The following is a 144,179-nucleotide window of genomic DNA, read 5'->3' as shown; positions in this document are numbered from 1 at the left end:
ACACTAGCATAATGGACTATTACAACAGTATAGTGCATAAATAAGATTTCAGCCTAGTCATATTTAGAGCAGAGCCTTTGGTATGACTCAAAAATAACTTAAAATCCATTGATTTCAATAGGTCCACTGTACATATAAGTAAAACCAACCTGGAAATTTCAGGGAAGCAAACTGTGACTAAAAATTATGGGCTATTTCTTAACACTGTGAGCTGCCTGAGAGTATTGCCTCAGGCGGTAATGAGTTCTTCTTCACTGAAGTTATTTAAGGAGAGCCTGGATATCTGCCTAGCACTGGTGCTGTAGCTGCATCTTGCAATGAGTAGTGGGGTGCATTAGATGACCTCTAAAATCCCTTCCAAATCTATAATTCCATGATTGCCTTATACTAGTGCTAACTACAACAGTGAAATGCTATTGTGTGGTGTCAGACCATTTTGCAGGTTCATACTTCATATATTAGAGAATAGATCCCATGATCATGAGTGTAACCCAGTGTATTCTGCACTGTGTGAGCTGGATATACAAAGTTCATTTGCTACATTTACATTCACAATGAAGTTTCTTGACTTCTTAAAATATTAACCTTAGAAAAACTAAGTCTGCCTTGCTCATATTTTTTAATTATACTGCAGGAAAGGTGCTTTTTGGAGGAAACTTATAAGATGAATTCTCACCTCTGAATTCTAGCTGAGTTAATATGAGGCTAGCAAACAAATGTCCCTTTATTTCTACCATGCTAACATGTAAGTTAGCGGGGTAGAAATAAAGGAACAATCAAGTGGTAGCTCCATAGTAACTCAGCTAGAATTCACAGCTACATCTCTAGAGACCAGAGTTTGAATCCTTGCTCAACCATGGAAACCTCAGGCAAGTCACATTCTCTCAACCTCAGGGGTACATAAAGGCTCTGAACAAATCTTACCAAGGACATCCAATCATAGATTCACCTTAGGGTCACTATAACTCAGGAACAATTTGAAGGCGCGCACACACGCACACACACACACACAAACATGTGAGTGAAGGATGGTCTCTGTATCCTCTATTCAGCCAAGTGGACAACTACTGCAACAGGTCCGGGGACCAATTTATGCTAGTGGCACTCTCTGGTTCTAGAACCATTTGGAGAGCCAAAAATGTCCAAAAAGGAAAAAAGAAAAAAAAACTAGAAGCCCACTTCTGGTTTAAAAAACAGGCATTTTAAAAACATTAAATAGTGCAAGAGATCTGCAACCTTTTTAAAGGGTGAATTACTGTTCCTGGAAGCTTAAACAGCAGGCAATTCACCCATACCTCCTTTGGCCCCAAAAGCCAATCCTGGGTGTCTTGGAGGCCTCTGGGCTGCAATTTACACACCACTACCTCTAATAATGGATGGCCTATTATGTGCATTCCATAATCTCAGAGGGATACTAAATGCCAGCTGAAACAAATACAGTCATTTATCATGTGTAAATAAAAACAGGGCAGGGCAAATGTGCTTTTAGCAAAAAATGCAGATGAGGGAAATTTCAACAGTTGCAATTTTTATCAATTCTTCATGTCAGACTATACCTACCCAAATTCTCCCTTTTACCTGTTTAAAGTAGAGAATCTCTACCTCACAGGTAGCTCATAGACTAGGGCCCCTTCCACACTGCACAATTATAGCACGATTCTACTTTAACTGCCATGGCTGCGTCCTATTGAAATCCTGGGGTTGTAATTTGGGAAGGTTCTTTGGCCAAGAAGTCTGAATGTCCCTCCCTAAAATGCAAATCATAGGATTCCATAGGATGGAATCATATTTAAAGTGGAATCATAGTGATATAACTATGTAGAGAAAGGGCCTCAAGTAAGGAGGAAGGGGGTACTTCCTCCAATAATTTGTGAAGTGGCCACCTCCCACCTCTGCCCCAAGACACAACAATCCTAAATCACCTTGTTATTTGGTGACCATAGAAGTATCAATGAAATGTACATCTAGGGCAGATTTGGGAGCATGTGGCCCTCCAAATGTTGTTGGACTACAATTTCAATCAAGTCGAACAAGAATAAGTATTGGGAAAGAATTAAGAGAACTGGGCTCTAATAATATCTGGAGAGCCACTGTTTCCCCAGTCCTGCTTTTGGAAAAATATCATTTTGGCAGGCTCAGATAATACCTACTCAAAAGCAGTTTGCACTGTCTGCACTGATCTCCCACTCCTTGTCATTAGTGATATAGATGGGGATGGAAGAAATAAGGTAATTAGCTGGCTACTACCTTTTTTCTGGTCTTGCCAGAATTACATGCTGCGGAAAAGATATAAATCCAGGAGGGGGGAAGGTATGGAATATTGTTACGTTGCTTTCCTCCTTACTAGTGGATTCCAATTTTTTAAAAGACCAGTGCTTTTCATGAAGAGATTCTGCATGTGCTCAAAGACACCCAGTCCTTTCTTTGATTTAAAATGGTGTTTGTCCGATGAGAGGGGGATCATGCATTAATAAGTCCTGTCTCTTTGGGTCCTTTGGGAAAGAGTAGGGGAGGATTCTACAAGGGAATATTCAGCAACATTCAGATCTGGTACCAGAATTTATAAAAACAAAAATTTTAATTGGTAGCTTTAATAAGGAGAGCCTTGCTGAGGATGTGTGTAGATTAAAGTTGTTGGCTGTAAACTACGAGGACATCTTTCCCTCTCCAGAACCACTGGATATGTTTCTAAATTGTTACATAGTAGTGACAATGGCTTTCTTAAAGTGTTTAAAATATGAGGGAATAGCACATGTAAATGAATTCTTTATACTCTTGAACATCCTAATGTGGTAATTTATGAAGAAATGATGAATAAACGTGCATTATCTCTAACCCTAGAGAAAGGAGTGAGATGACAAGCCAGGTTGGGAATGGACACTGATGACAAATCAATACAGGTTCACCTCCAAACCACAGGGCTGACATGGTTATCTCACACAGGTCTATGAAAGATGGCTCTTCTCCTCCCCCCCCCCCCAACGTCTGGCAACACTCACCTCAAGTGTCATCATGTCACTTCAATCTTATGGGCTGAATCAGAGCACATATGAATGTCTCTGACCTACATCAGGAGTATTTGGTGCTTATGAGTGCCACACATAGAACAATAGGAGGATAGATGCCTTTCTGTTTGCTTGAATAAGCAGAAGGCTTTGTATGTCTGAGCAAGCCTGCCAAATTCCTTCTCCCTCTTGCTTGCACTGTATTGCCTAGCTGACATTCCATGCATATAAACAGTAAACAGTCTGTTATTATCATGACATGCTTGGAATAACTGTGGCTATTTTTCTCCTTCCCAGAATTCTAAAAGGGCCAAGATTTAAAAAAAAAAAAATAGTTTTTGAATCAGCTCCCTCACTGTTTCTTTCCCACCACCTCTGCAACCTTGAGGCAAAAGCAAGACAGCCATAATTCTCTCCCTTTCTTTCCTTTGTTCCATGTATTGCATTGCCATTTTCCCCCCAACACTGATTGAAGGCTCCTCAGGCCCTGCCATTAGGCAGAGTGAGGCGCCCACCTCAGGCAACAGATTGTGAATGTCATTGAAAGGACAGCACATTGTTAGTTATTTACTTTATTTCGATAGTATTTTTACTGTCAGGGACAAGGAGAGATATTTGTGCTATTTCCTGCCTCAGGTGCCAAAATAACTTGTCTGACTTTGGATACCATGTACTTGAGGCTGGGGATAGGTGTGGCGGGTGCTATTTGCTGCTCTCCTGCATACACTAAAGCATCTCAGGCCATCCCTGAACTGCTTCACAGAATGAAGTTTCTATTTCAAAATCATTTTTGTGCAGGAATTTACAAAATCCAGCACAAAAAGTGTAGACTACCAGATGCAATAAATCCCAAATGTGTCTCCATGACACAATTTAAGTTTTGGTTCATCACACAACAGTCTGCATACAGGTTGGCTGTTCAATCCTACACCGTTTCACTCAGGAATTTAATAATGTGCAGTAGGACTGAGTCAGATTGCAGTTTAGGAACACAACCTGACTTGTGAAATAAAGGCCTGTTACAAACGGGCCTAAAAGTGCGCGCTCCGCACGTGCTAGGGTTAGAAAGGGGCGTCCTTTCCGGACGCCCCCAACCCTAGCACGCGCGGAGCATGCACAAAATGGCGGCGGCCGTTCCACATGGCCACCACCATTATGACGTCACGACCGCACTGCCTCTATACGGGACGGCGCTGACGTGACATCGTCACGCCGCGCCAGGACACATAGTGCGCCCCTTCCCCGGCCTCAAAAAGAGCTCCAAAACGGAGTTCCTTTTGTTGTTTGCATCACTGGGCGCAGCCTTCAGACGGCTGTGCCCAGCGACACAGAGGAGAAAGGGGCCAAGTGCCCCCTTTCTCCTCCTCCCTGCCGCCGCGGGGTGTCCTTGGGACTTGAAGCCCCAAGGACACTCCTTTCCAGGCTGCAGGGAAGGGGCCTTTTGCCACTTCCCCGCAGCCTGGAAAGCGGTGGATCGGGGCCTCAGCGGCTGCTGCTCTGGCTGCTGAGGCCCCGATCCAGCGGGGAAAGGGGCGGGTGCAGGCCGCCGCTTTTTGGCAGTCTGTAACCCACCAAAGTGTCTCTCAATGAAGGATAGGCTTTGCTCTCTGTGCTTCTGGACTTATGATGGGAGAATATTATACAGGATTTGTGCAACGTATCTGAACAGCACCAGAACACGCAATGCTGTTCTAGGATAGTATGCTTGTTTTAATAAGTTAATAAAGGCCCTAAATTCAAATATGAAAAAGATATTTTCCCTCCCATGGCAAAATGCACTTTCAAGTGGGACTAAAGCATGTTCTAGTAAATAAATAATGCATTTACACATCAATAAGCACAGATGGCGACTTCCATGTCAATGGGATGGTGAAAGTTTTCCAGTGTTTACGCCAAGTTGTAAAAGCACTATCCAAAGTATTGTCTCCTATTATTGTTGTTATTTTCTGTTGAGTCAATGTTGATATAGGGTGACCCTATAAATGAGAGACCACTCAGATCTCTGGTCATTGACTACCCTGCTCATGTCTTATAAATTCAGGGCAATCTCTCTTTATATGATCTTCAAATTCTAAAAGGATGTTCTTCTAGTTGTATTTTGCAACAGCGATGGATTAAGTGCACTTCTTTAGCTTTACTCTAATTTTGGTATTAGCAGTTCATAGTCTCTGTTACAATCTGCTCCTGGTTTTGTTTATGCAGAAAGAATGTTATTTCCTGGTGTTTTGGAGATACAGTGCAGAACCTTGGACAGCTCCTTTAAAGTTTGGACTAAACACCAGAGCAGACTGACTGCCACATTTACATGTAAGTCACATTAAAGCAGACAGGTTGAAATAAAAGTGTACACCCATTTTCTTGATGTAAAACCCATCCATTAAAAAACACCCTATATTGCTCTCTTTCACATCTCTATGTTAACATAGGGATAGAAGCCCCACAAGTTCTTTAACAGTGCAGTACTATGCACTGACAACTAAGAAGTAACTCACACTATGTTTAATGCAACTTAGTTCTCAGCTGAGTGTGCAAAGAATCAGGGATGTAATGGAACCAGAGTTCAGAGTCAATGTAGCATGGCATTTTCATTTCTACTTCTGAGATGAAGATGTCACCTGTCCCCAGCATATATGCCTTCCCTGTTCTTGACTATCAGGTTGATCAGCTGCATTTCCAAATTTGGCACTACACCACTGCATAGGATTGCAAACTTAATGACATAATGTGAAATCATTCTTATTATTATGCTATTGAAGCCAGAGCAATCAAATGCTCACTATGCTGGAGTTTCATTCTCCACTTGAGAAAAACTTTCAACCATGTGCAATGGAGCCAGTGTGACTAGAGTAAATTTGCTGGGGAACCTGCTCTTTTTCTGGTGACTTGATCCACCCAATTTAACTTTGGTATGCCAAGTAGTAGACACTGATGAACATTTCAGAGATGCCACGTCTGGTCTAACTGGATGAGCAATGTACAAGATAAAGTGTGTATGTGAACCAACATGAAATCCTATTATACAGCCTCCATGAAAACATATGTGCTCAGTAAGGCAGATTAAATACCACTGAAACATCTCTCCTTGTAGCCATACTGCTTTTTCATCAGAGTTATTTGTTTCTTCCTCTTAGATGCTTGCCTGAAGTGCCATTGCTCATTTGAGTGTGCAATGGGCAGCATTTTTCTATAATCTCCTTGAGTTGAATTTCATCAACAATGCAAAACTTTTGCATGCAAGTAGTATCAACCAAAAATGCTTTTGCTAAATGAACAAAAAAGAAACAATTCCATGCAGTTTAATCCAGCTGCTAGTTATAATTAGATAGTGCAGCAAATATTTGCACATGCCAGCAGCTGATGAGATAAGCTTAACATGTAGTAAAAATAATGGTGGGCTACTCTGGAAAACAATTTGCAAGCATTCCTGAGCAGAGGGAGCAGGGAGGTTGGTTGGGGGTGGGGATGAATAAATGTCAGACTCAGTATAAGGTAATTTATTGTGAGTTGCTCAGTTGTAGTCTTCTTCTGTAAAAGACCTGGAGGCACACCATACAATTATTTTTGTCTGGTTAAACTGAGCACTGAAATCCAATGAAAAACAACCATTTGATTGTTTTCATATATGCAGATCCAAGACTTGACAGAGTGTCCCAGAAGACTTGACCTCTGCCATGAGCACTGTGAGATGTCATCTTTCTTTTTTCTTTTCTTTCTTTGCTGCTGTCAGCAACACTGTAATGTACAAAAGGAAATAAAACAGATATCTTACCACTTTTGATTTTCCTGGTACAAAATGGCTCACCTGCTTGGATTCTAAGCTTGGATAAGTTACTTTCTGGACCATACCTCTTAAAGCTTCCCAGACAACATGACCAATGGTCATACTGGATAAGGAAATATGGACACTACATTTTTAAAAAATCAACATTTTCAACCTCTCTTAATTTCTGAACATTTACACCTTCTGAGTGTTTATGTCAGAGGTGGTCAACTGCTGGGGTTTCAGGAACTTTGGCTGTTACATTTTCCATTATCCCTTTGGACCTCTATGGTATGGACATTACTACTTTTTAAAAAAAAACCTGGAAATGCCCACAAAGCTATTTCAGGATTCCCCAAATGACTCCCCCCACCCTGAGAAAAACTCCAGTTGGCCATCCATATTTGTGGCTTTGACTTTGCAGATTTATCAATGGATTTCTGTAATATTTTATCCCTAGGAATATCTAGGTGCCCCAGCATGACTGTTGTCAATATCTGCCAAAAGGTGCTCTGGAGGACCTAGAGATTCCTAAGAACACTTCTCTAGGCATTTGTAGGTCCTCGAGTGCAATTTCATGGTCAATTTCTGGCAGATCTTGACCACAGAATTGCCCTGGAGGACCTAGAGATTCCTAGGGAATTGTTCTCTTAGGTAAAAAAAAGAAACTGTTTTTTTAATTTGCAGTTTTTCTACTTTCATGGAGGTCTTGTTCTCCTAACCTCAGTAAATGTGGAGGGTCCACTGTAGTGTTAAAATGGGCAGTTGGGCCTCTGGCAACTTTTTAGAATCATAGAATCATAGAGTTGGAAACGACCACAAGGGCCATCCAGTCCACTCCCCTACCATGCAATAACTCTCAGTCAAAGCATCCCCAACAATGGCCATCCAGCCTCTGTTTAAAGACTTCCAAGGAGGGAGACGCCACCACTCTCTGAGGGAGTGTGTTCCACTGTCGAACAGCCCTTACTGTCAGGAAGTTCCTCCTAATGTTGAGGTGGAATCTCTTTTCCTGTAGCTTGCATCCATTGTTCTGGGTCCTAGTCTCTGGAGCAGCAGAAAACAAGCTTGCTCCCTCAATATGATGACATCCCTTCAACTATTTAAACAGGGCTATCATATCACCTCTGAACCTCCTCTTCTCCAGGCTAAACATACCCAGCTTCCTAAGTCGTTCCTCATAGGGCATGCTTTCCAGACCCTTCACCATTTTAGTTGCCCTCCTTTGGACACACTCCAGTTTCTCCACATCCCTTTTGAACTGTGGTGCCCAAAACTGGACACAGTATTCCAGGTGGGACCTGACCAGAGCAGAATAGAGTGGGACTATTGCTTCCCTTGATCTAGAAACTATGGGCCCATACAGACAGGCCAAAATAAAGCTGCTTTGGGTCACTTTAGAGGTATGCTATTTAAATGATACACGCATCTTAAGAGGCCAGAAGATGTGCCAAAGCCGCGCTCCAGTCCTTAGGACTGGAGCATGGCTTTGGCGCCACTTCCAGCTTCTTAGGATGCACGCATCATGTAAACACCATACCTCCAAAGTGACCCAAAGCAGCTTTATTTTTGCCTGCCTGTACAGGCCCTATACGTCTATTGATGAAGCCTAAAATTGCACTGGGCTTTTTAGCTGTTGCATCGCACTGTTGACTCATGTCCAACTTGTGGTCTACTTGGACTCCTAGATCCTTTTCACACGTAGTTTCATTCAGCCCCCATTCTATATCTGTGCATTTCATTTTTCCGCCTTAAGTGCAGTACCTCACATTTCTCCGTGTTGAAATTAATTTTGTTAGCTTTGGCCCAGCTTTCTAGTCTGTTCAGGTCATTTTGAATTTTGATCTTGTCCTCTGGGGTATTAGCTACTCCTTCTAATTTGGTGTCATCTGCAGATATGATAAGAATACCCCCAATTCTGTCATCCAGGTCATTGATAAAGATGTTGAATAGCACTGGGCCCAGGACAGAGCCTTATAGGACCCCACTGGTCACTCCTCTCCAAGATGAAAAGGATCCATTGTTGAGTACCCTTTGGATTCGGCCAGTTAACCAGTTACAAATCCATGTAACAGTTACTTTGTCTAGCCCACATTTTACCAGCTTGTTTGCAAGAATGTTATGGAGAACCCTGTTAAAAGCCTTACTGAAATCAAGATATACTATATCCACAGCATTCCCTTCATTTAGCAAGCTGGTAATTTTATTAAAGAAAGATAAGATTTGTCTGGCATGACTTGTTTCTCTGAAACCCATGTTGACTTTTTGTGATTATGGAATTGCCTTCTAGATGTTCATAGACTCCCTGTTTAATGATCTGCTCCAGAATCTTTCCTGGTATTGATGTCAGACTAACTGGACGATTATTGTTGGGATCCTCTTTTTTTCCCTTTTTGAAGATGGGGACAACATTTGTCCTCCTCCAGTCTGCTGGGACTTCTCCTGTTCTCCAAGAGTTCTCAAAGATTATCGCCAATGCCTCCGATATTACATTTCCCAGTTCTTCTAATACTCGTGGATGTAGTTCATCTGGTCCTGGAGACTTGGGCCCAGTACAGACAGGCCTCAACGCACATCTTGATGACATGCTAGAGTTGCCTCGGGGCATCGCTTATAGATGCCCCACAACCCTAGCACATATTCCGTACATCAAAATGGTGGTGCCCTGTACAAATGGGTGCTGGCATTTTGATGTGATGGACGCGTAACATCTGCACATCACGACGCGATACTGACGTCGCGAGTGCACCATTGGCACACTGCGGCATCTGTATCGCACCGCAAAAAAACCCACTTTTTGTGGGTTCTTTTTCCACTGGCAAGAAACCGTGCAGTTTGTGCACTGCATTTTCCTCCCGGCTGGAAACTAGGCGCTGGTAGACTGCCCATTTTGGGCAGTCTGTACCAGACCTTATATTCATTTAGATTAACAAGGTATTCCTGTACTGTCTCTTTGCTTATTCTGTGCTGAAATTCCCTGTTCTGTCCTCTGCTCCATTATTCTCAGGTTGAGCACCGTTTTCCTTTTCTGAGAAGACTGAGGCAAAGAAGGTGTTGAGTAATTCTGCCTTTTCTTTGTCCCCTGTTAGCATTTTGCCATCTTCTCCACGTAGTGGCCCTACCATTTCCTTCTTCTTCCTTTTGCATACACAAAAAAGCCCTTTTCGTTGTTCTTAACCTCTTTAGCAAGCCTGAGTTCACTCTGTGCTTTAGTTTTTCTGACCTTACCCCTACACAGGCTCGCTATTTTTTTTAATTCCTCTTTGGTGATTTCCCCTTTTTCCATTTCTTATACATGTTCCATTTAAAACTTAGCTCAGTTGAAAGTTCCTTAGTCATCCATCCTGGTTTCTTGAGACATCTCCCATTTTTTTTCCTCACTGGAACTGTTTGAAATTGTGCCTTCAGTATCTCTCCTTTAAGAAACTCCCATCCATCTTGAACTCCCTTCTCTTTTAGTATTCCTGACCATGTGATCACCCCCAGTATTTCTCTAAGTTTACTAAAACCAGCTTTCCTAAATTCTAGAATGCGTATCTGACTATGCCTGGGTTCTTCTTTCTATTGTATAACAAACTCCAGGAGTACATGATCACTCCCACCTAAGGATCCCACCACTTGCACCCCATTAACCAAGTCATCCTTGTTGGTTAGGATCAGATCCAAAATAGCTGATCCCTTGTTGCCTCTTCCACCTTTTGGAAAATGAAATTGTCTTCAAGGCAAGTGAGGAATTGGCTAGACTTTGAGGATTTGGCTGAGTTTGAGCAAATATCAGGATAGTTGAAGTCACCCATCACTACTACATCTCTCCTTTCTGAATGTGTGGTCATCTGTTCTAGAAAGGCATCATCCAATTGGGGCACATCAGTCCATTTTTAGACTTTTAAAAAGTGGTTGAAGGCTCTGGGAGGCACACTGGCCAAATTGGCTTTATAACCCCCACATTGATTCATATAGGTAGCCCATTTTAAATGTGCAAAGCGCTTTATATATGTTAGCCTGGATCCAGACTTAGCTGTATACTGAATAATGAAATAAATGAAATTTAAGTCTAATTTCGGTTGGGACCCATGTGGTCCTCCAGATCGTTTTGGACTGCATCTCCCAGCTGCATTATCTAGCATAGTTAGAGGTTTGGAATGCTAGGAGTTGCTGTCCTATAGCACTGGGAGGGTCACATGGTACCCACTTCTAGTCTCAAAGCCCAAAATTGGGACTATGGATCAAGTTCAAAAATAAGGACTTCTCAGAGGCATGTCTCAGTTTTTGTCATGGGGGGTGGTGTTGTTATTTTAGGCTCAGAAAAGGCCTTTTTTAAAAAAAAAAAAGTCAGGAGGTGACTTCTGGTTACTTACTGTTGTTAAAATGACCTCCCATTGGCCTAAAATGGCCCACGGGTCTTAAAACATGTCAAAATGCCCCCCAAGCCCCATTAGAGACCATTTGAAGAGTGTTTTTTGTTGTTGTTCTTTTTGCCACTTTTAGGGTGAACTATGTTGTTTCACTTTCCAAGCAAACACCACTGGGGAGGAGAGTAATGAAGAAAAGAACACAATAAGAAAGGTGAAATAGCCCTCTCTGTTGCATGAATCAACTGATAGCTTTCACAGCTACACTTCATTCTTTAAAAGACAGTGGGATGGGATCACTCCTGAATAATGAATGGATAGGCATTAGTAAGTTACTTCACCTGTATTATTATCAGAAGAGAGAGTTAAATTGGAAGTAATTCATTACAGGCATTTATGTTTAGTCAAAGACCATTATATTTGGGGGTAATGTACACATAACATTTTTCTTTTTACAAAATAAGATAATGCCTTTAATCCTATTAGTGAGTCCCAACAAAATTAAGCTCGCTGAATCAATTTCCTAAATAGTGAGTCAACACCTAGGTAAATCCAATGAGTCAATGAGACTACTCTAGAGACAAACAGTACTTGGTCTTACTCTTGTGTGTGTGGCTAATGAGTGGCATTGACTTGTTACTTCCAAAATAGTGTTGTTTGGGGAGGCATTTTGGAGAATTTGGGCCCATTTTCATAGTTTTAAAGGTTTTTGGCATTAATACATTAATTTATAAGTTATCTGTTACCCTTTAAAAATTGCACCCCACTTACTGCCACAAGGTTCTATACACCTTTATTAAGTGTTTTGACAACAGAGCCTTTCCTCCTAAAATGAAGATGCAATATTGGAGGTGGGTGACCAGTATAGCAGTTATTTTTTTTGGATCTGTGCCTACAATGGAGCTCTTAAGGCTTGGAGCATGGGGGGAGGGAGAAAAGGTGCCAATCTTACTTACATAGAAAATTAGTCAGCCTCTCACTGCCTAGGGCAAATACAAGTCATCCTGGACCCAGCCATGCATTTCTCACAGATGTGAGGCATTAGTCAGTCTTTGCTGAGGTGGAGAGACTAGTTTATTCTCCTCCTATCAACCTATTTTCAGGGTTGTGACAAAGGCTCCTCCCTTATAGATGTACAAGACAAGCATCTGGTGCTTCTGGGTCTGGCTAGCAAATGCACTATAGTATCAGTTACGGGATCTTACATGTACCGGCACTGTAACCATCCTGAACACACTTGATCTTGCCTGATTTTGGAAGCTATTATTTACTTGGAATGGGGACTACCACCAAAGAATACTACAGATCTCCAGATAAGGCTAAGAAAGATTTCTGCTTGAAAGCCTGGAGAGCTGCTGCCAGTCAGTGTTGGAAATATTGACCTAGGTGGTCCAATAGCACGCTTAATATATGTTTCCTATGTCTGATCGTTTTTTTATTTTTTAAAAAAATGACTTTGCATTTTTAATTATTTTTTTTCATTTAAGATGTACACCAACCTTTCCCCAACTTAAGTGTCTTTTCAAGATGGATGTGGACTACAGCTCCCATCATCCCCATCCAGCACAGCTGTTGGGTGGGGGCTTACATGAATTTTATATGTTTATCCCACAGGGCTTGGAGAATGGGAATGGAGTGGAATGGGAATGGAACGGGGGAAAACATATGTTATTGCATGGAAGAATGCCACGGATGCCACTGGGCGTCCCCAAACAGTTCCATATCCATCCCACAGTAGCCGATTTTGAAGAATGATTCTGAACAGTCCTTCAAAATCAGCTGCTGTGGAATGGTTGGGGAATGGATTGGGGACCCCTGACAGCATCAACGGCATTCTCCCATGCGATAACATACGTTTTGCCTCCCATTCCATTCCCTTCCCGTTCCTTTCTGTTTTACTCCATTCCCATTCTCCAAGCCCCATGCGATAAACTTAATAGTCTGACTCATCTGGAGTCTAGGTTGGAGAAAGTTCTACTGTTAACAATTAACAGTAAAGAGGTTAGTCCCCAGCCTACTACATCTGGTCATCCTGCTTTGAAGGCACGTGATCTATTTGGAAAGCTGTTGTCCAATACATATGGAGAACACAATGCTGCCATTCTGGCTCAGTAGTTATAGATAGTAGGATGGACTTATGGTCTCTGCTGAGGATTCACATTTAGGGAACAAATGTGACACCCAAATCCATCTTTTTCAGCCTGGCAGTGCCCTAGCTGAAGGGTTTCCAAGGCACAGCAGATTGTGGTGGTGGGAAGTGATGTCTGCCATGCTCCCCTTGGTGTGGGGTACATTGAGACAAGCAGTTGGAGCAAAGCCCCTTGAAGTCTTTCCAGCTGCCTGTTCTCAACATGCCCCATGACCGGGAGGATACTGCAAATATCATTTCTGTGAGCCCCAATCTGCAACCCCTCAGAAGCTCTTCAGTTGGAGTGCTGCCAGGCTGAATCAGTGGGAGTAGCTTTGTGAGACAGAACCATAACAATAGAGCTCAATATTGAAGTTAATTTTGGTAGCGCCAGGATCTTGGTCTGTGCTGGGAAAGGCTGAGACATGCTTTTTATTGTTGTAAGACATTTTGGGGGCTCTAAGCAGGAGTGACAAAATGCAACCCTCAAGAAGTTGTTGCACTTCCCAGCAGCCCTAGTCAGGATAGCCAATGGTGAAGAATGATGGAAGTTACAGTCCCCATAATCTGGGAGTATGGAACCCCTGGGCTGTAGCATAGGTCAGAATTTTAGTGGATTCATTTTTAAGGGGCACATTTCCCATATACCTGCCAACATTTACATACTCATTGCCACTTTTCCTCCAAACTGCCCAAAGTAACATCAGTCCAAAACACACTGCAGTAATAATCCAGTTTGGGATTACATTAACTGCCCTGATTTACTGCTAGGAAATCCTGGGAACTGTATTGTGCCACCAGAGCTCTCTGACAGAGAAGGCTAAATGTCTCACAAAAGTATAGTTCCCCGAATTCCCTAGCACTGAGCCAAGGCAATTAAAGCGGATCTCAAAGTGGTTTATTTCTGCGGTATGTTTTGGATCATGGATGGTCTTCCTTTCTGTTTTTATTCTGTTTTTATTCTTCCAGCAACCTTGCAGGAGTATGATTGGCCCAAGGCTGTTTGTGGCCAAGTGGAGATCTGAGCCTGGGCATCACTAGTTGTAATTGAACACTCTTAGCCAATATGCCAGAACTTCCAGGGGTCTTTTTATACACACCCCTGGAACCCATCAGAGTCCCACTGTTCCACCACTGATATTCTACAAGAAACTGGGGTGAGAGTGGGATGCTTTGAGAATATACACATTTTTTAAAAGTGAGTGCTCACAATTTGCTGTGCACTTTGATGGCAAGCTTCAAAAATCTCTTTAAAACAAGCACTTCCTGCTTTACAAAAGGGGAATGCCACTTGCCACTGTAATATAACAGCATTGAGTATGCAAGGGGAGCTGGGAGTCACAAACACAGACTTTTGGATTGACTTCAGACTGTGGGCTACTTGTTGCTTATCCATGAACAACACAAAGTCAAGATCAGTGTAAAACTCCATCTGGATAGATTTAACAGAATTATTGCAAGAGATGTGCTGGAAGCAACCAACTTTCCTTTACCACCCACATGTGGGAAACTGGAGTTGGTGGGGGAAAGAAGATTTTCATAATTACGTAAGTCTCTTATATGTGCCTTCCATACATATTTCATTAATGAAATGACTCACATCTTTGAAATATATGTGGCAACTTTTTTTCCATGAAAAGGCAAAGCAGCCAATTAGTTTTTGTTAATGGGAGGTTATTAGTTTGCTATGCTAATAAAGTCAATATATGGCGTGGCACATACTATGCTAAAAAGCAGGGAGAGAGGCATGCCAGTAGTATGATGGAACAGAACCACACCTGAATCATCAGCTGTGAAACTGCTGATAACAACACAGCATTCTTTTCCCTTATCAAGTGTCCTCTATGCAGATGGGGATGATGGGAGCTGAAGTCCAAGTAGCATCATGCCAGGGTGGGGAAAGATTTAATCCTTTTTCATTTGCAGAAGTACTTTGCAAATCTCACAGTTTTTTCATCAGATACACACACACGCACACACAGCAGGGGCCAGCTTCGAGCCTGAGAAGGCCTTGAGCAAATTATCTTATCATTTCATCCACTCCATATGTCTGGAAGCCCTATAGGCTTAACTCACTTTGGCAGCAATCATCTATTTATTTTATCTTAATTTTATTAAAAGATTTATATCCTGTTCTATTTCCAAAAATCTCAGGGTAGATTAACCATAAAATCAGTTAAAAACAATAAATAATAATCTCAGGGAGACACAAGGAGGGCCCCTCCAATAGACTTCCATTCTTGGGCGGGCATACATAGATGTGCACAGACCAAAGACCAAGTCTACAGTTGAACATTTGAAAGGCTCTGTTTCAGGAATGGATTGACTGATATCAGTGGCATCCAATCTAGTTCACTGCTGATTGCTAAGAATAAAAAGTACCTATGGTAGTAAGAAGTGGGCAGCTGTAGAATTTCACAGTTTAGTCCATATCCTTACAGGCTTTCCAACAGCTGGTAAAGACCTTTTTATTTAAGGAGACATTTGTTTTTTAGTATGTTGTGGCAGATAGAGTTTTTAATTGGGGGGGGGGGAGGATAGTGTTTTTATTTTTTTAATGTTTTAAATGTCTTTTTAATATTGTTTTTGTTTTTTGTTTTTAAATCCAGGTTTAGTTTGTGTTTTAACTCATTGTGGTAAGAGGTTTTTTTCATTGTTCAGTATGAGGTTTTAAAATATTGTACACCACCTTGAATCCTGAGCTGGGAGAAAGATGGGATATAATTTTAATAAATAAATAAATAACTCTGTGATTTGAAGGCTGCAGCCTGATTTTTACTCATCTGGGAGTAAGGCACCAAGGGTTTATTTCACTTTGTACAATTATAGCTGTATGATTTTACATTAACTATCATGGCTCTATCCTATGGAATTCTGGGATTTGTACTTTAGGGAGTGGTCCCTACAATTTTCAGGCAGGGTACTGAAAATCACCAAACTACAAGCCCCAGGACTTCTTAGGATGTTGTCATGGCAGTTAAAATGAAACCAATTGTGCTATAATTGTGTAATACAAAAGGGCCCCAGAACTGAGCAACTAGTGGCCCTCTAGACATTGTTGCACTGTGTCTTCTCTCAGCTCCACCTTGCACAGCTAATGATGATGGATGCTGAGAAATACAGTCCAACCATACCTGGAGGACCACAAGTTGCTCACTCTTGGCCTACGCTGCTTGGAGTTAGGTTGGCCTTTAGAGAGGACAGGCCTTTATTGTAAGGCAAGTCAGAGAAAAGACCTCTGTTTCAAGGTGTCCTGTTTGAAGGACTGTCCAATTCATATCTCTTTTAAAGATAAAGAACTATAAGAAAAGACAGCAGAGGCTTGGACATTGTCCATGGACAGTTAATACCACAATAGCAGACTTAGCAGGTGCACCTCTATGATGAGTTGTATTTCTAGTACAATATAGTTGAGGTAAATGTATATCTATATATACTTTAAAAAGCATATGCAAATATCTGCCCTTTCTCCTTCTTTGGGGGGTAAAGTATTTCCTCTTTTTTTGGCAATGTATAAATGGCAAACCTAGTTGGAATGAATTTGGTTCTGTGGATTTTGTATATGTCTGGGTACCCAAAGCTTCAGTCCTACACATACCTACCTGGGGATAAGCCCCACTGAAGCCAATGTGATTTATTTTTAAATAAACAGGGCTAACTCTTCCTTAACTAATGCAAGACTGGTGAATGAGTATCCTTCCAGAAGCTGTTGGACCATAAGTTTCATCATTCTGTGCACTGGTTATAATGATTGGGGCTGATAGGCCACCGATTCTTTACCTCCACACTAATGGTAATGTGTGTAACTATAACTTTTTCTAAAAACAATGGCGGGCTACAGACGGGCAGGAGAAGACGTCTTGGAGGTGTATTTAGCTCAATGCGGAGCTTCCAGACCGCCCGCCCCGGGGGCGTGCTTCATGTGTTGGGGCTTCCACACGGGGGGCAGTGAAGACGCCTCACCTGGGTCCGTTTCGGACCCGGAGCTTCCATACCGCCACCTCGGAGGACGCCGCAAAAAGAGAAGCAGCTTCCGCACGGGCGGCCCAAGCCGCGGCTTTTTTTTTTCTTTTGCCGCATGAGAAGTGCGCAGCTGCGGCAGTCTGCCAGCAGCCGGCAAATTTCCCTTTTGCCGGCTGCGAAGTGCGCATGTGCACATTTAAAGCGCCAGGCCCCTTTAAACTTTTTTCCCCGCCCTGCCCAAGAACAAAGGTGGCCTCCTGCCAGCTGGTGATCAGCTGGTGTTGGCATCCTTGCCCGCTTGCGCATTGCGAGTGCCACCACTGGCATCATGGATGCCTCCTCTCCTTTGTTCCCTGTGGTCTTCCTGAAGCTGCAATCCACAGCCACAGCTGTCGCCGCTGCCACCGCCGTCTTCTCCGCCTCCTCTGCCCCGTCCGCCCCCTCCGCCTCCATTGCCGCTGCAATGGAGGTCCCATCATCCACCACCATAACAGCTGTAGACATGGATGACAGCAGTAGTGATGATGATGATGACACAGAACAGCGCACGGCAGTGGCTGCCATAGCACTTCATCAGGCTACTGTTGGCGGTGCCATGGCCCTGGCCAGAGTGGCACGCCTCCGCCGATGCTGGACGGTCCCTGCATCCCAAGACTTGTGGGACAACTTTGTGACAGCCATATGGTCTGATGAGCAATGGAGGCATTTCTTCCGAATGCCCCGTGCCCTCTTCCACAGGTTAGTGGGCATCCTGCGCCCAGAACTGGAGAAGGCAGACACAGTGATGAGGAAAGCCATCCCGGTGGAGAAGAGAGTGGCCATTGGTGTCTTTTCACTGGCACACAAGTCCAGCTACATTGTGACGGGGGCGCTGTTTGGGACTGGCGTTTCCACCGTGGGGGAGATCGTGGTGGAGTTTGCCCTGGCCATGGAGAAGCTGCTGCTGTCACGGACCGTGTACCTGGGGAACGCACGTGAGGTAGGGACAGCCAGACCACCTTCCCTTTAATCTTTGGCAGCTCTGTGATATTCTGTGTCAAGTGTCACCCCCTCACTGTACATTTGCTGTTCTTGCTATGGTGCAATTGCGCATGTGTAAAAGAGTTGTCATCTCAATTCCTCTGTTTCTCTCCCTTCCTTTCCCCCACAGATTATGGATGCCTTTGGTCGCCGCGGCTTCCCACAAGTGGTTGGCCTCATGGACGGGTGCCACTGCCTGATCATACCACCCTTGGGGCTGAGGAATGCCTATGTCAACAGAAAGGGCTCCTATTCTGTCATCCTGCAAGGGACATGTGACCACACAGGAAGGTTCGTGGACGTGGAGCTCGGATGGCATGGGTCAGCCCACGATGCCAGGGTGGCACGGAATTCTCTCATCTACGAGGCCATGGAGGCTGGCATCTATGTGCAAGGGAACCCCAGCATCAACATCAGAGGCCAGCAGATCGGGCCCCTGATACTGGCTGACTGTGCCTACCCCATTCGGAAGTGGCTCATGACACCCTTCAAGACCCCCCACACTCCCAAACAGAAGCTCTTCAACAAGAAGTTGAATCGCGTGAGGGGGGCCGTGGAGAGATCGTTTGGCAGATTGAAGGCGAGATGGCGCTGTCTCACTGCCCCACTCCTGGTGGCAGAGGAGAACGTGGTGCCCATCCTGGTATCATGCGTCATTCTGCACAACATCTGTGAGACCAAGGGCAGGGTCCTGGATGAGGGCATGCGATATAGGCGCCGTTTTGTGCTGCCCACCCTGGGAGCAATCACGGCGGATGAAGAGGATGCCAAGAAGAAAGCAGGGGAGGAAGTGAGGAATGCCCTGGCAGATTTTTTTCTGACAAGGAGAATCTGAAGGATGGCTCCTGTGCCATCATCTGTGATGTCAGAGTGCATTGTTCTGTAATAGCATAAGCACATGAATAAATGTATCCCATTATCCACAGTTTGAGTCTGCCTATCATTCCTGAGCTGTGCTGTGGGCATGTTTTGCCACGTGCCTGAGGGGGACACACACAACCACACACACACAAAAGGTCTCCTGGCGCCTGTTTTCCTGGGTGAAAAAGATACATCAGCTCCAACTGCCAATTGCCCCTTTGACAATGTATCAATCCCCCTCAAATTCAAGCTTTCCTAATGGCCCATTTGAATGTATCAATAGGGCACCCAGAGGGCATCTATTGGGGGAGAGATTCAAACTGCTCCTCTGAAAGCTATCATTGGCCTAGGACCACCTTGGCCTAACGGCCCTGAGCCACAGGTGCCCATATATACCCGTGCGCAACTGTGCAAGACCCCAGGACGGCGATCAACATGGCAGAGCCACGCAGGAGGGTCCCGGTCCGAATCGCCTACTGGACCGATGAGGAGGTCGGGATCCTCCTGGACTCCCTGATGCCACAGGCAGCTGCGAGGAGGGTGATGGCCAGCACAAACAAGCCCAACCGGGGGCATTTTCTCGAGGCCTCTCGATCCCTCCGAAACCAAGGGTTTCAAAGAACGCTGCACCAATGCAGAGTTAAGTTTAAGACTCTCAAGGCAGCGTTCTTTGAAACCCTTGAGGATTTCGGAGAGGAGCCCCCGGTTGACAGGCGGCCACCATTCTTCTCGCGGCTGAAGGACCTGTGGATCAGGGGAGATCGGCCCAGACCGGAAGATCGCCGTCCTCCAGGGAAGTCAGAGCTCTTGCCATGCCCTGTCCTCCTCTCCTTGACCTTTCCCTTCCCTTGCCCTCCTCTCCTTCCTGCATGGTGCCAATGCCATCCCTCCTCTTCCCTTCTGCAGGCGTGCGGCCGAGGCGGAGGCGGAGGGAGGGAGGGCACCGTGCCAGGTCGCCCTCTCCACCATCCTCGGGGGACGAGGATGTCCCCGAGGGTGGGCCACAGCCGGGACCAGCTGCTGTGGCCCCTCCGCAGCCAGAGCAGGCTCCTCTGGCGGCAGGTAGGTCCCTAGGGTGAGGGGTGGGGGTTGCCTGCCTGCAGCCCCCACGACACTTGTGCCCTCCTCTGCCATGCCAGCATGGTAAGTTGGGCCTTTCCTTCCTCTTTTCCAGGGCTTGAAGTCCTTGCTGCTGTTGCCGCCGCCGAGGAGCCTGGCCCGAGCCGCCGCCTGCCAGGGGAGCCAGGGGACTTGGCCCTGGATCGAGTCCTCCAAGCCCGGCAGCAAGGTAAGTGCAGAGGGGAACCCAGGGAAGGGAGCGGGGGCACCCAGAAACCCTGCCTGTGGGAGTGGGTGATGGGCTCCACAGGCTGACCCTAACCATTCTCTTTCTTTTCCCCCCACAGAGAACCGGACGGAGAGGAGGTTCGCTGCCCTGGAGGAGAAGGTGGACAAGCTGGCGGAGAGAGTCTCCTCCATCGAAGAGACCCTTCAGGAACTCCTCCGCCGGCTTCCCGCCCCACCGCCTCCTCCCCCTCCCTGAAGCAGCTTCCCTCCCCTGCTCCCTCTGCCATCCCCCCTTCACCACCACCCTTTACCCTCCCCCTTCCCTTTGTAAATATTGTATATAGAAAAATTTTTTATTGTTATTGTGAATAAAAAAGTTTATTTTTTAAAAAAAATTGTGTGGTTCATTATGCGCAACTGCGGCAGTGTGGCTGTGAGTGTGAATGAGGCGCAACTGTGCAGTCTAAAGCTAGCCAGGAGTGCTGGGAGGTAGGTAACAATGTCCAAACTCTGTCCTTCCAGGCATTTGGACTTCATTTCCCAGAATCCCAGACCACAGGGCAAGGTGTCTGGGGATTCTGGGAGATGAAGTCCAAACGCCTGGAAGGACAGAGTTTGGACATTGCTGGTTTGGGGACCAGTGAGCCAGGCATGGTGGGAGGAGAGAACAGGAAGGGTAGACTAGAGTAGATAGGGCTGGGAGGGAACACATGCCCTGGGAGGCGAAATGATGTCTTTATGGGACATCATGGGACCTAGTGCCTTGTCAGTGCTCCCTGCCCCTTGATCCCAGGCCCCCTCTAGTTGCCCTTTGCCTTTGGGGGCGGGGTGTGGGCGGTGGGACTGCCACAGAGTCACTGAAGAGGCTGGAGGATGGCCCAGCAAGAGGCTGCTGAGACAACTCCACCTCCATGGCAACTCCCTGCTCCTCAGCTGGAGGGTTTGCTCTTGCTGGGGGCTCCTGCTGCCCTACTTCTTCCTCCACGACCCTGGGGACAGCCCTGGCTCTTCCAGCTCTTGCGGGGGGCTCCTGCTGCTCAACCACTTCCTCCACGACCCTGGGGACAGCAGCCCTGCCTCTTCCACCCTGCTCCCTACGTACCCTTCTGCGTCTCGGGCCACCCTGCCCTCCCCTCATGACCTCCAGCATTTGCCCCATCAGAACAGTCTGGGCTTCCAAGGTGGTGTTCAGTCGCCTCTGCTCCTGGTCTGACCTGTCTGATGATCTCTCCTGGTTCTGAACGGCCCTCTCTTGAACTTCCACTGCCCTCACATTAACTTCTAGGTTCCTCTCATGAACTCCCAGTGTCCTCTCTTGAAATCCTAGTGCCATCTCTTGAAATCCCAGTGCCCTTTCCATGAGCTCCCTGCGGGACTGTCTGCCCCTCTCCCTGTCCTCAAAGGCTCGCTGCCCCTGCTGCATCAGTGCTGCCATGTGCTCTGCTGAGCAAGCCTTGAGCTGATCCACAGCCGACACAGTTTTAGTAGCTGCTGACGGACGCACCCTTTTCTTCTTGGTGGCAAGTCTCTCCTCTGCTGACATGGCAGCTATGGGATTAGCTGGAGGTGGTTCTCCTTCTCCTTCTCCTTCTCCTTCTCCTTCAGTTCGTCCTCCTACTATGGGACATACAAGCAGAGCGTCACAGAAGCCTACAGTTAGCAGAGACCCTGAGGGCCATCTAGTCCAACCCCATTCTGCCATGCAGGAACTCTCACTCGAAGCTGTGGCAAAGGTTAGAGCTTCAAACTAAGGGCGTGGGGAAAGAAGAGATTTACATGCAAGGGAGGGGTGCCTTAGGAATGTGGGACACATGCAGCACATGACCATGCCAGGGACACTCACAATCCTACTTCCACAGCAACCTTGCAAACATACCAGCACAGTAAGCAGTGAAAGAAACATGCCACAATTGCGCAGTTGAGCCATGCAGTAATAAACATAAATATAGGGTTTACCTTGCATACTCTCTTCGGCCTCACTGCCATCGCTGGCGGGTGCACTGGCCCGGGACACAGGTGAGCGGTCACGGTAGCTGCTGGTCGTGGAAGAGGACCCAGCACGAGATGGTGGTCTCCTTCTGGAGCTCCCGGCCCCAGCAGACATTTGTCTGAGCAGGGCGCGGGGGTCCAGAGGTCTCTGGCTGCTGGAGGAGTCGCCCGAGTCGGGGTGTTCCTCCTCCTCCTGCTCCTCATCTGTATGACAAGGGACAAGGGTCATCTCTGCCCTGTGCCCACCCCGGGGCCACATCTTCCCCATCCCCCATTTCCCCCTCCTTTCCCCCCAGGGGCCCTGGCGCATCTTACCCTGAGGGGGCATCAAAAGGTCTTGGGCACATTCAAGGTCCGGGGTCGCGTCCTCGTCCTCCTCCTCCACCGCCACAGGCTCGGCTCTGGCTGGCTGGCCCGCCGGGACCCTCACACGCTCCCCACTGGTGACTAGTCTGTTGGGCCTGATGCTTCCATCACTTTTAATGAAAGCATGCAGCTCCTTGTAAAAGGGCAGGGGGGTGGCACTCTTAGTACCTCTGGCCAGGGCATCTCTGTATTGTTTATATTGAGATTTCAGCGACTTGCATTTTCGGCGACACTCCTCCAAAGTTCTGTTGTGGCCCTTGGCTCTCATGGCTTCTTCCACTTCTCGATATGTGTCAGCATTCAGGTAGGACTGCTCCAATTTTTGCAGAATGTTTGGCTGGGACCATATAGCTATGAGGTCAGCCGTCTCAGTATGAGACCAAGACGTCCCCCTGCCTTTTTTCGGGGTGCTGGTGGATGGCTGTGCCATCCTGCCTGGTGCCAAAGGGGAGCCGCCGCACAGCTGTGCCAGGAGCAGCCGAACTGTGCCCGTTCCCAGGTGAAAATGGCGCAGGAATGTGTGTAGGGGGACACTTTCAATTCCAAACTTTCCCTTATCACTTTCTCCAACCAAAACATCCGCCGGCAAAACTTACAACTTCCCGCGATTCCAGCAACGCATGCGCACATGCAGCTCTAGGGTTAGGGTTACGAGTCTTAAAATGCGCCGCAGCTGTGCCGCAGCTTCCACAGCTGCATGACAGCGGACGCTGCAATTAAAGCCTGACTGCAAACTGCGCATGTTCCAAGACCCCAACTCATTATGCGACGCAGCAGACACGGAGCTTTTAAATGGGCAACTTAAATTAGCGGCGTAGCAATTCTGGGGTACCGGTGCAGCACCTCTCATGGCTTCTGCCACTTCTCGATATGTGTCAGCATTCAGGTAGGACTGCTCCAATTTTTGCAGAATGTTTGGCTGGGACCATATAGCTATAAGGTCAGCCGTCTCCGCATGAGACCAAGACGTCCCCCTGCCTTTTTTCGGGGTGCTGGTGGATGGCTGTGCCATCCTGCCTAGTGGCAAAAGGGAGCCGCCGCACAGCTGTGCCAGGAGCAGCAGAACTGTGCCCGTTCCCAGGTGAAAATGGCGCAGGAATGTGTGTAGGGGGTCACTTTCAATTCCAAACTTTCCCTTATCACTTTCTCCAACCAAAACATCCGCCGGCAAAACTTACAACTTCCCACGATTCTAGCAACGCATGCGCACAAGTGGCTCTAGGGTTAGGGTTACGAGTCTTAAAATGCGCCGCAGCTGTGCCGCAGCTTCCACAGCTGCATGACAGCGGACGCTGCAATTAAAGCTTGACTGCAAACCACGCATGTCCCGGACCCCGACCCATTATGCGACGCAGCTGACACGGAGCTTTTAAACGGGCAACTTATATTTGCGGCGTAGCAATTGGGACGTACCGGTGCAGCAGCTTACATACGGAGCTGCGCACGTACGCCGCAAATCAAAAAGAAGCGGGGAAAAGCAGCACCTTTTTAATGCCGCTTCTTCCCGCTTGGGGCGTGCGGGAGGCGTGTTCATGACGGCATTCAGGTAAAGCCCGTCTGAAGGCTCTACCTTCATGACGTCATGAATACACCCCTTTTTGCCCGTCTGTAGCCCGCCAATGGCTTTATATTTCCTGATATGGATAGAAAGTATCCTCTTTGCTTTCCTCATTTTCTGATAAAATGCATGCAGGTCTTTGAAAACCTTTCTCCATTCCTTCCATATGTTATTGTCTCCTGCTGTGTGATCTGCTGATCTTTCAAGAGAGAATCTAGAATCTAGAATCTAGTTACTTGTCATTTTATCTGCACTAAACAAATGCAGTCACAGTCATAGGCTCGGGCCAGATTCAACCCTTATTTGTTTAACCTCTGGAAAATCGTTGGAATACTTTGAATGCTTGGGTGTCCATTGAGCAAGATTGCAGTGACTGCTTTTGTGGCCCCACCTTGCCTGGAGGGGAAATGAACCGGTTCTCCAGTGTTTCAACAGACCTGTAGGATCATTCTAAGGGGGTGGTTCAAAATTAACACCTAGAAATAGCTTAACTTCTTCTCCGAGGCAATAATCCTTAACTCATTCCTGTAAGTGGCCACCATAAAAAAAATAAATGAAAATCAACAGTGATTTTCATGTCAAAAATGAAAAGAGCCAAACAGAAATGATTAATGAAAATGTTTCCTGGCATAGGAATGCAGTAAACCTGGAGTGTGATTGCCAAATTAGTTTTAGAGTGTAACACTGCAAAATGTTCAATAGCAAAGTGCTATCTTACAAAATAATACAACCTTGATCAAACACTCCATGCATCTGATGAAGTGAGCTACAGTCCACAAAAGCAGGAAAAGCAGGACATGAATGGCCAAGCAAAAGTTATTACTATAACAAGAAAAAACAGACAAGCTAGGAAAGGTTGCAGCAGTTTGATTTTGGCTGAGACTGTTAGGAAGGGTAAGATTCTGCCCCCTCCTCTTCTCTCCCCCCACTGATTTAATTGAGTGCAAACTATTTTTGCATTTTGAACTCAGTTTGCAGCAATTGGAGTAAGCTTTTCAAAAGGAAGAGGAGAAACTGGGATATTTTAAAAGCAGCTGAAAACGTGGGATGACAGAGGTTAATTGGGACTATCCCTGCCAAATTGGGACAGGACCACTCTCCTTGAAGGTGAGAGCCTGTGGTGCCTTCACTCAATTCAAAATATGGCACCTATTAAAAATAGTTGCCCATCAAAGGATGAGTAGTTCAGAAGATTCATTTGCAGAAGATTCATTTGCAGAAGAGCATTTGCATCTTCCTTGTGATGAAGAAAGATGGGTAGGACCAACTTACCTCTGGGAAATGAGTCCAATGTGCCCTGGGCTAGACATTTCTTATGTAATTGAGATCAACTCAACAGCAGGTGAATAAGGTTAGAAAGAGAAGTGCATACATAGCCTTCTGAGATGAATTGATGAACTGGAGAATTGCTAGGCTAAATGACACACTTGCTTACTTGTTACTCGCTAAAGTCTATCTTTATCCAGTTCTTAGAGGCCATGCAGCAAAACAGCCTGCATCTAAAGCCAATGGCAATGTGCTCAGTTCCTGTACTTGTATTTTGGTGTACCACTGTTGTGATGGAGGAAAAATGTACCATAGGTGTTTGATATTTATCAGCCCTCTAGCTGTTTTTGACAACAACCTTCCAGTTCCCTTAATATTGGTCATGCTTGACTGGCGTTGATGGTAGTTGTAGGCCAAAGCATCTGGCGGGCCAAAGTTCTATATTTCATCTTCTATCATGTGGACTATGCTGCCAAAAGTGATGTTACTTACTTTTGCGGGACTAAAATCCTCGCTAGAACTGTAGTCTCCCCTCTTGGAGACATCCAATACACTGACTCATAACATCCACAATCTTCTCCAAAGAATACAACAGGCCATTTTAAACAAGGCTCTCAGATTGTCCATATGACTGGCAATTTCCTCAGATACAGGAGCCACAATGACCTGGGATGTAAGAACTGGGTCTTTTCTTGGCTCCTCTTTTCTCTTAAATCCCTCTACTGCTACAAATCCAATTCTCACTGGATGATTTTGAATCTGTTTCTGTCTCTCAGTTTTACACTTCTAGTTATGTGGTGCTCTGCACTATGTCACTGACACACCATTGCTTGGCTTGGCACAGCTTCAGCCAAGTGATATTTCACAGTATAGCAGGGGATTTCAACATGTAAGAATTTCCTCCCCTCCTCTTTGTATGGGAAGAGACCGCCTCTTCCCATACAATCCTTCCCGTGCTCTCCGGTCCTCTGGGAGGAACTTGTTGCAGCCTCAAAAATCGAGGCTTGCGGCGACCTCCCGGAGGGCTTTCTCTGTTGTCGCCCCCAGGCTCTGGAACAGCCTGCCGGATGAGATCCGTCAATTAACATCTTTGGACAGCTTCAAAAAGGCTGTCAAGACGGATCTCTTCAGGCAGGCCTTCCCAGACTGAAATATCCTGGCCTCAGGATTTCCCCCCTTCTCAGTAATGTCTCCAAAGCCCCCTTTTCTTTAGAACTGAAGTTGCAGTGGTTTATTGGTTGGTATTATTTTGTTTAATTTATTGTTATTTTAACTAGTTATTGTGGTTTTAAATTAGATATGTTGTTTAATAACTTTTTAAGGGGGGAGGGAAATATATTGTTTTTATGCTGTATGTTATTTTAATGTTGTAAACCGCCCGGATTGGTTCACCACAGGGCGGTATATAAATAAAAAATTATTATCATTATTATTATTATTATTATTATTATTATTATTATTATTCTATAAAGGAAGGGGAACACTACAAGCATGTAAACACAATCAGAGGCATGACCAGACTTTGCAGATTTTACTTTTAAAAAGCACTTGAGCTGCCCAAATGCTCCAGTTATGGTTGCTAGACCTCAGGGCCTGGCTCTCAGTTTCCAGTTTTCATGGTCATCTCCAGGCAAGAGATGGGGATGCAAATTCTCCAGTTTTGGGGGCTCAACTTTGGACAAGAGGAAAGGGCTGTATATAAATCATCCAGCTCTGCTGGGAGAGCAGCAGCTTGCAACAATTTTCAAAGTTTAATTGATATGTTACTGAACTTGTTATGGGCACAGTTGTATTTGCACTGCATGTTTTTTTTTCTGCTGGAGACGTGTACAATAAGTTTGTATGTGATAATAGCAAGTACATTTCTATACCACTTATCAGTGCACTTAAGCATTCCCTAAGTTGTTTACAAAGTGTAAGCTAATTGTCCCCAACAAGCTGGGTACTTATTTTAGCGACCTTGGAAGGATGCAAGCCTGAGACAAGCTTCAGCCCTTTTGCTAGTATTGAACTTGCAACCTTATGGTTTGTGATTGAGTGGCTGCAGTACAGGCATTTAATCACTGTGCCACCAAGATCATAGAGTGCTGATGTTACTTACTTTTGCGGGACTAAAATCCTCGCTAGAACAGTACACACGTGCAAAATAAGAACTGCCTGGGAATGACCTCGGCTACAGTAACGAAAACACAGTATATGCAGTGCGATAAAATGTGTTCTCATACTGTTACCATCACGTTACAAATTATCAAATGCAGTAACATCCGTTCCCATATCGTTTCTCCAAGGAACGTTACAGGGACTCTATGGGAATGTTACAGGTACTGGTGCGATAAACTTATTAGTTCACATAGTCCTTATCCTATCTCTCTAAGTAAGTGAGAAGGAAGGATCCCCTCACTTCACCTTTATCTGGAAACAACAACTGTAGGTAAGATTTCTGTCCTATTTTCCAAGTGAGCTGTGCCTAGGTCTCAGGTTCTGGTCTGGAAACCTCAGGGCCTAGGAAGATCATGAACTGACAACCTATCCTCAGCCAATATGTCCACATACATAGTCACAAAATGTAGGGATGATAACATTATTCTTCTTTGTAAAAGACAAAGGCCACAACAGTTAGTAGCACTTCACAATCACAAATGGTTTATGAACTTTCCAGCATTGCAGTCTGAACTGGCCCAGGGCATTTTGCCAACTAAGACGAAGCAGAAAATTTTTTCTCATACACCCCTCTCCCTGGTGGTAAAAATACATTCATAATAAAGTAAATAATTAACAGTATGATGCCCTTTCATGCTGCTGCCTGAGGTGGATACCTCTTGTTGCCTAATAGTAGGGCTGGCCCTGGTAGAAGGGCTATATCTTGGGAAGCTGCTTTGCAATGGTGCAAAATTCTGGAGAATAAGGCCACTACATGGAGGGAGGGCTCTTAACAGAGCTTACTATTAGCCAGGACTTGTTGTCTCTTCAATCCCAGGCTTCAGATACAAGACCATACAGTCCAACACTTCACAGATAAAAACTGGGACCTACAGATTAAATTTCCCTTATCCGGATTCTGAAATCCAAAACACTTTTTTTAAAAACCCAAAACCTTTTTCATGGATGGTTGGTATAGTGACATCTTTGTTTTCTGATGGTTCAATGTACACAATAGTTTTTCATGCACAAAAGTATTAAAGATATTGTATACAATTACCTTCAGGCTATGTGTATAAAGTATATATGAAACATAAATTAATTTTGTGTTTAGACTTGGGTCCCATCTCCAAGATATCTCGTTATGTATGTACTGCATATGCAAATACAGGTATTCCAAAATATTTCTGATCTGAAGCATTTTTGAAACGATCCAACCCTCTCCCCAATGCAGGATCTCAGTCTAGGCTGACCATTACCAGCAAGTAGCTGTCAAGACTCTTTTTAATCATCCAGAGAAGGAGACCCCACCACATCTCAAAGCAATTAGTCCTACAGCTGAACTGTTCAGTGTTAAGAGGTTCCTGTAACCTATCCATCTATAAATTAAAACCATTAGACCTAATTCTACCCTCTGAGGCAGCAGGGAACAGCCCAGCACCACTCTCGTTGTGGCATCACTTAAGGTATTTAAAAAGTGCAATCATGTCACTCCTCAGTCTTCTTTTCATCAAGTTGAACACACCCAATTGCCCACCCCTTCAACCTCTTCTCATATCTTTTGTTCTCCATATCTTTTCTTCTTCATCGCCCTTCTCAGAACTTGTTTCAGCTTGTCTATATCCTTAAAATGAGGTATATAGAACAGAACACAATACTCCATATGAGGTCTGACCCATGCAGAATACAGGAGGACTGTTTCTTCTCTCAGCTTGGAAACTATGCTTCTATTAATGCAGGCTAAGATACCATTTGCCTTCTTTACTGCAGCTTTACACTACTGGCTCATGTTCATCTTATCATCAACATTAATCCCAAGATTCATTTCATATGTAGTACTGCTTAGTCAAGTATTCCCCCGCGGCACAGAAAGGAGCTCTGAAATGGAGCTCCTTCCTGGAGGGTGCCTTGTTCCTGCAGCAAGTAGATTGCTGTGGGAACAGCGCATGGGGGGAAGGGGCCAAGGGGCCCCTTTCTCCCCTGGCTGCGGCTCCTGGGGTGTCCTGGGGCATGAAGCCCCAAGGATACCCCTTTTCAGGACCAGGGGGAAGCAGCATTTTGCCGCTTCTCCCTGGTCCCAAAAAGTGCTGTATTGGGGCCTTTGGGCTGCCGCCTGTGGCTGCCCTGGCCCCAATACGTGGCGCAAAGGGGCGGCTGCAGGACGCCCTAAAGGGGCAGTCTGTATCCTGCCTAGGTGATTTCTGACCAACTCATCAATCTGGATTTGCAGCCCAGGTTCCTTGCCAAGGTCCCTGTTGATGCATGGAAATACACAGTCCTTTGGGGCAGGGGGACTGAAGCAAAATAGGTATTGAGCAGTTCTGCCTCTTCTCCATCCAAAAACCCCAAGACCTCACAGACAGAATTCCCTCTCATGTCCCTTAAGGGGCAAGGGAGCACTTTTAAGAGATTTTTTAAACATTTTCAAATGGGTGTGGTAAGAGGGTGTTGATTTCCAAGGTCCCATGGGAGGTCAATGCAGACCCCCAATTCCTGCTCATCTGTATTGTAAGACAGAAACAGGACATAATTAACTATGAGGTATATTTTGCATCTTGGCCAATAGTAAATACTGGCAGTTTAAACTGGAATGGAATAGGATACACTGGCCTTGGCATGTCAGTAGGAATGTACCTTGTTTTTTAATTTAAAGGCTGAATGACTTGCCATCCATAGGGCAGGACAAACTAGTTTTAAGACTTCATCACAGTAGGCAGCTCAAATTAAATACCTAACTTGTTCACAATACGACAAGTTCATATTTAGGACATATTTGAAGCAAAGAGCCAGGCTATTTCTGATGAGCTATGTTCCAGCGAAGGAACTTTTTTTTCATTCCACAAGCAAAATAACCCATTAGTCAGATTTTGTAATCTCCAATAGATTTTGAGTGATTCATGATGTCCTAGTAGAAAAAAAATTATTTTGAAAAACAAACCCAAAGCCAACTTTTTCAAATATATTCTGGAATTATAATGATTTATTCAGGTTTATAATGAAAAGTTGGTTATGTGCTATTAATCATTAACCAGCAAATCATTCTATAAAAAAATCCTTTTCTTCCAGTTTATAAAGAAGAATGGTATATAAATGTAGAGAGGGCATCAGACTCTCTACTCCATATTGATTTGTTTTTCATTGTATAGTATTCAGATTTGATTTATGACCAGATCAGTCCTCTTTCTTGGAGATTAATAAATGAATGCTGTACTTTACTGAGGCTGTTAAACCTGTCATACTCTTCACTGCTATAGATTATGAGTTTTTTGTGATATAACCTAAGTATCTGAACCAAACAGGAGCTGATTCTGTTATAGAGGTCTGAACAAAAGTGAGGTCCTGGCAGCCAGATTTAGGTGGTTAAGATGTTTGAAAGTCACGTTCCCCAAGGAAGCATTCAAAAGTGTCATCTATTCCCCATATTGTCATCTTTGGAGAGGCAAATCGGAGATATCTTAAAGATGAAATCCTGTAAGCACACTGATAGAACACAAGTCTTTAGTAGTGAATTTATACCATCATCAGATGGGAGAAAGGCTGCTCCTTTGTCCCTGTTTCCTCTCTGGTTGTGCAATAGCCCCTGGGTAGAGCAAGTACAGCTCTGTCCCCCTGGCTACTGACCAGCTGACAGAGAGTACCTGTAAAAAGTAGCAAGTTTAGCATGCCTATCCACAGTAGTTGCTAGTTTGTAATATTGCTCCAAGAGTTTAGACATTGCATGTATTCATGTCATTTCCTGTTCACTGGTCTTAATCACACTCTCTTTCTTCCTTTCTTCCATCACTTAGTCTGTGATTCATCTCAGTTCATCTTCCACTTTGCATTCAGCAATTCTCTCTCTTTCTTCAGTATTTGAAAATCACACGTTACAGAAACTTTGTCAGTAAAACTACTTCATTTGTTTTTACCAAATAAGGCTAAGGCCTGGTACAGATGGGCAGGAAGGGACAGTGAAATGCTGCCCCTTTCTGCCCTGGATCATTGCTGTGGCAACCGCATGGCCACAGCAACGATCCCCCCCGAAAAAAGAGCTGCAAAATGCAGCTCCTTTCAACAATGCTGCCAAGGCGCCATTGGTGCCCTAGCGCATGTCAATGATGCAAGCACGGCACCCCGATATGCGGACACTGCATCATGCATGCATCATCATGGCGGCCCCCATATGAACGGGAGACTGCCATGATGATGGCATCCATACAAACTAAGGTTCTGGAGCGTTCAGTCACTGTACACTCACAAACCTTAGAATCCCCGCCAGGACACCGCTTCCCACCCTTATGTACTGGGCTCAAATTTGCTTCCCCCCCCCCCCCCCCCCGCTAGAATCTGGGGCATGAGACAAGTTGTTGCTCACCTTCTGCTTGTGAATACTAATAACTCCTACTTGTGAAATATGCCACTATCTTTCACTTCTTTCAATAATCCCTAGGTGTATTCTTTTTGCTCTTGCATGCTTGGGAAAGACAGAAGAGAATCCATTCCCCATGTAATGCTCCTCCTTCTTCTCCAGATTCAGGAGGGCAGTCGGAATATTCCTGAGTACACTCCTGCAGCCTATCAGTGGCTATGTGAGGGTGGATGGGTTGCTGCACACCTACAGCAAGGTACATTGTAGAAGGAGTTAGTGCATACCTTCTTGAGCAGTACCCCAAATGTACATGTACTGAGAAAATCAAGGGTTCCAACCAGTAGCGTCATTAGCGGTGTGGGGTGCAGACTGCACCAGGTGACACCCTAATGGGGAGTGATACCACTGCTCCCCAAACATCTGCTTTTTGGTAGAAATGGGCTGGGGCATTTGCCTATGTCCCATTAAAATGCTAACGAGATGGTGTGAGTGGGATGAGGCTCAGTGAAAGCAGAAAGGAGAGGTCCCAGGGATTTGTTTTGTTTTTAACTTTACATTTTTGTACATTTAAAATACATCATCAGAGGGAGAGTGAGGCCTGCCAGCTCCATCAGGCCTTGCCTGAACTAAGAAGAAGAGCCCTCCCTCGGATCCATCTGCCTTGGTCCAGGCCTCAGAACGAGAGAAGAAATGCTGGACCTGATCCCCTTCCCCACCACCATTCCCTTCTCCTTTTGTGTTGTGTCTTTTTAGATTGTAAGCTTGCGGGCAGGGAACCATCTAATTAAAAATAATAATTGTAAGCTGCTCTGATAGCCTTTAGGGCTGAAGGGGTATAAGTAATAAAAATAAATAAAATATTTTTTTAAAAAATATTTTAAAATTTTCTTTAAAATTTTACCAAATTTTCACTTTAAGCACATGAAAATATGTCTTCATAAATGAACTGAGGCTGTGCATATGATATTGTAATTTGAAAGTATAATTTTAATTTTGCTATTTGTTTATGTCACAACTATTGTCATTACTGTGATATGCAGGAATTACAATTTATGAGTAACAGTAGTACAAAAATATGGCTAAATATTCTGTATGGTATGGTATGGGAGGAGATCAGTGGGGAGTGACACTGTGAGTTACCGCATCTCACCTAGTGACGCCATTGGTACCACCTGTGCATGCCACTTCACAGATTCCAGTCAATATGAAAATAAGATTGTAGTGTACAGAGGAGGGGGTTATATTTGCTAAACTCTGGAAATGTGTGAGGGCATGCACATATTTCTAGTACCAAACCTATACCAAAGGGATCTCATGTTAAGGAAAAAGCAACATGGGACATACAGTGATTGAAATAAAACTTGTATGTGAGAGTCAGGGTGACTCAGCAGAAGCAAATTAACAGCCACACAGGTGTATAAGGTAATGTAATTAACAAGTCCTGAATGCCAAGGACAGAAATGCAAAGTGGATAATTGAACACACCTGAGGATTGTTAAGTGGTCAAGGCTGAGATGATGAAATCATTAATTCTGGGTAGAAACAAGAGAACCAATGAGAGTGGATGTACACGCCCACTGGGTGGATACTGACAAGAGTGGGTGGTATGATCCAATGACTATAATAATGACTATGAATCCCAATGTATTTTGTGGGTAGTAGCAGTGGATAGTAGTAGTGAGGAGTATTGTTGTATTGGATAGTTTTGGAGCTGTATATAGTAGAATAAAGTAGATCTTTTATATAAGACTACTGAGTTGTCTGGTGTCTTGAATGAAGATACAAGAGCCAGCTGGATCCTGAAGAAGTGGGAAGACTTCTGTGGAAGCAAGAGTGAGAAGGCTTGGAGAGTTTGTCAGGGTCTTCAGCCTATTCTCTGTAACTCTGCTGCTTTAGAGCAAAGCTTTAACCACTGACCAAAACTGGTCAGCGCCGGTGCGTAACAAGGTGGTGAGTTCGAGCCAGAGGTGAAGAGCTACAACTCCCATCATCCCTGACATCTCATCCTTTTGAATGAGAATGGAGCCAGACTGCTTGTGCTTAATATCAAAAAGACAGTGGCACAGCTTTAAAGAACAACCTGCAGGGGAAGATGACAGTAAATAGATATCTTCCAATTTGAGATTCATTCCAGGTAGTTTCAATCCAGATTATAAAGAAGAAATTGTTTTTAGACTGTACAAATGGGGGTAGGGTGGAAATAGGCCACTGCCATACAGTAAAGCATGAGAACCAATCAAAAAGGCCAAAGGGAAATGGATACACCAGTGCATCTGGAGACGAACATTGTGTTCCCTTATAGATTGGTAACAGGTTTACAAAGACTAAGCAGGCTTCCTGGGAAAGAGAATGTCTCATATTGGGTGAAATCACCAAAAGGACTGTTCCCAGTAATCTATTTTATTTCAGATTAAGGAAAACCCAGAAATTAAAATCTGAGCCTTCATATAGGTTGGTTTTAATGTGAGCAAGCTAAAGTATCCAGGAGCCTGTTTAGGATTTTAAAACCAGGAGCTGTATTTAGCAGTAAAAACTACAGAACTGTGTGCCATTTCTTCCAATAGCTTTCATGTCATGTCAGCAAGTCTTCTATTACATTCCTTCTGGGTGTACTTAAAAAGATGGGTGGTGGAAAAGCGTAATAAAATCCTGGAGCAGTGTTAGGTGTCAGGGACATAAATATAAACTTAAGATGCCGAGGGTGGAAAGTGACACTTACTGAAGAATATATCCACCCACATTTTAATTGCCTTAACATGCAGTATTTCCCCTCTTGCTTTTGCATAAAATCCATCATGAAGTCATACCGTTCTCTTTGAGACTCACCCTTGGGATCACGCAGTGTGGTTTTGAAGCTGCACCAATGTTCATGGTACACCACCCACCTGCACTGAAGTTCATTGTGGACACCCAAACCATTCACTAAGCTGGATGGTCTTCCATGGAAACTATAATAGCTTCTCCTCAAATGGTTGCTGGATGGACTAAAGCTCTTGGCATTCCTTTGAGCCCATCCAAAGTTTAGAAGTGCATTGCTATGGCAACAGAAACATATTATTTTTTCCAGCTGTCAAAAATGTTGAATCTGATTATGCAGAGGAGGGAAAAAGAGAAGAAATTCTGAGAAAATGAAATAAACTGGAAAAATAGCAGGCAGGCTTTTCATTTCAGCTACATGCTTCCACCCTCAAAGGGACAGCTCTCACACAAAAAATAACTCTCTCTCTCTCTCTCTCTCTCTCTGTGTGTGTGTGTGTGTGTGTAAGTAATCCAAGAGAGAGGAGAAGTTCTACTAAGAGGCCCACTGAAGCCTATTCACCATTCCACAAATATCTCTTCTTCAAGTCTGTCAGGACTCAGAAACATTCCTTTCCCATAATACTTCAGGGGATTCTGGTAGTTATAGTCCAAAAAGTAACTTTCCCAAACCACCTGGTGCTCATGGACCCCTATCCATACTTTGTTTGTCTAGTCTTTTGGGATACAAAATATGTCTGTAGCCTATTTCAACACAACGGGCCCACATACAGTCTCTGACAATTCCTTCACGTCTCATCCTAAATACCCAAGCATTCTTCATTCTATAAAGTGAGAACAGTATTCAAATGAGTGAATGAAATCGACCGATATCTTGGGTTCCAGATCCTACTCCAGTGATGTTTATCCCTTTAGCACAAGGATGTGCAAACTGCAGTGAATGAAATTTTCTTCCCCAGGACCTCTAAGGGCTTGATGAACTGCCAAAAATGCCCACCATTCCCTAAAAGTCATTAGAAGCCCAGTTTTCAAAAACTACAGCCTATATAAAAGATGTGTTGCTGCTTCCGGAGGCTTTCAGACAAGAAATTGATCCTCTCTGCCTTTTTTCTGCCAGAAGAATGGTCCAAGGATTCTAGAGGGGTTGAGAGCAACAAAATTGTCCTTGAGGGGCTGCATGTTGCTCCTGGAACACCCTGGCACACCTTTTGCCAATTCAAATTTGTTTAAGCCTACCTAAGCCTCACAGATCTATTTTTATAAGGCTTTATTTTTTCTGTGCAGAGATAACATTCATATAAACTGTGAAAAGCAGAGGTAGTTTTTTAGGTCATAGGAAAAATTGCAAAATCTATATGTTATTTGTGTATTTTTTAATTTAGTTACAAACATTTATGTCCCACACCAAAACATTTCAAAGACCTGTACATCAATGGGACATAAAATATATGCAGTATAAAATACATAATATACAAACTAACATGACTTTTTATGTGACCCAAAAAAGAGATCTTAGGATGGACTCAAAGACAGGAGAGTAGCAGAAATACATTTTAAACATGGCTGCCCATTAGCTTCCGGACCCAGTACAAGGTGTTGGTTATCACTTTTAAAGCCCTAAATGGCTTGGGTCCAAACTATCTTCGGGACCGCCTTCTCCCCTATAATCCTCCCCGCGCACTCCGCTCCTCTGGGAGAGGCCTACTTCAGCCACAAAAATCTAGGCTTTCGACTACCTCCCAGAGGGCATTTTCCATGGTCGGCCCCAGACTGTGGAATGGCCTGCCGGATGAGATCCGTCTACTTACATCCTTAGACAGCTTTAAAAAGGCTGTTAAGACGGATCTCTTCCGGCAGGCCTTCCCAGAATAGAGAACCCAGTCTTAGAAGAATGTCTGGGAAAGATACTGCTGCTCCCACTGATTGTTTGCGGGTGTGATGTTGCTGACTTTTTGGTCAGTTTTTAACTTGTATGTTTGTTTGTGTATTTTTTGTTTTGTGCCTTTTTAGATACTGTATTGGATTTAATACTTTTTTAAGGAGGGAAGGGTATTAGGGATTTTATATGTTCTGTATTTTTAACTTTGTTAGCCGCCCCAATTGTTCTCAGAGGGGCGGGATATTATTATTATTATTATTATTATTATTATTATTATTATCATCATCATATATCAAAACAAAGAACAGTTGGAATATAGCAAATATCAAGAGGAAGAGAGTTCCATGTGTTATATATATGTACCACATTCAAGGTACCTTGTACTCATTCATGGCTTTGACATATGGAAAGCCTCCAATCAGGCAAGGCTACAGGTAACCAACCTCCGTAAATGAGCAGCAGCAGCCGTCTTACACTTTAGCTTACTATCTTAAAAGCATTCACTTGAAATATGAAATGGCCTTTGAGATCCCCTTGGTTGTCTTGCATTAACCTCAACTTCCAACCTTCATCTTGTCTAACCCAGCTAACCATCCTAGCACAACTAAACAGCACAGGGTGGCTTATCAACAACAGAAGGTAGGCATCTGAGGCCTGTTTCCATTATCAAAACTTGCCCTGATTTTTACAGCATGGCTTCTGGCAAAAGAGTCTGGGTTATTGTAGTATGATGAGGATGAAGAAAATTCTCTGTTAAGGAAGCCTCAAGATTTCCTGGAGAGTGAAGAAAATGCCAGCTCAGCCAACTTCAGCCTGCAATGTAGATCTGTACAGATTGGCAACCACTGGTGGCCCCTACCTCTGTTGTTAAAGGGGCAGTAAATATGCTCTGAGATTAATTCAAACTTTAAGGGAACTATTCAAGTATTCCCCCAATTAGATTCAGTATTTTTGATAGCTCTTCATTCTAAACTCTGGAGTGGATTTATTATTCACTATTGAGTGAAATATGGCCTTCTCTGTGTTTCTTATAGCAGCAGCCCTGTGTAACGTTGCTAACTGACCTAGAACCTTATTGCACTCACTTTTTTCCCATTTCATTCCTGTTCACAAAGTGGACAGGTCATGAAATGAGATGAAGGCTGATGCTATGCATTCAGTTTATTGCTCAATATGTGAACGTACTGTGAATGATTGCTATCGCACAGCGTTACTGGAGAAGATGGCATGTTATCGTTTTTGGACCTGGCTCTGAATGGATACCACCGCACAGCCAGTTCCCTTCCCAAGCGCAACCTGTTATTTCCCATTTTTCTACGGATGCATACTTGTAAAAGAGGATTTAATATCCTTAAAAACTTACCATAAAATTATGTATTTAATACCAGCATTCCATGGACTTCCCATATTGCTTCCTCACAGTGTTATTATTCCATATGCATGAAGTTTAGAAAAACACTATTTTCAGATTAATAATTACAAAAACAAAACAAAAACCCTGATAGGACAGAATGACATTAATCAAAACTCTTCAATACTATTGAAGAGAACAATTCACCATCCCTTCTTGGCAGGAAAAATAGCAAGGAATGGATATGATAAGACAGGAGGGAAGGGTTTCATGCCATGTCATCAGGGCCGGCTCTAAGTATTTTGCCACCCTAGGCGAGAAATATTTTGGCACCCTCTGTTGCCCCTTATAATTATTTTCACCCCTTGATTTCCACTGTTTTGTTTGTTAAAGATAAACATGACATAAAACCTAGGTTCCAATCTCTCATCACAATATTGAGAATTAGTCAAAAAGCCAATTGGGTTTTTACAGGTTAAAGACTTTTTTTATTGCTGTGATATTTGGAATGGAGACTAATGCACACATATTCCTTTTGCAAGCTGGAAGCATTACTCATTCTAATGATGTGGAAAAATCTGGATCCCATCCCCATGAATTTGTGGGGTGGTGGACCCCTAAACACTAAAAATCTTCACCCATGGGGCAGAAAAGGATGTCACAAGAAAGAGAAGAAAACCAGTAGGGTCACCAGGTGAGAGGACCAGGGCTGCTGCCACACTGCAGAATTAATGCAGTTTGATACGACTTTAGCTGCCCTTGGCTCCCACGGAGACTGGCTGTCCTAACCACAAAGGAGGACAAGGCACTGCAAAATGTAGGGCTTTCAAGTAAAATGGAGGACATGGCCAAGGAAAAGCTGAAACCCCTCATATAAATATAAATTCATGCTTTTTAGTGATGCTCAAAAGGGATGACATTTTTGGAATTCCTCCTGGACAGAAGACTGAAATGTAAGATATACCCCAGAAAAAGAGGGCATCTGATCACCCTGCGGGTTCCATGCTATGGAGCCCTGGGATTTCTAGTTTGTTGTGCCTCCACTGCTCTCTGACTGAGAAAGCAAAATCTCCTCCAAAACCCCAAATCCCAGGATTCCATAGCATGGAGCCAGGGCAGTTAAAGCGGTGTCAAATTGCATTATTTCTGCAGTGTAGATGCAGCCTATGAAAAAAGGATGGGAATGGCTCCAGGGCGAGAAAGAAAAGACATATAGTAGGCACAGCCACCAAGAGTAGGCAAGTTACACTCTCTCAGCCTCAGAGGAAGGCCATGGCAAAGCTTTTCTGAACTCATATTGCCAAGAAAACCCCATGGTAGGTTCGCCTCAGGGCAGGGCAGACCTCCTCCTCTTCCAGGACATGTCCTCCATTCCGACCTTCTGTCCAGGAGGTATTCTAAAATATCTTCCATTTTGAGCATGACTAAGAAGCATGCATTAACATTTCTAGGAGTGTTTTGAGCTTTTCTTGAGTCCTGTCCTCCCTTTTTCTTGAATGTCTTCCATTTTGTGGTGCCATCCTTTGCGGTGAAGACATCTGGACACCCTGGGAAGAAGACCAAACTTTTAAAGCAGATTGTTGGAGCCAGTGTGGACTAGTTGTTTGAGCGTTGGACTATGACTCTGAGTTCAAATCCCAGCTTGGCCATGGAAACCCACTTACCCTGGGATAATTGATATCGGGGTATTTTCCGAGTTTTTTTTAAAAAAGATTTGCATTGTTGGCAGTATGAATAACTGATGCGAATAAATTCAAATAGACTTGGGATAAAACTTTCCATGCCTTTAATGGGCTTCCAATGCATTTACATCATCAAAAGCCCATGTGGTTGAGAAAGTGCCACCCCTTCCCCAGCATAACAGCTGCCACTGGAGAGAAAAGACAGTGGAGGGGGGGGGGAGAAAAAGGGATGCCGCATTTCATAGAGATGCAGTTTACAGAAAGATGTGCTTCCATGGTGTGAATAATAAACCCAGAATGTGTAAGTGGGTTTATTTGCATCGTTCCGGTAAAAAAAAAAAGACATCTGAATGATCCCCAAGTAACGGGATTCAGGCCAATGACATTCTGAAGTCATCATAACTGAGCAGTGATAGAATGGTGATGTATCTGCTTCCAAGATCATTATCTCTCACGGTTCAGTTGTGGATGCCTTCAGCCTCTGCTTATACTCATTCTTAAAAGTAGTTGTCTAAGCTCTGTATCAAACCAGTGAAAGATCTCTTGACCCTTATCCCGGTGTCCAGTGCCATTTAAAAACACAGGAACATATATTGAAAATGGCTGTAGTGCTCAATCAAGTGTTGACCTTTGCCTCACAAAGCAGATCTGGTGAGAGGCATGAGGAACTTGTGAAAAGTACGGGGTGTGTCATCTACAGCTGGAACTGAGCCTGGGAAATGCAGAAGTGATTTGCTCTCCAGCCAGAGCTCAGCTACACTAACAGTCAATCCCCCCCCCCCTCTGGAATTAAAGTAGTTTCTGTCTCACATTTATTTGGCATGCTCAACACCACACCATTTGCTGTAGAAACAGTGAATCACAGCAGAAATGCTGAAGAGCTGGAATTACACAGTGGCGGGGGAGGGGGAAGGGAATGATTTATGTTAAGGATACATTTGCTTTAAACAATCTGTTATGAAAACTGAAATCCAGAGCTACTGGTGGTACAATTAAAAAGAAAGAAGGGAGGAGAGAGATGGTTATTTGGCCCTGCTGGCTAGGGGATTCTGGGATGGGTAGGCCAAAATAATAGCCTTTCCAAGTTCTGCATATTTGCTGTTGTTATGTGCTTTCGAACTGACTCTGATTTCTGGTGATCCTATCATGGTTTGCCATTGCCTTCTTTTAAGGCTGAGTGTGAATTGCCCAAGGGGTTCAATGGCTGTAGGGAGATTTGAATCCAGGTCTTCCAGAGTCCTAGGCCCCATTCTCACCGGCACTTTTGCGCTGGAAGGAACTGGGAAGCTTCAGTTTCCCCCTCCCCGAATCCCTCCGGAAGCAAGTGCTGACTACGTTTCAGGGGTATTGTAACCCAAATGCCCTCTTGGGGAAATCGGGTTTAAAATGGATGCGCCTGCTGTCAATCAAATTTCAGTTCCGCGATCGTCATAGATGATGTTTCCAGCACTCATTGGACAGTTGGAAGTGTGCTTCCCCCCTCCTTTTTTTTAAAGGACCAGGCACCAGAATGCACACATTTTGTCAAATTTAAAAACCTCCTCTGTGTGTGTGTGTGTGTGTGTGCGTGCGTGCGTGCTGTGGGGGTTTGGGTCAGTGCAGGTTATGATCTGCCCTTGGCCCCATTTTCAATCCCAAAATGCAAGCTAATGCCATCTCTGCATCCTGTGTCCCCCCTCCTTGCCACCCCAGAATGCCTCATACACATGCAATAATAACAATAGCAATAACAACAACAACAACAACAACAATAATAATAATAATAATAATAATAATAATAATAATTTCCTCACCTCGGAAATGCCAGAAAAGGAAGCGATGCCACGCATTCTTTCCTTTCCCTAGGCTACCCCTGAATTCCTTAGAGACAGTAGCAAAAGCATTCTGTGTGTATCAATTTGCCAAATTGGAAAGAGAAACGTTGTTACATTCGCATTGTAGCATTCATTCGCAAAGGAAAAAAGCCTCTTGCAAAGTGCTCCTTTCGGCAAGGAAGCAAGGAAATGAAAGGGAAAGTGAACAAGCAGCTAGCCACATTCTATCTAAATATATATCAACCTGAAGCAAAAAACATGTGCATAGACGGCCAAAAATAATTTTTAAAAAATCAAAATCAAAAGGAAAAGGTCCCTGCTGGAGAGCAGAGCTTTGGCTTGCTGTGGCCCTCTGACCTGCCCTGAACCGACCCTTCCTCCTGCTCACATTCTATCTATATATCTATTGCAAAAAACATGTGCATAGACTGCCAAAAATAATTTTAAAAAATCAAAATCAAAAGGAAAAGGTCACTGCTGGAGAGCAGAGGCTTGGCTTGCTGTGGCCCTCTGACCTGCCCTGAACTGACCCCGTCAGTCACCCCGATTCCCCCTTTTTTCCTCCTGTCACCCTTTGCCTCCTGTCAGATTCCCCTTTTTTGCATCCTCTCTGGTTCCTTCCTCCTCCTCCTCCTCCTTCACCCCGATGAGGGGAGGGAATGCCCTGCCCACTGCCCTCCCTCTGACTTAAATCCCTCCCCTGAACTTGACCTGATCATGATCGGGGGCAAGTTCATATTTCGCAGAACCCGGGTTTTTTCAAAAGAGATGGCTTTTGCCCCAATTCTAGATGACCCGCGCTAAAGGGCATTTGTTTGTGCATACCTCAAAATGGATTGTGACAGATTCAGGGCCAATATGAACTTCACATGCAAGAATCGATTCCTGATCCGGGGTAAAGTGTAGTCTGAATGGGCCCTCAGTCTGCATCCATACTGCAAAAATAATCTGCTTTGACACTGCTTTGACTGTCATGGCTCAATGTTATGGAATTCTGGGAATTATAGTTTGCTGGTTCCACAACAAACTACCATTCCCAGAATTCCATAGCATTGAGCCATGGCAGTAAATCAGTGTCATACCAGATTATTTCTGCAGTATGGATGCAGCCCTAGTCCAACGCTTAAACCACAACAGCATGCTGACTCTACAGATTAGATAAAAAGAGAGTGGCATGGGATTCATGGTGCTGTAAGTAATGTTGTTGGAATGCAGCGACGGCAGCGATGAGAAATGCTGGGAGTTTCATTTCAGCAGCACCTGGAGGGCTGCATCATTTCATCCATTATAAACTAATAAAGGATCAAAATACATTTTGTGTAAATGAGAAGACATCTTATTTATGCCAAAACTGTAGCTTTGAAGAAAATATTTAAAATATGCACTTGTAATTAATTCATTTTCCAAATATGTAAGGCACTAACAGCATGACATTAGTTAGAATGATAGAGTTGTAAGAGACCCCAAGGGCCATCCAGGCCAAGACCTTACTGAAATCAAGATATGTTACATCCACAGCATTCCCTTCATCTACCAAACATGTCACTCCATCAAATAAGGACATAAGATTAATTTGGCATGTCTTTTAAAATTTTTTTTTTTTTTTTTTTTTTTTTTTTTTTTTTGGAGAAACGCATGCTCACTTTTAGTGATCACAACTTCCTTTCTAAGTGTTTACAAACTATCTCTTTAATGATCTGCTCTAGAATCTTTCCTGGTATTGATGGCAGGCTGACTGGGTGGTCATTATTTGGGTCCTTTCTTTGTCCCTTTTTGAAGATGGGGACAGCATTTGCTTTCCTCCAGTTTGCTGAGACTTTTCCTCTTCACCAAGAATTCTCAAAAATGATTACCAGTGGTTCTGAAATTACTTCTGCCAGTTCATTTAATACCCTTTGATGAGGTTCATCTGGCCCTGGAGACTTGAATTTATTTAGAGTGGCCAGGTATTCCTGTTCTACTTCTTTACCTATTCTGTGCTGTACCTATTTCCTTTACTGCATCATTTTCCCCAGGTATATCACTGTTCTCCTTTTGGGAGAAGATCAAGGTAAAAAGGGTATTGAGTAGTTCCACCTTTTCTCTGTCCCCTGTTAGCATATCTTCATCGTCTCCATGCAGCAGCTCTAACATTTCCTTATTCTTCCTGTTGCAATAGACATAACCAAAAAAAAAACCCTTTTTATTGTTGTCAACCTCTCTAGCAAGCCTGAGCTCATTCTGCACTTTTGCTTTTTTGACTTTCTCCCTACATGTGCTGGCTATTTGTCTTAATTCTTCTTTGGTGACTTCCCTTTTTTCATTCCAACTCTATGATTCTATGGCATGGTACAGATGGCAATATAGCACCGTGCTTGCACCGTGCTAGGGTTACGGGACCGCACAGCAACTGCATGGTCCCTAACCCTAGCACGTACTGGCAGCGGCATAATGGCAGCACCCCATGTACATGGGCACTGCCACTATGACATAATGGATGCATAGTGTCCACACATTGTGTCACACCAGTTACATCAAGAGTGCGCCATTGGCGCACTTGGACGTAACTGGCACGGCAGAAAAAGAACCGGCTTTTTGCAGGTTCTTTTTCCTGCAGAGGGAAGCCATGTGGTTTGGCGGCTGCGGCTTCCCTCCACAGGAAAAAACACCACCGCCACTCCAGACAAAACCCCAGGTATGTACCGGGCCAAAGATTCTATGTCTCTTTTAAAGCTTAGCACAGTTGACAGTTCTCCTCATTGGAACTGTTTGAAATTGTGTCTTTAGTATTTCACTTTTAAGAAACCCATCCAGAATGAAATGCCTTCTCTTTTAGTATTCCTGACCACAGGTTTACCCCCAATATAATGGCCCGAACAGACACGCCAAAATAAAGCTACTTCGGGTCTCTTTAGGGGTATGCTATTTAAACACTACATGCATCCTAAGAGGCCAGAAGCTGCGCCAAAACCACACTCTAGTCCTAAGAACTAGAGCGCAGCTTTGGTGCAATTTCTGGGCTCTTAAGATGTGTTTGTCATTTAAAAAGCATACCTCCAAAGTGACCCGAAGCAGCTTTATTTTGGCCTGTCTGAAATTAGCTTTCTTAAAGTCTAGAATGCGTGTCTACCCTTGCGTCTCCTTTCTGCTGTTTAACAAACTCCAGGAGAACCTGGTCATTCCCACCTAAGGAACCCATCACTTGCATCCCACTAACCAGATTATTACTGTTGGATAAGATCCAGTCTAAAGTAGCTGACCCCTTGTTTTCTCTTTCACCTTCTGGACAGTGAAATTGTCTGCAAAGACAAGTAAGGAATGTGTTGTTAAATTAAAAGCATCTTGAAGCATCACCCTGCCTACAAACCAATTTTATTTTGGAGATCTGCACAATATAATTACAGCGCTTTAGAAATAAGGTTTAATAACAATAACAACAACAACAACAACAACAACAATAATAATAATAATAATATTTTCCCCATCCTGAAGTATTTCCAGGGAACCCCCAGCATTGCCATCTCTAACTCACTCTTGCTGGAAATATAAGCTAAACTGCAGGCCCTTACTCTGGTTGAAGAAGACAATTCTTATGGTCTGATTTCACAATCCAAAAATGTGTAGTATGCATGAGAACACAGGAAGGAACAGTCCCTAAGAATGCAAATATGCATCAAGGAATGTGAAACACAGGTACACAGAATTCAACAGGAATATCCTGCAATGGTGACCCAGCCCAAATTATGGGTAAAAATATTTAAAAATACATAGATAATATGTGCCTGATTTACAAGGACTATGTTTGAAGGGTGGAGGAATTATTTGTACTTGGCTGAGTAATAATGATAAACTACTGCTTACAGGATACATCAGAGTCCAAGACAGGCAGGATCTGAAAATGACCAAGGAAAAACGGGTTTTAGTACATGGCTGAGAGTTGACTTTGGGTGTATCCACACTGCAGAAATAAAATATCATGACATCACTTTACCTGCCATAACACTTACCTGCCATAACACTATCCTATAGAATCCTGGGATTTGTAGTTTGGCGAGAATACCTCACCAAACTACAAATTTTAGGATTCCACAGGATGGAGCCATGGCAATTAAAATGGTGTCAAATTGTTTTATTTCTGCAATATGGGATTGCTGTTTGTCTGCTTCTAAAGGAATATCTTGCATACCTTTTCCAAGATAGTTACCTGAAATAGCCTGGTCTGCATTCTTGAATGAAATCCTGAAAAGGAGGCATCAGAGGTCATGCTAAGGTCAGTGCCCTGCTAGGGAGTCTCCAGAGAGCTCAATGGAAGTACACACAGAGAGGGATAAATAGAAACTCTTTTCTATCATTTAAACTGCATCAAAAGAAGTTACAGTGCCCTTTGAATTTCTTCTCAGAATGACAATCTATGTAGGTTGTCACAAGAGAGAAGTTAAGCAGTTGTAAACAAGAGGAAGAGAGATAGCTGGGAGGCACTTTCTCAACTAGTGCAGAATCCATACTTGGAAAATGCTTAAAAGCTCCAGTCATAGAGAAGGATTTGGATTATCTGGCAGATACCTAGCGCTTGATCGTAGCTGAACCAACCCACCACATATCTCTGCCTAAAAGGGCCTCTATAATTCATGCTCACTACCCAACCCAGCAATATCCTCTCTACCCCCCCCCCCCCGCCCTCAGTTCACATCTCCCAGTACAGCACAGAGAAGGTAAATGAACTCATGTGCCAGGATTTTAGAGTGAACACTCTGTCCACATTCTTGGACATGGGACTGGAATGTCAGCTCCTGTCCAGATGCCAGAGGCCACATTTCTTCAAGATGTTGCTCCCAGAAATGCCAAAATCCCCAGAAATGCAAATACTATTGGCTTATGCCTAAGGCGGAGGAGCCTCAGTTCAAAAACATTGGAAGGGAAATTTACGATCATTTGTTATTTTTGAGTGGACATCTCTGAAGATCAATGTATGTTTACAACACATCATCAAAAGGGAATTTCAAGAATTTTTGGCTTCATAAAAACCATCCCTTCCACCCTCCATATTCCTAGAGCTAACTTTTCCAAGCTCAGATGCTTCCAGGCTTGTTTTCTTCCAAATACTAGAATCTGGGATACACAGCCACATATTTAAGAGGAAAAACCAAATCTTAGTCCAATAAATGAAGGTGTGAAACAACAAGAAAACTTAAGGAAAGGGGAAAATAGTACAGATAGGGAGAAGATGAGATTTGTACAAAGCTTGGACAGTTATGTTTAAAAAGTAACTTTAGACCCTTGCTCTAAATTTGCACTTATAGTTCCAAGGCCACCCCAAAACAAATAAATTGGCATTATAGTTACAATTTTTAAAAGTAACTCTTTGCATCTTCCTTTCTCCAAAGTTTTAAATTCCTTTTCAAAATATATATGAATGTTTTTCATTCAGTAGCACAAGCCACAGCTTGAACCTATATTTGAACTATATGATAATTTTTTTCCTCCACCATTTAGGGAGCCACATCCCTATAACTATAGAAGTGACTTTTAAAAGTTACATTTAAGGCTATTTGTTACTAGTTTCTTCCAAACGGTGTATGTAGAACTCTGTATAAAGAAACTTTTTCTATATCTGATCAAATGTCCATCTAGAAAAGGTTTCCCCCTCCCTCCTATAGTAAATAATTATTTCTGAAAATGTTACAGTGCAACAGCATAGATATTAATATTTCTGGTCTTCTTGGTCACCTCTGAATTCTTAATGGTCTACGTCTACGTCATACATTTATCAATAGTTGGATGGATGACTTCACATGGGCAAACTAATGAGGTTTCTTTCTTATCTTGCATTTGGTTAGCATTTCTGTAAATTTAATTGTCCTATTGGAAAGGAGGTGTGCTCTTCTGTAGCAGTGAACTGTATGAAAACCTTAAGGTCGGTTATTTATTCATATATAGTTATTTTTAAATCCATATTTTTCCTTTCTGCATAATGCTCCAAGTTGCTTAGTAGCAATGCAACTATCACATTAATCAAGCATCAATTTTAAAATAGCCATATATAGTCAAATATAGTCAACTGCAAAGTTTAAAAAAAATCAATAGCTGAAAGGTTTTGTTTTGTTTTGTTTTTAATTTTAAACTTCATTATTATGCAGCAAGAGCAGTGGCATCACCCAACTTGGTGACCTCTGGTGCAGGGGGGCAGGGCTTCTAGTGCATGCGTCTCGCACGAGAGAGTGTACACACAGGAGCATGTGTGCACACATGTGAACTATGCACACAGCCCTGCAATGGCCCAAACCAGGCACCCAAGGCCTCGTGGTGGCCCGGAAATGGCACCCAAGGCCCCAGGACTAATCAGGTGTCACCCCCTTCTGGGGTGTCACCCGGTGTGGTCCACACCCCCTACACACCCCCATTGATGCTACTGAACAAGAGTGGGCAGAATTCAGGAGAATTATTTACTCCTCCCCCCCCCCCCCCGCCCCGGATCTACCAACAGAAACCAAGTGCAAAACCTAATCATTTAGAATTAAGAATCCAGAACCTGGAGATATATTCAAAGTATCAGTACAAAATGGAAGCAAACACAAAAATTCACCTCTTGTTAGTGATATAATTTAGGGCAAAAAGGAACCAGTTTGTTATTACTATCATTAAACAATTGTGGGTCAGAATTTCTTGTCCATCTACTGCAGATCACTTCACACCCTCCAGTTATCTCAGTTTGCCAGGGGAAGTCCTGATTAACTCCCTGTCACCATTTTTTCAGCTGCTTTTAAAATGTCCCAGTTTCTCTCGCCTTCTCTTACTTCCCCCTTTGTCCTTGACTTATTTCAGTTGCTGTAAACTGAGTTCAAAGTACATGAATAATTTGCATTCAATTAACTCAGCAACAAGGAGTCAAGAGGAGGGGGAGGAATAAATAGGTTTCAGGGGAAAAAGACGGACACATCTAGCTTCTGTGTTCTTCCTCATTAATAACAGTTGTTGTCATTGTGATCATACTCTGATGCTGCATGTCCCAAATTTCTTCTATGAAATGTTGGAGGGTTTGTCACCCTGTTGTCTGACCAGAGATCAAAATCTATCAGCTACCCACTTCTATTAAGCAAATTTGTACATATATCACATGTGACCTATTAACCAGTCATTCATTTTATTCACTTCCCACTATGCACCATTTAGCCATTGCATAATAATTTCCCCAATGACCTTTTAAATATAATTGCATGATATTTAGACTGCATTACAGGTAGACGTTGCTGTCCTGTAGGGTTCAATGTCGTATAGTAGTCTGCATGCATTCGCTGACATCTCCAAACAACCCCACAGCCATTCTGTATGGAGGATTGAAGAAGCATCATTCATTGCATCATTCACTAAGGTCCTCTGGAAGTCACAGTGGACAATGTAAATTATTTAGAATCTGGATAAGAAGCATAGCCAGATGCTTTGCCCCCACTCTTCCACCAGACCTGCAGCAGCTCTACAGTAAGTGTGGGTATGCACCAGAGTAAGGTTGACCTGCATATGCCATGAACAGGATGCCAGCCTGAATGTGTGAATGTGCTGCAGAGGAATATTGTTGTACAGCTAAATAGCATGCTGCACATGTGGTAGAATCTGCATAGCTATTTTCCATGAACTGTACTCTGGAATAAATTTATTAAGTGCTCATGATTACCTGTATAATACTAGGCATCTATATGATCATATTCTGTGCAGCAATCACAGCAATAAATGCACCGCATCCTGTTTTCCACAGCAAAACATATTATACTTTGAAGAAAGATGTACAAATTATCTGCAGCTGAAGGGAAATAGTGCATTAACTGAAAAAAGATCACATGAAAAGACTAGATTATACCTGGTTTTGACTTTTTATCATTGGGATATCTTTGTTGTGTATCCAGGGTTGGAAACCGATGACCCTTTCAAGAGAAAGAAGGATTGCAACTCCCATTGTCAATGTTGACTTGGGCTGATGAAGTTATATTCCAGAGCCATCTGAAGCAGCACACTGATGATGTGTGTAAAATAATTACATTTTGTTTTTTATTTTCTTATGCTCTTTGAAGCAGTTTGTTTCACTGTCTGGCCAATGAAGTATCTGCTCAAGTTTTTGCCCATTCATTAAATGAAATGGCAAGAAAGGTTTTTGAGGAACTACGTACCCAGAGAGGTCTCTCTTTATATTGAGAGTCTCACGCCATATACCATCAGGCAAGAATGTAATGGTTTATGACTATGCATGTGAAAAAATATGTCTGGGAAACCTCAAATATTCTTGTACAGCAGTGGTTTTCAATGTCTGGCCTTAGGTAATTTGGACCCCAGCTCCCATAATCCTTTGCCATTTGAGATGGGGGTTCTGGAATGAAATCTGGCAAGTAAAGTCACAGCACCACAGGATTCTTTTCTCAAGAATATGCCCCCATCTTCTGCCTCTTAAATTGGGGCCTTGGACAACACTGACACCTAGTGGTTATAAAATGCCTTGGCCTTGATTATGTTTTGTTGTTAACTATCAGCAAATACAATTAGAAATGGCAGCTTAAGCCAGCATGGTGTACTGGTTTGAGTGTCGGACTATGACTCTGGAGACCATGGTCCGAATCCCAGCTTGACCATGTAAAAATCCATTAGGTAACCATGGTCGTGTTACACTCTCTCGTCCTCAGAGGATGGCAATGACAAACCTTTCAACAAATCTTGCCAAGAAAAACCCATTACAGGTTCTTGCCCTGTGGTTGCAATAAGTCAGAAATGACTTGAAGGCACGCAACAACAACAAACAATCAAATAAGACTTTAGTTTATAGTCTCCCATGAATGAGATACTTCCAAGTCATGCTATCATCAACAGATCTGCTCAGGTCTTGCAGACTCAAGGCTGTGGCTTGGAGATGTAGTCTATCCATCTGTAATACAGTCTTCTTCTTTTCCTACTGCCTTCTACCTTAACAAGCATTATTGTTTTTCTAGTGTGTCATGTCTTCTCATTGTATGGCCCAAGTACAACAGTCTCAGTTTAGTTATCTTGGCTTCTAGGGTGAGTTCAGACTTGATTTGCTCTAGGACCCATTTATTTTGACTTTATAGCAGTCCATGATATCATCAGAGCACCATATTTCAGATATGTTCATTTTCTTCCCATCAGCTTTCTTCACGTCCCTTGGACACCGGTACAAAGCTTTGCCACAAACCCAGATGCCAACTCTGCCCACACTTCTATTCAAGAGGACTATAATGATAGATGGGAAAGAGTTGGAATTCATCCATAAACTACAGTCCCTCGGCAATGGATTGAACAGGCAAATGGCTTTCTAGCTCACTACACACATTTCAACACTATCTGACCACATCCTCATGGAGGCATCCTACACTCATCTACAGGCTAGTTTCCAAAGCCAAAGTGGTCTTGTCACCTCACTTCCATACCCAATGGCTATGTCTTTGTCCACAAATGACCACCATTAAAACTGGACTTCATTTACATACACAAAGAATTTTGGATTTGAATTGACATTCTCACATATCTATGGCATATACAGTGGGCCCTTCCTTACGTGGGGATCCGTTCCAGATCCCTCCCCGCATAAGGGGAAATCCACACATATGCCCGCAGCGAACACCAACACAGTGGTGCATGCACACCATGGGGGCGCGCTCCATTACTTCTTCCAGGGTGTATAAGGGGCTTTTCAGGCACGGCTTTCAGCATATGCTGAATGCAGCGCCCCCATAAAATGTGGGTGCACTGTGTGTGTGTGTGTCACTGGCTTCCATTCCAACAAAAGCACCTGAGGAAGTAGACTGAGGTCTATGAAAGCTCATGCTCCCAACTTCTTTCTTTCAGTTAGTCTCAAAGATGCTACAAGATCTCACTACATTTTGCAACTACTCTGTGATAAATATTCACGTGGAAACTGACTCATGAAAACTGAGCTCGATGCCTTCAGCATGAAACTTGGCTACTCCACACATTCTATAGCTGGTTAAGTTCAGTTTTACAACTATGGTGCTCAAAAGAACAAATAATAACTTCTTGCCACAGTGTGTGAAAAAAATGGTTGAATAGATCGATCTACTAGAGACTAGACCATCTTCCTTGAGTGAAAATTGTAACTATGTGAAATGGTGTGAAAATGGTGGTGAGGTATAAAGCTTTCTGATCTTTTTCCTTACAGAGTGGGATGTCAGGCTCCAAAAAGTAAGCAAAAATGTAAAATATTTTGTTTTTTAAAAAACCTTAATTATCTTGACTTATTGTTCTATGGTATATTCATTCTACCATAGTATCCTGTTGATAACTCAATGAAAAGAAGAACAGAAAGTGGTCGAGAAGAACAAGGTTCCAGCATATCGTTCTTCAAGTGCTCACCACCATAAATTAGCATCAATTGATTTTGGTTTCTGGATGGATAAATGGCAGCTGTGTCTATCAGCAGTGGGCAATGTGAGCTGCCAGTAGGTATCCAACCTGTTCTATGGACTCAAGGGCTCCTCCCTCCCTCCCTCCCTTAAAGAATTAAGAATTACACTATAGGAAAAATAATTCTTCTTTAACACAAGATACACTGGCCTTGTATGCCTTGTTTTGACACACACACACACACACACACACACACACACACACACGCCCCTAAAGTGGACTTCTTGCCTCTTCAAACAGCTAGTACAACCTGGAATGGATTCCAAGTGCATGTGGAAATTGGCTCCCAGTGCATCCAAGTTTGACCACCCTTGCCTTATATCGAACAAAAAAGTATTCTCTAAGTAAAGGGAGTTATTTTGTTGATATGAACAGAAATGGAAATTTTGTTACTTTGCTTTTACTGCCTTTGTCCTCCATCTCTGCATACCCAAGAAGGGATGGGGCTTTTGCCTGCATTAACCCTTCCTCAGGATCACCTGAAACAGCAGCATGAGCAAAAAATCTCAAACAAGATGTCAGCCTATGACTTTGGTACTGTTATCTTTCTTCTTCTCTATGATTTTTAATGTCTTTGCCTGAGGAAAAAGCCAATGAACTTTGAAAGTGAATATAATATATTTTGTGCCTTTTGGCTGTTCTAATAAATAAAATAAAATAAAATAAATAAAACTTTTATTTTTATCCTGCTTTTCTGTGACGAGACAATCAAAGCGGCTCACAATACATTAAAATATCCACATTCAACAGTATATCCCAAATCCCCCCCCTTAAAACAGGATTAAACATGATACAATTAAAATTGGAGATAAAAATATCTATTAATAACACAATAAAAATATATAACAAGGACAGAGTGGTGGACTAATACATGATGTGAGGGGTGATCATTCTGTGGCCAGACACTTTTATTCAGGAAAGACCTGCCGAAAGAAATCCGTCTTGACAGCTTTTTTTGAAGCTGTCTAAGCTGTCAATTTGACGGATCTCATCTGACAGGCCATTCCATAGTCTGGGAGCAATTGCAGAGAAGGCCCTTTCGGAGGTAGCAGTCTGGTTTTTAAAGGCTGTAATAGATTCCTCCCAGATGACCTGAGTGTGTGGGGCAGATTATATGGGAGCAGGCGATCCCTCAAATAGGTTGGACCCAAGCCATGTAGGGCTTTAAAGGTTATAACCAACACCTTGTACTGCGCCTGGAAACTAATAGGCAGCCAATGAAGAGATTTTAGGACAGGTGTTAGTCGGGTCACTCCTAGTTTTTCCGGCGACCAGCCTGGCTGCAATATTTGGCACTAGTTGAAGTTTCTGGACTAGGCACAAGGGTAGCCCCATGTAGAGCGCATTATAGAAATCAAGTTGTGAAGTTAACAGTGAATGTACTACAGTTTCTAGGTCCTTTACTTCCAGGAAAGGGCACAGCTGGCATATCTGCCGGAGCTGATAACAGGCGTTCCTGTCAGGGATGATGGGAGTTGTAGCTCTTCACCTCTGGCTCGAACTCACCACCTTGTTACGCACCGGCGCTGACCAGTTTTGGCCAGTGATTAAAGCTTTGCTCTAAAGCAGCAGAGTTACAGAGAATAGGCTAAAGACCCTGACAAACTCTCCAAGCCTTCTCACTCTTGCTTCCACAGAAGTCTTCACACTTCTTCAGGATCCTGCTGGCTCTTGTATCTTCACTCAAGACACCAGACAGCTCAGTACTCTTATATAAAAGATCTACTTTATTCTACTATATACAGCTCCAAAACTCCACAACTACTACCCACAAAATACATTGGGATTTATAGCCCTTGAAAAACACCACCCACTCTTGTCAGTTTCCTCCCAGTGGGCATGTACATCCATTTTCATTGGTTCTCTTGTTTCAACCCACAGTTAATGATTTCATCATCTCACCTTGTCCACTTAACAATTCTCAGGTGTGTTCAATTATTCACTTTGCATTTCTGTCCTTGGCATTTAGGACTTGTTAATTATATTACCTTTTACACCTGTGTGGCTTCTAATTGCTTTTGCTGAGTCATCCTGACTCTCACATACATGTTTTATTTCTTTCACTGTATATCCCATGTTGCATTTTTCTTAACATCCTGATCATTGCATTCACTTGGTTCGTCATGTGAAGCAACGGATCTAGGAGCACCTCCAGTCTGCGAACACAGTCCTTTGTGGAGAGCGTGACCCCATCTAGGACAGGAGGTTGCAACCTTGTACCTGGTTTGGGGGCCCCTACTGTAAGTACCTCCATTTTGTCTGGATTCAGCTTGAGTTTATTTTTCCACATCCAGCCCATTACCACCTCAAGACACTGATTGAAGGGAGAAATGCCATCTGTCATCTTAGCTGCTGATCGGGACATGGAGAAGTATATTTGGGTGTCATCAGTGTACTGTGATGTTTATTTTGGAATTTGTTGTATTTTGATTCTCTTGTGTATAGATTCTTATGGAGCCAAAGCAGTAGTACCCACAGCTCAACAAGAACTGCACTCAGTCACTAAGGAAGAGTGACCATTCCAGTGGAATAGAATTGAGTGTGTTGAAAAAGGAAATGGCATGCTGGCTAGAGCTTGATAAAGAGTTCTCCACTGTGCAATTGCCAAGCCTGTGAAGTCTTGGTAGATTTTTCATTACGTACTTGAAACAGCAAGTGGCAGCATGGTACAGCTATGTATTCTCACATTTTAATACAAACTGGACTATTCAGGGATGAAATGATCTATGAAGCAACCCTGAAAATCAGCTTGACAAATTTTAGGTAATTCATTCTTGTGAAATAATGTATTGATTCTGTGTTTCAAGATTGAAATGACACTGGTGTAGATGTAAAAGTGTTCCAGCAACAGGTTAATCAACTGCTAATGTGGAAAGATGGCCATCCCTGTGAGCCTGCACAAAGTCACCTGGGTGGGGCTTCATCAGGACAGGGCATCAGAGCAGAGGTGTGTCCATGCAGATGTCAGCAAGGTACAGTCATGCCCCCCTTCATCCCCTTTCACCCCATGCCGCCTCTTTGACTGTCTGTTTTGTGCATGTTCTACTCAGCTGCATAAGAAGTGTCACACTTTCTCTTTTGGGCATTGCCACCCCCACCACTTGGGTATGGCAGCTGTATCCCTTTTAAATATGCTCCTGCAACAGAGCATTTACATGCATGGTTAGTGTTTGGAAAGAGTGCACCTTTAGATCTGCCCTGATGTAAGTGCATTCATATGTACATGTGAAGGTGTGAACTTTCTGGGAAGAAGCAGAATAATCCAATTCCTTTTCAGTCTGGCTTTTCTCCCTGTAGTGTGGCTTGGGTGTGCTTTCCGGCCAGCTTCAACGGTGTATCATCTAAATGCTCCACCTTGAAGCTGGCTGGAAACCTGCTTATTTTGACCATCTAAGGCCCATTCCGGGCAGGCGTATAGTACATCCCCAGGACTTCCTGATGCCCCTAACCCTAGTATGTACTGGGTATGTACAAAATGGCGGCGCCCATCCACACGGGGGGCGCCATTTTGACATCGCGGACACATAGCGTCCAGACGTCACGCGGCGCTAATGACGTCGCAAGTGTGCCATTGGCACCTCATGACGTCATAACAACGCCATGAAAAAAGCGCCATTTTGGGGCTTCTTTTTGCAGCATGGAGGAGCTGTGCAGTTTGGATGCTGGGGCTCCTCCGCACTGCAAATGGCGGCGGCGGCAGACCACCCGTTTTGGGCAGTCTGTAACACGCCTATTTCTCCCCTCAGTTACATCCCAGATTGATTACTGTAAGGTGTCTATGTGGGATTATAAGTATTTGGAATCTTCAGGGCTCAACAGACCGCCCCGAAGGACACTGCCCCTTTCCTAGCCAGATCAGGGCTGCAGCGTCCTCACGCCACAGCCCCTCACACCACAGCTTTTCGAGGGCACAAAAAGGAAGTGCAAAAAATGGCTCCTTTTTGTGCTCTGAAAAGGGCACCATAGCTGCGCTGGTGCGGCTTGGCAGCACTGCTTCAGTGCTTTATTGTATGGATGCAGGCCCGAAGGAACACCATGACACCGTGCTCTGTGTGGAGCGGTGAGCAGCATCATGGTGCCCTAGGGACGGAGTTAGAGTGTGTGTCATCTGGACGCAATGCCCCAACTCTGCCCCCAGGCCAGCCTTAATGGCTGGTCTGAAGAGGGTGTTCAGCTGGTCCAAAGAGTTGCAGCCAGATTACTAACAGGTGCTAGCTACATGAAGCACACAATTCCATTGTTTCAACAGCTCCACTGGCTCGTGGTCTGTTTCTGTTAATACAATTAAGACTGACATTATACATACACAAGTATAGACAAACATCAATTGAAACATAACCACCACCAACACTAATATTGACTTCCTGGAATCTACTGCTATCTTCCTTTGTCTTTATAAAATAAATCTGGTAATTTAATTCACCTTCATTAGCTCATCAAAGAGACTTACTGCTTCTGTTAACATATTTACTTCATCCCCATTACTGTTCATAATTACTCTGGAGGTACTAAACAATATAATAAGGGAAGATAGTAAAATTACAGGGGTTAAAGTTAATAATAAAAACCAATTTAAGTTGTGGGCTTACGCAGATGATTTGTGTTTATCGCTCTCAAACCCAGTAGATGATATTTCTCATCTTAACAAAACATTGGAAGAATTTGGATTGGTGTCGGGGCTAAAATTAAATAAAGATAAAACATCTATGTTACTTATGAACCTGACAAACCAGGAGAAAGACGAGATGAAATTAAAAACTTCTTATCAAATAAAGAAAAAGATTAACTATTTAGGAATTGAAACTTCAGCAAAAAATGTTGATCTGTTCCAAAACAATTATGAAAAAACTTGGAAAGGTATTTAAAAAGACATGGATAAATGGAATACAATTGGGTTGTCTTGGTTAAGTAGAGTAGCCACACTAAAAATGAACATATTACCCCGAATGATGTATCTCTTGCAGAATATTCCTATTATAGCCAATGAAAAGCCCTTCAAGACCTGGCATAGGGACCTCACCAAATTTATTTGGGGTGGGGAAAAAGCGAGAATAAGACTGAAAGAAATGCAGGATAGTTCTAACTGAGGGGGACTCGCAATTCCAAATTTTAAATTTTATTTTTATGCCTGTTGCCTCGATTGGATATCTGCTTGGTGCACATTAGAGAATAGATGTCTTTTACAACTCGAAGATTATAATAATATCTTTGGCTGGCACGCCTATTTGTTTTATGAAAAATTAACAGCTAATCGAGATTTTGAGAACCGTTGTATACGTAAGGCATTGATTAAAACTTGGCAAAGATATAAACTTAGATTGTTTAATAAGATCGCCCTCTGGGTTTCCATTAATGAGGCATTCCATGCAAAGCAAGAATTCATCCAAGGAAAATGGGTTAAACGTTCTTCTTTTTTAAAGGTTTGGGTTGGAATGCCCAGGAAGACTAAAGCATTCTGCAACTGGGTTTTTGTGTATACACATTCCTAATGTCTGATTTATGTCCATTCATCCTCTGGTGCAGAGATTGGCCTGTTTGCCCAATGCAGAGTGCTGAAGGTTATTGTTAACAGAGGATAACATGTATTATGTTAGAGGATGAGCAAGTCAAAGTTCCTCTATTATTGTGGGTGATGTGGTTAGGTTCTGCAGTGACATTTCCAGAGTAGATGTATGGGAAGACTTCGCATCCAGGTTTGTGACAAGACCTTGCTATCAATTTCTTTCTTTCTCTCAGTCTCAAAAGTGCTACAATACACCCTTGCATAATGTTTTCTTTACTTATGAAAGTTTTGCCTGACCTGGTTGTTTCATTTCACACATACATATTATTAGTTTTGAATAAAATATTAACTGAAATATTTTTTGTACTGTAGGAACCTATCCCTATATTTTCCATGTTGTTTCTGCCTCGGTTACCAAATTTTCCTAAAGAAGTAATGCCTAGAAACACATCTACTTTGTTAACTTTGGTGTACCTGTATGCCAGTTAGTATAACAACCAAAAATGAATGAATAAATAAATATATCTTCAGAACAGCCACAGCATAGCAGCAAAAAGAATGATAAAGTACCAATGTGCTGCAGGTATTTCCAGATTATTCTGAAGAAACAATTAGAAAATTTTCAGAATGAATGTAAATTGACCAAAGTTCTGAATGAGCTAAAATGTTGTAGGAAGCATTCTGTGATTTGGCAATTGTTCACACCTGAAAAGTTTGTGTTGCAATTGTATTGTAAGTGATTATACTACTTTTAATCAGCACAGCTGACATGGGCATGAGGTGGAATGGCAGCATGGGAATGGAGCACAGATATGCCTGCCATGTGATTTCTCAGGTATAAATAAGTCAATGATGGACAACAGGTGGCTTGTAATGGATAATATATACCCCTTTAGAAAGGTTTTGTTGCCACTACCATTCACCATCCTATGGAATCCTGGGGTGTGTAGTCTAAGGCACTATGGATGAAAATTCTAAATCCCTCTCAATAAATTGTGAACCCCAGGAGTTAAAGTGGAATTGTAGTACTGTTATGATGTAGCAACAAACAGCCCTCAAATGGCCAAATTGAGACATTTTGGTGCCTCTGCTAGTATAATATACAGCATCTCATGCCCTGCAATGTCAAGATACATCGCATTTAAAGCTATCTATTTTAGTTTAGCACATAAGGCATAAAATTCCGCAATTGCTTCTCCCCTTCTCTGGCATTTATACTATGATGATAACAAAGGAAATAACAGTAGGCTAAAACAATAATGATTGATTGATTTTTATGATCCTTTTCCATTTCAAGATGTCAAAACAGCACAGAACCATAAAATGTACAGTATAAAATGATGCACTAAATCAATATGCAATAATTGGATTATCCACAAAATACATGATGGGCTGAACTAACACTGAGAAGATTTGGGAAAAAATTGATCGTATCTTTGATGTGTCAGCTTTGTACCCTGGGAATAACAATACTATCAGGATGGAAAGGGGGTAATGCTGACATTTCAAATTTTGAGAAGTGGCCAGTGAAATCAGCATTTTTGAGGAAATTTCTCCTTTCCGGAAAGTTTTTTTTTTTTGGGGGGGGGGGAGAAGGGAGCAAGAGACATTTTATCTTCACTGCTGAATTATGCTCTAGTCCACTAAACACAAAACAGGATTGTGTGTAATTGGAAACGCAATGCTCAGCTTGCAGCCAGGACAATCAATGGCTTTGTCATCTATTTACCATGAAAATGTCTCAGAAATGTAGCATAAATTAAAATTCAGACTACACTGAAGTCTGGCCAACATTCCAGGCACGTACAGAAATAGACACACAGGCAAGGACCAAATGCAAAATCATGGAGAAAAAAGTCCTTTCATGCTTAGCGCCATTACACCACACACCACTCCCCTTATAAGGCAAACAAAAGAATGGTATGTAAGCTCCTGACCACAGGCTATAATAATGTGCAGATGCTCTGCTCTTTTCCACCCTCAGTCCACATGTCTCTGCTTATTTAGTTCAGGCGTAGCAACAGTTAGCTTCTTAAATTAATGTGCCTAGAACGCGTTTATCCCAAATCTTCCTGAGCTTCATTGCTAACGGTGCATTACTGTATGTTTGAGCTCTCCCTTGCCACATCCAACCACCTTAAATTTTTGGGGACAAACTCATGCAGCAAAAATGGAAAACCTTGCCTTGAGGTGTTCTGACTCATGGACATAGCTTTGTCATTTGAAGAAATATGCCTAGCCTGTCCAGCTGATTATAGCAATTTGGTAAGGGAAAATAGACAGCACAAATAATAGCTTTTTCCCCCGATGTAAGGGGTGGAAGGAAGCCATACAAATTTTTGTTTTGTACTGCTATGTCAGTTTCCACACTGGCCTAATGTCTGATTCATAAATGCAGCCTCTTTTCTTCCTGGGTTGGGGGCAGGGCAGCCTCACCGGCAGCCCAGAGGCCCCAGTCCGGCGCTTTTCAGGACCATGGAGAAGTGGCAAAATGCTGCTTCTCTGTGGTCCCTGAAAAGGGGTGTCTTTGGGGCTTCATGCCCCAGGACACCTCACCAGGTGCAACCATGGCTTTGTTTCCGCAGCCATCTGGTTGCCACACAGGAATGAAGCTTGCGGTGCCACAACGAAAAGGAGCTGCCTAGAGCAGCTCTTTTGTTGCAGCACCGCAACCAGGAAGTGACACCATCATGACACCACTTCCTGTGCGCCACGTTTGGGCACTCAGCAGCAGTGCCGGCATCATGGCAGCCCCCATGTAGATGGGAGGCCGCCATGATGACACCGTCACCATGTACTAGATGCTCCACCCCCAGGCAACCCTAGTACGTGGCCAGGCCGGCGCAAAGCATCAGTCTGGACCAGGTCATAGTCATGTGGGAGATTGTTCTGCCCTTTCATGATAAACTATTCAAAGGAGCATGCCAGTTTTTATTAGTTATGTACAAACTGAAATAGTGACAACAACAATAAATGGTGGGTTCTGGGAAAAAGGAGGTACAGGACTTCCAGTCATTCAGAACATGGAAATATTGGCTTTGGGGCTACAGTTTTTAGAGTCTCCCAGCCAGTATGACCACTAGAGGTCTGAGAATGATTGTCCAAAGGGTAACATTCTCTGCAGCAGCTGACAGAGTATCCTTTCTTTCTGTGCCTGAATCTTTGTTCTGCTATAATGCTGCTGATGGCAAAAGTGAATTATAATCAAGGTTTTGCGTTTTTAAAGAAAGCATATTTCCACCCTTCATTACTATAGGGAAAAAGTCTGAAAACACGGGCTGTTTCTCCCGAACAGACATTGATAAGATTCTCTTTACAGCAGGGATATGGACCTGTGGTCTCCCATGTTGTTGTACTTCACTTTATCACAGTCCCAGACAGCAAGGTGAATGATATGGGATGATGGGAGTTGTAATCAACCACCATATCAGGGACGTAGCTAAGATTTTAGGAAGGGGGGGTCCAGACTAAGTGCCACCATTATAATGGGGCTTGGGTGCGGCGGTGCAGCAGCACACACCATTCATTTTTCTAATGGAAGGGGGGGTCCGGACCCCAATAACCCCCCCTTGTCTACGTCCCTGACCATATGGAGGGCTACATGTTCTCCACTCCTCCTTGCCATTCATTTTGGCTTGCCATATCCCGCCTGGGGGCGGGACTTTCCCGGTTTGGGGCGGGTCCACACGGTCCCGCCCCGGTTTGGCCCCGCCCCCAGGACACCCCCCCTCCCAGTGAGGGCCTGGAGGCTTTGGAGGCCTTGGAAGCGGCTCCGCGATCGCGGAGCACTCCTCCAAGGCCTCTGGGGCCTGGGAGAAGCTCTCCCCAGGCCCCTTTGGAGGCCCTGGAAGCGGCTCCGCGATCGCGGAGCACTCCTCCAAGGCCTCTGGGGCCTGGGAGAAGCTCTCCCCAGGCCCCTTTGGAGGCCCTGGAAGCGGCTCCGCGATCGCGGAGCACTCCTCCAAGGCCTCTGGGGCCTGGGAGAAGCTCTCCCCAGGCCCCTTTGGAGGCCCTGGAAGCGGCTCCGCGGTCGGAGCTCCGGCTGTGGGGTCCTCCAAGGCCTCTGCGAGGCCGAGGAGGAGGCCGCTTGCCACCGCGGCAATGGCCGTGATGACAGGCGGCCCCCACGCTACTTCCCGGCCTGGGAGCAGCCCGAGGCTTCCTCCCAAGCCGGGAAGGAAAGGAGGACAAGGTTCAAAAATGTGGGACCTTTTTTTTTAATTTCCTGGCCAGGAAATTAAAAAAAAAAAAGGTCCTACATTTTTGAACCTTGTCCTACATTTGTCCCGGTTTGGAGGTCCTCAGCTATGGCAACCCTACATTCATTTCATAAGAGAATCCTGGGGCCTTGGCATTAATGGGTGGTGATTATAACATACAGTCCAACATTAAACAGATGAAAACCAGGACTGTGTGACTAAGCACCATCAGATAGTAGTCAACATGACCAAAGTTATTAATGAGGAAGAACACACAAACTAGGAGAGGCTGCGACAATTAGCTTTTGCTTGAGCATTTTAGGAAGGGCAAGATTCTCTCCTCTTGCCTTCTGAGCTGAGTGCAAACTACTTTTAAACCCAGGCTGCAATTGCACTGCAGAAATAATAAAGTTTGACACCACTTTAACTGCCATGGCTCAATACTATGCAATTCTGGGATTTGTAGTTTTGTGGGGACATTTAGCCTTTCCTGTCAGAGAGTTTTGGAGCCACAACAAACTACCAATACCAAAATTCCATCACATTCGGTCTTTCCTGAATAGATGCCCATCAACCAAAGGAAAATCCAACCTATTGACCCTGATTTCTGCTGCAATCCACTGTTTGTGTTGTTATTTATCATTTTAAGTATGTTTTTAAATCGTTAATTGTTTAATTTTATTTTAAGGGCATGGGTGTTGAAAATATGAAATGTACTTTTTAATACATTATTATTGTTATTATTATTATTGTTATTATTATTATAGTTAAAGTGTTATCAAATGGCATTATTTCTGCAGTGCAGATACAGCTTCAGTTTGCAGCAACTGAAGTAAGATGAGGATTAAGATTGGAAATGAGAGAATGAGACAGAAACTGGGACATTTTAAAGGCAGCTGAAAAATTGGGATGACAGAAAATTAATAAAGACTGTCCCTGTCAGATCAGGACAGCTGGAGGAACAACATAGTTCATTTAGGATGTTCCTGGCTCTGAGGGAAAAGAGCTTATATATCTGGACTGGAGAACCTGTGCAGTATTCAGACATTGAAATTCTTTCCCCATCAGCTTCAGGAATTCTGGCCAATAGTGAGGAATAATTGGGATCGTAGGATTGTCCCCTTTTACTATATTTACTATATTTTGAATGTCAACTGGAATGCTGTGATTGATTCAGGTCCGTGGAACATACTCTTTCCTCCTATTTTACCTGTACTTAGGGTTGCCATAACTGTCAACCTCCAAACTGGGACAAATGTAAAAAAATGTAGGACAAATATAGGACAAAATTAATCCTCAAATGGAGGACATATTTTTAAAAATGGAGGACACGTAAAAAAAATCAATCATTTAAAAAAGCTTTAATATAAACACGTTTCTTAGGCATGCTCAAAATGGAGGACATTTTGGCATTATTCCTAGACAGATGGCAGAAATGTACTTCCCTTTCTGGCCAAACACCCCCCCCCCCCCGTTTCAAAACGCAACAGCGCATTTGGGCAGTTAACATGGCTTTATTGAACATGGCCTCTTGCATATTTCAGAGGCTTATTGCATAACCAAACCCTTTGGGTTTAACACTTAACATGGGTTAACATGGCTACGCATATTTAACATGTCAAGGTGGTTTAACAAGAAGCAGATTTGCCTTTGGTTTCAGGTTTCTTACCCCAACTGTACTTCTCAGAAGTGTGTACTTGGTCAAGGGACTTTGATTTTTCTTCACTGTTCATGAGTTTGTAAAAATCAGAGCAACTTACATTGGCCATGCCTCAGAGGCTGACGGATATCAATATCACCATCGTCATCATCATCACTATCCTTGTTAAAACAAGGCAGGCTTGTCAGCATTAAAATCACAAAAAAGACACAGAAAATGCACTTTGGAAAGTCACAGACTCTCGGCTTCAGAAACAGTGAGCACATGCCTCAGAAGCTGATTGATATCAATATCACCATCGTCGTCATCATCAGTATCATTGTCAAAGGAAGGCAGACTTGTTAGCATTAAAAGCACCAAAAATACACAAAAAAGACACTTTGGGGGAAAAAAACTTTTGGAAATGGGCACCCACCTCCTCCTCCTCTTACTTCTTCCTCCTCCTCCTCTTCCTTATCCTCCTCCTCCTCTTCTTCCTCCTCTTCCCCCTCCTCTTCCTCTTCCTCATCTTCCTCTTCTTCCTCTTACTTCTTCCTCCTCCTCCTCTTCCTTATCCTCCTCCTCCTCTTCTTCCTCCTCTTCCCCCTCCTCTTCCTCTTCCTCATCCTCCTCTTCTTCCTCTTACTTCTTCCTCCTCCTCCTCTTCCCCCTCCTCTTCTTTATCCTCCTCTGTCTCTTCCTCCTTCTCCTTGGCGCCATGCGCCAAGAAAGAACGCTTTTCCCTCCCCCTGGCTAGCCCAGAGGCTCACTCCTCCTCCTCCTCCGAGGCTCCACCTCCCTCTTGAGGCTGGCCAATGGCGGGCTGGGGCTGGAAACAGCCCCGCCCCTGCCCTTCTGCTATTGGCCAGCCAGCCTGAAGGGGACGAGTGCTCTCTATATGGTCCTGTGCATGTGCGCGCAAGCGGGGCAAGCGTGAGCTGGCGCCAGCTACAGCCCTGAGGAAGTGTTGCAGGCGACGCGGCCGCGTGAAGACGGAGGAAGAGGAGGTAGTGGGTTGCACGCCGCGTGCGTGCACAAAAAAGGGAGGAGGAGGAAGAGGGCGGGTTGCGCAGCCGCGCGGCTGCGCTAAAGAGAGGAGGTGTCAGTAATGGACCAGAAAAGGGCAAGTAAATTAATTCAAGCAAGATAGAGGTGTTCAACAATCAACAGAAAAGAAGATCAGGAAATAAGGATTCATCCTTTGCTGGATAGGGTTTCACTCTCCTTGAAATCTCAGGCTTACAGTTTGGGAGAATTTAGGCGGTTGATCACAAGTCTTGATTCCCAGATTTCAGCAGTGGCTAGGAATTCATTTGCACAGTTAAGACTATTTATTTATTTATTTATTTATTTATTTATTTATGATCAACGGATCAGACAACAGATAAACATCAATAATCAGACATACATGTACAACAAATAAAATAGAATTAGCATCAAAACATAAAAGTAATTAATACAGTTAAGGCCAATGCCTATTCCTTGAGAAAACAGATCTGGCTATGGTGGGTACATCATTTTATTTATTTATGTATATTCCACCTTTCTCCAGGCTATCAGTTCATTTCCAGGTACAATTCAAAGTGCTGGTTTATGACCTATAAAGCCCTATACAGCTTAGGTCCCTACCATCCAAAAGAGCTTATCTCCCTATGTGAATCTTGGTCCAACCACCACCACAAGCTCATCTAGTGAAAACATGGAAGAGAGTCTTCTCAATGGGTGCTCACAGCCTGTCAAACTGCCTTCCTTGGGAGGCTGCCTTTCAAAGGCAGATAAAGATCTTTTTATTCAAATAAGCTTTTAATGACAAATTGGTTGCTGAGAGCATTTTATGGGGTATGTGTGCTGTATTTTGAATGTTATTGTTATGTTTTTAAGTGATTTACATTTTAAAAAATTAAATAGTGTTTAAATGTGAAGATCATTAATTGTGTATTAACTTTTTATTATTAGATTTTAGCTTATTTTCTTTTTTAGTCTTTGTAAGGCCCATGTCAGGAGAAAGATTTATTTTATAGTCATTCCCACTATGATTTAAAGCGAATCCTTAACAGTCATCTTTTGGCCTATGAGGGAGAGAATAGGCTGGCCCAGCTCCATCGGGGCTAGCCTGAAGAAAGAGGCTCCTCCCTCCATAACTGTCGTCTTTCGGCCTATGAGGGAGAGAATAGGTTGGCCCAGCTCCATCAGGGCTAGCCTGAAGAAGAAGAGCCCTCCCTCCGGTCCATCTGCCTTGGTCCAGGCCTCAGAGGGAGAGAAGAACTGCTGGACCTGATCCCCTCCCCCCCTCACCATTCCCTTCTCCTTTTGTGTCGTGTCTTTTAGATTGTAAGCCTGAGGGCAGGGAACCGTCTGTTATCCCCTCTGTTGTAAACTGCCCGGATTCCCAGTGATTGGGTGGCATATAAATAAATCCTATTATTATTATTATTATTATTATTATTAGACTGTCATTCCCATCTGAAACCAGTTCCGATCCTATTTTCAATTTCTCTCATGATAAAGTAAGGCAAACACACACACACACACACAATTTTTTCCCAGACACTAGTTTCCTAGCGGTTCTTTTGAAAAGAATAGATTCCAAAGCGTGTTTAACAAGTGGAAACAACAGATCTGTGTCACATCATTCTGGAGGGGAGGGATTAATGTCAGAGGGATATTTACCATCCCTCCTCAGTTTTTGGTAGATCCACCATTCCCCTCCCCCCCCCCCCCCCAGAGCTGCCTTTGTGCTTGTGGTGTGACCTATGGGCACATGTGTGATTTTTAAAAAATAAATAAAATAAAATTGATAGAAGATTTCATTCATTGATTTTCCAGCGAAGCAAGTAGGTTTCAGCTTCCTGGTCTATATGGAGCCAATACTACTTCACCCCATATACCAACTCCGGGAACATTTTGTTTTCTAAAAACCAAATCCACTCTTTTAGGATGTATTTATTTTGAGAATTTAGTAGCTTCTTATCACACTTCTGTCTCTTGTTGCTGTGAGCAGCCTCAGTGTTCAAAACCTTTCCAAAGTATCACAGCAACTTTCTGCTGCAATTATTTTATTTGTCCTGGTTTAGGATTTGAGCTTGTCTGTATCGAATGAAGTCTTACTATACAGTAAATATGCTGAAATCACTATCTCTAATTGTTTGCAGTCCGCCTCCATATCATTGTTATTTCACTGATGTGTTGGTGGTATCCCACACATAGAAACAATGGGGCTACCATTTGCGCATGCACAATTATATTGCCTTCAAAGGATGTGCAGCAATATAGTACCCCATACTGTAGAATTAACATAGTCACTGGTTCTTTCATACTGCAATTCTTTCATATCAATAATATTCAACAGAATTATTTTTATTAATAGTTCCTAAGTTCTTAAAAATTGTTGTGTTAATTGGCATCAAGAAAAACAATATATCTTGTATGTACAGCGCTGTGTAAATCTACAGCGCTATATAAATAATAATAATAATTCAGTTGTCTTAATGGTATTGCCACTGTCATCATATTTGGAATAAACTGTTAGAAGTGTGGGTCACCCCAGTGGTATGGCCTGTTTGAACAATATCAGGTTTTCATACTTCTTTGTAAAGATATCTCCTAGGTATTTCAATTCTAATATGGCAACTTGATCCTTTCTTTTATTCATTTTTCAGATTCTGCTCTTTATGTGTGTCAAGAACTACTTTCATCCTCTTCTGATGTTATGCCTGGTCTTTCTCCATACAAAATTGTGTCAAAACATCTTTTGAGGTAGAATTCAAAGATATAGCTGTGTTAGTCTGTAGAATCAGCACCTTTGAGACTAACTGAAAGAAAGAAGTTGGCAGCATGACCTTTCGTAGACTTCAGTCTACTTCCTCAGATGGGAAGGAGACTGAAGTCTATGAATGCTCATGCTGCCAACTTCTTTCTTTCGGTTAGTGCTAAAGCACACTGCAGATATAATCCAGTTTAAGGCCTGTTACAGACAGCCAAAATAAAGCTGCTTCGAGTCACTTTGGAGGTATGATATTTCAATGATACATGCGTCCTAAGAGTCCAAAGGCCGCACCAAAGCCACACTCCAGTCCTAAGGACTGGAGTGCAGCTTTGGTGAAGCTTCCAGACTGTTAGGACTCATGCATCATTGAAATACCATACCTCCAAAGTGACTTGAAGCAGCTTTATTTTGGCTGTCTGTAACAGGCCTAAGACAGTTTTAACTGTCCTGGATCAATGATAGGGAATCCTGGGAACTGTAGTTTGGTGAGCCTTCTCTGTCAGAGAGCTCTGCTGCAACAATAACCTACAATTCCCAGGATTTCCTAGCATTCAGCTAGGGCAGTAAAAGAGGTCTCAAACTGGATTATTTTTGCAGTGTGTTTTGGACCTTAGTCTCAACGATGCTACAAGATCTCAAAACATCTTTTGGTATGTTTCTGCAGTTGAAGAGATCCCAAAAGGATAATCATGCCAATCAGTACTTGCCAAAACCTGAATAATTACAGCATGGAACGTCTATCATCTGGTTGAACTGGTAAAATCCAGTACTGGCCTCAAGGGTGATAAGACAGCAGTGTTCCCAGTACCTTGCTGATTGCCTAAGGGAAGGGAAGGTATGGTTTACCATAATCAAAGGTGTTACAGAAAGAATAGGGAAACTGGTGAGGAAACACAACCTCCAGATGGTTTACATACCAACAAAAAAAATATCTAGCAAATGCTGCACTCAGCGAAGGGCAGAAGAGTTCCTCTCATGGCTGCAGGAGTTTACCACATACAGTGCACCCTTTGTTTACACGGGGTCTATTCCAGACTCCCCCGCGTAAAACAAATACCACCTATGTTTGATCCTCATTTAAATGAATAGGGCTCGTGCATGCGGTGGCGCAGCGGTGCACGCACGCCACAGGCGTGTGCCCCATTCGTCCCTATGGGACATGCCACCCCTTCCTCCCCACATGGCTTTCAGCGGACGCACTGTACTATGCAGCTGTGGACAAGTCTACAATGCAGCATCCAAACAAGAATCAAGGAACATGAGAGACACTGCAGACTGGGTCATCCAAAAAGATCAGCAGTAGCAGAACATGTAATAAACCATCCTGGGCATAAATGCTATTTGAAAACACTGAAATTCTGGACCATGCCAACAGCTATCAGGTCAGAATGCACAGGGAAGCCATTGAAATCCATAAACACCTGGACAAGTTCAACAGAAAACAAGAAATCCTTAAAGTAAACAAAGTTTGGCTAACAGTCCTGAAAAACACCAAACTGAAGACTGAGCCCATGCAAATGAAAACCACCTAAGGTCAGGGGGATTTCTCAGCAGACAATAGATCATTAATTAAATAGACACCTTGAGGCCTTGCCGTTCAACAGCAGATCAACACAGAGATTAGCATGTAATCCAAGGGTCATACTGTGTGTGTGTGTGTGTGTGTGTATAAACTCACTCCCATGCCAGCATTCTCTGAAGATGCAAAAGGTTATGCTAGAAAGTTCTATTTCTCTCTTTAGTTTCAAAGGTGTTGCATGATTCTTTTGTTACCTTATTGAAATATTGTGTAGTTACTGGTTTAACATTAAAGTGTGTTGTGGTAAATGCAGGCCAGGACACTTTCTTCATGGTGATACAGAGTAACACAGTTAAATATTTGCATGTTTCAGTAGTTCAACATCTTCCTCCTGTTAATTACAAGATTGTCACTTATTCTTGAATAAACTTTCACCATGTTGATTCATACCACTTCTTTTATAGAAGGTTTAAGAGCGTTTAGGATGACACCTGTCATTCAATGGAGGTATAGTGTCTGGAGATCGTGAGATGTAATAGTGCCACTCTATTCTGCTTTGCTCAGGCCTCACCTAGAATACTGTGTCCAGTTCTGGGCACCACAATTCAAAAAGGATGTTGAGAAACTGGAGCATGTCCAAAGGAAGGCAACTAAAATGGTGAAGGGTCTGGAAGCCATGCCTTATGAGGACTTAAGGAGCTTGCTAAGTTTAGCCTGGAGAAGAGATGGTTAACAGGCGATAAGATAGCTTTGTTTAAATATTTGAAGGGGTGTCATATTGAGGAGGGAGCAAGCTTGTTTTCTGCTGCTCCAGAGAACAGGACTAGGAACAATGGATGCAAGGAAAAGAGATTCCACCTCAACATTAGGAGGAACTTCCTGACAGTAAGGGCTGTTCGACAGTGGAACAGACTCCCTCAGAAAGTGGTGGAGTCTCCTTCCTTAGAGGTCTTTAAACAGAGGCTGGATGGCCATCAGTTGGGGATGCTTTGATTGAGAGTTCCTGCATGGCATAATAGGGTTGGACTGGATGGTCTGTGGTCTCTTCCAACTCTAGGATTCAATGAAAAGGATTTGAGCCTCTTGTGTCATTATGGACTTTATCACACTAGCGAAATCCCACTGAGAAATAGGATTTAAATTAGATTTAAATTAGAAAAACCCCACAAATGCGGGAAGTTTATGAGACGATGTTCCTGCAAACGTGAAATAACGCGAAGTTAAAGCGAAGGCAAAAGGGACAAAAACGCCAGCTTTTTACTTTTGGGAAGTTCCAGAAATAAAAAGCTGCCGTCTTTGTACCTTCTGCCTTCGCTTTAACCTCGCGCTGTTTCACGTTTGCAGGAACGTCGTCTCATAAACTTCCCGCATTTGTGGGGTTTTTCCAATTTAAATCCCGTTTCTCAGCGGGATTTCTCTGGTGTGATAATAAGGTCCTATGAGCAGATAGACCATTTCCTTGTCAACTGATATAGTTATTAAAAACGGCCCTCGAGCAGATGTCCTCCTCACCTCAAAACGTAGGACATTCAATAAAAATGTAGGACACTCCAAAATTAAAAACTAAAAACAATAATACAAATGTCAATGCATATTTCTTAGTCCTGCTCAAAATGGAGGACGTTTTGAAATTCCTCCTGGACATGAGGTTAAAATGTAGGACATCTCCTGGAAAAGCTGGGCCCCTTCCAGCTCTATGACTTCCCGGCTATATGGCCATGCTGGCTGGGGCCGATGGGAGCCGTAGTCCAACAACATCTGCTCAAAAGAGGTCCCCACACTGTACTTATTATTATTACTCTTCAAAGGAATTTTGGACTCCAGCTCCCAGAATCCCAGACTATTGGCCAACGTGGCTGAGGCTTCTGGGAGATGAAGTCCAAAAGCCCTTAAAGGGCACAGTTTGGGGACCACTGTGGGAAAGCTATTGGGTGAGGGGAGCGTGACGTCACGCGCTCCGGAGAGGAAGACCGTCCTTCTTCTTCTCACAGACAGTGGTCGCGCGAGTCGGCGGCTTGTTTTTGCTGAGGGCTCTTCTGCGCAGGCGCCAGGAGGAAGGAAAGAGAGGTCGACGGCGAAGTAGAGGTGGCTGGCGCAGGCGCGCGCAGGCGCAGTGGCGGTGGGCGCAGGCCTCGCCTGTCTCCGTCGGCGCGCGAGGCGGGCTCCGCTCTCTCTCTCTCTCTCTCTCTCTCTCTTCAATATCTCTCTCTCTATCAAGAAAGGCCGGAGCGCGCGCACAGAAGGAAAGCCCCGAAGGCTGGGAGAGGGATGGCGGCCTTGAATGCGCGGGGGCGCGCGCGACGCCTCCTCCTCCGCCGCCGCCGCCAGAGGAGCATGAGGGGCCGCCGGGCGTGAGGAGAGGGCCGCAGCGAGCCATGGTGCCGGGCGGCCGGGGCTATGGAAGCTGCGACGCCGCCGGAGAGGACGGGGCGAGGCTGTGCCCCCTTCTCTTCCTGCTGCTCGCCCTCCTCTCGTCTCCGGCGGCAGCAGCAGCAGCAGCGGAGAGCCCGAGGGCCCCCCTGGAGGCGCCCCTGCTCCCCGCCGCCCCTGGGCCCGGCCTCAGCCTCTACATGAGCCAAGAGGAGGTGCGGCGCCTCATCGGTGAGTCAGGGGACCGAGGGAGGGAGGGAGGACCGGGACACTCCTCCTCCAGCCGGGGAGGCCTCCCTCCTCCTCGTTGGGAGGATTTAGTCCCCAATGCTGCATCCAGACTGCAGCAATAACCCGGTTTGGCACCGCTTTAACTCTTTTCCTGGCTCAAGGCTATGGGATTCTGGGAGTTGGAGTTTGTTGTGGGCCCAGAGCAGAGCTCCAGCCATAGAGTCATAGAATGGTAGAGTTGGAAGAGACCCCAAGAATGGCCCTGATCCAGTCCAGCCCCCTTCTGCCATGCAGGAACTCTCCATCAGAGCATCCCCATTGACAGATGGCCATCCAGCCTCTGCTAAAAGACCTCCAAGGAAGGAGACCCCACTACACTCCCAGGAAGGAGTGGGTTCCACTGTCAGACAGCCCTTACTCTCAGGAAGTTCATCCTGATGTTGAGGTGGAATCTCTTTTCCTGCAGCTTGCATCCATTGCTCTGGGTCCTAGTCTCTGGAGCAGCAGAAAACAAGCTTACTCCCTCCTCAATGTGACATCCTTTCAAATATTTAAACAGGGCTATCATATCACCTCTTAACCTTCTCTTCTCCAGGCTGAACAGCCCCAGCTCCCTGAGCCTTTCCTCATAGGGCATGGCTTCCAGACCCTTCACCGTTTTAGTTGCCCTCCTTTGGACACATAGCTCCAGTTTATATTTCTTCTGACTGGCCTTTCTAGAGTAACATTCCAGCAATCCCTTACTAATTTAATCAATGGTTCAACAACTGCTCTAACTGCCCCTGCCCTGTTTTTAATAACTGTGTTAATAATTGTTTGATAATTTAATTGTATTTTATTATGGATAAGAGGGTTTGAGGTATAGTCATGATAAGCTGTTACTATATTTTACTGATACTTTTATTGTTAGCTGCTCTGATCTGTTTGGGGAAGCGGGATAATAATAATAATAATAATAATAATAATTATTATTATTATCTGTGGCTGGCATCTTCAGATAATGCTAACATGGAAGTGAGTGGTGTGTGTGTGTGTGTGTGTGTGTGTATATATATATATACACACACATATACATATACATATATATATATATATATATACGCACTGTGTGACCGTGGGTTGAGAGGAAGTGATTTCCATGCTAATCTGTGTGTTGTTCTGTTGCTGAATGGCAAGGCCTGGGCATAAAATGCTGTTTGAAAACACTGAAATTCTGGTCCATGCCAACAACTATCAGGTCAAAATGTACAGGGAAGCCATTGAAACCCACAAACACCTAGACATCTTCAACAGGAAAGAAGAAACCCTTAACGTAAACACAGTTGGACTACCAGTCCTGAAAAACACTAAAATCAAGACCCAGCAAATGCAAATGAAAACCACCCAGGATCAGGGGTTTTCCCAGCAGAGAATAATAATAATAATAATAATTATTATTATTATTATTATGTTTATTATGTTTATTATGTTTATTTATACCCCACCATCCTCCCAGTACAGGGACTCAAGGCAGCTCTAATTAATGGATCTCTAATTAAACAGACACAAATCCTCTTTGCATGTCCTCCCACCCTGAGGCCTTACCATCAACATCAGAACAATACACAGGTTAACATGGACATCAATCCTCCCAACACAGACTCACACAGTATGTATGTGTATATATGTATATGTGTGTGTGTGTGTGTGTCTATATATATAGACACATCCCACTCTCTTCCATGCCAGCATTCTCTGAAGATGCCAGCCACAGATGCAGGTGAAATGTCAGGAACAAACTCCTCTATGGGCCACATAGCCTGAAAAACCCACAAAAAACCAATGTGTAAGCTAATTGCCCCCAACAAGCGGGATACGCAGTTTAGCGACCTCAGAGGGATGTCAGGCTGAATCAACCTTGGAGCCCTTGGCTGATACTGAACTCAGTACAGGCATTTAACAACTGTACCACCAAGGCAAGCCACAGTCTCTCAGGTTCAGAGGTTGGTAATGGCAAATCCCCTCTGAAGAAACTTGTGATAGGTTTGCCATAAGTGGGAAACGACTTTGGTGGTACACACAGCGAGACCAGAGGTCCTCCTTTTCCATGACCTGCCCTATGTTCCAACCTTATGTCCAGGAGGAATTCCAAAATGCCCTCCATTTAGAGCAGGATGAGGAAGTGTGGATTTGGTAGCATTATAGTTTTTTTTCTAATGAGTCATGTCTTTTCATAATGTAGCCAAAGTATGATAGCTTCAGTTTTGTCATCTTTGCTTCTAGGGAGAGTTGGCAGATGTTGACCACACAGTTCTGCTGGAGGACCTAGAAATTCCTAGACAGGTGTTCTCTCAGGTTAAAAATGTACTTTTTATTTGCGGTTTTCCCACTTTCACAAGGGTCCTGTACCCCTAACCCCAGCAAATGTGGAGGGCCAACTGTATTTACTTTGTGTGTATTGTAGAGGGGCAACAAAGGTTACTTGTCTGTCCCACTTTCCTAGAAACTCATTTACTTGGAGCATGTTTTAAACTGAGTGCCTGATAATTTGGTGATTTCCTCTGTACTCCAGGCCTTGTTGGTTTAGAAGTTAGCGACATGTAAATGTTTGAAACTAACTCAAAGGTGCCAGAAGATCCATTTGCAGACTGATTTTCCAGACTAACATGGACATGTCTTTGAATTAAATAAATGAGTGCATGGTATTTAAGTTAGAATTCAAAGACATAGCCATGTTAGTCTGGATGACCAGTATGCAAGGGGATTTTGCAGCACCCTTGAGATTTAGGGTGCATGTGTGGTGGTGGGGGGGGGGAATCACTTATGTCTTCTTGTTGAGAGGAGCTTTTCTCAATCACCTCCCCCCTTGAAGCATTAATTTGAAAGATACTGAGTGCAAAAACTCAGTCCAAAATGCATGTTACAGCATCTTTAACTTATAAAGACATAAAAGAGCCAGGCAAGGTTGGACCAGAGGCCTCCCAGGTCCAGTATCTTGTTCATAGTGGCCCACCAGGCGCCTTCAGAATGACCCACAAAATAAGAAGGGCAACACCTCTCAGCTCAGATTCCCAGCAGTACATGTTCAAAAGCACACTGTGTTTGATACAGGATTTAGCATTGATAGCCTTACTATCAGTGAAAACCTGTGGTGAAGCAGTATGTTCACAGCAGTATTTACTAGCCATTTTACTATATTTGTCCTTGGGATACAGGCAGGGATACTTGCCATGGGGCTAATGACATTTTTTTTTGTCTCTGGTTAAGTAAATGTTGGGGTAGGTAGCATAATGATTATTTAAGTAATCTACCATGGGAAAAGGTTAATTTGTTATAAGTGCACTGTTAGCTGTTGAGAAAGTCTTTTATAAATAAATGAGGGTTTCATTTTCACTTTATAAATTACTGGAAATAGCAGTTTTCTGTACAAATCTGCTTTAATTGTCTGAAACTTGGAGAACTGGTTATCAGGAATAGCAACAGCATTTAGGAATAAAGGTTGAGTCTCCCTTACCTGACTTGCTTGGGACCCAGAAATGTTTTGGTTTTTGGCAGACTGGTATTTGCATATACATATATAATGAGATATCTTGGTGTTGGGACCCAAGTCTAAACACAAAATTCATTTGTTTTGTATACACCTTAGACACATAATCTGGAAGTAATTTTATACAATATTTTTAATAATTTTGTGCATGAAACAAAGTTTGAGTACATTGAACCATCTTAGAGCAAATCTACCATTATCAGCTTATCAGCAATCCATGAAAAAAGTTGGTTTTTAGAATATTTTGGATTTCAAAGTTCCAGATAAAGAAGACTCAAGCTGTACTGAAAAATGCAGTCTTTTGCAGTTGGCAAACCTGTGAATGAGACATCTCCAAATGTGCCTATCCTCAACTGCTCTGCTTAGGCCCTACTGGCTCAGGTCCATATCCTCATTGACTGAGTCTACCCATCTGGCATATGGACTTCCTACCTTTTTATGTTCCTCTACCTTTGGTAGCATTATAGTTTTTTTTCTGAAGAGTCGTGTCTTTTAATGATGTGGCCAAAGTATGACAGCCTCGGTTTTGTCATCTTTGTTTCTAGGGTGAGTTAATATTTGATCTTTTCTAGGACTTATTTATCAGTCTTTTTAACTGTTCACAGTATTCTCAGCACTCTTCTCCAGTACCACATCTCAAATGAGTTTATTTTCTTTCTGTCGACTTTCTTCGCTGTCAGCTCTTGCATCCATATATGGGAAATATAATGGTTTGTACGCTCTAATTTAGTGTTCAGTTATATATCTTTACTCTTTAGGATTTTGTCCAGTTCCTTCATCGCTGCCCTTCCTATTCCTAGGTCCAAAACACACTGCAGAAATAATCCACTTTAAGACTACTTGCCCTGGGTCAGTACTAGGGAATCCTGGAAATTGTAGTTTCTTGTTGCACCAGAGCTCTCTGACAGAGAAAGCTAAATGTCTCACAAAACTACGAGTCTCAAAATTCCTTAGCATTGAGCCAGGGCAGTTAAAGCATTCTCAAACTGGATTATTTCTGCAGTGTGCTTTGGACCCTAGTCTTCTTATTTCTTGACTACAGTCTCCATTCTGAACAATGTTTGTTCCTAGGTGCTACACCTGTTTCCCCGAAAATAAGACATACCCATAAAATAAGACATAGCAGGATTTCTAAGCATTTGCACTATAAAAGCCATACCCTGAAAATAAGACATAGTGATTGGCTCGGTGCGGAACGGAAGGGGGCGGGAAGGGAGCAGAATGGGGATATCACCCATTTTACCGCACGGGGGAGTGCTGTCACTGCTACTGGAAGTCCCATTCCCCATCTGTCCCATCAAGGCTGATTTTCAAGAACTGGAAGTAAAAGCCAATGGTTCTAAAGAAAATGAAGTCGCAAGAAATTCAGGATGGAATTATGGGTTTGGAGATTTATGACAATGTTCCAGAAGAAGATGACTTAACTATATTTGAATAAATGTAGATTGTTGTACCATACTTAATAAAAATAAGACAAATCCTGAAAATAAGCCATAGTGTGTCTTCTTGAGGAAAAATAAATAAAAGACAGTGTTTTATTTTCGGGGAAACACGGTACAAACATCTGTTTAGGCAAGCTGTATGCAAATGCCTGCTTAGGCAAGCTGCTTCTGACACTTTTTTTTGGCAGTTCTTCAATCTCACTGCTTTTCCCTTCAGCTTTTGCTTTCATTATAAATCCCAAAAGCTGAAGAGGACTTTAGGGGCTGTAATGGGAAGGAGAGAACAGGAAAACCTCATTTTGCAAGCAAACCTCTGTAAGATTGGACACAGCCAATGATAAATTGCCTTGAGTCAGTGTTAGAAACATCTTAACTTGCAGATCTGTACAAGTAGCATAAGCCACAATTTGAAGCTGGGCAATTTGGAGGCAAGAGCAAACCACATGAGATGTTATAGCTGACCAGTCTGTGATATGGAAAAAGTAAACTATTGTATCCAAGTATGGGAAGTGCAAGGTTTGCTCAAGGATAATCATAATTCAGCATTCCAGGTCAGAGCCCAGCCAGTGGATGTTGATAATTTATTTCCATTGCATGTAAGCTTTTCAGTAGGTACTGTTTACTGCTATTTTTATTGACATTTGTACAGTACTTTCATCCTCTGCAACTTTTAGTTGGAGTTAAGTGCTTCTCCAGATGCTGCAGATTTAGACTTGGCTGCTTTCTATATTATGACCTTACAGATATTAGAGTTCATTTCTCAAAGTTCCCAAAAATGTAGTGAGCTATTATGTTAATATACTGTACTTCAGAGTTTTTCTGGGTGCAATTCAAGATAGGAAGACAGCATGCTGTAATGGTTTCAATGTTAGATAGGATTCCAGGAGACTAGGTTTGAATCCCTACTCAGCCATGGAAACCCACTGTGTAATGTGGAGCAAGTCATGCTTTCTCAGCCTAAGGGGAAGGCAGTGGCAAACCTCCCGTGCAGAAAACTTGCAAAGAAAATCTTATGATAGGGTTGCTGTAATAATAATAAAATTTATTGATATCCTGCCTCTCTGTGCAACACAACCGGGGCGGTTGTGACAGTAAGTGTGAACTGATGTGCAGGCTCATTTCATAGGCCCGTTACAGACGGGCTCTGACGCGCCCCCATCACGTGCTAGGGGTTGGCCGGGGACCTAGCGTCCACACCGGCCTCACCCCTAGCACGTGACGGGGGCGTAATAATGGCGGCGCCCTATACACACAGGTGCCGCCATTATTACGTGTCTGACGCATAGCGTCCGCACGTCGCGCTGTGCTTATGACGTCGCGAGTGCGCCATTGGTGCCTCGCAGCGTGCATCATAACCGCACCGCGGGAAAAAGCACCATTTTGGGGCTTCTTTTTTGCTCCGCACAGGAGCCGCGCGGTTTGGCTGCTACAGCTCCCTCGTGGAGCAACCAGCAGCGCCGGCAGACCGCCGCTTTTAGGCGGTCTGTAACATGCCCTAGTAACATTTGCAGCTGCTTTTTACTACCTATATAAATTTTTTACTACCCAGTACTAGGCTATTTCTGAATAACTTCTTTTTCCCATTCACCTGTCCTGCTTTTAATATCTTTAGCAGGAACATTTCTTTCTGTCTTACCACAATCAGAGATATGTGACTGGACCTCTCTCTGAAGAAGAGCAAGCTAGCTCTATCTTCATTGTCTTTCTGTTGGCAATCAAATATTTACCGTATTTTCTGGCGTATAACACAGCTGGGCGTATAAGACGACCTCCAACTTTTCAAGTTAAAATACAGAGTTTGGAATGTACTCACCGTATAAGACAACCCCCTCTTCACACCAAATAAAATAAAAAACCGGCTATGTGCGCTGGTTCTCCAGGCCTCTGCTGAGGCCTGCAAAGCCTGCCTTGCATGCAGGCTATGCCCTGGCCTACTGTAGGCCGAGTTAAGGGGGCCCACCTTGAGGGGCCTCCAGAGGCCTGGACGCCGGCAGCTGGGTGTGTGCACATGCCTGTTTCAAGGGGCCTCCGAAGGCCTGGAAGGTAGGAGGAGGCCGGCAGCGAATGCGCTGGGCTGCGGAGCAGGTGCGCGTGCTGGGCTGCGAGACTCTCTTGTGGCCTCTGTGGCCGGGCTTAACCCAGCATATAAGACGACCCCCAACTTTTGACGCAATTTTAGAGGGTTAAAAAGTCATATGCCAGAAAATACGAAATATGATTATTTCAGTCAATGACCAGGAAGAAAATAGAATAGCCAAAATGCAATGTGATACAATAGAATACAATATTAAATATAGAATTGAAAACAACATTGTACAAACATACATCAGTTAGCAATCGTCTGTCAAAGAAATTCCTTTTTAATAAAGACTTTTTGTCACTGTCCAGTCCTCTCTTTTCCTCCTCATGCTATTTGGCTGGAAGGTTTTTTAGAAGCACTGATGATTAAGGGATGGAGAAACATAGAATTTCAGTGTCAGGTTGTGGGCGTACCTGCAGTAAACAATACAAAAAAACGTGAGGTGGGAAAGAATGGGATTCTACTCCACCTCCTGTGGCTATGCATGCCTGCCTAAAACAAGCAAGCTAAATAGCAGCTTTCTCTAGAATCCCTAACTGAGCTTGCGTGAGCAGTAAAACAGAGAGAAAAAGAGAGAGCAGGCAAGTCTTTCTAATCGGCTCCCACAGGCATGTTAAAAACATAGATCTGTACATTTGGCCACAAAAATGGATGTCATAAAAAATGGAGACTGGTCATAAATAAGAAATATTCCAGTAAAGCACATTATTTAATAATTTATTATACTAATTGACTTTTTTTGGGGGGGCGCCCAATGCTTTCATGATTTTGGTCCACTTTTTTAAAAAATCAGTTACAGTATACTGTATGTAAAGTGGACAGTTGCTTTTAGGGTGCTACAAACTTCCAGATTGTTCAGTTGCTGTTACTGGATTTTGGAATTGGAACTACAGAGTGAACTCTTAAGAACTGAAAGACTTCCCCAAGTTTCAAGGAATTAATTATTTGTTTCATTTCATTTCTATGCCACCTTTCTCCCAGGAAGGGACCTAAGGTGAATTACAAGATAAAAAATATTTCAAAACATCACAGTAAAAGATTTAAAAACAATTACAATTGTCTATATAAAACAATATAAATTAACATAAACTGGTACAAAAGTTAAAACAACACACACCTCAAATAAGCCATCCTGTCGTGTTTTTTAAAAAAGCTTGCCAATTAAAAAATATTGCATGTTCTGTTAGTTCACAGGGCAGAAGATAAGGACTACAGCATCCTTTCCCAAATGGATGCACTTAGATGTTTTGAACTGCATTTTAGAGCATCCCAGATAATTGGCTGATGGGTGTGGTGCTCAAATAGTCTGGAAAGCATCAGGGTGGAGAAGACTGGCCTCCATGTCTAGTGTATTGCTCTCTATTAGCTCCCTCCCTGCCCTTGAGAATTACAGTAAGGTGCGTCTACATCTCCAGAAATGCTTTGGGGCCTTCTAAAGCTCCTGTAGATTAATTAGCAATTAAATCTGGAAGAAAAATAATCACCATTGTAGACAACTTTGTAATTAAACTTACTTTGAATAAAAGGAACTGGCATGCTATTTTTAACCATCAAATAGCTGAAATATTTTGTGTAGCTTGAAATAGTTGTGGGATGGAAGAAGTGGCAGAATCAAGCAGCAGACATGACATCTGCATTTAGATGTTAACGTGGCTACAAAGGTAAAAATTCTGAGAATCATGAATCTACACAATCAAAGATTTGGCTATAAGGTATGAAGCATAGGTTGAATTTCTTTTGAAAATTTTTGATGCACTCGATTAACTAACAAATGTTTGCAATATGACCCTTCATGCTTCTTATAAATACTCTGAAATCACTCGATCTTGTCTGCTTATAGAATAAGTAGGGTCAGCCCTGTTTAGTACTTGGATGGGATTCCACCAAGGAATGACAGGTGCTGTAGGCTGTATTTTAGAGGAAAGCGACCGACGGGAAAACATCTCTGAGTATTACTTGCTTAATAAAACCCTATGAAATTATTGGTGGTAACCATAAGCCGCTCTGAAAGCCTTTAGGGCTGAAGGGCAGGGTATAAATACCATAAATAAATAATAAAATAAGTTGGCAGGTGACTTGAATGTGGGTGCGCACACACACAATTTATAAGTTGTATTTTGCTACTTTTTGAAGTGTTTGAATTGTTATGGTTCTGATTTACATCAGTTATAAGGGCACAAAAAGTACTGCTTTGTGCAGTTTGAATTTTCTTTGATTTTTTGCAACATCAGCTATAAATCTCAATTGTATGTGTCCTCTCTTATCAAAGTAGTTTGCTTCTTTGGTTGGCTGAATTTAGATACCTAAGCGTTTTTAAAGCTCCAGCTATGTGTTTTGATGGCTATGTGAAACAGTCTTTTAAATTGAAGTTTATATTCACTAGCGTCTGTCCCCTTGTAAAACAGTAAATGTGTTCATTAAAATTAATTTGGGAACTTATAATAGTGAAATATATTAATTTAGACATTTCCAATTTTCCTTTAAGTAACTTGGGATGGTTCTTGACAGTCTTTTTGTACAGTGTGACATTCTCACTAGGCTGTATGGTCTAGTCTTACCATCACTTATCATTTGAATTTTTGAGAATAAGTACAGTTTCCATGTTGTGCATATAGTGGTATGTACAGTACCAGTGCATGTAAGAAAGCCTCTATTTGGAAATGCCTAAAAGCAGTGTAACTTAGACTTCCAAACATCATGGTCAGTACAAGTATATCTCGGGTAACGAAGTACATATTCATTTATTTAAAGTGTATTTGTATCACCTCCCAGGCCTCACAAATTGCCAAGGTGATGAACAAATAAAAATCATTAATAATAATAATTTAATAATTTGTTTTATTTATATACCGCTATTCCAAAGATCATAGTGGTGAACAGCAAGTAAGCTAATTTGCCCCCAACAGTCTGGGTACTCAGACTTAGCGACCTCGGAAGGATGCAAGCCTGAGTCGAGCTTGGGCCCTTTTGCTGGTCTTGAACTCGCAACCTTGTGGTTTCGAGTGAATGGCTACAGTACAGGCATTTAACCACTGCGCCACCAGGGCTCCATTAAAACAATACAAAGATAAAAATATTTGTAAAACACATTAAAATACTTGTTAAAAATTTCTAAATGATCCTAAACATTTTTTCTTAAACAGATTATTTGGTCCCAGAGGCAGAAATAATGTGGAAAAATAGGGATAGGTTCCTGCTCTACCCTTCAAAATAAAAAAGGGGTAGTTCAGACATGAGCAGCATTCAAAACTAAACAATATGCATATGTGAAATGAAATGAGCAGGTCAGGTAAGCCTTACATAAATAAACAGAAACATGTTGAACTTTATAGAGACCCTCCAAATTTTGAATTTATGGGGCTCATTCATCCAGAGCTAGGGGCTCCCCCAACTTGGTTTATGTGTCCAAGCGGTTTATAATGTTTCATATTTTGTATGACATGTTAAAGCAGGTACCCTGATAGCAGTGCAGAACTGTGCAGTAAAAGCTCTTGAAAAACAAAAGCTAGTAACTCATTAATTATTGTAGGAAATAGGGAAAGATACAAAGACATTCTAATGGCTCAGTTTCACAGAATTATAACAGGTTGGGTTTGATGTAATATTTTGCACATCCAGTGGTATCCACAATACTTTTCATCTATTGCATGTCTTCATGCCAGAAATTCTCAGCATTGATGTTGCTAGTGCTGCAACAAAATAAAAAAATGAACAGCTCGAATCATCCTTGCCACTTGACGGCTTTGAAACAATATTAGGCGCGGTACAGACCATGCAAATGCGCTGTACTGGCACTGATTTTGGGGTTAGGGACCGCGTGGCAACTGCACGGTCCCTAACCATAGCACAACATGGCGCCGTAACAGTGGCAGCGTCTCGTGTACGTGGGCACCACCATTGTTATGTAAGCGCCATGCAGCATCACGCATCACTGGCACACTCGTTACGTCGGCCCTGCAGCACAAAGAGAACCCAGTTTTTCCAGGTTCTTTTTCCTCCAGGGAGAAGCCGCGCGGTTTGGCGGCTGTGGCTTCCCTTCAGAGGTAATTAGGCTGCCGACAGGCCACCCTTTTTGGGCGGTCTGTCCCACACGTTAATCTTCTTTACATTGTAAAACCTGCCAGCTGAGAACAGCATTAAGGAAGAAAGTAGAATAGCTCAAGCAGCTTTAACCTCCTCATACTGAGTTGAAAAACAGAAATTGGAAAAGATACACTTTCTCAGGCTTTGATAATTGTGGAATAATGCCAGTGAGACATACTATTATACTGTTAGCAATGCTATTTATGATATTGCAGAAATGTGAAGAGTAGCATAGTACAGCACTCAGAAATGTGGAGGTACTCACTTATAGAAACTTTGAATGTTTTATCTATTTCTTAAGTTAAAGGAGAGTGAGCATTGTAACAAATTAAAGTTGTGCTTACCATATTGAATTCGAGAAATTTATGCCAAAAAATTGACTCAAAAAACCTGGTTTGATTTATATACAGGGCAATATGGTAATAGGGTTGCCCCTGGAGCCTCTTCCACAGCCCTGCTGCTCTTCTGACAGGACAGCTGGGCTGAGGAAAGGCTTGGGAGGCAAATGTTTGCTTCCTCCATTTCCTCAGCCTGGGGTCCTCCAGAGGTACTCTGCGGGGACAGCCAAACTGAGGAAACACTAGGAGGCAAACGTTTGCTTCCCAGTCTTCTTCCTCAGCCCGGGTGTCCTCCAGAGGTTTTCTGAGGGGACATCTGTGCTGTGGAGGGGGAAGAAGGAATACGCTTGACTTACTCATGGGTCATATCAAAATCCTTAATTTTGACCCCAAATACCTGCCCTCAATTTATACACGACATCAACTTACAGTCAAGTATATATGGTAAATATATAGACAGTGTAATAAATTTCTGGCATAATATCCCTAACTTAAAGTTGTCCATTGTAACCAAATTAAGGAAAATGAGCTGGTACACAAATTTGCCTTTTTTGCCAGGAGGGTTAATACTTTTGAAGATACTACAGTATAAGGGACACTTAAACAATAAAGACAAAAATAGTAATATAATTGCTCACAGTAATGAAAAGTCTATTAAATGTTTAGAAAATGAATTCATGTTCTACTCCCCAGAAAGGGGAGTGCTCACAAGAACTCCTCTTAAATAAACAAAAACCACTTTCACATGCTAATTGAGCAGAGCTTTTTTGTATTTTCTAAGGCTCTCCATACATTTAAAGCTATTCTGCTTTTGTGCAAGGGGCCTTTGAAAAAGACCTGTTTTGTAATGAACAGGAGTTCACCAATACCTTCATAGTAAGAATAAAAACTCCCTTGCGTTGTCTCTGCTTCAGAATGTGTTACATTAAAATCTTTAAAGAATGGCCTTGCCTTTTTATGGTACTTTTTAAGTCTACCTTCTTGTTCTATGCTTGATTTAATTTATACTTTCTGGTTTATGTCCAAATGTTCAGCACAAAGATATATGTTAATGTGATTTAGGGTTTGCCTGAGCAAAGCAGAGCATTTCCTCTAAAAATCTGAAGGGGGAGAAAAACAGGCCTTGGCATGTGGTTTGTTTTAAGTTAGGTAAGATACAATAATGAGAAACTAGATCTCTGAGTTTTAAGGACTCTGTATATGATCTTGCATTCAGGACTCTCACTTTATTTGCTTGCTAGAGAGGTTAAAAATAATAAAAAGAGAGTTTTGGTTATCTCTGGAGCAAGAAGAAAAAAAAGGAAATGTAGAGAAGATGGTGAAATGCAAATAGGGGACAAAGAGGGGGGGAAGCTTAGATCTATGAATTTGGCCATCTAAATGGAAACTATAAGAAAAGTGGACGCATTTTGAAAGAAAAAATAATCCCTGGATGTATTTTGATATGTAAAAGGTTCCAGGTGTTTTTGTTAACTTATGTAAGGCTTGCTGTTTGTACTTCTGTGTAAGTTGACCTTATTTAAACTGAGAGCAGGTTTTAGGGCCAAAGTTTTGGATTTTTGATATGACCCATGGGTAAGTTGAGAGTAAAAACTTAGGGACCTGTAAGAAGGGAAATAAAGAATGAAGCAAAGGAAAGCAGTGCCAAAGAACTTACAAAATTCCAGCAGGCACAACTGTTTGTGTTCACCCTAAAGGTTGGGATGGATGAAGAGGACTGTATAGTAAATGGCAGCTATGTGATGTGTGGGGAAAGTGACCAGGAGCACAACGGGCTACAAAAATGTGCATATGTCAAAAAAAGATGTAAAAACAAAGCAAAGAAAATGGTGACTAGCTGTGATTACAGCCATTAACTTTAATGTGATATCATTGCCTGATTTTAACCCAGAAAAGCTGCTAAACATATACAAATGTCTTATTCAAATTCTTCAGAGTAATTGCTTCTAGAGTTTCACCAGTGTAAACTCTTGAAGTGATGGGACATGCAACATGGCTTCCACTGAGCAGAAAACTATGTTGCATGTCCCACCATCTGAAGAGTTTAGGTTAGTGAGTATGTAAGTCTTTCTCTTTAACAGCACTCCCAAATGGCATCAGGCTGGCTTCAACCTTACTGAGTTTCTGATGGACAGTCAAGTCTACTGTTCTCTGTCTTTGACGATAAAGAAATGTTTTTAATAAAAAATAAATAAATAGTAAAACTGAATCATTTATTAGTCAGGCTATTAGGATTTGGTTGAGAATATATCTGCTGTCAGAAGACAAAAGCATGTGATAAAGAATGCGACTGAGTCACAAGAAACTGATTTAGCCATCTGTAAAACATACTGGGAGTTTTTGACAGTATCTGTTGTGTTCTAACATGGAGTGAATATTGTAATGGGTTCAGCATGATCAAACAGACATAGAGAAATTGTAATCATAAGGTTCAGGGTTGCCACAAGTTGTCAAAAGTGTTTTTAAACCATTGACCACAGATGAAATTCCCATTTGGATTTGTGCATGGAGTTACAAATGTTACTTTGCATAGTTGCAAAGCTTATGTTTTTGCTGTCTCTTTAAAATTGCGGGAATCACTTTTGCCTACAACCCACGTGGAGCAGGTAATATTGACTGAAGTGCCATCTTGATGTATATCTATTTTGAATTTTTTGCTGACATTAAGTATTTGTTTTCTTCCTCTTAAATATGAACAGATGTAATCTTATTTCTTGTACTGAAGGTTGACAGTGCCTGTAGCCTAGTTGTTCATTGCTTTTTTTCTTTTTTACAAACATTTTAGGTATTGATGCCGAACTTTATTATGTGAGGAATGATATGATAAATCATTACGCTTTGTCCTTTAATCTACTAGTACCTGTAGAGACAAACAGCCTCCATTTCAGTTGGCATGCTAAGGCAAAGGTAAGCAAACTATGTGCAAGAGAGAAGGGGATTTTCCACTCTCAGATCTAGACTCTGAAATCTAGGAAAGAGCAGTGGGTTTATGCTGGGCATAAGAGGGCAGTGGATGTTTGCAAAGACTCACATTTTCTCACTCCAAATGGGAGTTAGAGGCACAAGGAGTTCTGGAATTAGGCAGCTAAGGTACGCTGAGTACCACTGATACGCAATGATCAAACTTCAAAATGTAGCCCTTTCTTCCACAACAGAGGCTCATTGCAAACAGTTCAGATGTCTATCAAAATGTGGTTTGATTTTCAAGTATGAGCTTGCATTGTGTGCTTCTTTCTCTTTCTCCATGTTTAGATTTTCTTCCCCATTTTGATTAACTGTAGTTCTCCCAGTTTGGACATCTGTGAACCATAATTTGTTTCTGAATCAGACATGGAAGCCATTACCACACCAAGGATATTAATTGCACTAATGTGCACAGAACTTCAATGAGTAGTTGCTCAGCATTTTAGAAGATATCTGCTTTTAGTTTTAATATTTTGTTTTGATTCAGGCATTGATAATTTGGCATCCAGCTTAATAAAATGTAATTAAATATTGAGGCTATTTCGAATGTGGTTGTCTATGGTGTTTTTTGTTTGTTTGTTTGTTTGTCTTTAGCCAGAAAGTGACCTTAGCATTTCCCCCCTCCCTACTCCTATATCTTGTTATTGGCATAGTTTGCACCCACTCTCTTCTGTTTTTCATTTAACCACACACACACACACACACACACACACACTTCCATGGATGGGATGTATGTAGATACTTACCACAAGTGATAATAAACAACTGTCTGGGGTAGTCTTTAAATTTTACCCTAAGATTAATCCGTTTGGCACTTAGCAATATATTTTAAATCCGTTAATTACCAATTTATCTATCATAGATATAATGCAGAAGCAGTGTGACTATAGAACCTTTTATTGAGCATATTTTCCTTTTGTTTCTTTTTCATCTCATTACAGATTGAATATAAACTGGGGTTTCAGGTTGATAATCTTTTGGCTATGGATTTGCCACAAGCAAATATTTCTGACCAAGGGGAAGTCCCTCGCATTCTATCTGGTAATTAATCTTACATTTGACAAGTATATAGCATTACTCTGGGTAAATATATACTTGGGTCAGTATCCTGGATGGTCGTCATGTGGGGGGTAGAGAAGAGGAGAGAGAAAAAGCCAGAATTTTACATAAGGGTTGGAGGATCTATAATCTTAGCAGTTTAGTGGAGAACTTCTTCTGTAGAGGCTCCCACACATGAGTTTATGAGAAAAGACTGTGTATATTAGGAGCCAAATAACTTAAAATTCTACATCAAGAAACGTTGAGTTCTGCACATGTTAACTACCTTTGTTTTGTACAGCTCATTCTACTTCTGATCCGGGAGCAATGCAACCTGGCCTTGATATAGAAAGGCAAAGCAACCTGGCCTTGATATAGCATTAGACCACCTGTTGTTCCTTTCTTCAGAAGCAAATTCTTCTTTTCTTCTTCTAGTACTACATTCTGCACTCTTCCTGTGCTTCAGGAACTGATATATGGTTCTGGTTGTAAACCTGGTAATAAGCATGCTGTTCAAATACATGCTGTTCATTGCTGAACTAATAATTTGTGCCATTTGCAAACCATTTTGTACTCTTGATTATATTATCCAGATAGCTCAGTATGCGCTGGATTGCATTACTATGTTCAAAAATAGGTTACTGCAACATAGTTTTAACTGGACCTCTTTGTTGCAGCTAAGATTATAATTATTTTCCAGTTTGACTGATTCTTCACTTTTTGATGGCACTGATAGTTGCTAAAATATTGCCATTTTAACTTCATTATCTTCTGCCTTCTACTATACACAAAAAAGTAGAAAGTGGTTTAGTTCCAGTCACTACCAGTTCCTTGTGCTTCATGAGGTGCTTCTGCTTGAAGTTTCTGCCTTGAACTTAGGGGTGATAACAAAGGCTGCTGCTAAAAGGAGGGGTAGAGAAGTCTTCAAATGTAAGCAATCACTACTCTGTCATTTCTCAGTACAGCAATGAACACTGGGTCATCTTCCCTCCTATTCTTTGCTACAGAATTCAAGATCAGGGTCTAAATCGTAACTTCATGATCCTCTACCTGAGATGAACAATATGGATTATCAATGTTGCAGTTAGAACAAATTCTAATTTCACTAGGGGGATCGTGCTGTTACATGCACACAAGCATCTTGTACTGTGATACTGTGAATAGAGGAACACTCCTGAGGACATGGAGAGTTTTTAGATCTCCCTCTCTCCTCACCTATTCCAAGACTTTACTACGTACTTTGCCTCCATTTCCTAGCTGTAGAATTGGTGATGAGATGGGTGACATGTTGGGATCATTACCTCTAAGACTGAAGCCTCAGTCATGCTAGCAAGGGGCCAAGGTAAACTGTTTGTGCCCAGGGCTGCCCCTTCCTTGAAAGAAGTCTCAACCACCTTAAGTCTTGGCAACAAGAGAAAGATTGGGCAGCAGCCAAAGAAATCCTTCGTATTAAAGGGAGGAGCAGGGGTAGCCTGGAGCTCAGTTAGTTGCTTTATGTACATTGACAGATAATATACAAGAATACCTCCACCTGTCATTAATTTAGGAAAGAGAATCAGAACTGTTTGGCCACATTCAGCCAAGAAATCAGATGCTTCCTCAAGTGTTGGTCTTTCCTGCTCTTGAGCATGAAAGGTGGAGAGAGGGGCTGACTAGTTTGGTTCTTTGTGACTGAGGTTTTCCCTGATTCCTTAGCGATTAAGCAGGTCTATTCCAAGGAAAAGTTGTGAGTGAGGCAACTTTCAGCTTGTTACATCTATCACACAAGATTCTCATTCCTTTTGGTGAACTGAGTGTAGAGAACCTTTTTAAAGGTTTAAAAGATGCTCTTTTAAAAGTGATATATGTCTGAGCAGTGACATGAAAAATTAAATAAGTGCAAATATATTGCATATACAGTGGGCCCTCAGTATCCACTGGAATTTGGTTCCTGGACCCTCCTGTGGATACCAAAATCCATGGATGCACAAGTTACAGTATTTACAGTGGCATAGTAAAAATGTCTCCCTTATATAAAATGTCAAAATCAAGGTTTCCTGTTTAGAATTTATATGGATTTTTAAATGTTTACAAACCAAGAACAATTGAATCGGTGGATACAGAGGGCTGACTGTACTTAATACTGAGTTAAAAATTAGGAGGATTAAAAAAAAAATTAGAATGTGCTGTAATGACCAAACAACCACAAAAAGAATGACACATCATGCTAAGAAGGATATCAATAGTAAATATAATGTTTCATACCTTGTGTGTAGCAAAGAACATGAAGAAACAATAATTTTGTTTGTTTATTTGTTTTTAATTTTAGCCGTGGAAGTATTACTGAGAAAATGCTATGAAGTTAGAGTGGCACACAATTTAAAATGTATATTTTATTTTAAAAAACATGTACATGTATTTTTTTTCCTATTTACAGTGTTTCGGGTGGAACTCTCTTGCACTGGCAAACTAGACTCTGAGGTTACGGTACTAATGCAACTGAACATGACAATAAATGCTTCCAAAAATATCACAGTCTTAAATTTCAAACGAAGGAAAATGTGCTATAAAAGTAAGGCATTTTTATTCATTCATTTTTATAGGGATTCCTCTCAACAAGGATCCTGTTCACTCCATCTTCTTTCCTCTTCTCTTAAATACCCAAGACACTTCTGAGGTCCAGAAAAAAGTGAATTTCTAAGGGTTGCAACTAAACTTGGGAACTGAAGTTTCCGTAACTGGAAACAGATGTCAAACCCATTTGGACTGACTCTTGATAGTCTGAGAATAGAATTGTTGATGTAGTATGTGGGGAGTGTAATGAAGGACAAAAGAAGTGTCAAAACGTTCTTCAGATAAATAGTAGCAAAAGAATATAAAGAAATCTCAAGGCAGATACAGAGGAAAGAAAAATGGAAGATCATAACTACCTAAAAACTATAAGAAGGATTCTATCTGTCTCTAATAATAATAATAATAATAATATTTATTTATACCCCGCTCTTCAACCAAGACTATCAGAGCGGCTTACAATTTGTTAATTAGAGCAGTGTTCCAGGTCCATTTTTGTTATTGGCTCTATAAAATATGTAGAATTGCTGAAATCGCAGAACTTTACTGAGGTGGTCCAATTAAGCAAATGAAGGAATAAAACACATATTTGTGCAGTTACTTGGTTACACTTTGCTGCCTTCTGAAATGGTAGTTACAAATATAACTGATCTTATTTATCAAAATTCCAAAATTATTGCAAATTGTAAGCTATTGAGTTACTTTGAATATCATACCACAATATGTGCAAGTCTCCCTGATGCATGATTTTATTTTATATTATATATTATTGGTTATATTTTATTTTATTATTCAATATACATATATTATATATGAATAAAAATGTAAACATAAATGAAGGGTATGTTTGACCAGAAGAGTTCCAGTAGCATCAGGATGGTAGGAAATGGATCTGTAAACTGTTGTCAGTGTTGTTATGAGTTTAATTCATTTTAATGTTCCTGTTTGATATGTTTAAACTGCTGGTATATTGTTTTAAGTGGAAGCCACCTTGACTCCCAGGTTTGGGGAAAAGGTGGGATATTAATGGTGATCATAGAATCATAGAGTTGGGAGAGACTGCAAGTGCCATCCAGTCCAACCCCCTGCTATGCAGGAAATCCAAATCAAAGCATCCCCGACAGATGGCCATCCAGCCTCTGTTTGGAGACCTCCAGTGATGACAAATCAAGATTTAAAACTTTAAAACAATAACCAGAATGCTTCAAGCAACTAGAAATATGGGTTGAGTCTCCCTTATCTAGAATTCTGAAATCCAAAATACTCCCAAAATTGTCCATATGGGTGACTGAGATATTGACTTTGCTTTCTGATAGTTCATTGTACACTGACTTTGTTTCATGCACAAAATTATTAAAAGTCTCATGTATAAAATTGCGTTCAGGCTATGTGTATAAGATATATATGAAACATAACTGAATTTGTTCATGTCTCCTTTTCTGTGAATTCATTAGGTCGTCTCAGACAAGTTGTTTTCTCAATAACCCCATCTGCCATGTGACAGATAGTCATATTAACTTACATGGTTGTGTTAGATGTAGAGCTAAGATGATGTATTAAAAGTGCTATGAACACTTGAAAGCACTTGAAGAGTCCATCTTTGCACATTTCTTAAATTTTCCAGCATAGCTATAATGTCTGTGACCTCTGTGCTACTGTAACCTTGGAGCATGTTACACTTCATGGTGCAATACCTATTTCCTATAAACCAGGGGCTGGCAACCTGTGACCTTCTAAATGTTGTTGAAACTGCAACTCCCAACAGCCTAACCAGTATAACCAGTGGTAAGAGATTATGGGAGCTGAAATGCAACATGTGGAGGCCCACCTGTTGCCATCCTCAGTGTAGATCAAAATTGGTTATACACAATCTCTTAACATAGTAAGATCTTAGGGTAAAAAGATTTCAGCTTTGATGGATACTTGAGTGAAATGCATTCTTTTAATTGCTTAGTCATAAAAGGCAAATTTTATCAAAGACTCAAAATTACAGGTTTTCAGGAATGGTTATTTCAGATGCATATTTTCTTTTGTTGTCAGAACTTGAACAAGAATTAAAAACTCCAGTATTGGACAAAAATAGCAGCAAAGCTATATGTAAGTAAATCTTATAAATACACAATATTGTTTATTTTCCACATTTTTCAATAGAAAATTCCTAAAAATATCATGCATTCAAAAGAAAAGGGGGTAGTCATCATTATCAGTCAAAAACCCTTTCATTCCCAGCTGTTGAATGGGCAAAATTGATTGGGTCTTCAAAAAGTATATTTTTGGATGAGATGTTAAGGAGTGGTACTATCTTATGTTTCTTATTTGAGTTTACTTACTATTGCTTTGTTTGTGTAATTTTGTTTAATGTTTAATGATGGGTGTATTTTAGTTGAGGAATGAGGGATGGAATTTTAGTTTGTATATGTTATGTACTGTTTAGGTATTTTATTTATTTGTTTATATTAATCATTTATGTGTTATTGATTGATTGATTGAAATTTTATTTCTATACCGCCGTTCCCACAATTATTGCGGTTTACAAACAATGCAAATACAATACAATACAGATCAAAAAGAAAACAAATTTAACAATGAAAAATACCCCAAATAAAACCAAACACAACTATACATCATTAAAATCCATCATAAAATCAGTTAAGAATTAATAATCAATCTAAAAATACAATACAATACACGGTACACAGTGTTATATATTTTTTGTAATTTTGTAAACCGCTTTGATCTTATTGGAAAGGTGGTATATAAATAAATTTTATTATTATTATTATTATTATTTATTATTATTATTATTATTATTATTAAACTCATGTGAGCAGCTTACACTGCTTTATGTCTTATGATTCTATTTATTAAATATGCTGCAGTGATTTGGGGCCTATTGTTACAAGGACAACCAATTTACAGTTCTGATGTATAATTATACATCAGTTTTGTATGTATAACAATGCTTGTTTTCCATGGGCAAATGGGCAGAAAACTGTCTTTTGGCTAAAACAGCTTCATAATATTTTGCTCTTATGTTATTAGCATAATTAACTAATTGTTATTTTGTAGTGGATAACGTTCTGCTGTGGTCTTAGTACTCATCAAATGAGGTTTCTATTTCTTATAGTGGTAGCAAAACAAGAGAGTAGCTCTTGGTTTGGTGTGTACTACTTATAGTTTCCTTTTGGTAACTTTTCGATATTCTGGATTTAACGTTCTAAAATGTGATTTAGAGGTGGCTTTTTTCCCTTTGCCATAAATTTAAATTACATAGTGCATTATAATAGTAAAGTAAGATAAAAATAAACAACTTGTTGTACTGTGTTATATGAACTTAATTGAATCTGGCATATGTTAGTTGTATCCATTTTGTTGCAGTAATGCTTTACACTTGACTTTCAGTTGACCCTGTAAATGCAGCTCCCACCACTTCTACACGTGTGTTTTACATCAGTGTTGGCGTGTGCTGTGCAGTCATTTTCCTGGTAGCAATAATACTAGCAGTCTTGCATCTTCATAGTATGAAAAGGATAGAATTGGAAGACAGGTAAGAAAAAGACAGGGACTTGATGTTGCATTATCTAACTTATTTTTCTTAATGCTTCCAGTTAACAAGATGCAGTCATAATAATCGTGAAACAGCATTAGTAAATGAGAAATGTTAATAGCCCTTTGAAGCTTTCTCTCCTTCCTGTCCAAATAACTCTTCTCTGCCAGTGGAGAAGGAGCCATCCCAAAAAGTGTTGATTCCAGTCACCAGGCAAGGCAAGGGATCACATGCTGTTTGGGAAATATTTCCTCTTAGATCCCATGCTCCTTTTAGTTCTTCCTTGCCTCTTTCCAGAAAGTATTTTAGTTCTTCAGCTTTCCTTTCACTTAAATTCTTTAAGTCTACTGTTCCTTTCTTCTGCCTTCTCTCACCTCTACCCTTGTACCCCTGCATCGCCTCTCCTCTTGTTTAAAAAACAAGAACAAACCCCCTTTTCTTCTCACCTTCTTCGTATTTTCTGCTTGCTTTTTTTTTTTTTTTTTTTTTTTTTTGAGCCACGGTTCTCTCTGTGAGGGGTAAATGAGAAAAGCTAAGACAAAAGCTAAAGGCATTACGGGGCCTAAAATCCCATCAGTTAGGCACATTAGGCTGGTCATAGATGTGCAATCTATATGTTGGTGTAATATGCCTTTAAACAACAGAAAAATATTTTGATTGATTGAATGATGACTCACAGCCAACATTGTATATTAGTGGACCAGGACACTGATCACATGTCAGATGACAGTTGACAGTTGAAATGTCTGGTTGGTTGTGAGCTATCATTGGAGCAGCAGTTTACCATAGTAGTGACCATATTACACCTATATTGAAATCACTCCACTGGCTGCCTATTCGTTTCCAGGCACAGTACAAGGTGTTGTTCATTACCTTTAAAGCCCTCCATGGCTTGGGCCCAACCTACTTAAGGGATTGCCTCCTTCCGTACAATCCGCCCCGTACCCTCAGATCCTCTGAGAGGAATTTGTTGCAGTCCACAAAGACCAGATAGACGGCGACCTCCCAGAGGACGTTTTCCGCGATCGCTCTCACTTCATTGTTAAGAGTGTGGAAAAAATATAAGAGATTAATTTATAATAAGATACCTTTGTGGGTCAAATTGCCAATCTTGAGAGCTTCAAGAAAGCTGTCAAGATGGATCTCTTCTGGCAGGCCTTCCCGGAATAGATCCCGGCCATGTAACGCTCCCCCCACAGTCATATAAAAGTGAAGACTCTGCCCACTGTTATTTTATTATTGTAGTATTGTTTTTAGATTTTTATCATCTGTAATTTTAATGGATGGAATTGTTTAATCCTTTTTTAAGGGAGGGGAATTGTATATATTGTATTTTTTAAAAGGTTGTATGCCGCTTTGATTGTGGAAACAAAAAGCGGGATATAAATTAAAGTTTTATTTTATTTATTTATAAAGTTTATTGCTGTGAGCTACTATGTTTTAGTTTGTAGCTATGAAGCAGACTTTGAAGTTGACTGGAAGTCAGATGTCTGTCTGTCTGTATATATGCTGTTTTATATTATGCATTTTATAACTGAAGATAAAAACCTCCAGGATGAATCAACTCTCTGTAATTGTTTCTTTTAAGTGTGAAAAGTGGTCAGTGCACTGCCAATACCAATAGCTGAGGGTTTTTGTTTTTATACTCTGCAGTGTACATTGTTTTAGCTGTAGCTGGGTGATTTTTACCCAGACTGCGCTGGGAGTTGGCCCTCATCCCAATTTAATATACTGGCCAACACTGTATTGACACACACTCACAGGCAGCCCCTCCTACAGGGGCTGCCTCTTCCAGAGCAGCTGATCTTGCCGAGGATATTGCATAGTGTGGGGCAGATTAAGTTGGAAGAAATCACACTCAGCTCAGCTTCTGACACCGCTTTATTGCCCCAAACAACCTTGAATACCTTGCTGAGGGGGAGATGGAACCTGATTTCCATGGTCTCTTCAGCTGCCTCTCAGTTGAGCCCCCTGCTGCTTTAGAGCAGACCTCAGATACAGACATGCAGGAGAATGGGCAGTCCAAGCAGGTGACCAACCTTGAAATCATGCTCATGTGCACATAATCAAGTCGGTGGTCATTTTGAGGCCCTGGCAGACATGCTATTTTGTGTAAACCGATCAGGCCTTTACAGTGTCTTTCTCTTTTATTATGCCATTTTAAAAACAGGATTCATGGCTGAAACAGCATTTTTCCTTGGTTGCTGATGAGCTGAAAGGGTCAAACCAACTGCCCTCTCCCAGCCATTCCACCTCAAAGAGACATAGAGCTTTCTTCCCCTCCATCTGCTGATAGACAGCTTCCCTTGTGGAAAAAGGGCAGGGCTAAAACTAAAGCTGCTACAGTACCATCTAGAGCCAGACACAGAGGGAACTTGGGCGGGGTACAAACCACCAGAAAGAGGCGCCTCCCCAGCGCCTCTCTTTACTCAGCAGGAGCGCCCGGAAGTGGCTCCTTTTTGTGGTGTTGCTGTGACGACGCAAAGCTCCAGAGACGTTACGATGACATTGCAGCTGCACTGCCCCTTCTGGAAGCGGTGCAGCTGCGACGTCATTGTTACGCACCCCTTCTGGTGGGATAAAATCCTCATCAGATGAGCAAGGCCCGGAACAGACGGGCCTTTGTGGCGCTTTCGTCACATGAGAGGGTTGCCGGGCGTGTGGGTGCTCCACCCACCAGGCAAACCTCACACATGACGAAGGCGTCGCAAAGGCCCATCTGTTCCGGGCCTTGCTCATCTGATGAGGATTTTACCCCACCTGCCTCTGCCCTATGAGAGATAATATTATAGCCTCTATTTATTCTACCTTTCAGAGAAGGGGAATGGCCTGATTTTTGGGATCAAGAGGACCTAGCCAAAGAGAGACATAGTAATCAAAATGACTTCATTCCTCTCCTATCCAAGGCTTACAGGTACCTTGGGTTTGTAGGACTCCCAGCCAGATTCCTCCACTGCTCTAACCAGTAAAATTTCCAGCTGGGGTACAAGCATGTTTCCTCAACAGAAGATCTCCTAGTGTGTTGCTGCCTTTCCATTCCTTGCATGCTCAAGAAAGACAAAATGGCCAGATAGTCATTCCCAGCCTTTTCACCCCTTCCATTCTTTCTGCTATTCTAGGGACTTCGCGTCTGGCAAACCTCCCTATCCCAATTCTCCTTTTGTTCCCAGGTAGGTCTGGGCAAGAATGCCTCCCAAGATAGGCAGCCTGTCAGAAGCAAACAAACCTTGTGACTATCTTCCATCCAGGATAGGGGAAAGGCTCTCACACTTCATGAAAGCAAAGTCCTGTTCCACACCAGATCAGTCAATATTGAAAACAATAAGTGAAGGCTACTTGATTGAATTCAGTCAGAAGCCAAAACACTGCTTTTTCAGGTTGCCTGTTTCCAAAATCTTTCCAAGAACATAGTGATACATCAGGCCATCTCCTACTTCTTGGAGGTAAAAACCATAGAACTGGTCCCCCCAAATGAAAGGTTCAAGAGGCTGTACTAAAGGCTGTACTAAGCCTTTTTCACAGTAGTCAGAAACGGGGTAGAGTTCACCCAGTTCTGCATATCACAATTGCAAACAAATATGAAGAGTACAGATGCTTCCATGTGGAGAGTCTCCAGACAGTTCAAGAGCATGTCTTTCCAGAAGACTTTCTCCTCAGTTGAACTTTCAGATGCTTGTTTTCATATTTGGACCCATTCATCATTGCATTCTAACTTAGTTTTTGTTACCTCTGCCCACTTCCAGTTCAAGGCCCTGCCTTTTGTATTGGCCTTGTCATCTTGCCACCAGGCTGATGATTGGCCTTGTGGCCTACCTGAGATTGCATGGCATCCATATCTTCCCATTTCTAGATAATATCATAATAAAATCTTACACACTTTAGGGGCTCAACAAGCACTGATGACCACCATGATAGTTCTCCAGAACCACATCTTTGTAGACAAATGAAACAATCATCTTGTCCCAATCCAGAGGTTAGTTCACTTAGATGCCCTCATAGACATAGGAAAAGGACACATTGCTCCAGCTCCAGAGAGAACAGAAAGGATTAGGAAAAAAGGTTTCCTTTTTATGAGAGGAGACCAGAACACCTTATGGCACTAACACATTTTCTAGGCCTGATGATTTCCTGAAGCCACTTATCATGCCCACTGAAGTGTCACCTCTGATCCTTTCAGACATCCATAGCCACATGTCACATCAGATTTCATTGAATTGGTGAAGCCTGGATTATTTTTATTATTATTAACATTATTAACCTTTATTTATGAAGCGCTGTAAATTTACACAGCGCTGTACATGCAATTTTTTAGTTAGACGGTTCCCTGCCCTCGGGCTTACAATCTAAAAAGACATGACACAGAAGGAGAAGGGAGTGGTGGAGGGAAAGGGTAAGAGGTCCAGCAGTTCCTCTCTACCTCCAAGGCCTGGACCAAGGCAGATGGACTGGAGGGAGGGCTTGGCTTCATAATGGATGGTTAATCATTTTCCAGGGAAAATACATACTTTCAAGTAGAATAATGCATATACAGTACATAGCAATACAGGAAATGGTTTGATAAACAGGCACCAAAAGAACATCAAGTAGTAAGCGACAATTATGCAATGCCTGGGAAGGCTTCTCTGAACAGGATGGTTTTCAACTCCGTTTTGAAGCTGGTTAAAGAAGTGATGGCTCTTGCTTGTGGGGGAAGAAGGTTCCAGGAGTGAGGGGCAGCAAGTGAAAAGGGGCGAATCTGGGATGGGGCAGAGGAAATCCTGGGCTGAGACAGTAGACCTTGACTACCAGAACGGAGGGGCCTGGTGGGAAGGTGAGGAGAAAGAAGGTCTGATAAGTAAGGAGGGGCCAGTCCATGGAGGGCTTTAAATGTCGACAGCAGGAGCTTATACTGAATGCGGAAAGGGAGGGGGAGCCAGTGAAGGGATGCCAACACAGGAGAGATGTGGTCAGAGCGGTGGGTGGAAGTGATAATGCGTGCAGCTGAACGCTGAACAGAGATTAAAGGACGGAGATGCCCCCAAACTCCCAGTCTTTCCCTGGGAGTGCCCCTAAGAGACCATTCATGCCACAGCTGCCAGCCTTCTGGACCGGGGGCTCATTCCAAATTCCTTTCAGCTCAAGGGGTTGGGACCCAAGCAGACAAGATCCACATCATCAGTTGGCTAATGTTTTATGCCATCAGACTGGTTCTCCTTCACTTTCAACAAGGCCTCCAAGAGAACCTCCTGGTTTAAGATGACTTAGTGAAGCAGCCTTCCAAAGGAGCTACACGGAGGGGGGAAGTGCTAAGTGGCAGAAGTCACTTAGAGATTGTGTAGCTGGGGAAAAATGTTTCCCTAGTAGGGAAAGCTTGAAGGGGAGCATTACATGAGTCTGGATTCCTCTTTGGGCATCCCGATGCACATTTTCTGCAGTTTGACTGGGGGTAAAGTGGAAGAGACCAAGAAGAGAATGCCCTACTGCACTCAATCCCTATAGCAAAGACCGCTTAACTTTCTTAATTACCTCAAAAGTATGATATAGAAGAACTAGAAATTAAGGAGCTTTCCAACGAATTACAACAGTCATGAAATATGCCACCTTAGAATTTAGTGGAGTCTTCTTTGGTAGTTTTAAAACAACAGCTAGATGGCGATTTGATGGGATTGTTTCCTGCATGGCAGGGAGTTGGACTGCATGGCCCATGTGGTCTCTCCCAACTCTTTTGATTCTATAAAACATTTTAATTTCAAAATGCAGGTGATTTAAATGGTATCTAAAAAGGAAGTATTTAAATGTGGAAGAAATTGGAAAAGCAATTATATTTAGATTTAATGCTGCTGTGCAGTAACTTAACGTGGTTGTTGAAGAGATTTTAAGGTAGAGAACCAGCTAGTTTAAAGAATGCAGTAGCAGCATCTTGTGAATACGTGATTAAATTCAATTAAATTGGGGGGGGGGGAATTAGACAGCTGTCAAAGTGGTTTCAAATGAATTAATATCAGACATCTGAGATGATGGATCTTGGCCAGGTGATTCGTATGAGTTTAACCAGATGAGAATGATGATAAAGCAGGAGTTTACAGACAAAGGACCTAAGTTTAGGCTTCATGGAAGATAGCAGACAGATGGTGAAAGAGGCTATGGTATATTTTAATCAATCAACAAACCAGACAACTGTGGAATGGACAAGTAATGAAGGAACTGATGAAGAAATTGAGATTAATTTGGACAGCAAAGAAAAGGTTGAAGTCCCTATGAAGGAGATTACAAGACAACCTGGGCAGATACCAAATATGAAATGATTTCTCTAGAAAAAGGTCCTTCACAAAAGCAAAGAGATCCGCTATTGGTGAATGCTGTAATATATATTGTTTTGAGTCTGTCTTTCAGGAGGCATCTGTCTCTTTTGTATTTTTAAATGGTAGAAATCTGTTAAAGAGACCTTGCTTCAGATATATACAATTGAATTTGTTTCCTTTGGATGTATTCTCTTTCTTTTCATCAATGCTGAGAACTTTATAAGAGATTTTAAGTGAAATGTAAATAATAATGGTTAAAATAATTATTGTTTAATTGGTTTGGATTAAAATTACCAAGGATAAAAACTGGAGATTATGATTTTGTTTTTTAAACTACATATGTAGATACAGTCGGACCTTGGTATCGCAGTGGATCTGTTCAAGACCCCCACCCCACCCCACCCTGCGAATACCAAATGCAGGACCTCAAGTCTTGTTGTCCCTAATGGTGGCATGACGTGCATGCGCTCGCTACCCCAGCCATGTGCATGTGCCACCATTGGGGACAAGTTGGGTGTCAACTGTGTAACCCTTTTTCTTTTAACTATGTTTGTTTAATATTGTAGTGTTATATGAGTTTTATGTTGTGTTCTGTGTCGTAGTCTTTCCCTTTATGTAATTGTATGTTATAAAATTGTGTTTAATAAAAAAATATTTTTTTAAAAAGTCCCTCAAATGGACACACAAACTCTGATAACAATGAGATGGCAAAATCTTACCTGACAAGACAGTGGGGGGGTTATCTCTCTTTTCCCCTTTAGATTGAAGCCCAACTCCAGGGCAGAGAGGAATGTTCTCTCCCGCGCACATTCAGGGCATGCTGAACATGAAAACCAACTCTAAGCCTCCACACCCTGAACCCAGGGGAATGGAGTCTGTAAGTTACAGTCTTTCATCACATTCAAGAACATTTTGGCAACCTGCAGGTTGACCTCTTGGCATCAGATACAAACCACAAATTGCCCAGATATTTCACCAGGTTCCATTCCCACAGTACAGAAGCCCAAGATTGCATCCACACAGATTGGACTTGGGGTCAACTGTATGCCTTCCTTCTGACTTCCCTAACTTCCAGGGTGCTCAGGACAATCAGGAGTCTTGCTTGTAACCCCCCAGTGACCTTGCAGAGCTTGGTTCTCCTATTTGTTAGGGCTCATAACTTGGGAACCTCTTCAACGTCTGGCTCTATCAGACCTTCTCAGTTAGAGTTCCATTCGACATCCAGACTGGCTACAGCTAGCTGATTGGCAGTTAAATGGAGGTCTTATCTGAGAGCAGACTATTTGGAGAGAGTGATTAACACTTTTAACCTACATGTCGAGTTCTGTCCTCAGGATATAGGAGGCCACTTGGAAAGCTTTTCTCAGATGGGCTCAGAGTAAGTCAGTTTCTCCTCCCAGGGCAAGAGTGAAGGGTGTCTGAGATTTCTTACAAGCATCAGGCCTCAACCTAGACCTCAAAACCAACACTTTGTGGTGGCAAACTACAGCCTTAACCTCCATTTTAACAAGTAATTAGAACCATCCTGTCTCTTCCCAGGAACTTCAAGAAAAGGCCCTTTAGGAAAATGGAGGCACTCTTTGTCTCCTTTTTGCCCACCTCCCTGGGCCAGAAGGTTTCCCCTTCTACTCTTAACTCAATGGATTGAGGTATATATCTTCTTGGCCTACCTAAACCTCAGTATGTAATTGCCCATTCTACCAGGTAACTGGCTGTCTTACCTGCGTTCTCAACTAATGCCCCCTTGGAGGAGATTTGCACAGTTGCAATTTGAGCTGCTTATTCTACCTTTACAAAGCCCTATAGATTAGACAAATTTACCTCCACAAGGTCTCCTTTGGCAGACACATGTTGCAACAGGCTCTCTTAGGCTGAATTAGTTTGCTTTGCTACCATTCCTCCGAGGATCCATTTTGGTTAGGGTAGTTTTCTTTCCTGGATGACTCCTTCTCTGCTGGCTGAGAATGGCACATTGGGAACTTACTGTGATGGTCCATTCTAGCCAAGGAGAAGTGGTTGTCCAGGCCCACTCAGAGGCGGCAAGACTCTCTTTCTTTTGGGGGAGAAATGTTGTCTATCTTCTTTCTTGGCTTGGGAACAAATGAAGGAGGAGTTTGGGATCTAAGAAGAAATAGATCCCTGGGCAGTTACTGGAATTAACTCTTTATTGGATGGTTCCTTTTATCTGTCTAGAATGGGCCTTCATGGTAAGTTCCCAGTGTGCCACTTTATGTGACTATTTTCTTAATCTTCCTATTTGTAACTTCATCAGAGACTTATAAAAAAACCTAACAGTTTGCTTAAAGGTGAGTTTCTTGGTGCAAGCAATGAATAGCAGGAAGAAACATCTTCTGGTATTACTGAGTAATATGGGGCTTTCTTCAAAACTAAAATATTTCTTTACATTGTTCTGTTCAGTAAACTGACAAAGGATATTAGTTTGAAGAATTCTTGATCAAACATTTGTAACTGCTTGGTTATACTGAAGTTGAAATTATTACAGCCAGTGGTGTTCCCAGGCTGTAGAGATGGTGGCAGTCTACTCCCATTTGCCACCCAGGGCTGCCAGGGGATGGCTGAGCAAGTGAGGCAGTGAGTGAGGGGCACAAAAGCTGTGCATTTGCCCTTTCACCACTGCAACAGTTTCCTCCTCCAGAGAAAGCCCAGCAGTAGCAAAGGCAGGAGGGGTGTGCTTGCACTTCTCCACTGCCACAGTAGCAGCTTCCTCCTCAGCAGAAAACCTGGCAGCAGTGAAGCAAGGAGGAGCACTCTTGTCCCTTCTCCTTTGCTACCACAGTGGTTTCCTCCTCAGGGCAAAGCTTTGCAGCAGCGAAACCAAAAGGAACATTTGCCCCTCTTCCTTCCACTTCCCTCTCCCGATGTTCTGCCCAGCTGCTGCCTGGTGAGATGCAGAAAAGGTTGACAAGTGACAGTGGCCTACCCTGCCCGCCACACGTCCAGCTGCTGCCCACCCAGGACTGAAGGTGAGGCAGCAGGACAGCATGGAAAGGACATGTGCTACCCCATATCATCCACTGTATTGCCTTCCTCCTTGCAGAGAGAGCCAGGGCAATGGAGAAAGGGCAGGGACAGCAAGAGCACACACTGCAGAGAAGGAGATTCTGACTGGGTGTCACCCTTCTGAAGTGTCATCCAGTGTGGCATGCAGTCCCCACTTCTAATGACCTGACTATAGCACATTTTTTGTTAATGCCAACAATCAATTTATCTTTGTTTCAATTCTCTCTCCTAAATTCAGATTCATTTAGGTAGAGTGTAAGAACTTTTGAAGTGTTTTCGCATATCATTCTGGCCATAATTTGTTTGAGATCATGCACTCCCTGAGCTAATTCAGGGATTTCTAAATGGTGACGACTGCTGAATGAGACAAAATTTGAAAGGCTGCCACTCTTGGGATACATTCAGTGAATTCCTTTATCACTGGTAGCAGTGCACATTAATAGGTTCAACCTGGTTGGTCTTCACACATAAGATGTGAAAGCTAAAATATTTTTTTCTCAATTTTAGATGATGATCTGTTTGTTGACAAAACCTCTGAATTCAACACAGCATGTGCATGTTTAATATTAGTCATCTCTCCTTTAATTACAGCCTGTTAACTTTCAAAATCTAGTGTTTTGCCTTAAACATTCTCTAGCAAAATGGCTCTCTCTTTTTCTCCTCCACGTCCCCTCTTCCCTCTTGTTGAAATGCTGTCACGAAAACATTGAGTTATGCTCTATAGATGTAATATTGAAAATATTTCCTGTCAGCTTAATTCTATTAAAAATATTAGATGTTCTCTGGATGGGCAAAAAGAAGCAATCCACACACTGTTGGGATGTTCCCCATGCACCAGCAGACTAGGCAGGAATCCTAGATTCTTTTTCTGTTATGTCGGTTGACTTCCTTTCTCTTCTCCTTTATTGGAGAGTCAGGTGAAAGTGAGTTGGAAGGCTCAGTAGCACTTCACCACAGAAAAGAAAAAGAGTTGGAAAGTTGGCAGAGAATGAAACATGAAAAAACTAAGTTAAGCAATAGTTTTTAAAAACCGGAGTTACTGCATTGGACAGAGCAAGGGGCTAAAGGTTCTGTACAGGAAAAAACTTTGTCCTTCGCTTCAAGCTGCCATATTGGGAACAAGCACAGACAAAATAACAACAGTTTTTTGATAAATAAGTTCAAGTCAGCACAGACAGCTTTTGGAAATGTGGTGCTGCAAACAGTGAGATGAATTATAGGAAGCCACTCCCACTCTAGGAATTGGAGCTTGAGTAAATCTCGAGAGTGTGTGGCGTGTTCCTCCTTGTTCGTTTTGAGAATGTGTGTTGGTATTTACCATGAACATTCATTCTTGGATGGTAGGAGGTGTAGTCCATTCCCACCCAATTTATGGCTGTGCATAAATAAATAAATAATACAAATTAGGTTGTTAGGCAAGGCATTAAGAATAAAATTGATTGAGAAGGGAAAGTGAGTCAAGACATAACAGAAAAAAAATCTCGGAAAAATCTTGTCTAGTCAGCTGGCATGTGTGGAACAACCTGAGAGTTACATGGATTGCTTCTCTTGCCATCTAGCAATGAATATTCACAGTAAGTTGCAACATCTCATTTCCTACATAGAAGGCAGTTCCATACAGGAACAAGGTATTCAAAGACTGTTGTGACATCACATGAACATCTAATTTATCAGAGATTGAAATGTTGCTTTTTAAAAATGTAATTCACTGGCATAGATTTTTACCTCACAAAATAACTCATTTCTTTATCAGGGATGTATTAGTAAGTAGTTAATTTTTATTTTTCTTATCTAAAATGACCTCAGAAGAGCAACATTTTTTAAATACAGCCACGCCTCCACATTTGCAGGTTAAGCATTCACAGATTACTGTACTTGCTGCTGCCTCAACTGCTGCCCTGTTCTTTCTAGGCATTTATAGGTCCTTAAGTGTTCTCTTTATTTGATGATGATGATGATGATGATGATGATGATGATGATGATGATGATGATGTTCTATATACATAGTTCATAGTCCACTTTCACAGGGACCCTACACTCCAACCCTTATGAAACTTGAGGGCTGAATGTAATAAACATTGCTTATTACACTTAAGGTCATGTTACAAGAGCTTATGTTATTTTGCAAAAACAATGTTATCCTTCCCTTAGCATAAAAAACAGTATTCTAGGTAATATCAATACTTCCAAGCTCTGTGATTTTCAGTTTGCACATGAGCTTGGAACCTGGAGTTGGCTATGACATCCCAATATGGATATATTCCCAAGAATAAAACGGATACATATGAAGATTTTGTTTCCTGTGAAGTACTTGGTACAATGTGTCTTTTGTGCATCTACTCTTGTTTGAAAAATATAACAAAAAGGTGTTGAAGTTCAATCTGTTTTGACTACTGCCAATGTATTACACATTCTGCTTTTCCCTCTTTTAAGAAGTATGTTCAGTGGTGACAAGTAGATTTGGATTGTCTTCTCATTTTCTGGTTTCATTTAGCATACCACATTGATTGTTTTTGTTTGTTTGTTTGTTTGCAGTACTTGAGATGAGTTTTAGAGTACAAAAGGTGAATTTTGGGGAGGAAATGAAAAGTAACAAATCCTTTCTTTTTATTTTCCAATACAGCATTAGTGACAGCAGTAGTTCACAAGGCTTATCCCAACCTTCAACTCAAACAACACAATACTTGAGGGCTGACACACCTAACAATGCAACACCCATTACCAGTAAGTGTTAATCTGATTACAGGATCAAGGTAGTTGTGTATGTGTGAAGAGAGTCTGAAAAGATTAGATTTGAGATCTTTGTTAATTATAGAAAGCATATCTAAGTAATACATGGGGAACTTGGGATTCCCATAAACAGTAGTCCTTGTAAGGAAAAATCATCAACTTGTATTATATATAATTTTCAGTTATTCTTTGTTCTCCAGTTTTGGATAGAGATCAGAACAATGAACAGAAATAGTGGGTGGAGGTAGATTTGTTCAGGAGAGTGTGTAGGAAGTGTTAACCACTCCAGTAGTACACTGATTCTCTTCTACTAGTGCACCCCTCCTCCTTGTTCTCCATTTGTTTTGAACATGTGGCTTTATCCAAAGTATCTGCTTTATTGGTTTGTCTCAGATTTCACTTACTCAGACTGTCAAGAATATAGGATGGCTTTCTAACTGCACCTGTTAGAATTGATGGAAGGAACTCTGAGGCAGGAAAGTTTCTTCTTCTATGCAGTTGGAAAGGGTGTGCCACATCCTTCCTGCCTTCCCCCATGCTATAGGGACGCTGGCTACAGCACTGGGAGAGTGGGAGGAGCACGCTTGCATTCCTCTCTCATCTTCCCCCACTTATTCATGGTTTTTCACAGGGATCTTGCGCTCTTCACTCCCTTGAAAGTGGAGGGCCAATTGTACAAAATACTCCCTTAGCCTGTCTGGCCTGCTACGAAAGAGCTCTCAGTTAGCCCACTACTATAAATATTCCACAATAGCTTCTTACAAAAAACCAAAAATAGTTTTTAATTAAATTGGGGCCCTTGGTATCTGCTGTGGTTTGGTTCCAGGACCCCAAACCCTGTGGGTTCCAAAATGTGTGGCTTCTCAGTTCCCATTGAATACAGTGGCACAGTAAAATGGTGTTTGCTTTTTGGAATGTGTATAAAATTTGATTATTTTCAGGCCATGGATGCTTGAATCCATGGATAAAAAATCAGTTGATTCAGAGGGCTGACTGTATTTTCAACATTCATAAACAAAGAAACCACTTAACATACAGCAATGTCTTCTAAAGTCCAGAAGAGGGCAATATGCCTGCTTTCATATTTGTTAAATTCACCTTAAATATGAGTGGTATTCAGTAATTAGCAAAAAATGATTATCGGTTTTGTAACACATTATGCAGCAAAGCATTTGATACTGGTTAGGTGTTTTGTCTTCTAAAATAATTTCTTCAAAATTACTGCATACAGTTGGATCATTGTATCTGCAGGGGATCCGTTCTGGACTACCTCACGGATACAAAAAAAAGCAGGACCCCAAGTCCTGTTGTCCCTAGTGGTGCATTGACCCAGTAGTGCAATTTACATGAGGCTGCACTAGTGGCCGAATGCACACACCACCATTGGGGACAATAGGGCTTGCCATTCACAGATGCTTAAATTCGAGAATGGCAATCCTGCGGATAGCAAGGCCTCATTGTATTTTCATTTCTAGAATATAGTTTCATTGTTTTGAAAGTATTTACATTTGGTATTTATATTGGTATTGTTTGGATTTGCTGGCTCCTCAGGTTATCCTACTTTACGAATAGAGAAGAATGACCTTAAAAGTGTAACCCTGATGGAAGCAAAGGCTAAAGTGAAAGACATAGCAATCTCAAGAGAGAGGATAACACTAAAAGATGTTCTCCAAGAAGGTATTAGTAAATAGTTCTTCATATGTTCCATCTTTCTTGACATATTCTCCAAAGATATTTCAAATACTTGGTGATAGTTGTGAGTAGGGTATGCAATAAATCACCAAGAAAAAGAGACTGATTTACTTCTTTGGTTTTAATCAAGATTTCTTGCACTCCCATTGATCCCTCCTCCAACACAAAAATGCCAAAAAGAATCCCAAATTAAACTGAAAGTGAATCCACATGAGTTCCAGTGTGCTTGAAACACGCCAAAGCAGCCTGCCAGAGGGATGCAAGGGTAAAAATTGGCCATTGCCCACTCATGATTGCCCAGTATCACACCCATAATAACAATATAGTATATATAGTATATATTGAAAATGTGTTTGCCTTTTTTATTTTATGTATTAAATCAGCCTTTAGCTTATTTATCCTGTTAAGTTGTCATGTCGAAACTATAATTTGATAGTTGATATTGTGCCTTGAGTTGACATATTATGATAGATGTACTCACTTCCTAGTTAGCATAAACTACAGTTTGCCCAACTCATGTACCATCACAGTCTGTGTTTTTATAGCTCTGTGGAAGGGGGAAACATGAGCATGAAACCGAATTGTATTTGCCAAACCTTGATTCAGCTGTTATATCTGAGCTGGGCCATTGTGTTATACTTTGGTTATACTTTCAGGGCTGTGTTTTATTTATATGGCTTTACTAGCACTTTAAAAATATATTAATTCTTCTCTGTCGTGTATCCCTCAGATCCAGACCACAGCCAAAGCTTGTAGATTCTTTTCATACAACATTGCCAAAATCCGACCATATCTCTCCGCCTCTACTGCCAAGATTCTGGTCCATGCCCTAGTGGTATCACGACTTGATTACTGTAACATCCTCCTGGCTGGGCTTCCTCTTTCTCACCTCCGTCCTTTAATTTCTGTCCTGCATTCAGCTGTACACATTATCACATCCGCCCACCGCTCTGACCATATCTCGCCTTTGTTGGCATCCCTTCACTGGCTCCCCCTCCCCTTCCGTATTCAGTATAAGCTCCTGCTGTCAACGTTTAAAGCTCTCCATAGGCTGGCCCCTCCTTATTTATCAGAACTTCTTTCTCCTCACCTTCCCACTCGGGCCCTCCGCTCTGGTAGTCCCTGTCGGCTATCTCAGCCCAGGATTTCCTCTGCCCCATCTCAGATTTGCCCCTTTTCTCTTGCTGCCCCTCACTCCTGGAACCTTCTTCCCCCGCGAGCAAGGGCCATCACTTCATTAACTGGCTTCAAAACAGAGTTAAAGACCATCCTGTTCAGAGAAGCGTTCCCAGGCATTGCGTGATTATCATTTACTATGTGATGTTCTTTTGTTCCCTGTTTTTTGAACCATTTCCTGTATTGCTATGTATTTTAGATGTATTTTCCTATTATCTCTTAGATCATAGACAGGCTTTCTCTTATATATTTATTGTTTTATGTACAGAGCTGTGCAAATCTACAGCGCTATATAAATAATAATAATAATAACAATAATAATAATAATATGTAAAACCTTTCCAGAAGTATTTTCATTTCTCTTGGCTATAAGAAATATTCCTGGGAAACAGAAATCTGTTATTATGTTGGCAAACCTTTCAGTGTTAGCATTTGTCTTATTGCTACCATAGCTTAGGCCCATTCCACACGGGCACTCTAGTACATGCCGAGCACGTACTAGGGTTAGAAAGGGCCGTCCTTTCCAGACGCCCCTAACCCTAGTACACGCTCGGCGCGTACAAAATGGCAACGCCCGTTCTACATGGGCACTGCCATCTTGACGTAGCAGACGCTTAGCGGCCGCACATCGCGCTGCGCTAATGACATCGCTAGTGCGCCATTGGCACCTTGCGATGTCATTAGCGTGCCGCAAGAAGAAGCTGCATTTTGCAGCTTTTTTTGTGGTGCGGAGGAGTTGCGCGGTTTGGCCACTGAGGCTCCTCCACACCGCAGATGACGGTGCTTTTCAGACCACTCTTTTGGGCGGTCTGTAAAGCACCTTAGTAACAATATGCAGCAGAAATAAGGTGCCACTTCTTGTTTTTCTGATCATCTGGAGGGACTTAATATATTTCAGAATGTTTGATCAGTCTCTACTACTTTAAGTGATAAATTGCAGCTAAATAAAGGCAAAAGTATTAATATTCTAGAACGTTTGAAAAAAGAGGGCTTTCATAAAATTCAATTTGCTTCCAAAGTTTAGGTTGTCAATCTACTTTTGAATTACGTATTAGCAAATTGAGGTACAAACATGAGTTACAGCATGATTGATTAAAAATCTCAACAAAAAGGCTTGGGTATACAGCTTAGCAAGAGAAGATTACCTCCTATTTTAATTCACACTAAGTTATTGAAAGTGTGCTCATATTGACCTAATTTTCTCTTTCATTGCTCTCATTATCAGGCACATTTGGACGAATTTTCCATGGAATACTAATAGAAGAGAAAGATCCTAGTAAAGAAAAGCAAGTGTTTGTCAAAACAGTAAAAGGTAGGATTTTGCTTGAATCTCCTTCCATCTTAACTGTGGAATAGTCAGTGCTTCAGCACTTGAGATATCCCCCCCCCCAAAAAAAAAAGTGATTTGGGCAAACATTTCTCCTAATAACTATAGTTTATTAAAATGATGATGTGCATTTCAACTTTATATATGGAACAATACTTGGAAAGCTCCAGAGGTTGCATCAGGGTGTTAGTACGCATTTGTGAGACAGATGACTCAAAAGTAAATGTTATTGGGGGTGCACCACTGTGGGAAACTTCTGTTCTAGATTCTAGAGCCATAAGAGAAGACCCAGGAAGGACATAAGCAGTGAGAAGCTGGCAGTAGCTGATGCTTAAAAAACCACAACAGTGGTAAAAAGTCTTGAAACAACATTCAACAAAAAGCTGGCTGTAGGAAATAACTCTTCTGAATCTTTTTGAATATAAACAATAGTCCAAAAAATATGAGTAGAGTCTCCAGAGTGTCAGCAGTAGAAATATTCTGCTGTTTCACCCAAAATATCCAATCAAAAACATGAGAAGAATTATTAGTAGTACTTGTAGTATGGTAGCATGAAGATAAACAGTGTATTTTTCAATGGTAGTAATGTCCTTCAATGGTTGAAATCTTTCAGTGGTGGAATATGACTACCTCCGGAGTAATGTGTGGCCGTTTCAACTCACAGAAGTCTTCATCAGCATTACAAAAACATTCTATGCCAGATTAGTATCTCAATCTGCTATTCCATGCTTCTACTGTCATCTTGGCCTCAGAGGGAGCGATCAGGCAGACCCAGCTCCATCAGGGACAGCCTGAAGGAAGAGGCCCCTCCCTCCTTAACTGTCATCTTGGCCTCAGAGGGAGCGATCAGGCAGACCCAGCTCTATCAGGGACAGCCTGAAGGAAGAGGCCCCTCCCTCCTTAACTGTCATCTTGGCCTCAGAGGGGAGCGATCAGGCAGACCCAGCTCCATCAGGGACAGCCTGAAGGAAGAAGCCCCTCCTTCCTTAACTGTCACCGTATATTTGTATTGTATTCTATTGCAATTTTTACTGTACACCGCTATGATCATTGTGGAATAGCGGTCTATAAATAAAACGTATTATTATTATTATTATTATTATTATTATTATTATTATTCTAAATGCACACGGTTGACAGATATTAGTAAAACAATCTACGTTGGCTTCAAAGTACAAAAATGCACATAACACAAAACAATCAACATTATTGCTTACCCAAACCATAGATCAGCTTGACTTAACAATTGCAAAATTTCTGGTGAGGAATTAACAGTGACTGTATGTTGTAATATACTTTTCCTATTCAATAACCTACAGGTGGCTACTAGTGCATCCCATTGGAATGAATGGGGCGCGCGCCGCCGCCGCATGCACGAGCCCCATTCAAGTGAATTGGGCTCGAGCATATGTGCTATTTGGCTTATGCGGGGGGTGGGGTCCGGAACAAATCCCCCACGTAAGCCAAGGGTGCACTGTAGAAAGCATTTTGTTTGCTCATCCATGTGGAGCTGTCTCCCTGTCTGTAAGAAGGAGAAATCAGCAAGCTCAGACAAAAATGCCACCATGGCAACCATCTGAATTCTCTTATATTTGTTACGCATTTCCATGCAATTTTTTTTTCATATTTCACATTATATGAATTTCAATCCAAACAAGGGTGGGATTTCCCCCCACTCCCCCGTTTTAATCCTCTGTACTTGCAATATTGTATTATCTGTAATACCCTAATTAAGATCTTCCAGAATTTTTCTTTAAAGTAATTTCAAATTGAGTTATGCGTTCTAAATTGCTGAATATGGGTTAAACTTACATAACTTGTTTTCTTGGAGAAGTGAGTTCATATAAGAAACAACAAGGAAATAATATTGATAAGAAAGCACAGTTAGTTGGATAAAGATTTTTGGCTCGATAAATGGAAAGAGAGTTCTGGTTGTGAAAAGGATCTTGTTGTTCATAGATATAAAATTTTGGATCCAACCCAGCAGTAACAATGAAACTGTTTTACAAGATAAGACTTGAATTTTTTGCATAGTTGAATACAAGTCCGTTTTTCATTGTTTAGCTGGTGAAATATCTCTGGTGTAAAGAATGTGGTCATCAAAAAAATGCAAATCATTTGATAAAAATCACCTGTGTTCATAGAATCATAGAATCGTAGAGTTGGAAGAGACCACAAGGGCCATCCAGTCCAACCCCCTGCCATGCAAGAAATCCAAATCAAAGCATCCCCAGCCTCTGCTTAAAGACCTCCAAAGAAGGAGACTCCACTACACTCCAAGGGAGTTTGTTCCACTGCCGAACAGCCCTTACTGTCAGGAAGTTCCTCCTAATGTTGAGGTGGAATCTCTTTTCCTGCAGCTTGGATCCATTGTTCCTGGTCCTGTTCTCTGGAGCAGCAGAAAACAAGCTTGTTCCCTCCTCAATATGACACCCCTTCAAATATTTAAACAGGGCTATCATATCACCTCTTAATCTTCTCTTCTCCCGGCTAAACATCCCCAGCTCCCTAAGTCGTTGAAAGTATATTGGTCCTTAGAACACACATGGAAGAACCCTTTGCAGAGGGGTCTACTTAATAGAAATATCTGCATCTTTGAATCTTGTCTTCTTCAAGCTGCAAAAAGCTGGCTCATCCTAGAAAAGAAATCAGATGCTTCAAGGAGTACTGTAACAGTTTAATACTCCCAGAATGTGGTTGCCTCTTTGGAAAAAAATGTGTACTGTCTGCCACAGAAAGGAGGAGAATTTCCAGTTATATATACCTTTGTATTTATATTTTCTTTCCACATCAGCATATTTCAGCATGTTTAAAGGGATATGATATTACTTCCAGCCACCTTTTTGGCCAATTGCCAGGAAGTCTCTCCCCCCCCCCCCCCCCCCCGCTTTGGGAAAGTTAGAGGATGAAATTGTTGCCTTTTTAGATGGCTTTGGGAGAATTGGGGTGGATATTTGAAAGCAAAAGTATCACCCCAATATCAGCCTGAAATAGGTTTAAAAATGGGGGGAGAGATCTGGGGATTTTGGGGTGGGTCTCCAGGGCCTCAGTTAGTGGTCCCTAGAGCTGTGACTGCTGTAGATGATTGCTGCTACAGTATATCCTTTATATAAGTAAACAAAATATTGCAAATAGCAATTATAATTGTACATCTTTTGATCCAGCACCCCTTTACTACTTTTATCTTAATGTGGCATCGTAGATCCTTTTGTACTTTAAATGAATCCTTCTTAATAGCCAGAGTGGAATACTTTAAAGATTTTTCAGTATGGTTTTACAGTTTCCCCTCTGGATGCTCATGCTCTAAAACAGACACCTTAAAACCTTTTTTTTAAAAACCCAACAGTGTATCCTTACCATCTTGAACTCATATTTATAAGAGAAATGCCATGATTTAGAAAAATTTGGCTTCCAAATGTTTAAATAGCTTGGTAGCTGCCTTGGGTTCCTTGTATGTCCTTTTGGGCACAACTAGAAGTACAGAAAAACAATTTGAGGAAAAAGTGATGATGTTGCAGCTCACTAACAAATTCCATTTTCTTCATGAAAATTGTCAGGCCAATATGCAACTGTTCAGCTGTCTGGTAGAAACATGGCAAGTCATAAACATAGCGATTCAAAAACTGTTTTCTCTGCTGTTCTTAGAAACTGGGTATTTTGTTGATTTGTACTAATTTGGGTATTTGTGACTGATGCTTTTTGGAGGAAGGGTAAGTACAATAAGTTGAAATACAATATTTTGTTTGTACCCTGAGTTCCTTTTTTGGACATAAGGTAGAATATATTTTTTTAACTGAATCACAGGGAACATTGCATTTTTGCTTGCTAGTCAATGATTAATTTATTTTTTAATGTGTAAAGAACTGGCACTGTGTGTGCATCCACAGTCATATATTTTAAGAAAGCTGTTTGTGACCATACTTCCCTCTCCCCATTTTTTCAGATCAAGCTTCAGAAGTTCAAGTGACCATGATGCTCACAGAAAGCTGTAAACTTAGAGGTCTTCATCACAGGTTAGTGTTCTTACTTAAGACAAGAACATTTTATTTAGGGAAGTTGAACAGCTTATCGCCTAAGATTTAGATGATAAATAGTCTTGATTAAAAGCTGGGAACTTTGTAAGTCCTGCATAAATACTTTATTTGACTCCCAATTTTTTCAACCCATATATGTGTCTTCTTCATAGTCTGTCAAGGAGCACATGCACTGTTTAAGAGAGAGAAAATAGTTTTTCTGTATCTCCAGATAAGATACAAATTGTCTGTAACTGAATGCACTAAAAAAGAGTAAATGTTTTTATAGAATCTGAAATGTTCCAAAGATCTCATTTCCCAAAGGCCACTAACTGTAAAGAAAATTTTATCTTGGAAATCACGAAAATCAAACATCAATTACAATCATTTGACTGAAGAATCTGCAAAAAAAAAATTAGTGACCAAGAGGTTCAGCTAGTCTTTTAAAGTAGAACCCTTTGTCAGCAGCAAAATCAGGGGATTGAGAAGCAAAGACATGGTTTAGAATAGAATAGAATAGTTTATTTATGGTGTTTGACCCAAGTATCTCAGTGTTATATATACACTAACAATAAAAACATTCTTACAAAAAACAAATCTAAAAAAATCAAATTAAATCACAAAAAAACAAGCATTACACACTGACATAGGAGAGGGGATCCTTGAACAACTCGTTCTTTTAACCACAATTCTGATCCTTAATTTGTTTGTGTGTAGCAATGGCGACAACACAAAACCGGGCCATATTCTCAGTAATTTGTGAATCTACATCCTTGAGCAATAGTGTCAAATAGCAATTAGCTGTTTGACCTGGAAATTTTTGTAAGATTGGATGAATTAAAGCAGAACGCACACCTTGATAAAAAGGGCAGTACAATACAATATGCTGGAGTGATTCTACTAAAGTGTCAGAGGAAGAGTATGTCCAGTTCTCATAAGGGACCTTACATTTTCCTTCCAATACAACTGAGGGAAGAACATTAAAACGAGTTGCAGTAAAGGCTGCCCTACATCTCAAATGAATTGATTTTCCTCCTATCTTCTTTCTTGACTGTCCAGCTCTCACATCCATACATGGTAATAGGGAATACAGTGGCCTGTATGATTCTGACTTTTGTGCTGAGTTGTATGTCTTTGCATTTTAGGATCTTTTCTAGTTTTTTCATAGCCACCCTTCCCATTCTTAATCTTCTTCTGATTTCCTGGCTGCAGTTCCCACTCCAATTAATGTTTTAAATCCCAGATATGAGAACTCTTGTACTTTTCTATGTCCCCATTGTCTAGTTTGAATGTAAGCTCTCTGTGGTCAGAGAACATTTTCTTTATGTTCAACAGTAAACCTGCCTTTGCACTTTCTTCTTTGATCTTCCTTAGTAGTTGTTCCACGTCTGTGAGGTTCTCTGCTAGTATTATGGTGTCGTCAGCATATCTCAGATTGTTGATATTTCTTCCTCCTATTTTCACTCCTCCTTCTCCCATGTCCAAACCTGCTTTCCTTACAATACAGCGCACCCGCGCCATACGCGGCCTTGAGTATATGCGCTCAAGCCGCGGGGCGGAAGGGGCGGCGCATCCCATTCAATTGAATGGGCGCGCACGCTCGCGCACAAGCCCCATTGTTTCCAATGGGGCTCAAGCATAGGCGGAATTCGCCTTACGCGGAGGGATCCGGAACGGATCCCCCGCATAAGGCGAGGACGGACTGTATGTTCTGCATATAAGTTGAATAGGTAGGGTGATAGGATGCAGCCTTGTCTGACTCCTTTGCCTATTGGGAACCATTCTGTTTCTCCTTGTTCTCTCTCGACGGTAGCCTCTTGTCCTGTGAACAGATTCCTCATTAGGACTATCAGATCTGTTGGCACTACCATGTCTTTAAGGGCATTCTGTAGCCTTTCATGATCTATGCAGTCAAAGGCTTTGCTATAGTCTATGAAGCACATGCTGATGTTCTTTTGGAATTCCCTGCTATCCTCCATTAGCCATCGAATATTTCCAAATGAATATCCAAATACAAATAAAAGCAAATAAGAACCTGCCGGCGGAATACAGTCTAAAATCCACTGCAGTCTAACATATACTTTCATGATCATATCTGGTAAACTACAATTACTCCTAAAAGCAATCTCAGGTCAACCTCAGCTGAATGGAGCTCTACTGTATACTGTATTCACCCTAAAATAATGGATAGAATCCCAATAGGTATAAAGACCCTCACTTGGAACAGGAAATTGTCTCCATTATTTCTCATTCATTGAGTGATGTTACTCCCCTTGTCTCACAATCCTTATCTATCCTCTGAGGTGATCAAAGTACTCTTGGTAACCTAGAGACCTGAAAACAGAAATACAGACTAATTATTAAAATTGATTTTAGTTTAAAAAAAAAAAAAGCAAAACAAGTGACTCAGACTACCTTGTACCCTGAATAGGTTAAAAGACAGCCCCCATTGACCTGTGGCGGTGCATGCATGCTGCCGTGCCACCATTGGGCACAACAGAGCATAATGGTGGCGCAGCCAGATGCATGCGCCGCTATGGGATAATGGGAAAAACAACACGGGACAAAATCCAGAATCTTGGATTTTAAATTCAGTTCCTTTTGACATAGTATTTCTGGGCTTTAATTGGAAGAGGAAATCATCATATCAAGTTGAATGTTGCTTTTTAAAAAATAAAAAAGTAGTAGAACCAAGGCAGACTCTATTGTGTCAAAAGAAACAGAAACTAGGGAGCATTCAGTGGAATCCACAGAAGAAACTGGAGACATGTCTCAAGTTGATCAAAGGATGCTTGTTTTAAAATGCCAAATAGATTTCTTTTTTTTTTTAATTAAAAAGCTTCATTTAAAACCTCTAGTTTCTCCTGTAAAAGCCACCACCTGTTTATCCTTAACATGTTTGTGTCTTTTTATCTGTGTATGAAACTATTTTGGTTCCCTCTTCTCTGACCTCTTGGTTTAGGGAGGGAGGGGTTAGAGAATTTTAAAATATCTAAAGAAGGGTGTTCCTGAGTAGAAGTGCAGCAAAGTAAATCTCTGGCTGGCTTGTCTTTGCATCACTTTATTTCCAGAAGTGTTTGGCTCTCTCCTTGTCAGTTGCTTTAATAAACTGTTCCAAAAAGGAGGGGGAAATGCCAAATAAATTTCAGTTTATGCAAACTTTTACAGCCTTCTTTGGGGACTATTTGGGATCAAAATTCAGACATTTTGGGACCAGGAATTCTCAAACCAGTTACTAGACAGTAACTTATGCCAAAGCCATTCTTGAACAGCAGTTGACTGACTTATTACTGAATCTAAAATTACTGTTGTGGAGGAGGAAGGTATTGTATTCAGTCTCCTGTGGTAATTCTGAAATATTCTGATGACCAGCTTTCAGTCAATTCATATAGAAAGATTCAACTGTATTTTGTGACATATTGCAAACTACTAAAAGTCACAGAGTCCCCTTTTACCCTTATAAGTATTTGTAAAAGCAGTTAGTGAGAGGACATACCGATTGTATCATATGTGTATGAAATCTTTTGATTATAAGATAAAATTTCCTGTGAAATTTTGTATAATGAATGATTTACTTTTATTAGCCATCAGTATAAGCATTCAAGCAACTAATAAATTAGAGCAGTCTCCATGGCTGCTTTTATCTAGGAACTATGTTTGATGCAGTCACTAAACATTTTTGGTTTTCTCCACTATACTGCTTTGTAAAATGTTTGAATAGAGACTTTGAAAAAGCTGAAATAGCACTATCAGATTACATACTTTCCATTAAGAGAGCAAAAGTTGTTTTAAATGTTCTTTTTAAAAGATTAAATTGATGGAAGAGGATAATTGAAAGGTGGTAAGTGTGCAATACAAACCACTCTTGTGTTTTGACATGAAGCTGTTGTTTGAAGTTCTAATGATGACAACCCAGAATTACACTTCTTTCAGAAATCTTCTCCCTATCACTCATGTTTGCATAGAGGAAGGAGAAAAACCTATGGTGTTGTTGCCTTATATGAATTGGGGGAATCTCAAACTGTTCCTGCGGCAGTGCAAATTAGTAGAAGCAAATAATCCTCAGGTAAGCGGTTAATATATAATAGTTTAAATCACCAACTTAGATTTCATTAATGTTCAGATTATCAAGATCATGGTACCTTTTCAGGGGAATAAATATAGTTGGGGAGTCATGAACTAGAGTCATGAGAAGCAGGTAAGATAATAGTATTTATTGTATTTTCTGCTAAAATACTGATTCTTCAAGCGCTACAGAATTGGAAAATTATATACTTATGAGCTCATGGGTTAAAGCACCAGTTGTCATACTAATTTTTCCTGTTCTTGCTGGGCAGCTTCTCAAAATGTTTTACTCTTTCACAGTAGTATTGTATGCTTCCTGGCTCAGAAAAAGCCAATTTCTCTTGTTTGCTTGTTTTATTTAACATCCTGCCTTCCTCCCATCATGGGCTTCAAGGTGGACCTCACTTTTATCCAATAAGGCATAAGTATGATTATCTCTTTGTATGCAAACTAAGAGGGCTGTGACACAGTCAACATGATCTAGCAGAAAGAATAATCCCTTTCAGGAAGCTGAAACTTATACCTGGTGCTTATAATCAGACTACTTTTTTATGACAGAAACAGGACTAAAAGAATGGTCATGATTTACAGAGAGGAAATATTTATGGTCTCCCCTCTCAATGAAATAGTAAAGGGGAAAGAGATACAACTGTTGCCTTCTATTCATTACTGTAGTAGAAAATGCACCTATAGATGTGAAGTCGAAGGCTTTCATGGCCGGCATCCATAGTTTTCCGGACTATGTGGCCATGTTCTAGCAGAGTTTATTCTTGATGTTTGGCCAGCATCTGTGACTGGCATCTTCAGAGAAATATAATATAACACCTATAGATGTCTGGAGCCCCTGTTTCCAGACTAGCTTGTGACTTTTAATATAGCTCCTAGCAGCTTTCATTGTACCAGAGAAGCAACCACTTTGAGTTATAAAAAAAATCAAAGTTTAGTAGATTCACAATAAGAAACTAGTATCTTAGACAAGTAGCAAATAATGGTTAAATTATGAAGCTTATACAAGCCTATTTGTATGCCCCATCTTAAAATTTTAGGGAAATTTATAATAGCTTTCTCTCTGTAGGCAATTTCACAACAAGATCTTGTACATATGGCTATTCAGATTGCTTGTGGAATGAGCTACTTGGCCCGAAGAGAGGTCATTCATAAAGACCTGGCTGCTAGAAATTGTGTGTAAGTATTTAAGTGTATTTGGCTAAACATACAAGCCACTAGCATTCCCTTAGCTATTCTGCTGTTCATAATCTGTTCAAGATCATAGGAGTACTAGTCTGGCACAGCAACTGGTATTTCGAAGATGCAGCGCAATAAAGAATGCTTAAAGAAAGTTAGAACTTATAGTATTGAATGCTGTAACTTGCAGGCTGACTGGACAATTTGGCAGATGTCAGTCATTGCTTCAATTCTACCAAGTTTACATCTGAATAAATTATGCAAACAATTACTTCCATCATGCTCAAATTATTAATTCCTGAGTTTTTCCTTACTTGCCAGTATTAATATAACTAGCTAGTTCCCAGCATTCTATTACAATCTAGTGCAGATGGTATGTGACTTTTTTGCCCTTGAGGACCAAATTCAGCAAAAAGGAATGGATTGGGGGTTGTGCACACATGTATGTAGAAGCAAACCTAATTGTATACACACATTTACATATTTGTACAGACTCATCGCAGGTACCCACACCCAGTCTCAGCAAATGGCAGAGTGTGGCGATTAAACCTTCCTTCCCTGTATATTGAAATCACTTTGTGAGTTGGCCAAGCGCTAGGAGAAGTGTATAATTTAAATGGAGAAAAATTTGTTTGGGGATGGTTCTGCCTATCTGCTGTCTTCCTCCATTTAAATTGTGCTTCTGACAGCTTGCCCACAGTCTAACTTTCCCTACCCACTCTTTTCCCAGGTATAGTTGTGGAGGCAATGTATTGGGGTAGGTGGCTCAGGGGGATGACAGTATTGTTGGTGACAAAGGAGAGAACTCCAAGCAATCTTTGGGCTGTGATCAAAAGACAGGACTGTATTGGGATTATTAAGCTGATAGTTGCTAGTTTTAGTTTCTAAGTGGTAATTTGTGTGTATTTTAATATGCAGCATTGATGATGCACTTCAGGTAAAGATTACAGACAATGCCTTGTCCAGAGATCTCTTTCCCATGGATTATCATTGCCTTGGAGACAACGAAAACAGACCAGTGCGGTGGATGGCTCTTGAAAGCTTAGTTAACAATGAATTTTCTGGTGCTAGTGATGTGGTAAGTTAATATCAGTGCATATGAAATATAGCACTTTAAATCATTCTGATACTTATGATGAAAATCTCAATATGTAACAGCTCTTACTTGCATCATTCTTGTTAAGTATTCATTTTGCACTTTAGGCTAACACCCCCCCCCCCCCCCGAAGGAGGTTTGCTTAAGAAATACATCCACTTGTGTGCTTCACAGCTGACAGGAATTTGAACCTGTATCCTCTATTCATACTCTGTGGCCTAACAGTTACACCACACTGACTCTCTTTTATATCAGAATACATACCATAGCTATACAATGCCAGAAGTCAACAGGAGCTCCACTGCAATAAGGAAATGAGGAGAATATGCTAACATGTCATTTTACTGCCAAGACACGACAATGAACACAAGAAGTTCTCTACAGCAATTCAGAAATTAATACAACTTGACAGACATCATAACATTGCAATTTTTAAAGCACATATGAGAATCTGTTTTTAAAAGAAATAGCAATTTTAAGATGTCTGTCCAGCCATATTTCTCTAACATGGTTGGCAGAATTGGGAACTTGATACATTGTCAATGAAAAATATCAGGTATGTGCTGACTTACTTTTACTTCACATGTTTTTATTGTATCAGCCCTGCTATGTCTGAAAGAATAGACTTTCCAGAAGCCAAAGCTAGCCACCACAACTTGTGCATTTCTTTTGAAGAAAGATTCTTGCTCAGTATCTTGCCTTGCACATTTAAAATACTGAAATGTTTGTAAACAAGCTTTATTTTACAAGCTCAGAACTGTCAGTGTGAAAGAGGCTGTCCTGTCTGTAGATATGTTGGTATGTGTTCAGTGGCCTTCATTCAGTCTCTGTTGCTGTTTCTGCTTTCTCTAATGCAATACCACAGTAAGTTAATTTAAAATTGATGATTTCCCCAAGCTGATTTAAAATTTAAAATATCTTCATAATGAAATAAAATCACATTATAATCAATTTCATGTATTCAATAATGAATTAATCTTAATTCTACATACATTGTAATTAATAACATTGAATGTGTTAAAAAAATCTTTTCAGATAAGAATTAATTCTTAGTGGGTTTAGAAAAATATTACTTCTTAATCTAATTTTTATCAAATAAACTAATACAAAATATTAGAAAATGAATATTTTATTTTTGTCAGTCCTAGGCATGGAGGATTAAGTCTTGGTGGTGGCCACAAGAGCCTTTACACCAGGTGTGCATGCTCCTGTAGAGGACATCACTGGCCATAGTGGCACATGTCTTGTTTGCATCCTGTTCGTGGGATTTTCTTTGGACCTGTTTCAAAAGTATAACAGGTCCAAATTGCTGCAGCCAGACTGCTGACCATGGCAGATTGCATGCAATTTTTCAGTTGAAACAGCTTCTCTGGCTACTGGTTTGTTTCTGAGCACAATTCAAAGTGCTGGTTATGATCTATAAAGCACTATATGGTATCCGAAAGACTGTATTTTCCAATACAAGCTCGCCCAAGTTCAAAAATTCTTGGAGAAGGGTTTTTCCCCCTCAATCCCATCACCATCTCAGTTAGGTTCAATGAGGACACAGAAGAGAGCCTTGTTGGCTGCTCCCAGGTTGTGGAATTCCCTCCCTGTTTAGGTTAACCACATCTTTGATCTCTTTTTGCCAGCAAGCAAAATACTTTTAGTTTTTAACTGGGTGTGTTAGAAAGGTATTTTAGCTAGGGTTTACTGTCTTTTAAAAGCATCATTACTAGATTTTACAGTATCTCCTTTTTAAATTGTTATCAGTTGATACAGGGGGCCCTTGGTATCTGCTGGAGTTTGGTTCCAGGACCTCCCATGGATAACAAAATCTGTGGATGCTCAAGTCTCATTAAATACAGTAGCATAGCAAAATGGTGCACCTTATATAACATGGCAAAATCAAGGTTTACTATTCAGAATTTATATATTTTAAAAATATTTTCAAGCCATGGATGCTTGAATCTGTGGATAAAAAAATCTGTGGATAAAGAGGGCTTGATGGGGGGGAAAAGAAATAAATAAATCTTGTAACAAATTTGCTTACAGCAGCGAGATTAATTATAGAAGAAGTTGAAAAACAAAAATAAATGTGGAACTGGAGAATTAGTATAAAGAAGTCTGACAAATCTATCTATATCCATTTCAGTCTGGTTTCAGGCCTGGCTATGGAACAGAGATAGCTTTGGTTGCCTTGGTGGATGACCTACGCAGGGAACTGGACAGGGAATATTTGGCCCTGTTGGTTCTCCTGGACCTCTCAGCAGCTTTGGATACCATTGACCATGGTCCGCCTCTCTGTGATGGGACTTGGGGGCACTGTTTTACAGTGGCTCCATTCCTTCCTGGAGGGTCAAACCCAGAAGGTGGTGCTAGGGGACTCCTGCTCAACCCCCTGGCCATTAGCCTGTGAGGTCCCTCACGGTTCTATGTTAACCCCTGTGCTGTTTAACATATACATGAAGCTGCTAGGAGAGGTCATCCAGAGTTTTGGGGTGCAGTGTCATCAATATGCCGATGACACTCAACTCTACTACTCCTTTCCACCTCAAACCAAGGAGGCTGTCCTGGTCCTAAACCAGTGTCTGTCATCAGTAACAGACTGGGTGAGGGCAAACAAGTTGAAACTTAATCCAGATAAGACAGGTGCTCTTGGTCAGTCAGAAGGCAGATCAGGGAATAGGGATTCAACCTGTGTTAGATGGGGCACACTCCCCCCTCCCCCCCTCACCATCTCCTTTTGTGTCGTGTCTTTTTAGATTGTAAGCCTGAGGGCAGGGAACCGTCTAGTATCCCCTCTGTTGTAAACCGCTTGGATTCCCAGTGATTGGACGGTATATAAATAAATCCTATTATTATTAAGACACAGGTTCACAGTTTTTGGGTACTCCTGGACTCTCCTTTGAACCTGGAGGCCCAGGTCTGTGTGGTGACCAGGAGTGCTTTTGACATTTGAAACTTGTGCGCCAACTGTGCCTGTTCCTTGAGACCCCGGATCTAATACATGCCTTGGTTACATCATATTCAGGCTACTGGGGCTGCCTTTGAAGAGTGTTCAGAAACTTCATCTGGTCCAAAGAGCTGTAGCCAGGCTGCTAACAGGGGCAGGTTATAGAGATCACACAACGCTCCTATTAAAACAGCTCCACTGGCTGCCAGCCTGTTTCTGGGCACAATTCAAAGTGCTGGTGATGACCTATAAAGCCCTATATAGCTCAGGTCCAGGCTGTTTGGCAGATCATATCTCCCTATATGAGTCAGCCCAGGCTCTGATATCCTCAGGGAAGGCCCTTCTCTCCATCCCACCACCATCACAAGCATGGTTGGTGGGATAAGGAGAGAGGGCCTTTTCCGTGGCTGCCTCTAGACCAGTGATGCATGCCAGAGGTGGCACTCAGAGCCCTCTCTGTGGGCACATGTGCCGTCGCCCCAGCATAGAGTTTGCCAGAGTTTGTTACTAGAAAGCCAAAGGGACATGGCACTTTGCAATAAATAAGTGGGTTTGGGTTGCAGTTTGGGCACTCAGCCTCTAAAAGGTTCACCATCACTGCTCTAGACTTGAACTCCCAGCCCATGGAGGCCAGAACAGCCCCTTCATTGTTATCCTTCCACCAGCAGGCTAAGACCTACTTGTTTAGACAGGCTTTTAAAATAGAAAGTTTTTAAGGCATGTGATGGGGTGTTGTTATATTGTTTTAATGTATTTTAAGCATTTTAATTTTTAATTTTAGAATGGAATTTGTTTCAATCATTGTAGTAATTTAATTCTATTTTAATATACTATTTTTGTATGTTTTTAACTGTATGGTGTTTTTTAATGTTGTAAGCCACCCTGAGTCCCAGCCCTGGGAGAAGGGTGGGATATAAATAAATATAATAATAATAATAATTATTATTATTATTATTATTATTATTATTTTACCTTTGTCATTCCTATTCTGTTGATTTTGGCCCCATACAGACAGGCCAAAATAAAGCTGCTTTGGGTCACTTTGGAGGTATGATGTTTAAATGATGCATGCATCCTAAGAGTCCAGAAGCCGCGCCAAAGCCACAATCTAGTCCTAAGGATGGGAGCACAGCTTTGGCGCAGCTTCCGGACTCCTAGGACGCATATATCATTTAAACAGCATATCTCCAAAGTGACCTGAAGCAGCTTTATTTTGGCCTGTCTGTATGGCGCCTCTGTCTATTGGAAAAAAAAAATCTCCTGAGCTGTACCCTTTCCCCTTAGGCCATGCCTTCTTTGGACATGTAGCCCCTGTGTAGTCAGCTCAGGGAAATACGGCCTCCAGAACCTGATGGCAGTTGCCAACCCTTTCCTAATTCATAGGAAAAAAATTGGTCAGAGTAAGGTGTTCACTGTTACTGTGTTGCTTCTAAATTCTTAAGCCTCTAGAATATGTAATATTTTTAAAGCATTAGTATGCTGTCTTCTTGTTTTCTGAAGAAAATGATGCATTGGTTGCATTTATTGTACCTGTCAATACACTTACTGTGGTAATTGAAGAATTGGGTTTCATTATTAGTTTGTGCCAGCCTAAAAAAATGTTGCCCAATCAGTGACCAGTGTGGCACTGACATACACAAATATCATCTGTATTTTTGTTCTCTATCCATTTCTCTCTGACAGTTGGTAATCATTTTTCCAAAGTAACAGCTTTTGTGATTCTTGGACTCATGGGACCATAGTTTGAAACTGTGTTGCTTTTACTTTTTTCTGTATTAAAGTTTTTGTGTTTTGTTTCTTGTACAAATCTGAACTGGGGTTGTTGCTGGATCTTAACCTTCAAAACAAGTATCAGTTTGGAGAACATATCTTGCTTCTGTTTCTGGAATTGGCACACACGCCATTACTTTAATACTGCTTTCACAATATGATGTTTTTCTTAATTTAGGGTTGTAACTGTACATTGCTAGTGTTTAGAAAAGTATCTGTATCAGTCATTGTATTTTGTTTGCACAAAGGTCCCCAGAAATGCAGCTGCAGGTGACAATATACACATTCTGGTCTATTTTGTATACCTTCTGGTCTATAGTCTATACAGCATAACTGTATCAACCACCCTCTCATCTTCAGCCATAGTAACAATGCACAGATCTTACAAGCCATCAAAAGAGAAGAGATCCTATTACAAATAGCAACTTGTTATTTAAATAGAATTGTGTCTGCTGTAGATAGAGGACTTCATGAAATAAAAAAAGCTGTAAATCGAGTACCTAATTGCTCACAACTAGTAGGAGCAACTGGCATTAAAATCCTTCACAATAGCAGTGGCATTCCTATTCAGAAAGATAATTGTTTCTACATTCTAGTCAGTTCAAGCTGAAGTTGAAAATTATCCCCTGTGTCCTGGCAGGCAACTTACATAGTTACAGTAATGGCATTATTTACATTAGGTAATTGCATTCCAAACGTAGCTGATTATTGAGCTTCAGTTCTTTAGCTGAGGGAGATAAATCTATTAACTAAAACATCACACCACCTGTTTTCTGGTTGCTGTTATGCACCTTGTATTATCCAGGTCATGCATGCATTAGAAAAGAAACTGACACTGCAGCCTTATGTCCACTTACATAGTATTAAGTCCAATTGAACTAAATAATTTTTTGTAGATATATGTAGAATTAATTGTGAGTTCCTTGTTGATCCATTCTCAAGATAGAAGAATGCAATGCAGCTATTAAGCCAGTTCAGTCCATTTGTATGTACCTTCAAGTCACTTGTCTTTCTAGATTACAATTTCTGGATATTTAAATTAAATTGAGGGATAGCCCTCTTGTAAATGAATGTGGCTGCAACATTTTATTTCTCGTTGGATAGAATTTGAAAATCTCAGATATTTATCAGTTTCATCACTCATCTCATTTTGAGATAGTTTGGCTCTGTTTGGAAGATTGAGGGATGTTAAATATGTCTTGGTTGACTTACAGAGCAATTTGTGTTGTGTGGCATTGAACTGCTGCTTCCTAAGTCTTTGAAGGGGAGTGAGAAAGACAGGAGAATGCAAGAGTGTTTTCCTTTTTCAAGGGTGTTGACACCATTGGGATGGAAAATATGTGCATAACAATATTGCATAACACTTACATAATGTTGAATAGAATTCAACTATCTAACAGGTTATTTTGTGAAATACTCTTTTCTTTTTAGTGGTCTTTTGGAGTGACCTTATGGGAATTGATGACTTTGGGACAAACACCATATGTAGATATTGACCCCTTTGAAATGGCTGCCTATCTGAAAGATGGATACAGAATTGCTCAGCCTATCAACTGCCCTGATGAATTGTAAGTGATTATGATTAATATTAAATGGTGAATTACAGCCCACTTCAGACATTTGGACTGGGGGTTGTATAAAAATTCAAGCAGGAGGCAGATGCTAGTCTCCCTCACTCTCTGTTTCTACTGGCCATTACAATAGTTCAAAGAGGAACGCCACCTCATTCATGCACACACCCCATGGACAGAGAGAGACTCATTTTCAGAAAGTTGTGTTGTGTTGTGTTCATAGGTAGAAATAGCCATGAAAAGCCTTTCTTTCCTTATTTTCCAGCACTAGAAATTTGCCTACTTCTTAAATGTGTAAATAATTGTAGTATGACTTTGTGGTTGCCATTTTTCCTTGCTTCTTACTTGTTCTCTTGCTATGGAAATAAACAAAACGCCCCTTAATGCACTGACAAAGTGTTTTTCTCTGCCTCTTGATTTAGGGAAGTAGATAGATTAACTAGTTCTAAAATTTTAATGGTGTTTGAAGAGTCTGGTAAACAGTTTCCTTCTGTCCTTGCAGTTGCTCTTGCAGAAAACATTTCTGGCTACTTAAAAGGAGATTGTGTTACTTTTAAGCTTGTGATGTTCTGTGTTCCCAAAAACAAGATAATCCCCCAACACACACACACACACACACACACACACACTCACACATATACAAAGCCTATACAGCTCCTTCACCATGGAGCACCCCCACTATCTAACTATAGAGATACAATGACTAACAATGAACCCCTCAGATTCACTGTCATAAGTGATTATGAGATTAAATTTAAAAAGGTTTTATTATGGATTAAAGCAAGGCATTTGTCTGCTAGCCCTAATTTTCTCAATTCCTATCCAGTGTGTATAGGTGCAATAAACAGCCATTTGCTGGTATTAACGTTTGTAGGAATTCTGTTTATATATTAAGAATCTTCTCTTGAAAACATTGATTTTCAGGTGTTTTCAAATCTCAAAAAATGAGTAATTTTTAAAATATCTAAAAACTAGGAGGTCCCAATACTTTATAACCTCTAGCCTGGGGAGTATGGTCTGAGTCACGTGTCACAGAATTTACAGGTGAGCATGTTTTTGATGTGGTGGGCCCCTTTCCATGTTGATGAGGCCCCCAGCCTTTATCTCATATTCACATGTTAAAATATTTCAAGGGGGGGAGGGGCACAGATGACAGAGAAAATATGTGGTACCTGTCAAGTTTTTTGCCTGTTTGAATTGCTGTTATTTCAAGCAGGAATTGGTTAACAATTGTTGAAATGAGTTGTGTCTTGAAATGAGAAGGAAATTATTATGTCAAACTTACTTAACCCTTACTCCTTTTTATATTGTAGATTTGCTGTGATGGCTTGTTGTTGGGCGCTGGATCCTGAGGAGAGACCAAAATTCCAACAGTTGGTGCAGTGCCTCACTGAATTCCATGCAGCATTGGGAGCCTATGTTTGACACTAGGCACACACAGTCTACTCAGAAAGGGACACTGTTTTTACATTACAGTGAAATGTGTCATTTGTGTCTATTTATAAACACCATACCCTCTGTCTAAAATGCTTTACCGAACAAAAGTCCCACTGATTTCAGTGGGATTATCCACATAATGTGTTTAGGATCAGGGAACCAGCATGTAAACATTTTGAAGAAGATCTTCTTCCCAAATCACTGTGCCTTAAAATAATCTGGCTTTTTTTAAAGATTAGGTTTTATTCTACATGCCACGTACATGGAAAACAAGACTTGCACTTCGCAAATAATTCCTGAAATGTAGTTACAATGGCTTGTAACATGAGTTAAGTGGATTCTGGCACTGTTTTAAAAAGAGCACATTTCAGAGGTGTTTTGACTGACAAATACGGGGGTGCTTCTGTTTTTGCTTTGTTTGGGTTTTAAAAAAACTAGTTCCAGCCTGATGTGTAGTGCTTTGAGAGTTGGTCTTCGACTCTGGAGACCATGGTTCAAATCCTCACTCAGGTAAGGAAACTCACTGGGTGACCTTGGGCATATCACATTGTCTCAGCATCAGAGAAGGACAAAAACAAACCTCCTCTGAGCAAACCTTGCCAAGAGAACCCTATGATAGGGTGGGCATAAGTCAAGCTGGAAATGACTTGTAGGCACCCAACAGCAACAAGAAAAAATAGCAAAAGGCATTCCCCTTTCTCTAGAATCCTAAAACACTTGTATGTGGAAACATCAGAATATCTAAGATGATTTGACTGGTTGCAGTGTTCACAATTGTAGCTGAAATAGCCCTTTTTATCTGTTGCCTTCCTTTAAGATGACAGCACAATATGGTAGAAACCACACGTGGCCTTTTGCTGTGTTTTAATATCATGTTTCAGTGGCAATTCCTGTGGTGGAAAAACTCGACTACAAGTTGCATTATCTCCCTTCTTAGACAAAATGCAATCATGTGAAACTAATTCCAAGTAATCTGAGAGAGAACGAAATGGAACGTCATGCTAAATGGATAATTACAGACAGGATGTTCCAAGTGCTAGAACTTCAGAGAAGCACCAAAGCAGCCTTGTGTTAGGAGACTTTCACCTCAGACTGTAGAATGAAGTTTTTCTTGTTAAAGAGGTACGGTTTATGTGTTAAGGATTTTTTATGACCTGAAAAGGAATAAAATATATAAATATATATTTGTAAAGATGCATTTGAAGACTAAAAATACATGTGTATTCTGAGTTAATGAGAAACCAACCCTAATATTCTGATGATGTGTCAAGTTTAAATTGTAGTTCTGTATTTAACTCACATTGTGGTGAATATGAAGCCATTTGATCAACTTTTTGAAATCTTCCCCAACAATGACAATGATGACCTCTCTAAAATTGTGTTGATCTGTCATACCAACAATGTTTAAAGTGTGGTGATTGCAGATTTGAGAAACTGCAGATCATTTCCATTTTAGGTTTCTGCCCTGCTCATGCATCTGAAAGGTTTATTTTGAGTGATTCAAGCACAATTGCCAGATAATTTCCCAGGGTTGTAGAAAAATCTCTGCTATCACTAGAAACTTAATGTCACTTGAATAAGTCTGCCCAAACAACTCAGCCTATTGTACCACTGCATATCGGAAATATTTTGAGGATCTAACCTACACCTAGTGCTGTCTTCTGTTCTGCCTTCCCAGGATCTGTCCTTTGTGATAAATGCCTTGCATTTTACTTGGATGTCCTCCTGTGTTGTCCCTTTTCTCGGTTTCCTTTGTCAGTGTCATGTTGAAACAGTCACAAAACTAAGGAGAGACAGTTCTAAAACATTGGTGGAGAAAGCTCCAAACTAAGTGGAAAATAAAATGTCATCATTTTGCCCCAGGTTCTGTTGACCAAGGAGAATGGGATCAGCCACAGACATTGTGGGAAATGGGGATGGAGGACATGGTGCTACTACAAGTTCATTTTCATACACTAGTCATAATTGCATGGTATCCAGATTAAGGTAAAAATGATATTTGCTTGTGCAGTTATAAGGAGAAGAAGCATAATGCCCTCATCCGATATCAGTTTTGCATGTTTTAGAAGAATTATTAATCTGAAGTCGAAGGCTTTCATGGCCGGCATCCATAGTTTTTTTGTGGGTTTTTCAGGCTATGTGCCCATGTTCTAGAAGACTTTATTCCTGACATTTTGCCAGCATCTGTTATCTGTAATTATTAATCTATTGCTGCCTTGTGCAGATGATAGGAGTGAGATCCAAAGTTTTTCATCATTATCATCATCTTGTAGAAGAGATATTTTTTGTGGAATCTTTCAATCTTCCCAGTATTTAGATCCATATGAATATTAACATATTAATCCAGAGGATGTAATGTAGAACTCCAGGACCTTAATACTGATGGGAAAGTTCAGAAAGGTGAAAGTAAGCCTTGGTTACTTAGTACAGTCTACTATTGAGACCTCTGATAATAGAGGAGACATTTCAGTTGGTCATGGCATTACCCAACCCTTGTAGCAGTTTAACAATAACATTAATATAGCGCAGAGATACATAAACACAAAGGGGGATAAGCAGCATCCTGGTCTATAGCAATGTAGTTTATGTATCATGAACAAAATAAAGATTAGTGAACTGTTTTAAGTTTGTACTTTAGAGCCTAATAGACATCTGAAATTGTTTACAAATTGTGGTTTTCCAAAATAGTAAGTTTTCATCTAAACCTGTAGTCAACATATTTTTCTATTGATTTTCATAAAGAATGAAGCTAGTCCAGAATTAAGTACTTTTGAAAAATTCCTCCCTGTGTAGTTAATTCTAGCTCTAGGGCAGCAGTGCTTCTTTGGAATGAATTATGTACACAAAAACTGCACAATATATTGCTGACGATTCACACAGTGACATCCAGTCAGTTTTAATGAGAAATCTAATCTGTAATAGGTAAAATGCTCTCATTGTTGATTTATGCCTTTGATTTTAATACCTGGGGCAAATTGGATCATGCAGCCTGAACATGATAGAGGTGTGTATTCTGGTTTTAATAAAACATCTAGAGAGGTGCTGAAAGAAAAATTAGATCCAAAAAGTCTGATATGAAGAAATAGCACAAAAAAAGTATTACTTCTGAAGTCAATTAAGAATAGGCTTGAATCAGTAGTAAACAAGACAACAAAAAAATTTAAACTACATACTGTGCAAGAATACAGAACATACAGTAGGTGCAAGGTCTTAGGACAGACCCTAAGGGTAGGTCTGTCACTCTTAAATTATATGGGAGGTAGATGGATATTGGTTTTATTACTCAATTAGATAGACTGCAAAAATTTGACCCATATAATCCACTAATGAGATACTTTTCTTCATTAAGGTTCTTGTGGAATGGCACCTGTAGGAAATGTTTTGCCATTTTTTGTAATCTGTTGCCAACTCTTAATGAATAAGAGCTGAAAGGGAATATTACCCTTTGGGCAACTTAATTGATTCTATCATCTGTCTTATAAATTGCAAAACTGATAAAGAAAACTTTAGGAAAAGATTAAATATCACAAGCAAGAACAGGGAAGGGGTTGTCTTGATCTGTTTTAGGCTCAAGAGAATTCTAAAAAGTTTCAAGAAAAATAATTATTTTAATAAAATGTATTTGATGGATAAACTATTGTAATACAGAAATATAATTAAAGCTAATTGCTAAACGCTCGTGTGAAATAAATTACAATTAAATTTTGGGCACTGTAGTGATGTAGATTATGAGTTGCCATTGAGAATGTTAGTCACAGCATGGAATCATCACTCCAGAATGGGAGAAGAACATGTCATCCAGATGTGGCATTCCAGCTTCCCCCAACTCCAGTCAGCCTGGCCAAGCTAACTGGACTGGTGGGAGTTCAGAAATATCTGGAGGGTACAAGTTTGCTGCCACTATTTTATAAGGTCTTTGAATTAAACATTATTTAAGTTTACTTGGAGCCCTGTTGAATTCGATAAGACTTCATTCTGGGTAGAAATGTCTAGGATTGTTGTGCTATCCCAGGAAATCCTTAGGTTTTTCCTAAGGCACAACAAATACCTTTGTTGTAACTGGAGAAGATCCTCCCTTCTTTTCTTTTTTTTTTCTTTTTTTTTTTTTTTTTTTTTTTTTTTTTTTTTTTTTTTTTTGTCAAGAAATGGACAAGAAATAGTGTTACATTCAACATTGTGACTCTAAACAGGAAAAGCTCTCAAAACAAGTTGTATGCACTATACAGTTGCATGCAGCATCTTGTTTCAGTAGCCAGACGTGGCTGCAGTCTTAGACACTAGATCCTTATTAACAGTGTTTTTACAGTGTTTTCCATATTCAGTGGTTCAGACTAATCCTTTGAGTCCTGAAGGACTGATATTATCTCCTGATTACAAAGTTTAAAGGGTTGCAAAAATGATTTGAACTATGGTCTTGCAGTGCATTAGTCCTAACCATAGTATATTACTATAGTTGATATTTCATTATCAGATAGATCACACACTGACATACATTTACAAGAGTAAAAGATATCAATCATATTGGAATGTACCAGAGAAATGGCTAAATTCATGATATATACTTGTTGCTAGTGAGGTGCCCAGCAGATGATGAAACGAGTGTGGCAATAGGCACTACCTGCCACTTAAACTACATTCTTCCCTCCAAATTTGCAGATTTGATATTTGCAAATTTGGTTATCCCTGGATTTGATTCATATGTTCTTTCTAGGAATATCTAGGTCCTCCAGTGCAATTCTATGGTCAACTTTAAAAGTTGCACTGAAGGACCTAGAGATTCCTACAGAGAATATAATACCAAGCCTTTGTAGCTCTTCCAGTGCAACTCTATGGTCAGTGTCTGTCGGACGTTGGCTACAGAGTTGCACTGGAGGACCTAGAGATTTTAGAGAGCTCTCGGGTAAAAACATGGTGTTTTTGTTCTTTGTGGTTTTCCCATATTCACGGGGGTCTTGTGCCCCTAATCCTAGCGAATATGGAGGGACAAGTGTACTTAGATCTTCATTGACAAAGGTACATCCAGGAACACATCCAAATTATATATCTGTTCCTGTAGTGAGATGCAACCCCATCCAATATAGGTAAATTATGCTAAACCTAAACCACTCACAGAACTTCCATCTTACTACATTTTGAACTTGAGTTTCTTGACACTCCTCTATCCCACTACATTGCTAACTGAGTATCTAAGATGATTCCCCCTGGGTTACCCTCTGACACAGACTCAGCAGATAATAGAACCACTGCAGTGCCGTATGTCCACTATAAATCACATAGAGGTGTATCGGTGGAATACAATAGTGAGTGATATCAAAAGCAGCTGAGGATTCTGTCTTGATAAAACTACTTGCAAGAGGGATCAGAATAGATTTTCTTCAGCTTAATCCCAGACTGAAATGGATTCAGATACTTTATTTTTCAAGAGCACTTGCAGCTCTACTGCTCCTTTTAAGCACCTTCCTCCCAAAGAGGATTTGGGGTGATTGTTATAAAATCCTCAGTCCGAAATGGACCTTTTCAAAGGTAATTGAACAATAATTTCACATTAACTGTTGGGGCATGTAGAATCAGGATTAAACATGCAACATGTAGAAGACATGCACATAGAACAGGAACGCCACTGGACAGTCTGTTGTGTAGCTTTGTGTAGGCTGTAAAGGAAAACTAGTCCCACGCAGAAACTGTCAGCTTAAAAAATTAGTTACCAGTGATGCATTCAAGTCTTTTACTCCAAGTCCTTACAACATAATTTCAAGTCGAGTCTCAAGTCTGAGGGGCACCTTTAACAGAAAAAAAGAAGGTGGTGTGGAGTTTTAATAACTAGGAAATCAAGAAGACAGACAAAGTTAGGTAAAAATAATCTGGGGTGGGGATAGCAAACATGTTAGGCAATGGACTTGAGAAGACTCCTCTCATTTGCAGTGGAGACAGGCTGCTGAGCAGATCTCTCATTCCCTATCCCAAGCCCATTGCCTAAAGTGTTTGCTGTTTCTGGGTGAAGTTGGGCCAAGCCAAGTCATTCAAACAACTTGAGCCTGAATCAATTAACTCAAGTCTACTCACTGCAAATTACCAGGGTGGTGTCTGGTTGGACCAGAGTACTCTGGGATGATGATGATGATGATGATGATGATGATGATGATGATGATGATGATGATGATAGTATTAATAATAATAATAATAGGTTTTATTTATATACCGCCCAATCACTGGGAATCCGGGCAGTTTACAACAGAGGGGATAACAGACGGTTCCCTGCCCTCAGGCTTACAATCTAAAAGACACGACACAAAAGGAGAAGGGAATGGTGAGGGGGGGAGGGAATCAGGTCCAGCATTCTTCTCTCCCTCTGAGGGAGAGCTCTTCTTCTTCAGGCTAGCCCTGGTGGAACTGGGCCAGCCTATTCTCTCCTTCACAGGCCGAAAGATGACAGTTGGAAGGAGGGCGGGGAGAAAGAAAAGGTTTATGTGCCGCCCAAGAATCGAACCCGGGTCGCAAGAATGGGAATCTTGAATGATACCACTACACCAGCAGTGCAGGCCAAAGTAGAAGAAGAAGTCCAAAGTAGCCTGGGCCCAAAGCTGCCCTGCCTCCTCCCCCCCCCCCCCCATTACCTAGAGCCCTCTACTGCAATGCCAGGCAGCTGTTCACACATGTTCACAATTGTGGAAGCTCAACAAGGTCAGACCTGGATCTGAGACTGCAAGAATACAAGGATTTCCCAGTAGATAAGAGCCCCACATCCTGTATGCTCTTGGGTTATGCTCCGCCCACTCATTCCAATAGGCAAGAAGTAAAGAGAGAGACCTTCTGGTGACCCCATGTGGGTGGAGCTAACCCTAGAAGGCCAGTCGCTACAACAGACAAATGCTCCAGAAAAAACATACACAATTTGTTTGAACATCAAACTATAGAGAATTGGAGAGCGACAGAGAAAGGCAGTGAGCAATCTAGCTTGCTCCTCATAGGGATGCACTATGTGGATATGAACCATCCCTAAGCCAGCACCCCTGAGAGCGGCCCAGGATGTGGGGCTCTTATCTATTGGAAACGGACATATCACAGGTAAGAGCCTATGTCCCTATTTCCAGGAAAGAATCATGTCAGTCTGAGTACTGGGCTAGAGGGACCAATGGGCTGACACAGTGTAAGGCAGCTTCCTATATTCCTAAGTAAGGATTTGGATAGTGAAAAAAATAAATAGAATCCCTCCTGGCCCCGTTCTATTTTCTTGACTTTTATGGGAGCATTTGGGAATTGCTGCATCAGACCAAAGATGTATCTAGTCCAATATTGTGTCCACATAGTAGCTGGTCTATGGGGATCCCACAAGCAAAGGTTTGTAGATTCTGTTCCAGACTCAGCAGCAGGTGAAAGATGTTAAATCGTTTTTAGAATAGGACCCCTGGTAACAGATGGGGCAGCTACACCGTATCAACAGGATTGTGCATTTCCAGTTTTTCTATTTAAAATTTAGACATTGCTGGGTTTCTAAAAAAAATAAAAATAAATAAAATAGAAACATTCCTCCCAATGATAAATTAAACTTCTGTACCCCATAAATCCTTTTTACTCCTAGCCAGCACCAACAGAGGAAATAGTTATTGCAGACTGAAAGAAAGGGCTATTATTTTAACCTATTCAACTTAGGAGGAAGCATTTGTAATTACTGATGAATTGCTTTAGTCTAAATAATACTCAGAAATCTCCATCTTAGTTTCGTATTCAAGTTCTATACAGCTGTTTGCTATGCTGATGAAGAATATAATATACCTGCATTATTAAAAAACATTGGACAAGAAGAAACTGAAGGTATGGAAAAACAGCTCAAAAATGAAAAAATACAACTTTGCGGTTCTATAGTAGGACCAGTACTGTTCAACTTTTTCAAAAATTATCCCCAGTTGTACATGAGAAGTAAACTGAACCAGTTTGCAAATGTCCCCTAATTGTTCAGGATGGTGAAACCCAAGTGGACTGTTCAGGATCTTCTCCAAACTGAGTATGGAACAGAACATTGGTTTCAATATAAGGTTATACAATGTGGAACACAAAATCCCAAATTTTGCATATATACTGAGAGGGTCTCATCTAGCAGTGACTAAACAGGAAAGAATCTTACAATTGTGTTGGTGGTAAAAGATATTATGTAGTGAAAGAAAAAAGGGGGGGAGAGAACAGAAATTGAAAGCAGAAATTCCCAAATCATAATGTTTATTTATAAATCTATGGTCTTCTTGCCATATAAGGAGCACAATGTATAATGTGGTTGGCTCCATCTCAAAAAGTCAGTTGTAGAGCTGGAAAAGGTACAGAAAAGAGCAACCAACATGATCACCATTATAGAAACTTCCCTATGTGTAAAGGTTGAGGCATCCAGCAGGAGAGAGGTTTACAATATATGTGTTCGGTGGAGAAAGTAGATAGAATGTGAGAGCCCTACTGGATCACACAAAAGGTGTATCCCACCTAACATTTGGTTATCAACCAGCCAGGTGCCTCTAAGGAAGCCCAGAAATAGGACATGAGGCCTATGGCTCCTCCCTGGTATTGCTCTGCAGCTATTATAATGGGTATTCAGAGGTATGGTGCATCTGTGCATGAAGAAGGTATAAAGGCATCATGCCTAGGAACCCTGCATAGCTTTATCTTCCTCCCACAGTATTAGAACTCAAAGTCACCTCATGAAATTAATGGGCCACAGATTCAAGATAGTTTTCCATAAACTCCAAACAATTTATAGGAACTATCCTCAGAAAATTAATTTTGGCCAGTGGTTCAGGTCTCTTCAGAAGAGGTTTCAACAGATTGATGGAGGATTCTCTGTTTGCCACAATAGCTACAGGGAAACCCCATATTCAAAGCTCTCATGGTGGAGGAGAGCTAGCATATGCATCCCTACTTGTGTGTCCCTGGCGTTGTGGTTGGCTCCCACATGAAGCGAGAAGCAAATAGTCTGATCTAGCAAAGCTATGTTCACCTGTAGTTAAGAGGCTTGATTTGGAACTTCTGCTCTTGCACCCTATAATTGCAACATCCATCAGTCTTACCCAGAATAGCCAATGGGAAGGGACTATGGAATCTGCAGCCCAAAAACATCTGGAGAGCCACAGTTACCCATCTCTATTTTACTAGAAGAGTTTGTGTGAATATTCATATCTATTTCATTTTCATGCTGCTGTTTTTCCTAGGTGTTTCTGCCTGGGTATTAATAAAGTACGTGATCACAGACAATCTAAAACCAGATACTGTATCATGTTCTGCAATCAGTCAGATTTTTTGCTACATGAAGAAATCACGAAGGCAAGGGAAGTCAAGGGAAGGCAACTGCAAACACCTGGACATATTGGGGGGGGGGGGCGGGCAGAGTTGAGAAAGAAAGCAAAGCCCCCCCCCCCCCCCAAAAAAAATGGTGAGTCACTTTGGCTCAGCCCTAGATTTGATTGCCATGTGGCAGTTGCTGTTATGTGGCCAGAATTGACCCTAGGTTCTTATTTAATATCACTGTGGTGTTCCTAGACTGCATCTGCACCTGTGGATGTATTGGCACTTCAGTGGAATAAATCTTCAACAAAATATGTTTATTTAAAGAGGAATGATGGGGCTTAGGATAACTTGGCACCATGGCCACTTAGGTACTGACACTGTGATCATACTTGTCTTTGGCATAGATCATTTGTGTTGATAACCAATCAGATGTGTGATGAAGCCAAAGGTTATTGCAACTTGTACGTGTCTGTACACATCCAGTGGGGAACTTGGCTCTGGTTTTGTAATGTTTAAAGCACAGCTATAGGCAGAACATGTGCATGCTTACAGGTGAGATATTGATCTGTTTCCTTTTCCAGCAAGAAGCTAAGGATAAGGTAAATTTTATACTTTTTATCTTCACAAATCTCTCTCTTTTTTCTTAAAATATTCTACCCAATGCAGAGAACAAGATAGGTACTGAGACTTGTTCAGTCTAGAATCTCACCTTCAGGGAATTTGGGGCTATGCAGACTGGCCTGAAAGGCTGGCCTGGGGGCAGAGTCAGGGCACAGCATCTTGACCATGCATGACTGACTCCACCCCCCATGTCACCCTGACACCACGCACTGCTCCAGATGGTGTGCGGCATCATGGTGTGCCTCTGGCACTGAATCCAAATGATGCAACGCTGAAGGGGCGCGATATAACCACATTGCCATGGCTATGGTGCCCATTCGAGGGCTCAAAAGGGAGCTGCTTTTTGTGGTTCCTTTTTGCGCCCTCGGAAGGCCAGATCGGGGCTGTGGCGTGAGGTTGCTGTGGCCCCAATCTGGCTGAAGAAAGGGCGGCTGCATGCTGTCCCTTCAGGGCTGTATTTACAGCCTCTTAATCTCACAATCTCAGGAGAGAAACCACTTTTGGGGAGGGAGGGAAATGATACAGTATTTCACTTGAGCAACCAAATCAGAATTTATCACCACTGACCACCCATACCAAGGAAACTACTTAGGACCTGGCTTAAAATTGCAATGCATCATTATAGTGATGGTAGTCCTTGTTTCACGGTTACACCCCAACAATAGCTATGGCAGCACTGCTGGCAGTGAAGGAAGCTTTTTGTATAACAGTTTGCCCTTATTCTGCAAAAACTGACAATGTGATGACAGTGCTGTGCTGTTTAGTCAACAATGCCTGCAGAAGAGTAAGCCTTAACTAAACACAGGAAACAGAAACATGGAGGAGTGGGCAGTTGCAAACAGGTAAACTAGCCTTCTTAGATGCACACACCCTGCAGCACATTGAACAAAACCTTATTTGCATCCCTGTCCCATGCTATTGTGCAAATATTAACTCAGGATGCTGCATTACACAGCATAGCATTATTAAAGCATGATGAAAACCTGTTTATCATTTGCTATTGATTTGTTCATTTTTGTGAAGGTGCACAAAAACAAAATCCATTCGGAGGTATATGGCCTACTGCCTCTATTATTTTGCATCCCTCGGGATTCTCTTGATCTTCTCTGTCTCAGAACCTGTAGGGAAACAAAAGCATGTAAATGCAGATCTACTTCACAAGGTGATACTTTCATTGAACTAACCAAATTCTACTTTAAAATTTGGAAGCTCTTCCCAGTCTCTAGTTTCCGAAGCCTTGTTACAAGAAGCTGGACACTGCTGGCAAAGCATCCAATACAAACAAGAGAAAGCTGAGGGTTTTGTTGTTGTTGTTGTTTTATAAATGTTTATTAATCTTAAAATATAAAAATTAAAACAATAAAAATATGCCCAAATACCAATAACAATTATAAGCAAATCAAACATACAACCAAAATACAATTATCCCTACTAATACGTCAGTTAATTAATTACCTTTCCTTTTATCCATAATTACCTACCTCACTCTTTCAACCCTTCCTTTATCACTCTGCTTATTTCTTCTCTTCTCATTGTTATACCTTCTTTTACTTTCTTTCCCTTTCCCTAAGAGAAAGCTTAGTTTTGACAACATCTTCAAAAATAGAAAAGGGATAGTAATTAGAAATGGAGATTCTTCTTGGTATCAAGCTCAAGAGGAGCATGTGGGCTGAACTATGGTCCAAAACACACTGCATAAATAATCCAGTATAACACCATTTTAGCTGCCATGTCTCACTGCTACAGAATTGAGAACTGTAGTTTTGTGAGAAATTTCGCCTTCTCTTCCATAGAGCTCTGACAAACTACAATTTCCAGAATTCCATAGCATTGAGCCATGGCAGTTAAAGTGGTGCCAAACTGAATTGTTTATGCAGTGTGGGTGCAGCCCATAAGATGTTTCATATGACAGCTAGATTGATCCTTAAGATCTAGGGATGGAATTGGGCATCTTTTTCTAAATGCAACATATTGTATTCTGCGTACCTTAAAAAGTCCTGCACTAGAAAGAAATCTAGCATTCCAGTTCTTGAAATCCAGGTGTCTCTAAGTCTATAAACAGGAAAGATTTTAAACAGTTTGATCATATCACAGCTACATCTCAAAACAAAACAAAACAAAAACAAATGTTTTGTGACATGCAAAAACCTAGAAAACAGCTTTGGTTTAAATGTATTTGTTCTCTTGTTCTTAGGGTCAAACAGGACTGTACTTGCTGCAGTCAATTCTTTAGTAGCACCAGACAATATGACTGTAAAAGCATTGGCAAACACATGTACATTCTATCATCCCTAGCAAGCAATGAAAAAGCAGGGTTTGCCAAGAATAAAGAATGCAGGAAACTGCTAGCTGCCAGCCAATTGGGGGTGAATGAAGAAGAGAGTCCAGAAAGAGATTAGAAATCTTACTTCGTCATGATACCAAACTGAGTTAAGAACAAGGTGTAATCTGGCAAGGTGTAGTTGGATGCAGTTCAAATGCCAAAGGGAATGTGGTTGCTCTACACTTGGCTAGAGCTGGATTTGATTTCAAGAAATATGCTCCCAAAAGCATTATTGAAGTTTATTAGTTGAACTTGGTAAGACTCTTTTTCATTTCCTGTAAGACCTATTGTACGTTGAAATTTGGATGGCTGAATGACACTGCACCAGATTTATGTATAAGGGCCCTGCTGGATCAGACCAGAGGCAAAAGCTTGGGAGGATTACATTTGGACTATACCATTTGGGGAATGGAAAATCTATTGGCCAATTACTGTCCAGTTTCCAATTTCTGGGCAAGCACCTGGAGCCTGTGGTGACCTCTCAGTTCCAGGGGTTCCTGGCTGAGATAATTTATTCAGATTCATTTCAATTTAGCTTCAGGCAATGGCATCACCACCACTGGCATCACCCAGTGGGGGCTGGTGTTGGCACAAAGGGCTTGCTTGGCCCTCTGCTTCACCATTATAGGAAAGGTTTCCTCCTCTGCTGCCACAGCAAAGCTGTGAGGAGGTCTTCACTGCCACGATAAAGCAAGGAGGGGCACAGCAGGAGGAGGGCCTGGCCAGGTGTCATGCCTCTTCTGTTGTGTCACTCTGTGCAGATCATACTCCTTTCACCCCCTTAGTGACATCACTAGCTTCAGGCCTGGTTGTGGCACAGAAATGGCTTTGATTGCCTTAGTGGATGACCTTCATTGGGAAGATGGACTGGGGAAATGTGTCCAGAATTTACCATAGCTTCCTTGCTGGGATGAGAGTCAGAAGAACTGTTTTAACAGTGGTTCTGTTCTTACCTGGAAGACTAGACCCAAAATGTGGTAATAGGGAACTTCTGTTTGACTCCTTGGCTATTGGGTTGTGAGTCCCCATAGAGGTATGTTTTGTCCCCAGTGCTTTTAAACATATAGCTGAAATCACTGGGAGAGATTGCCTAGAATTTTGGAACTTGATGCTATCAATATACTGATGACATCCTACTCCATCTTTCTTTTCCATTTTGATCCAGCAAAGCTGTTTTGGTTCTAATCTGGCACCTATCAATAGTAATAGGCTGGAAGAGGATAAACTAATTGAACTCTCAATCTTGGAGGGGAAAAGTGGAATATCAAAAAAAGTGATTGATTAATTGATTGACTGTGCTGGACTTTGTTAGCAAGCTTTTGCTTATATTTATATTGAACTTCATAGTTCAACTGTATTTACCATTCTCAGGGACCATTTAGACTACCTTTTACCCCAGATCAGGAACCGAATTATGCACTTGAAGTTCATATTCACCCCGAATCTCCCACAAGTGAATCCGAGGCTTGCACACCCTTTCCGGGGCAAATGCCACTTAGCACAGATCATTTGAAAGCGGAGTAAAAGCTGTATCTTTTTTTAAAAAGCAGGTTCGGCGAATATGAATTTGCCCCTGATTATGATCGGGGCAAATTCAGGGGAGGGATTTAGGTCAGAGGGAGGGCAGTGGGCAGAACATTCCCTCCCCATCATCGGAGAAGGAAGAGGAGAAGGAAAGAGCTGGAGGAAGAGTGCCAAAGGGCAATCAGGGGTAACGGAGCAAGAGGAGGAGGAGGAAGGAGCCAGAGGAAGGGTGCAAAGGGCGATCGGGGGTAATGGAGCAAGAGGAGGAGGAGGAAGGAGCCAGAGGAAGGGTGCAAAGGGTGATCGGAGGTAACGGAGCAAGAGGAGGAGGAGAAAGGAGCCAGAGGAAGGGTGCAAAGGGCGATCGGAGGTAACGGAGCAAGAGGAGGAGGAGGAGGAAGGAGCCAGAGGAAGGGTGCAAAGGGCAATCAGGGGTAACGGAGCAAGAGGAGGAGGAGGAAGGAGCCAGAGGAATGGTGCCAAAGGGCGATCGGAGATAACGGAACAAGAGGAGAAGGAGGCAGGAGCTGGAAGAAGGATGCAAAGGGCGATCAGAGTGCCTGAGAAAGGGTCACGTTCAGGACAAGTCAGAGGGAGGGCACAGAACGGAACAAGCCTCCCTCTCGCACCAGGCAGCTTTCTTTATTTTTTATATATTTGACAAACTAAGCACATAGTTCTACAGGTAGATACATATATAGATAGAATGTGTCTGCTTGTGCTACTTTCCCTTCCATTTGCTTGCTCCCAGCAGCACACACTTTGCAAAAGGCTATTTTTCTAAATTATTTTTTATATGCGAATGCTACAAATGTTTCCTTCTCAGTTTGGCAAATTGATAAAGAATGCTTTTGCTACTGTCTGTAAGGAACTGGGCTGGCTGAGGGAAAGCAAAGGATGCAGAGATGGTATTCCGAAGTGAGGAATTTATATTATTATTATTATTATTATTATTATTATTATTAGTGTATGAGGCATTGGGGTAGCAAGGAGGAAGGATGCAGATGCATTACATTGCATTTTGGGGTTGAAAACACAGGCAGGGGAGAGCCATAATCTGTAGTTACCCAAATACACACAACACACACACACACACACCTGGAGGTTTTAAAATTTGACAGCATCTGCACATACTGGCACCTGTGGGGGTTTTTTTAAAGGAGGGGAGAAGCACACATCTGGTGGCCCAATCACTGTTGGAAACGTCACCTTGACGAAAGCGGAAATAAATTTGATTGACAGCAAAGGAGCCTTTTTTAAAACCGGTTTGGGAAATGAGAACTCTCCCCAGAGCTGCATGGCATTCAGGGTTAAATTACCCTGAGATAAATAGTGTGCACTTGCTTCCGGAGGGACTTGGGGGGGAGGGGATCTGGATCTACCCAGTTCCATCCAGCGCAAATAAGTGAGTCTGAATGGGGCCCCAGTCAATTCAGAAAAGCATCTCTTGCATCTGAGCAATGAAACAAACTTGACTTTAATTACATTTGAGTTTTGTGCTTTAAATACGCAACACAGAAATGCAACTGTATAATGATTAAATAAACTCAGTGATTGCCTTACAAGAGGTATAGACTGAAGAGTCATATTTTGAACATTGGAAACTATTCAGACTTGAAATATGGCAGCAAAGGACACATCTTGGAAGCAATGAGCAACCTGGAACTGTTGCAATCTGGGATATACACTGCTCTCAATAAGGGATGAATGGACTGCTTTTGATTCTTTACACAGGCTATGGTCATTTGCAGATTACAACTTGCAGATGTTAGTCAAAGCAGTTTTATTATTGTGTGTTCATCAAGGAAAAGCCACAGCTTCTGAAAGTCTGCAATTTAATTGTTTATTGAATATTCCTTTGTTTGCTCTTCGAGATAACAGGCAGGATAAAAGATTAGTTTCACTTGCCTTCTTGGAAAAAGCAATGCTGTTCATGGCATACTGGCATCCCCAAGGAGACAAAAAGAAAGCCCTTCCTCCTGATATCCAGTTCTTTGCAGAGACAGTTGGGAAAGCAGGAAACAAAACACTTACTTTGGCCCTCTGTTGTTGGTACATGCTTATCTGACAGATCTTTTCTACAGCCAAGCTAGAACGTCTGGTCCTGCCTGGGAGAAGAACATTTCTGGGATCCTCTCAAGAAGGCCCACGTTTCTAAGAACAGAGGAAACAGAGAACTGGTTTGTATTAATTGTATGAGCCACAAACAGCAATGAAACTGGCATTCACTTTGGGACGATAAAGGAACGATATAATGATGCCGTGTGAAAATCTTCAATATTTCAGGTGATATAACATTGTCTCTGGGTTCTGATGTACCCTTGCCTTCCCCCCACCCCCACCCCCACCAAGCATCTTACAGGATTGGTGAACTCTTCTAGTTTTAAACTGCCAGAATATAGTTTTTCTATAATGATGCAATCCAGTGGAATAACTGAAAGGAGATAGTTTGTTTTCCTAACTAGCAGGAGTCCTGTGCACAAATCAGACGGGCCAAATGTAGTGTTTTCATTATGACTGTCAGGACCTGTGGCCTATCTCCCAACAGCTTCATTTTATGACAGTGCAGAGCACACTGTTTGGTTTAGCATCTTCTGGAAGTTGGTAGTTCTGGGATTATTTTTCTCTGTCTTTCCCACATACCTCTTCCATTTTAAATTAATACACTTAGTCCACCACATAATAATCTAAAGAAAAGACAAAATATACCAAGGGCAATGAACCCACAGTGTCCAAAATACTGTTGGACGCATACTCCCGTCAGCCCTACTTTATTGTTATGAGAGCTATAGTTTGGAAGTATCAAGATAGCCACAACCTCTCTACCACTACAATGCACAATTCAACATTTACAAAAATCTACATATTTAAGAGACTTTGCATTACAGGTTCTTTCACATTGTCAGAATAGTAATTGCTGCATGCTAGATGATGGTGAGGAGATTTCTTGCAGCACATATTCTGACTGTTAAAATATCAGTGATAAATTGTTAGACTGATTGGGTCAAAGCAAACTTGATAAGACAAAAAACATGTATCATCCATTGATTCAATGGGTATACTGTAACTGTAACTAACAATTAAATTTAGCCTCCTTGTATATAAATTCATCAGACTCACTGACATAATATGTGAAAATCTTCAGATCAACTGGAATTGATCAATAAATGATTTTTCCAGAATCACAGGATTCCCTCACCACATGGACCAATAGCTTACTACTCTTTTATATTATTGGTAATATACTTTCTTCAGTCATTACCTCAAAATAACACATATACAAACCTCCATTAGCTCCAGCCCCCCAAATTAGTTTCCATCTTTCATCTGCTGTTATTTTATGCTCTGCTAGGGAAAGCATAAAAGTTGGCTATGTTGTATTTAGACATCAGAAAGCTCAAACATTCAATTGCATTTTTTATCACTG

At 41.7% G+C, this 144,179-nt stretch overlaps 3 protein-coding genes across 5 annotated transcripts; all 3 read left to right on the top strand.

Moving 5' to 3' along the window:
- Positions 1-17,803: 17,803 nt before the first annotated feature.
- LOC149318289 (uncharacterized) lies at positions 17,804-19,151 on the top strand. The gene is made up of 2 exons (XM_089507777.1): positions 17,804-18,187; positions 18,359-19,151. Exons 1-2 carry the CDS (start codon positions 17,804-17,806, stop codon positions 19,061-19,063), a joined length of 1,089 nt encoding a protein of 362 aa, XP_089363903.1. The 3' UTR covers positions 19,064-19,151.
- Positions 19,152-19,968: 817 nt separating this feature from the next.
- Positions 19,969-34,968, top strand: LOC149318288 (uncharacterized). The gene is made up of 4 exons (XM_089513227.1): positions 19,969-20,151; positions 20,264-20,377; positions 20,496-20,633; positions 34,885-34,968. Exons 1-4 carry the CDS (start codon positions 20,074-20,076, stop codon positions 34,966-34,968), a joined length of 414 nt encoding a protein of 137 aa, XP_089369353.1. The 5' UTR covers positions 19,969-20,073.
- Positions 34,969-70,637: 35,669 nt separating this feature from the next.
- RYK (receptor like tyrosine kinase) lies at positions 70,638-128,735 on the top strand. 3 transcript variants are annotated; one of them, XM_089509366.1, is made up of 16 exons: positions 71,092-71,150; positions 73,413-73,484; positions 85,405-85,526; positions 86,525-86,624; positions 89,038-89,172; positions 91,212-91,268; positions 92,574-92,718; positions 104,644-104,745; positions 106,294-106,427; positions 108,844-108,930; positions 112,889-112,958; positions 116,892-117,024; positions 118,099-118,208; positions 119,127-119,286; positions 125,441-125,577; positions 126,894-128,735. In XM_089509366.1, the coding sequence occupies exons 3-16, from the start codon at positions 85,440-85,442 to the stop codon at positions 127,003-127,005; spliced, it is 1,569 nt and encodes a 522-aa protein (XP_089365492.1). In that variant the 5' UTR covers positions 71,092-71,150; positions 73,413-73,484; positions 85,405-85,439; the 3' UTR covers positions 127,006-128,735. The 3 variants fall into 3 exon arrangements, with proteins under 3 accessions (XP_089365490.1, XP_089365491.1, XP_089365492.1); XM_089509364.1 differs by lacking the exon at positions 73,413-73,484 and having other exon boundaries at positions 70,638-71,150; XM_089509365.1 differs by lacking the exon at positions 73,413-73,484 and having other exon boundaries at positions 70,640-71,150; positions 104,644-104,744; positions 106,302-106,427.
- The last annotated feature ends 15,444 nt before the right edge of the window (positions 128,736-144,179 follow it).

This window comes from Sceloporus occidentalis, unplaced genomic scaffold, assembly GCF_023333645.1.
Source record: "Sceloporus occidentalis isolate IW3139 unplaced genomic scaffold, rSceOcc1.0.p SCAF_2, whole genome shotgun sequence".
Lineage (NCBI taxonomy): Eukaryota > Metazoa > Chordata > Lepidosauria > Squamata > Phrynosomatidae > Sceloporus > Sceloporus occidentalis.
This window is presented reverse-complemented; position numbering and strand designations above follow the sequence as displayed.

Excerpts from the sequence above, each read along its gene's own strand:
- LOC149318288 (XM_089513227.1), top strand. The coding sequence starts at position 20,074 with ATGTCCCCGAGGGTGGGCCACAGCCGGGACCAGCTGCTGTGGCCCCTC. Across the intron at positions 20,378-20,495 it reads CCTCCAAGCCCGGCAGCAAG|AGAACCGGACGGAGAGGAGG; the intron begins GTAAGTGCAGAG and ends TTCCCCCCACAG. Across the intron at positions 20,634-34,884 it reads GCCTCCTCCCCCTCCCTGAA|TGTGGTTTTGAAGCTGCACC; the intron begins GCAGCTTCCCTC and ends GGGATCACGCAG.
- LOC149318289 (XM_089507777.1), top strand. The coding sequence starts at position 17,804 with ATGGCCCTGGCCAGAGTGGCACGCCTCCGCCGATGCTGGACGGTCCCT. Across the intron at positions 18,188-18,358 it reads ACCTGGGGAACGCACGTGAG|ATTATGGATGCCTTTGGTCG; the intron begins GTAGGGACAGCC and ends TTTCCCCCACAG.
- RYK (XM_089509364.1), top strand. The coding sequence starts at position 70,925 with ATGGTGCCGGGCGGCCGGGGCTATGGAAGCTGCGACGCCGCCGGAGAG. Across the intron at positions 106,428-108,843 it reads AAAAGATGTTCTCCAAGAAG|GCACATTTGGACGAATTTTC; the intron begins GTATTAGTAAAT and ends TCTCATTATCAG. Across the intron at positions 119,287-125,440 it reads TTTCTGGTGCTAGTGATGTG|TGGTCTTTTGGAGTGACCTT; the intron begins GTAAGTTAATAT and ends TTTTCTTTTTAG.